The 144179-nt window shown below is 40.8% G+C and overlaps 1 protein-coding gene across 1 annotated transcript; it reads right to left on the bottom strand.

Annotated features, from left to right (window-relative positions):
• Positions 1-24880: 24880 nt before the first annotated feature.
• LOC126477335 (palmitoyltransferase ZDHHC6-like) lies at positions 24881-143832 on the bottom strand. Its single transcript, XM_050103609.1, is given in 10 exon segments — positions 24881-25149; positions 29658-29668; positions 29670-29846; positions 47284-47364; positions 61930-62061; positions 73795-73929; positions 95732-95895; positions 101690-101774; positions 102136-102317; positions 143601-143832. Coding segments are annotated over 10 exon segments (1146 nt in total). The 5' UTR covers positions 143656-143832; the 3' UTR covers positions 24881-25025.
• Between the last annotated feature and the right edge of the window lie 347 nt (positions 143833-144179).

Below are 144179 nucleotides of genomic sequence, written 5' to 3'. Positions count from 1 at the left end.
TTTCAATGTGGCTTTCAAAATTACAATAAATAACATGTTAAATTTAATTGCTCTGCTTTGTTTTAAAATATTCTTTAATTTGGTGATGATTTCTTCTTTAATTTGATTAACAAATACTTGTGTCTCAACAATTCTACCATTATTATTAATTCCATCAGTTATTATTCTTGAATTAATAGCAGATTCATTTCTACAAATTCGTTTAACTGATTTGAAAGAATCTTCATCATCTAGAAAACTGAAACCATGTAAATTTATTTGATAATGTTTTGTTCAGTTTCTCCATATTTAACTACTAGAAGCTTTTGAACATAGTTTTAATTATTGCTATTATTAACTTAAGCATCACTTCTGTTATTGTTTCTTTGTCATTAATTCTAGAATAATTTTTAAATTTTTCATGTAATGAATTTTAAGAAGGTAATTTAAAAATTTTTTACCCAAAATTCTTAGCGTTATTAATTTTACCATCAAATTTTTTGATAAGATCCATTAATTGTCTTTTTCTAAGTCTATATTTGATAAAGTTCGTTTAAAGATTCTTTTATTCAGTGCATTATCGTTATTCTATTTATTAATATCATCAATAGGATCTACAATAATGTCGATTATTGATTAGAATAATTCTTTAAATTTTCTGTTTTACAAACTGTTCTTAGTTCTTTTATATTTTATATTTTGGTTAGCTCTTCTTCATTTCTTTCTTATTAATGTAATCGATCTGTCTAGTTAAATTTGAATGACCATTTCCTATAAAATAATTTTCTAAATCTCTATAACTCAGTGCAATCTTTACTATAATTTTCTAAGTTTTAGACAGCCCAGCTTTGGTGTACATTTTGCTTTGGTTGAATTTATGTAGAATGAAATTTATGTTTTTGTTAATAAAATGTTTATATTTAAAATGTATATTGAGTTTTTTAATTCAAATTTCAATTGATGGTATAGATAGGAAAATTCTGACAGATCTTATTTATACAGACAATCATTTATTAGATTTTTACTTTTAAAATAAATCGGAATTTGGGAATTTTCGGTATAGGGACATGTGGTTTAATGACTCTTAGTTACAAAGAATAAAATTTATGAGATTTGCATATTTTAAATGAGAAAGTGAGATTTTGGTTTTTCACTATAGCCAAAAGATTCTTATTTATAAAGAATAAAATTTATTAAATTTGTAATTTTTATATGAGAAAATGATAATTTGGTTGTTTTCGGTACAGACAAATGAGGTTTGGTTGGGGGATACTGCGAAAATATAATATTTGTTTCTATCCTGGAGTTTTTTTAACCAATAAGCTGTTTGGTCCAGAATCAGCATAAATAAACTATTAATACCATACTGGATTTTCACAAAGTTTTACTATATGCTTTTTAAAAATATCAGGCAGGAATGTTATAATATTGTTAATATATTTTTATCTATATAGCAGAGGCTCTAATAGCTAGAACTTTGGATAGTTTGGATATCTTTATTTCTTATGTTCTGCATGAGTGGCAATGTGTCTTGCATATTCAAACATTTTTAATTCTTATGCTTTTATTTCTACGGCTAGCATAAGATATGCATGAAAATGGCTTAAGCAATGACTGTTTTTATAGACTTTTGTTCATTAGGACAAGTCAGAGTCCAAAAACACCTGGATGCTGAAAAAACAGTGTTTTATTAAGAGAAACATAATTTTCATTTTATATGATGCAGTGTCGTGGTGGTGGCAATACATATTACTGTCAAGTTTGTCAATGCTTTTCTTAATTAAATGTAGTATTTCTAGTATTTATTGGCATGGAAGGATCAGTATATTCAGCTTCTTAAATAGTTATCTACATGTTTCTCTTTGTTGTTTGAATAAAATTGTTCTGACTACTTTCTTTTTAATTTTAAATAACATAGCTCTCTCATAACTTTGAGCGCAGAAAATAATTCCATAATTAAGTATTGTGTGGAGAAAAGCATTATACAATGTTACCAGTACACTCATTCCTTACTGATGACCATAAAACATGCTTTACTGATCTTAGTGCTAGTTGAACCACTGTGGTTTTTCCAAATAAGTTGCCAGTTATGCAAACCTTCAATAATTTAGTTTCATTGACCAATTCAACATTAATATTGTCCAGTGATATAGCTTGTATGAGCTGATTTATAATTTGGGCAACCTGAAGATTTGGTTCGAGTGCTTTTTTAACATTTATGTAAAGTAAAAACAACAAGGGCCCTAGGACTGACCATTATGGAACAACTTATTTCATAATTTGTGCAGATGAATGTGCAGCACTGGCTGTGCCTAAGGGCTTGATTTTATTTAATTCAACATCTTGCTGTTGCTCTTTCTGATAGCTTTTTACCCAGTCATGGGTGGTTCCTCTTATTCCATAGGAATACACCTTTTGCAGCTGAGTCCTCTGATTAATCATGTCGAAGGCCTTTAAGAGTCTACATACGGCAGGAAGTTTTCTGGTCGGCAAAATCCATAGCAAGAACCAATAACTCTTGTATTGCAACAGCTGTAAGTTTCTTTTGTTGGATTACAAATATTCTATTCTACACTGATCAGGTGACAAGATTTTTGCTTTGTTTAGAAATGAATTCAGCCTGATGATCATTAAACACTGAAATATTTTATGAAATATTCAGAGCGCTGCAAAGATTTGTTAGTTGCTAGGATATTTATTACTTCCATATTTATGAACAGGTATTATGTTTGCAATTTTGAGCTTATTACAAAATGTACCATTCAGGAATGAGGAGTTTGTTATGTGAGGCAATGGTTTACTGATAAGGTTACTGCAGTTTGAAGATGAAAGCACAGGATTTGATCTTATCCAGCAAATGATTTTTTTCTTTATTTTGCTACGAGTTATTTGTGCTGTCTCTGTTTCTTGTGTTAGCATTAAGAATAGTGTGTGAGGGCATAAATTTGGTTCTAATTTTAAGAGAGAATTATGTTTGAGTTGGTCGCTTAGGTTTTCAATATTTTTGTAAAGTAGCTGTTGAATCATCTGCTTTTTCTTTCTTACTGAAGAATGATTTTCCATTTACTTTTAGATTAATGTCAGTTTGTTGTTGTTTTTCTCTACCAGTGATTGTATTAATGGTTTTCCACAATTATGTGCTTTTATTTGACAACTGTTTGAGGAGATTATCATTTTGTTGCTATTTGGCTGCCCTAAGTATATTCCTAAATATCTATTTATATTTAAAAAAAGTATTTCTTAAATTCTTCACTACTGCTTAGTTCACCTACGCTAATAAGAGCAGTTCTCCTTTCCTTTGAGAGGTTCTGATGATTCCTGGTGTGATCCAGTTGGAGGGTTTTCTGTCCCTTTTATTACATCCTGTTTGTAAGGGAAATGATAATTATAGTAACAGCAAAAATGTCAGGGATGCTCCATATTTGCTGTCTACATTTTGGGCCTATACATGTTTTGCCCATATTGTTTCTGCGTTTCAAAGAGGAAAGTGTTCATACTGTTTTTGCAGAACTTTCTTCTCAGCACAACTTTTTTTTTTTTTTTTTTTTTTTTTGGGGGGGGGGGGCTTGTTCATTGGGAAATGAACATGCAAAATTAATGCACTGGATTCTGAGAATCCTAAATTTTCATCGAATGCTGTGCAGTTAACATTACTGTCCAGACAACTAATACTATGGTTTGTTATCCTGGTTACCCCCAAGCCAAGGTTGTAGCTGTTCATAAAATTTTTGAAGCTTAAATGGCTGATGTCTTCTGAAAGAATATTCGTGTTAAAATCATCACATATTAAAATACAATGAGATTTTCTTACACTTAATTTTTCTGTACTATGGCTAGACTTTTGTAGAAGGAGCTCATGTTGCCATAGGATGATCTGTAAGTTTTATTATACAAACATTCAGTCTGTAAGTTCTATGTGTGACAGTTACACTTCTTTCCCAAAACTATGGGCATTGCATATGCCTGGTGGTGTGGCAGTAATTTTCTGTTTTTCAAATGTGCAGCTACTTCCACCTCTAAATGTTTGTCTTGAAAAGTGACCCAAAAGTCTAAATTGTGTTAACACAACTCTTTCTACGTTGAAAGACCTTATGATATGTCCATTAATACACAATGCATGTCCACTGCTCGTGGTCTCGCGGTAGCGTCCTCGCTTCCCGAGCACAGGGTCCCGGGTTCGATTCCCGGCGGGGTCAGGGATTTTTCCTGCCTCGAGATGACTGGGTGTTGTGTCGTCTTCATCATCATCATCATTCATCCCCATTACGGTCGGAGGAAGGCAATGGCAAACCACCTCCACTAGGACCTTGCCTAGTATGGCGGTGCGGGTCTCCCGCATCGTTCCCCGACGCTTCGTCATGGTGTATGGGACTGCATCATCATCATCATCATCATCACACAATATCTCTGCATATGACAGATCACTTCCAATTGTAATTAAAATTTCTAATTCATTTAGTTTCTTTTTTAGACTTGGTACATTATGAAAATAAAATTTTTGTTCAAGGAATTTTTTGTTAGGTTGCATTGTACATTGATGAGATTTATTAGGCACTATCTTGCTAATTATGGCCAAGGCCTTGCCGCAGTGGATATACCGGTTCCCGCGAGATCACCAATGTTAAGCACTGCCGGGCATGGCCAGCACCTGGATGGGTGACCATCCAGGCACCATGAGCTGTTGCCATTTTTCGGGGTGCACTCAGCCTCGTGATGCCAATTGAGAAGTTACTCGACTGAATAGTAGCGGCTCCGATCAAAGAAAATTATCATAACGAGCAGGAGAGTGGTGTGCTGACCACACGCCCCTCCTATCCGCATACTCAACTGAGGATGACATTGCGGTTGGATGGTCCCGATGGGCCACTTGCGGCCTGAAGACAGAGTGCTACTGCTGCTTGCTAATTATGATTGGCTGATGAGGTTCATTGGAAGCATTACAGTAGATGTTACCCTCATTTGGAGATGCTAAGTTTTCTATTTTCTTAGATGAGGGTAAAAACATTCCTTGATATTAGGTGTGTTCTGACTTGGTCTTCAATTCACACTTACTGGTGGAGATGGCCTTGATGGTACTTTTGAGGGTCAATCTGCTGTTGCCACTGCTTCTGCTAATGATGTCCTTAGATGATTCCCTGTTGTTACTGCTAGTGGTTTCCAGGTCTTAACTTGGTTGTAATTTATATGTTCTTCTGGGGAGGTATCTTTGAGGGTGAACTGATGAGTCTTTGGTGGGACAGGTTGAGATGTTCTTGATAGTACTTCTCATGTTGGATCTGCTACTGCTGTTGTTACTCTAAAGTTACCATTATGTCCAACATCCGTATCTCTAGAATATCTTCTCTCATTTCTGCCTCCATTTGGACCATTGTCCACAAAATTATTCCTAGGGTCACCATTATTCTTCCCCAAAGCTGCCCTGTTCATCCTATTTGCATGATAATTACTCCTGTTGCTGTCTATGATTGCTGTAACTGCTTTCATGTCTACCACACAAACCAGAAAGTGAGCTATATTATCTCTTGGAGCTGGTAAAACTACTTTTTTACCACACTGAGGCAGTCTATATTTCAAACCTATAATAGAGAATGTATTATTTAGTTTTTCATCCAAATATTCAAGCTTTTCACAGTGCATCCTCTAGTATCATATTTCTCTCCTCCCCTAAATTCACTTGCCAGCTTCTTCTGGTTTTTCTTTGACCTATATTGCTTCAAAAATGATTTCCTAAATTCTTCCTATGACTTAGATGAATTTGCAATTCCAACTGCCAAACTATAAGAATCTCATTTCAAAAACCCTCCATAACAAATGACATTTTTGTGTTCTCAGTTTAATTTTCAGGTAAACCATCATATTCCCAATTTGATCATCATACCACTGAAAAAAAGAATTAAATAAGTATCAGTGTCAGTCTGCGACGAAGCGAGCTGGGATAATTTTAATTCCCCTCTTGTTTTGGCATCTGCCTCCTTCAATTCGTTTTGTTACTTTTAACTATTTATCATTAGCATATGTGAACATAATCTGCATTTCCATAAAAGAGGAAGACTGGCCATCAGTTTTATAGTAAATAACACCAGATCTAATTTTGTGCTTAGTTTTATGTATGTAATTGATTTTCTAATTTATTTTGACTATTCCTAGTTGGTATCATTTGTTATAGGGTGAAATCAGTGATTGTTTAATAACTTAAATTGTATTGTTGACACATAAACAAGTATAAATTCTGTAATAATTGTAAACATTTGGAAGACGAAGTACTAGTTATCTTAAAGTATCTATTTATCTCTCTTCAAAAACATGTTAGCAAACCCAGCCATTAATTAATTTCAAGGTAATTAACAGTTTTACCTAAAGTATTTTTGCATAACTATATATGTTAATTTCATGATTTAAACAAATAATTCAGCCTAACTCTTGCAGTAGAAGAGACTTTTGAAAAGATGAAATTTTTTCAGAGTATTCAGTTAATTAAGCGAGTTAAGTTTTAATTGTAATTTCTGTAAATTTAACTTTAAACAGTGTGTAGTTTCAGCACCTATTATTGTGATGATATATAAGGGCTCGATTTTTGGCCACGAGACAGTCAGTTTACGGCTGAGTTTCAGATGAGTAACCTGTGCTGGTTAGAACAACAACAATGCTTCAAATTAACTGTCAAATAAGCGTTAAACAATTAGGCCATGTGTAAAACCCAGCGACAGTATCTGCTCCATACATACCTGATTATTCTTCAAGAATTGTGAACTTTGTGGTTAGGCTTTTTACTGCTCATAGATGTTCAACAGGGAACTATTGTAGCTGTATGTGGGGTTTCACCTGCAAACTAATAATGAGGCTTACCAAAAGTGAAACAGTAGTGCATTGGCCATATAACTGTGTATTATTGGGGGAGGGGGATTGTGAACAGTGAAATTTAAGTACTATGAAACACAACTGTGCTCCTGTCGGCTGCATAATTTGCCGTAGTCAGTGTCGGAATCCACAACCCATTTTTTTCATCCAGTGTAGCAATTCAGTATGTCAACACCTAGGACAGTAGACAACAAATGAAATAATTAAAAGCAGGTGGGACTGCTACAATTGGTGTTCAGAAACAGCTTTAACATTAAAACTCAACAAAGCTCCGGGCACAGAAGGAATCCTTATCAGATTCTATACTCAATTTATAGCTGAATTAGCTCCTCTTCTAACTTTAAACTATTGCAGATTCCTCAACCAAAAAGCTGTGCTCAGTTCTTGGAAAAAGACACAGGTCACACCCACCTACAAGAAGGGTAGTAGAAGTGATCCACAAACTACCATCCATTATCCTTGACCTCGATTTGTTGTAGAATCTTAGAATATATTCTGAGCACAAGTGTAATAGGGTATCTTGAACAGAATGATCTCCTCAATGCCAACCAGCGCGCATTTCAAAAACATCAAGTATGTGAAACCCACTCGCACTTTCCTCACATGACATGCTGAAAGCTTTGGATCAAAGTAACCAGGTAGATGCAATGTTTCATGATATCTGAAAGTCATTGACTCAGTATTGCACCTACATTTATTGTGAAAAGAACTATAAGTAAATTTTTTGGCTGAAATGAGGACTTTTTGGTAGGGAGGACACGGCATGTTGTCTTGGATGGAGAGTCATCGTCATATGTAGAATTAACTCTGGTTGTGCCGCAGGGAAGTTTGTTGGAACCCTTGCTGTTCATATTACACGTTAATGATCTTGCAGACAACATTAGTATTAAAATCAGGCTTTTTGCAGATGATGCCATTATGTATTATGAAGTACTATCTGAAAGCAGCTGCATAATTATTGAGTCAGATCTTGATAAAATTTTAACATGGTGCAATGATTGGCAACTTGCTTTAAAAGTTCAGAAATGTAAAATTGTGAACTTCACAAAATGAAAAAATGTAGAATCCTATGGCTATAACATCAATGAGTCACTGCTGAAATCAGCCAACTCATACAAATACCTGGGTGTAACACTGTATGGATATAAAATGGAATGATTTCGTAGGTTCACTCATGGGAAAAGCAAAGGGTTGTGCAATAACTTCTTTTATTTTTTCTTGCAATATCTATGAATGTTTTCTTTTCCTCATTAGTAATAAGAAATTTGTACATTGCTGCTGAAGATGGCAAAGACAGGCTTTTAAAATTATCTTTCTAACAAAAAAACAATGTCTGGAGAATATTCAATTTTTTTAAACTACTTTTGTTTAAATCTCGCTTGAGGACACTGATGTTTTAGATATCACACAAGAAGGAGATGTAATTTTTACTGGTGCATCAACAATAAATGCTATGTGTGTTAAAATGCAAAAAAATAAATAAATAAATAAATAAAAAATAAATAAAAAAATAATAAAAAAAATACATGTATTAGAGTTATTGTGGCACAAGAAAATTTTCATTCATTACACCAGTATTCACTCCCAAGCACAACTTTTACATGTGATCATAAGAGGAGGCTGTAATTTTTTACATTCTGCAAGACATATAAAATTATATATGTGCCAATCATCAAGGTTTGGTGGATGGACTATATGACTGGCAGCTACAGAAAATTAGAGGTAAAATAATGTCAGCATAACTTAACAGTGGCTTATATTAAATACATATATGTGTAATAATCAAACAATTGACTTTTTGTTAAGCACCAAGTTTGCTGCAAAATACAGTTTGTGTGGCTTCAGTACTGATACAGCTACATCTACATTGATACTCTGCAAATCACATTTAAGTGCCTGGCAGAGGATTCATTGAACCACCTTCACAATTCTCTATTATTCCAATCTCGTATAGAGCGTGGAAAGAATGAACACCTATATCTTCCCGTATGAGCTCCGATTTCCCTTATTTTATCATGGTGATCGTTCCAGCATATGTAGGTCGGTGTCAACAAAATATTTTTGCATTCAGAGGAGAAAGTTGGTGATTGGAATTTTGTGAGAAGATTCCATCACAACAAAAAACGCCTTTCTTTTAATGATTTCCAACCCAAATCCTGTATCATTTCTGTGACACTCTCTCCCATATTTTGCAATAATATAAAACATGCTGTCTTTCTTTGAACATTTTTAATGTACTCCATCAGTCCTATCTGGTAAGGATCCCACACCATGCTTGGAGCAGTATTCTAAAAGAGGACGGACAAGTGTATTGTTACATTTTCTAAGTGTCCTGCCAATAAAACGCAGCATTTGGTTAGCCTTCCCACAACATTTTCTGTGTGTTCTTTCCAGTTTAAGTTGTTCATAATTGCAATACCTAGGTATTTAGTTGAATTTACGGCTTTTAGATTAAACTGATTTATCATGTAACCGAAGTTTAAAGAGTTCCTTTTAGCACTTATGTGGATGACCTCACACTTTTCATAATTTAGCATCAACTGCCGCTGCGTGGGATTAGCCTAGTGGTCTAAGGTGCTGTGCGGCTAGTCCTGGCGGAGGTTCGACTCCTCCCTCGGGCATGGGTGTGTGTGTTTGTCCTTAGGATAATTTAGGATAAGTAGTGTGTAAGCTTAGGGACTGATGACCTTAGCAGTTAAGTCCCATAAGATTTCACACACACACGTCAACTGTCACTTTTCGCACCATTCAGATATTTTTTCTAAACCATTTTGCAGTTTGTTTTGATCTTCTGATGACTTTATTAGTTGATAAATGACAGCGTCATCTACAAACAACCGAAGACAGGTGCTCAGATTGTCTCCCAAATCGTTTACATACATATATTGCATTGTATTTTTCTTACACTGTGTGGAAGACTGTTCATGGCACCAATTTAGTGACAACAAGAATTCATGCTTTAATTCCAGTACTGCAAGTAGTAATTATCTCTCATTATGTAAATTTCATACTGATTCTTACCCTTTGTGTTAGCTGTTGGGCTGCCTGCCAAAACAGTTATTCCAAAATCGACCAACAGAACGAATACAATTAGCGACTGATTTTTCAGGACAAATCCATAGCTAAACATGAACAGATTTTTTGTAGTGAATGTTAAATAAATATACGCAAAAATTTTGTCATTATTGTGTGAAAGAAAAAATCATTTTTGCCTATTTTCTTATTGCATGAATATGAGTGCAACAAAAGCCATATTATACGAATATGAGGAGCATAATATAAAAAACCAAGAAGCAGAGAATTAACAAGACCAATTTATCCTCCAATGGGAGACATAAGTGAGCTGCTTGACTATGCAGAGGTGGTATGAAATTTGCGCAATAGCTTGCATGATTACACTTGCTAGCACCTCTCTTGTCGTAGTTAGCTTTCTTTCCTTTTTCCTCACCATTTCCGTAGCAGAAAATTTCTTAATCAAAAGGACTCAAAAATCATACCAAACTTTGACTAATCAGTATAGTGTAAATTATTATGAAAATTTCTGACAGAAAACTTACTTACAGAGATGTCTGAAAATTTAAAAGAAATGGAAAAACACTTAAAACAGGAGGTTATTTCTGACATTAAAAAAGTATTGATGTTTTCAGTGAAAAGGTAAGCTCAATTAGTGACAATCAAGAACATGTAGATCATAAATTAAAGAAAATTAAATTAAAGAAAATCAATAAGAGCAAATCAAAATCACATGAGTAATACTATAAAGAAAGCGACCACTACTGCCAATAAACTACACAAGGACTATGGAGGTTTACCATTGGCAGTATAGGAGCTAACATTAAGAGTAGAAAACTTAGAATTAGAGTCTGAATGTGCCAAAAGAGAAAGAACTCAGAGAGGGAAAAATTTAGATGATTTTAACCAAAAGGGCAGAGCAGGCAGCTTAGAGCAAAGTAGTACATTAGCGCAGAAGGTAACATCTAAATGCAAAGTATATGTAGACATGGTAGATGAGGCCATGAAGAAAAGAGAAACTAAATCATCAAATGAAATATATCAGGTTGCTAAAATTCAACTACCTGTGCCCAAGGTGGATGTCACAAGCCTGACAGCAAGTGCAAGTAATGATTGTAAAATTCGTAATTTACCTACAGTAGTACCTACAACATATGTGCATTTGCCACACAGTGCCCCGCACACTTGTAACAACACGCTCATGTCTGTTAATACCACATGTTTAACATTCATCTTTGCTGATGAAGAGTTGCTTAGACATAGGCAGTTTCCCACGTATTCAACAGATCGAAAGTGGATGAACACAGTAGTTCTTATCAGTGCATTCCACAATGGATTTCTGCCTAACTGGACAGAGAGGTTACACCCAAGGTGATGTTCTCTTGTGACCACTGAAATAACACAATGTTGTCATAGTTATGAGCAATTTGAACGTGCTTGCTTAGACAAGTAGTGGTCGGCAGCCATTAAAGAGGGGTTAAGACATGAAGTCTTTAACTTGGTTCCATTTAATAGCAAGTATGGAAGCTTGTGGGGTTATTTCAAAAAGTATTTAAATCAGACCAGATATTGGACCAATACCATATCACAGGTGGATGTATTGAAGATATTAAAGAGCCAACTTCCACCACTCTTAAGGGAGAAATTAAAAATAAAGCCAGGACAGGAGACTGAGTACATTTTGTCAGTGTTGGGTTGCACTGATTTGATTTATGAAGGCGGCAACATAAAGCAGCAGATAAACAAACACCTGAACATGTCTTTGGAAACCAACCTGTAAATAATAATGTTACCACACAAGAAGCATGGGAACCATATCCAACATAATACATACAAAAAGGAAATGGATATGGTAAAGGAAATGGTAAAAAAAAAAAAAAAAAATTGAGTGAGGTTATCAGAACAACAGGAACAATTACAATGGACAAGCAAACTACAGTCCACCAGTACAAGGCTATCCATCCACCCTTAAGTGGCAAGCAGTTGGCAACAATAAAATGCCATGCGCTGTGCTGTGGCCAACCTTCAGACAACATAATAACATTAACTATAATTTTACAACCACCAACATGAATTCGCATGAAGATGGGTCAAGAGTGGCCAATGACATGAATTGGCATAACACAACACACACTACACAGCTCGCTGAAATTCTCCGGTCACTGAGGTCAATGCTCCTGCACCAGTGGAAAACTCCAACCAGTTGCAGTGAGACCCACACTGCTGACCAAGTAGGGAGTGGGAGCAATACACTTATAAAGACATGTTTTGTGAGATAAAATGAAAAAGATGACGAGAGATTATTTATACCGACATGAGGAGAAAGTTCAGGAAAACTTGTAGGAAGAGCAGGTACAGGAGAGAAACAATATTTGACATGGAAGTACACTTAGTTCAAATGGTTCAAATGGCTCTGAGCACTATGGGACTTAACATCTATGGTCATCAGTCCCCTAGAACTTAGAACTACTTAAACCTAACTAACCTAAGGACAGCACACAACACCCAGCCATCACGAGGCAGAGAAAATCCCTGACCCCGCCGGGAATCGAACCCGGGAACCCGGGCGTGGGAAGCGAGAACGCTACCGCACGACCACGAGATGCGGGCGAAGTACACTTAGTTCTAGACACAGGTGCAATGACTAACTTCTTGTCAATGGAGTTTTTCCAAGCACTAAAGAAAAGAGGTAAAATTCCCACATTCCCATTGCAGAATTGTAGAATACAGACAGCCACTAGAAACAAATTAAAAGTAGTGAAGTTAAAAGCACTTATTTCATATAAAATAGGACACTGTACTGTCAAACTAATTTCCTCATTTTTGACAAATTAAAAGTAAATTGTTTGACTGGGATGGACACATTTAGAAATTGTCATAGGAAGTGGGAAATGCTACTTCAGTGTAAATGAATTGGTATTTTCTGCCAATTTAATAAAAATATCAGACAAGAAGGTCAAGCAGAAGGAGGAGTCATATGTGGCACTTCAGTGTGTATTTCCTACTGTATTATTGTAAACACACGCTATAATGAACAAGTGCCAGAATCAGACGTAAACTATGAAGTCGTAGAGCAAAAGGTAAGTCAGTCCAGCACCTTAAATCAACAGGAACTTACAGATCTGTTTTTTAAGTATGCACATGTACTTGGAAAACAGCCCGGAGTTGTCAGGGATTATTAGTATAAAATGGATGTATACCCATGTGAAATTTTTTGTTTATCATGTTATCCCATTCTTTGGATGAAACAAAAAAGGTATTAGTTAATGCAAATATGCTTAGTCACTCCGATGTGGGGAAGGACTTCTGTCTGTGCCCAGATGCCTCCTTGCAGGGTCTGGGGGCATGTCTGTTCCAGATGAGAGAGATAGTGACTGTACACAGTGTACATAATAGTAATTTAATTTCTGTTTTCTTTTAAATACTAGTGTTAAGGAAACATGTTTAGATATAAGAGATTTTACTTGTGTTTTGATATATAAAGCAGCAGGTAAGTTAAATTTAGAGGGATGTAAAACAATACAGCACTTTGCTCGATACGAAGAGCAGCAAAGCAGAGCAGAACTTGCGACACATACTGCAGTGTAATTGCAACAGTAAGCTACATCAACAGATGAGGTGAAAGAAACAACTGCAGGCAAGTGCATGTAAAAACGGCCACAGGAGGTTTAATTATTAGACAGCTGACATGATAAATGACCACCAGCTAATGCTATTGAATGCAACTCCCCCACACATATATTTATAAAAATAATATACATATAGGAAGACAGAAGGAATGTAGAATTAAGGTGGACTACATCTAGACTATGAGTAATATCTACATTCTACATAAAATAATAGTGTTAGCCTACCATATACAGATATGTACACGCATTTACAGAAAGTGAACTGCAGGACATGTAACATACACTTAAGGATATGAACAATGACAGCTGAGATGAAAGCAGGATATGGGATAGGAGCATACGTATCTCAAGCTTTGTAGAATTTTGTAGGTACTTTTCTTTACAGGGTAAAGGTAAGTGAAACTGGTGACGTACTGAGCAGGTCAGGTGAATAAAATGGCTGCATACTGACGTAAAAGAATTACTGAATCAGTGGCCACTGAGCTGCTACACATTTAATTTTAAGTTAGTTTTAGGCTTTTTCTTTTCAGTGACCAGTGCATCGACACAGCATGAAAAAAAGAGATGATAAGCTTTGAGAATGGCATGGTACCTCACAAGTTTAACGGGCTGCACCTCAAGTAAATAAAATTTTGGTGTGAGAAAAATAATATATATAAGTGATATGAATGAACGATTCAAAGTAAATGCAGTAGCAGTCCAGCAAGTAATGTTGTAAAGATATAGGTTTGATGCTACTGAACCGACCTACACCCAGGGTACAGTCACTGCACCAGGAACTCCCAACACGCATTTTTCTCTTTACAATATGTATACGTACGTGATCACTATAAACAGGATTTTTACTTCTACACATCAAATGACAACAACTCTTATGGCAATTAAATACATGTCATGAGCACTCTTATGTTACACGTCACCTGAAGTAAACAATATCTATTTCATGTAGTAGGAACATAACAAGAATCTATCATGAACAATCTTCCTGAGTAATCCGAATAGATTGCTTCCTTCATTCCTAGAGGTGATGCTAAGCATAGGTAAACAAGCAGTGCATAGTGTATTTCAAGTAGATGCCAAGGCTTTCCCGCCTGCTCCATAAATAAATAACAATCTGCCATGAATAATGTGAAAGGAAATATAGATAATGTTTCTTATGTAAAGATTTGTGATACCCAAACATACGGACATGTATATGTATATAAGGATGATCGATGTAACTGAGGTTACCCGTGTTTGTTCTATAATAAGAATGTAAATGAATCTATTATTTACAAACTAAAGCGAAATGGCTGTTTATGAAAATAACCAAAATGGAATTCAATATGAAGTAAGTCTGAGTGGAATGTCAGCAGTAACATGTAATATATGAGTGTATTAAAATTGTTACTATGTCAATAACAGTTTGTTTAAAGAGTAAAAGCATACAAAAGCAGCCACTTTATGCAAAATAAGTGATTAATACATTTGGGCAGCAGTTCGGCAAGGAACCTTGTGAAAAAGTGACATTTTTTTCCAAAAGTGAAGTGTATTGATGGTTATTACATGTGTGCAAGCCTACAAAAATTTTTACTGAGCTACACTCAACTGTGAATAAATGGAGAAGTGTTTCATAAGGAACTTATCTCATCGGCAGGTGCTGATCGACAGATTTCCTCTCCAATGAATATGAGCGTTATGAAGGGTAAACAATAGGCCCTGGGCACAAAATTGGAGGTTTTCTGTCATAGCATCACAATTACCACAAGCACACACACCATTTCAAAGAAATAAACAAATAATTGTCGAGGAGCCACAGTGCAACACACGACCGCTTCACTGTTTTACTCCATGTGAATTGGACATGCACAAGTTAAAAGTATTCGATGAGGATGCAGCCATTAAAGTCTTACTCCCAGGTTGCCAACAACTTGACAGGCGTGTGGGCACAATAATGAAAGAGACTTGATCAAGCATTGTTGAATACGCACAGTATTTAATATCTGTACCACTTTTTTTATAACCTGTTTTCCTTTTCATTATTTTTATTGGTATATGTAGATACAATAAAGTAAAGCTGACATCACCACTTAATGTGACATAAGTCTACCTAAAAGACTGAGAGTTAAAGTCTTTGACCCCCTCACATCAGTAATAGATAGCAACAGATCAAGCACATGATACTGTCTAACACTGTACAACTACATAAAATGTCACTGTGCAGGGGGGTGAGGCAAAATATAAAAAACGTGGTGTGTGATGAGAGATGACGGTGGTGCATACTGCACAAAGCAGAATACATATAAGAGATACAGGCAGAATATGAGTAACAAACAACAATTAAATTATCTTACTAAGTAGAAATATCTACAAGTGAATATACAGCTTATTACAAGTAATTAAAATATTGTGGCAAATAGTTCACATAGCAGAATACATATATGAGATACAGACAGAATATAGATAAGATACAATAATTAAATTATCTTACTAAGTAGAAACATCTAAAACTGAATAAACAGCTTATTGCAAGTAATTAAAATTTTGTTTCAAGAAATTCATGTACGGAATAGAAACAGTGATTTAGTAGCAATTCCTTTAATTTAATTCTCATTATTTTTGGGTTTTTGCTTGTTTTTATGTCTGTTGGGAGGTGGTTGTATATTTGAATGCCCATACATTTAACCCCATTCGCATATAATTTTGTGTTATGGGCTATAATTTGTAACTGTGTTTTGTTTCTGGTGTCATGTGTATGGCGGTCTCCATTTCTGTCGAGGGCGCCCAAGTGCTGTACTGTAAAACAAGCTGGTTCCAATATATAGAGGCATGGCAGTGGCAGGATTTTTAGCTGTAACGGTCCATTTGTGCGTATTTTATGGTCACTGTAGAGTATAAACTGTACCTTTTGGCACTTGAAAGTAGTTGAAGAAGTATCATGGCCAGGGTATCTTGGCTTCAGGCTCCTTTTCTTCTATTGCAATGCCTATGTCTGCCTGTAAAGTTACTTAAGATACCTGCTATTGCTAAACCGTCTTCTTTGCTCTATATGTATTCACTTTCCCAGTTGGTTATACTCCAAGTTATAAAACATTTGCCTTGTACATCTCTTAAATATTCTGGCTACTGACCAATGACTGATTTATGTCCTTAGATACATCAACAATCAAGTTTCCAACTCCCTGGGGATTTCATGGATCAGAGCATATCTCCCAGCTGAGACATAAGTGGCATGGAATAATCGCTGACTCTGGTAAGTGCTGCAACATGCCATAATAGTATCACCCACTGCCCCGTTTCGCAGATACACTGAATTCACCCCAGCATATGGTACATGTACAAGCAAAATGAAAATTCCGTGCACGGAAGGCACATTGTACATGTCTCACAAACTAAGAATGAAAGTTATATCTATATTTTTAGATATATTTTTCCCACGTGGAATGTTTCCCTCTATTATATTCATAAGAATGAAAGTTCCTTTATAAAAGTACAGGACATTACTTGTTGGACTGAAAAGGTAAAGTACAACACATTGCTTTATGCCAAAAAAATCTGCTACAATTCATAGTGCTCACTTAGGCAGATGATGTCATGATCGTCTTATCCTATACCTAAACTAAATCTAAATTAACTACTTTTCAACTCACACCTGCTGTAATCCATAATAATGATAGTTATTGATTTATTGTCTTTTACTTATGTGCTCCATCCCAAACCAAATAACACCTTACTTTACAATGAATTAGTCTGTTAGTCTTAAACTATCTTTAACCATCTTAGCTTTGGTTTCAAACCCTTATGTTTACATGTGCTTCTATCAGGCCATGAATTTAACATGCAAACCCAGTAAGAGAAAATCTGTTGTTTTACATATTGTTTTTCTTATCACGATTCTTTTTTGAGTTCACTGTCAGGAATGTGTGTGCTATACACACATAAGATTGTTCATCAAGTACATTCCAGGTTCAGCTACTAACTGCTCACCCTAGTTACTCATGGAACAGATGATTCTTTGGTATAGAAGACTAATGCTGGCATCCATGTTGCACCCACATAAACATTTAAAAATCAAACCATCTAAATTAGTACTTTTAACAAAATTCCCGATTAGTACCACTTAATCCAAATTATCTTAAGGTACCCAGCCACAACCCATGCACTGTACATGCAGATGTATATTCATAATTTGTGTCTGTCTTTGACACTTTACCTAATCTAACAACTATTTGTGGTCATCTAAGGTTGTTTTTCTCAAGGAGTTACAAGCTAAAGTCAACTAACAATTTTTGTTGCTTCTTACCTGTTACTAATGTTCCCTGTGCCTTATGTACAGGATAAAGCTCAGGCACATGCGTCTTTATTCATTCATGTAGCCAAATATGGAAAGCCAAGAAGCTGCACTATCCAGGAAACTTCCTTTGCTTTACTATCTTCTACATCTACACTTACATCTACATTATGAAAACCACTGTGAGGTGCATGGCAGGGGGTACATCCCATTGTACCAGCTTTTAGGGTTTCTTCCTGTTCCATTCACATATGGAGCACGGGAAGAAAGATTGCTTGCAACATTCTGTGCTTGCAGTAATTATTCTAATCTTATCCTCATGATCCCTATGTGAGTGGCACATTGGGGTTGTAGTATATTCCTAGAGTAATCATTTAATGCCAGTTCTTGAAACTTTGTTAACAGACTTTCTGAGGATATTTTATGTCTATCTTCAAGGGTCTTCAAGTTCAATTCCTTCAGTATCTCTGTGGCACTCTCCCACTGATTAAACCAACCTGTCATATTCATTGTGCCCTTTTCTGTAAATGATCAATAATCCCTGTTATTCCTTTCTGGTACGGGTCCCACACACTTGCACAATATTCTAGAACCAGTCAAATGAGTGTTTTGTAAGCAATCTCCTTTGTAGACTGATTGCACTTCCCCAGTATTTTACCATAAACTGAAGTCTACCACTTGCTTTCAAAATGACTGAACCTGTATGATTTCATATCCCTACAAAGTGTTACACCCAGGTATTTGTATGAGTTGGCCGATACCAACAGTGACTCATTGATATTATAATCATAGGATACTATGATTTTTCGTTTTGTGAAGTGCAAAATTTTACATTTCTGAGTATTTAGAGCAAGTTACCAATGTCTGCACAACGTTGAAATTTTATCAAGACTTGACTGAATATTTATGCAGCTCCTCTCAGCTAGTACTTCATTATAGATAATTGCTGGATCTGAAAAAGCCTGGTTTTACTATTAATATTGTCTGCAAGGTCATTAATATACAACATGAACAACAAGGGTCCCAAAATTCCTCCCTGGGATACACCCGAAGTTACTTCTACATTTGACGATGACACACTGTCCAAGAAAACATGCTGTGTCGTCCCTACCAAAAAGTCCTCAATCCACTCACAAATTTCACCTGATACCCTGTATGATTGCACTTTTGATAATAAGCATAAGTGTGGCACTGAGTCAAATGATTTTCAAAAATCAAGAAACACCACATCTACCTGGTTACCTTGATCCAAAGCCTTCAGTATGTCATATGAAAAAACTGAGTTAGGTTCACATGATCAATGCTTTTGAAAATCATGCTGGTTGGCACTGATGAGGTCATTCTGTTCAAGTTACCTCATTATGTTTAAGTTCAAAATATGTTCTAAGGTTCTACAACAAATTGACATCAAGGATATCTACTTCTACTACCCTTCTTGTAGACATGAGTGACCTGTGCCATTTTCCAAGAACAGGGCACAGTTTTTTGTTTGTGGGACCTATGATAGATTATAGTGAGAAGAGAGGCTATCTCAACTGCAAAGTTAGTATTCTAACAGGTATTCCATTGGACTGCACCTCTGTTCAATTTTAATGATTTCAGTTGTTTTCCAACACCGCTGACATTAATACTTGTTTCATTCATCTTTTCGGTGGTACAAGGACTATATTGGGGCTATTCTCCTGGCTTTTCCTTTGTAAAGGAACATTTGAAAATAGAGTTAAACATTTCAACTTTTGCTTTGCTACCCTCAGTTTCAGTTCCTTTTGGTAGGAACTCAACACTTGGAGTAAACCTTAGAATAACGGCATCCCACCCTTATGAGACTGTCAAACACACTGCTTAATGCAGAAAAACATTTCCAGCACAATCCTAAATTGTTACAGCAATAATGCCCCCTTATCTACTTTTGCTCCCATTGTAGTACAGGTCCTTCCTCGATAATTTCCACATAACCAATTTATATTTAAGTGTATTATGCTGTACATCATCATGAAATGTCTTACCACCCTTGAACCATGTTTCTATTCTCGAGGCAGTTTACCCCCCGTTTTAGCTAGAACATATTTCTGAACTGCCTAGTTTACATGTCTATTGTGGTTTACATCTTTTTCTCTCCCCTGCATTATCATTGCTCCGTTCATACCCAGATGTTAGTTCACCACTAACTTTCTATGGAACACTAACCTCTAGCTTTTGTATCAATAGCTGAAAAGGTATTGTTTAATATAATATTTATTATGTTATTTTATAATAGGCATTGGCTGTTGTATGAGTTTTTTACTTTTCTCACATCTGTTTTTACTGTTGGGTAGTATTCAAGAAGGATTCATGTTATATTTAGAGTCAAATGCAGTCGATTCTTGTAGTCATTATTTTTTAAGCTGTGTATCTCTATCAGTTCTGTGTTATATGGACCTTTTTCTTGGCCTGTGGAAGGATCCACAAGGAATACAGCTTTAGGATGGGGAATATTTACTTTCTTGTAAGGACCATCAATTCAATGGAAGAACTTACTAATTTCTTTTTTAAAATTAGAACTCTGATGATGAGTTCTTACTAATAGAAGTTCATCCAAGTGAAACTTAGGTACAATTGCCTTTAGATTATGGTCTCCTACCCTATACACTGCTTGCTTTCTTCAGTGCCCTTCCACTTGCTTACAAATCTTGGTGTCACTTAATTTTTCTGCTTTCAGCCAAGTAAAATATTTAGACAGCAGTTCATCTATGAATTTCTTGTGCATTATCTCTAGCAGGGGAGGTTCAGTTGACAAAAGTGATAATTCATTGAGCACCGTTTGGAATATGGGAATCATTTTTACCCAAGTCATTTGTCTTTTGGGAACAGTACTTGCAACACAGTAAAATGATCTCTCTCTTTATCTCCTTAGAAAGGTTACCCTGAGGTTGGTGCTGGGAAATGGTGACATGTTTGATACCTTCCCAAACCAGAAAGTCCTTAAAATTGTTGCTTGTGAATTGAGAGCTATTGCTTGTTAACAGTCATTGTGGCTCCCCTATATCTGAACAATATTCTCTTTAACAATTTGTAGTTGTGTTGGCTAATTTTTTTGATATAATTTTACATATTTTGACCAACACTCAACTAATACTAAAATGTGAGGTATTCCTTCTCTGCCTTTTGGCAGAAGGCCATATGAGTCAGCTGCTGTTAGGCATGTACACGTTTTGGAAATACTAGATGTATATTAACAGAATCTTCCGTCGGTTCTTGGTAGAACAACATTATAATAAATGAAAAGCACTAGTTTGCTTTTGTTCTACAGTATTACTTTTATTGTAAAATAGTTTTCGGCTTACAAGGCCATCTTCAGACATTTACTGTAAATGTCTGAAGATGGCCTTGTAAGCCAAAAACTGGTTTACAATAAAAGTAATATTGTAGAACAAAAGCAAACTGGTGCTTTTTATTTATTACTAGATGTATTTTATATACTTTGTGTTTGTTGTTGTCTTTCACTTTCTGGCACAACTCACATGTTCTTATGATAGTTTTCACTTTGCTACTCATACTTTTACGATACAAAATTAGGCTATATATTTAATACACTTCCTTATACCAAAATGGCAACAACTGTTATGCAAAACACAGACCAATTCTTTTGCAGCTACCTGTGAAATATATAACTTCCAGGACCTGGACTCCTTCATTGATCTCCAAAATGAGATTCCTTCTTGTGACATCCATGAAGTTAGAAATGAAAGCTTTCCTGAACAGGTCGTAATATTGAAGAACAAGCCGAAGTTCAATCACAGGGCACTTGGCATGCAACGATGTCTATAATACAGAAGTCCTCAGCCTTGGAGACACAAATCCAAACAATATTAAATTTAAAAGCAAACAAACAGAGGCACTTTCCACAAAAACAAAACAGTGAATAAGGGATATGATTATTTCTAATTACCACAGATTCTTGGCAGCAACATGAAATATTCTCTATGTAGAAATATGCAAGAGTCATTGGCGGTAGTTAAAATACTAAGTTTATATCCTGAAAGGCTCCACTGTAAATGGGTCCATTTCTGCATTGCCATGTGTGGGATTTATACCAATGGAGACCTGGAGTATAAACTAAATAACAGTAGTAATTATCATTCCTGTGGTGAAGTGGTTTCCTTTGTTTCTGATGCCACATCAAAGCCTTGTAATATTCTGTGGAACATTCAATGCTACTGAGTCTGTTATCGGTCTCTGATATGCTTCACTACATCTGATGATTCTGTTGTGTAAAATGAGATCTAAATCGTGTCTTTGTGGCATTATGGTGTAATCTTCAATAAGAAACTAGAACAAACAAACACAACAAAAGTACAAACATTATGATTTTAATGGATGATCATCATTATCTTTCAATAACATCCATATTTGAAGCACAAAATAAGCACTTTCGATATGAATAGCAACAGTATCTTGTGAGAAAATCTTTATGGTTGTTTACTATAGTTGCTTTCCCTTCCACTTTAATTTTTTCGTTACAAATACCCTTAAAATTTTGGCAGTAGTGTCTAAATGAAACAGACATTAAACACAAGACTGACACAGTTCATTTGCACATAACAGATTATAATCTACTATAACCGTTTCAATGCAGTTCAATGATCAGTTATTTAAGCCTGAGTGACAATGTTTTATGACATGCTGCTATACTTATATCACAGGAGAAAATAAAATAGCTTTTTCTTTAAAAAAAAATTCACAAATTTTATTGACAAAATTTTGTTAATTTAAATGATATATTAACCAACAGAAATTATTATCTATAAAAAGAAACAACCTTCAAAACTCTAGAGTCATTCAATTTTCTTTTAAAATAACAAAATATTTATGTTTAACAGGTTGGATTTTATTTTATATCACAATCTTAAACATTATAAAAATGTTCATTGGATCTCTAACAATAAAAGAATTTTTTTGATGTCTACAATTCTGCTATAACATGTAAGTACAGGTACAGTAAGCACTAAACTGTATTTTCACTTTGAAGAAAAAATGTATTAAAATAGTACATCAACTAACATCTTATATACTAAATGAATGGATGATTTTTCAGGACAAGAAATCAATTTTGCACATTATAATAAATAGCTGTCATGTCTAATGTGATGGGAGATTTTTTTCATATCTAAAAATTGTACAAGGCACAGAGCTACAGGCACGTGTGATATTACGTTGCTTCTCCCCTGCATTAGTTTAAAGTATGGCACATATAAGAAACTAAAGTTCTTTGGTTACCATGAGAGCAATAAATCAAAAGTAAAGCAAAAGCATTAACATTCATTCATTTAGTCATTTATGGAATACATTAAGTGTGTGTGTGCATGCACGCAGCAGTGTGCACTTCTGTACCCGATGATGTAGCCATAAGAAAAACTGATTTCTTTTAAACTGTAGGAATGAATAATAAAACAGCAATAAAGTGCCATTCCGGTAGTCGATGAAAATTCACACTTCTTCATTTTCTAGTGAAGCAACTATCCCTTACATTAAAACCGCTAGTAGAAATATAAATATAAATCCTGTTATTCACATAGAAATTGTTTTAAAAATTAGAAAGTATTCAAATTTGGCTGCAATGCTCACCTCCTTTTATAAAAACAAGATGTGTCTGGTAGTTCTGTTTGCAAATTTAGTGATATGTTCAGTCTCCAATAATTTTATTGAGGTTAAGGGATAATTATGCTAAAGCCTTTTTGTGAAAAAAAGCAATTTACAAACTTTCTAAAGGCATATCAAAATGAATCTGTGATAATTCATAGGACAATGTACAATGGAATCAGTTCTTTTGGAACAATTTCAATTAACTGCACTGAATGCATCAAATAAGCAGTATCAAATAATTAAAACTGCAAGGATAAATTCATATACGTCTAAAACAAATGCACAGAGATATCTAAAGGCTGCAGCATACACCATATGTTTCTTAACTGATTACCAGCACTGTAAACTAAAGGGTACCCCACAGCTTACACAATGAATAAAAATATCATTATTAACATGTGCACACAATTCACAACAAAAGTCACCACATGCAAAAGCATGTCATATGTGAAAGACATGAAAAATGTTGAACAACTGAAACACTGTGCTTTTAAACAACAATTACTAATTTGTTAATACATATTCATAGCTATGTAATAAAAACATTATAATATAACAAATCTGGTCCATGAAATGTTTAAAAACATATACAATAACAAAAACATTTAAGTTTGAGATCAATTCACAAACAATAAGATGTCTAGGAAATCACTTTTCTATCAGTCAAATGGAAAGATCTCTCTTAACATTTTTATTATTTGTGGAAATGGAAGCAATGCACAATACCCACTGGTACTTTTATCAGTCAAAATGTTATATGACTTGTGGCAACCGATAAATAAATGGCGGTACTTACTGTAATTGCAAGTTTTTGTACCTTTTAAGGCATGTGTAAAGGCAATGTAAAGAAGGAACCAGAGGGATGAAAAAAGTTGATAGGACTTTGGTTTAAAAAAAGACAAAGAGCTGAACTGAGAGCAAGAAGGAATACACAATTTGAACCTCAAGCAGCTAACACTAGATATTCAGCAAAATAATAAGATATAATGAAATTGTGTACATGGAGGGACAAGGAGAACTTGTGTTCAGAAGTTCAGGGCAACAGACAGATCAATAACTCCAGGGGAAAGGAGATGCAGATAGTGCAAAAATAAGATTATACGGCTAAAGAGAAAAGCAAAAAAAGATGAGAGCGAACAAAGAGGACAGGTAAGCAATATGAACTGGAAGACAGGACCACAATTATAAGGAACAAGAAAGATGTAGGGAAAAAATCAATAGTTTCAAATCAGCACTGTCTATTTATTATTATTATTTGTTACAACATATGGTTTTGATTTTGAGTTTCAAGGTGTTTGTTTCAACCACCAAAGACAGTTGAAACAAAATTACTATGAAATCTTCATTTATTGTTAATTCAGGAGGTCTCCACTGATACAAGGATGCCACATAACAAAGTGAGAATGAGAGTGGTGAGGGGCAGAAGAGGAAGGAAGAGGGAAAAATAAATATGGGGGGGGGGGGGGGGGGGGAGAGGGAGAGGGGGGGGGGGGAGAGAGAGAGAGAGAGAGAGAGAGAGAGAGAGAGAGAGAGAGAGAGAGAGAGAGAGAAGGCAAAGGAATAAGGTGGGGGGAGAGGAGGGAGAAAAGACACAGTACCTCACAATGATATTATCAATGCTTTAAAAGTATGATACATTTTCTGGAATGGGTTACTTATTTATTCTTATCAAAATCATTTGGTATTGCTTCAGCCAATTCAACAACACAACAGCGGGGGAACCATCCTCGATGTCCAACTACCTTGGCCCCTTTCTGTTTTTCACCAAACAGCCAGTATCTGTAAATTATATCGATTCACATTAAACTCAATGTACAAATAATAAAGCAACCACAAAAACTGATGCTTCTTTGCTGTTAAAATGGGAAAAACAACAAATATAAAATAAAAATTACAAAACATTTGGTAGTGATGGTGACAAAAGCAGAAGATTATAAAATTACTAATCTTCCTCTCCACTGCAAAGAGTATCTTGATATCTTTACTTTTCATAGTATAGAAAAAATAATGAAAAGAAAGAGATGTTCATGAGGTGCATGCAAAGCCAATAAAAATACTTGGAAATTAATGTGTCACCATTCTGGAAATACAAGTACATACATGCTCTATGTCATTACAGAAATCAAGCAGTTACTTTTCTTTTGACACATCACACAGGAAAGCCAAGGTGAAATGATTACATGAAAAAAAATGTTATCAGAAGGATTCATTCAGCATACAGAAAAACCAAAGAGTGCACTGAAGGCTTTAGGAGGGAGGGAGGGAGGCAGGCAGGCAGGTGGGGGGCAGGGGGGCTAGAGATATAATTGAGGAAGAAATGGGAGTCAATATGGAAGACACAGATGAACCAATATTAAAATCAGAGTGTAACAGAGGTTTGAACAACCTGCAGTCAAATAAGGCAAATTGTCCGGCTTCAGCTGCCGGAGACTGTGGTCTCGTGTGTGTGTGTGTGTGTGTGTGTGTGTGTGTGTGTGTGTGTGTGTGTGTGTTTTTTTCTGACAAAGGCCTTGCTGGCCGAAACCTTATTTTGTGACAGGCTTTTTGTTGTCCTAACTGCGACTTAGTATCTCCACTGTATGGGTAACTATTCTTTTCATAAAATTGTTACATTCCAACCTGGATTTTCCATTGTTTAATAAGGCAAAAGAGATAGATAATAACATTAGAATTTCTGAAATCATTGGGGGAAGTGGTAACCAAGTGACTATTCAAGTTGGAGTGTAGAATCTATGATCTGGAGACATACCATCACACTTTCAGAAAAATAACCTACTCAAATTCCTGAAGATAGCAAGGGCAGGAAAGTGCGAGAAGTATCACACAATCACCTTAAAAGCTCAGGCATCCAAGTTGTCAACAACAATAATAATATACTGAAGAATGGAAAAGAAAATTGAGGATATGCCAAATGAGTATCAGTTTGGGTCTAGGAAAGATAAAAAAACCAAAAAGGCAGCTCTGATGTTGCAATTAATAATGGAATCTAGATTTAAGAAAAATTAAGACATATTCTGAGGATCTGTCAACCTAGAAAAAGCTAGCAACACTGTAAAATAGTGAAAGATATTTGAAATATTGAGAAAAGCAGGAGTAGGCTATAGGGATAGATGGCTAATCTACAATATCTATAAGAAAGAAGAAAGAATAATAAGACCGGAAAACCCAGAATGAAGTACTTGCATTAAAAATGGTGTAAGATTTGGATGTAGTCTTTCACCCCTGCAGTTCTGTCTACACATCGAAGAAGCTATGCTGAAAATAAAAGAAAGGTACAGCAGGAGTGGAATTAAAATCCAAGGTGAAAGGATATCAATGATAAAATTCACTAAAGACATTGCTATCCTAAGTAAAAGTTAAGAAGAATTATAGGATGTGTTGGATGGAACAAACTATTTACTGAGTGAAGAATGTGGATTAAAAGTAAACTGAAGAAAGACAAAAGTAATGAGTAGTAGTTGACATGAGGTTAGCGATAAACTTTACATCAAAGCTGGATACCATGAAGTAGACAAAGATTCTGCTACTTTGGAAGCAAAATAACATGATGGACGAAGGAAGGAAGACATAAAAAGCAGATCATTATATGTGAAGATGGCATTGCTAGTATCAAACAATGGCCTTAATCTAAGAAAGAAATTTCTGGGAATGTATGTATGGAGCCCAGCATTGTATGGTGGTGAATCATGGACAGTGAGACAACCAGAAAAGAAGAAATTTGAAGCATTTGAGATGTGGCACTATAAAATGATGATGAAAAGTAGGTGGACTGATAAGGGATGAACAGGTTCTCCATAGAACCAGCAAAGAAAGTAACATATGGGAAACTGCCCCCCCCCCCCCTCTCTCTCTCTCTCTCTCTCTCTCTCTCTCTCTCTCTCTCTCTCTCTCTCTCTCTGTGTGTGTGTGTGTGTGTGTGTGTGTGTGTGTGTGTGTGTGTGTGTGTGTGTGTGTGTGTGATGAAGATTAAAAGTACAGCAGAATGGAAGTTCATTGGAGACATTATGTAAGCATTAAATAGAATGGCATCACAGTCACATCAATTAGTGACATTCTCTTAAGTTTGGACAGAAATTTATAGTGTGAGATAAATCAAAATAAAACCCAACATTTTGCAGAAAAGATTATGAGAACTAAAAGAGAAAAAATGACAGTAAAACACATGAAATGAAAGATGCAGAAGACTGGCACTGTATACCACAGGGTAAGATAAAACATGGGAGTGTGATATCCTCCACTTTTGCATGCCCACAGCCTGAAACTCTGATAATCCCATTTCTACATCCTTATACTCACTCAATTCCAAAAGTAGGGACTGCAATGGATGTCTAATTATGTTGTTAAATGAAAAGTTAACTTGATAAGTACGCCACTGAGTTGTTTTAAAAAATGTCTAGAGTATGAGGTTTTTCCAGAACACCAGATCTCTAAAGTTATTATCATATTCAAAAAGGTTGATAAACAACTCTCATAACTACTGACAAATTTCTATTGTCCCAATATTCTCAAAAATATTTGAAACACTCATGTACATTCAATTAAGCAATTATTTTGAAAAGTATGACCTCCTTTGCCAGAATCAGTACGGATTTTGGACAGGTAAAAATACCACTGCAGCTGTTGTGGAAACTGATCTCACTTTAATGGCTTTTGAAAATCAGAAAAGTGTGTCACAGGTATTGTGCAAACTAAGTAAAGCATTCGACTGCATTCCTTTTAAAATGTTGCTAACAAATTTAGAGTATTATGATGCACCTTATCTACATTAGCAGTGTTTTCTTCCTAATTGAACAACAGAACACAGTTTTTCTCAATTAGAAATAGTCCCTCCTAGAAGAAATTTGCACATTTTCCACAGGACTCTGTCCTTGGTCCCTTCTTTTTCATTGTTGCTGTTAATTCACCTGCCCCACTATGTATCACAGTCGGTTACTTCACATCACAGCATCCCAACTCTTGAGAAAATTGAGCAAGAAACTCTTGACTTTGTATTAAATTGGCACAGCCAATAAACTTGTTTCTAATCCAGACAAAACCCAAAAACTTATGTTAGGACTGTCCAAGAATATAGATAATATGTCAAAAGCCTTAGGAATACATATTGATGCTAAACTCAACTGGGAAGAGCAAATCAACCAAGTCTGTAAAAAGATCTCATGAGTGTCCCACCTCATATTGAAACTGAGATATGTTGTCTGCCATAAGTATCTCTGTATGACTCTTTCAGTCATATATATCATATGTCCTACTCATATGGGGACATTCTCCTTATATCATTAACATTTAAAAAATAAGTTTGTACTATGCAAGGATGATCCTACAGAGCACTATCATCCTCTTTTTAACAGGCTTTGGACGCTAACAATGATGAATCTGTGTATCTATGAGTCTGCACTCTTTGTCAAGAACAGCATTAAAGAATGTGTGATCTGGGAAGTAATTCACGAACATGACACTGGAAATAATACAAACACTCATCTCCCAAGGTGCAGTGTAGCAACAACAGGAAATTCTCATGAAGAGAATGCCCTAAAATTTTTAATGAGTTTCCTCTCACTGCTCGATCCTTACCAACATTACCTTTGACTCACGCCCCCTCCCCCCCCCCCCCCCCCCCCCCCCCCCTCCTCTCTCTCTCTCTCTCTCTCTCTCTCTCTCTCTCTCTCTCTCTCTCTCTCTCTCTCTCTCTCTCTACTTATACTGAAAACCACTTGTGTCTACCTTACTATCATGTCTCCCATTACCTTCTCATGCCTTATTTGAACAGCAGCTCTTCATACTCCACCCTAGTTGCTATACATCTTACTCTGTGATATCAAAAGCTCAGAATAGATGTGTTTATGGCCGGCTCTGAGCACTATGGGACTTAACATCTATGGTCATCAGTCCCCTAGAACTTAGAACTACTTAAACCTAACTAACCTAAGGACATCACACAACACCCCAGCCATCACGAGGCAGAGAAAATCCCTGACCACGCCGGGAAGATGTGTTTATGTATCTGTATGGTTGCTTGTATGAGACTGAGTGTATACACTATAAAAAGAGCTGTAGCTTGAAAGTCTCTTAATGAGTCTGTGCTCTTACATGTTTCTATGCACCAAGCATCAATTAGTTAGGCGAGTGGTTACCTTACCTCAGTTAAATTATTGTTTCCAGCTTACAATACCTATTATTGTACTGTTACTCACTATAAAATGTAAATTACGTGCAAGCAACCTGTAAATAACAAATATAAAAAAACTAAAGAAAATACTATGAACTCAAACTCCCATGTTAATACAAACCTTCTCCATCTTTGTAACTAATACAACATCGCCTTGATCAAGAGGAAGACGATGTTCATCTGTACAAGGTGCATAAAATAATATGCGCCACCCTTTGGATACAGGAACCCACGAACCACAGTAACTGTCTCTAACTATGTAAGTTCGAGACTGACTGCGTTTTTCAGCCTTTTGTTCTTTTTGCTCCATCTGCAAACGACAACATAAAGGATCAAAAACATTCTCCTGTAAGTTAATAGAAGAATTTACTATGTAAAAGAGATACATCATCATCTTCATCATATTGGTTTTTTTGCCAAGTCTAATAACTTCATGGTTGTCAGAAATTAAGAAACAGATTTTTATAGATATAACAGTAAAATGAACATCTGCTATTCTTTCTACCACCAGTTCTAGCACAAAATGTGAGTCAATTATAATAATATTATATACAGCCTGACATTAAAAGTTAAGCCCCCAGAACGCATCCTCAGATTTTAATGTAACTTTCTACACATACGCAATGTTGGCAGTATGTAAATGATTAGCATTTCAATTCACTGTGACAGGTAGAACAGCCACAAGAGTGCATTAGTGTTGTTACCAGGCCAGGTATATAAGGGGTGTGAACAGCATCCAATGTTGAGTGATCACTGTGAAGGACATAGCAGGTACTTGTATGAGACAGCATTATCAGCACCTGACGTAGTCTGAAAGGGCCCACATTGAGAAAACATTACTGGAATTTTCGTTTTGTGTCTCATGTTGAGATTACACACAAAAATAACTGTGAATGAATGCTCTGTGTGTGTGTGTGTGTGTGTGTGTGTGTGTGTGTGTGTGTGTGTGTGTAAGGGGGGGGGGGGGGGGGGCGCGAGCGTGCGTGCGGCGTTCAATGGTAATGGTAAAATATTCTTTTTCTGCTTCTATATTACATTAATTTTACACCACAGGGAGAAATGAGTGAGGTGGCACAATTGTTGACACACTGGACTCGCATTCAGGAGGACGACAGTTCAAACCCATGTCCGACCATCCTTATTTAGGTTTTCCACATTTTCCCTAAATCGCTTCAAGCAAATGCTGGGATTGTTCCTCTGAAGGGCACGGCAAACTTCCTTCCCCATCCTTTCCTAATCCAATAGGACCGATGACCTCACTGTTTGGCCCCCTCCTCCCACATCAACCAACCAACCACAGAAAGTATCTTGGAAGTGGAAAAAATCATAGATACAAATTTGGTTAATTTTCAGTATAACAGAAGGACTTCACTGCAAAAAATGAATTACTAAGAAATGGAGAAGAAACTTCTTACTTATATTATAAATGGGATTAAAGAAAGCAACAAAGGTAGACTGTGATATACAATCGAGACATTGACACTGTGCCACCATAAGCATCGACAAGATGACAGTCTTGATGGGTCACTTTATGGGGAACAGTATTTGACCGACTGCTCACCTACCTGCACTGCAGACAATGCAGTGGGTCAGCAGCAATCCCCGACTAGATCTGAATGCATAATGACTTGTACAAGGCACTACATTCAGTTTTCTAAAATTTAATTCTAGTACATATTTTATGCACTATCATATTATTCATGTGATCCAAATCAATTGAATGCTGTTAGATGATCCTTTGTGGAATCATTTCTCTGCTGCACACACATTTGACAGCAAAATAAAAAAAAAAGTATCTGAGATGTTCAAGTGCAATTAAAATGAACCTCATTAAATATCTCTCTACATAATTTAAGTTGGGATTATTTTAAATATAGATGCACACACAATGCTAATAAGAAGAGCAAAAGATGTATAGAAAAATATTTCAGGCCATTAATACAACATCCAGAAAGTTACGTGCTCCCTTATTATTCCAATTGCAGCATTTATTTAGCTCCAATAGGAAAGAGAAGTAGCTTTATTCATTTTAATAGTTTGCTGCCCCCCCCCCCCTTTCCCTACCATTTCCACTGTTTTGATATTTTGCTCTATCTGATGATATAATTTAATGTTTCCCCATTTAAGCTCACATACTGCAGATGCTATTGTTTCCAGCTTCTCACTTTGAATCATGCTGGGACGTTACTGGACTCCTTTTTCTCTTCAGCTGCTGAATCAGAACATAAGAGGCGTGACTATAAAATAAACTATGGCTGAAAAGAATTTTATTTAAAAAACACACTTATCACGCTCAGTATACTCCCCTCCTCTACCCCTACAATGTTCCATGTGAATTTTCCATTGATGGAAACAGTGCCGGAAGTATTCCTCTATGAGCTCCTTCACGACGCGTGCCATTTTTTGTTTCACTGCTTCAAGAGACTGAAATCTTGTTCCTTGTAATGCAGATTTGACTTAAGGAATAGATAAAAGCCACATGGTGCTAGTACAGGTGAATAAGGTGTGTGCTCTAACAATGGGATGATGTACTTCACTAGAGGCCTCTTAACAGACAATGCAGTATGATCCAGTGTGTTGTCTTGATGCAGAACCCATGACTTGTTCTTCCACAACTTGGGTTTTTTTCCCTTCTTATTTTCTCACAGAGTTGAGAAAGAACCTCAAAGCAGTAATGTTGATCAATAGTTTGATCTTCAGTAACCCAGTTTAACATATTAATTATGGGGAAAGATCCCTTATCATTTAGCTACAATATAGCAGGTCAGCAACTGGAAGCAGTTAATTCCATAAATTATCTGAGAGTACGCATTAGGAGTGGAATGATAATAGAAAGTTGATCATCAGTAAAGCAGATGCCAGACTGAGATTCATTGGAAGAATCTTAAGGAAATGCAATCCGAAAACAAAGGAAGTAGGTTACAGTACACTTGTTCGCCCACTACTTGAATACTGTTCACCAGTGTGGGATCAGTACCAGATAGGGTTCATAAGGGGGGGGGGGGGGGGGGGAGAGGGAGGGAGGGGGGGGGGGGGGGAGAGAGAGAGAGAGAGAGAGAGAGAGAGAGAGAGAGAGAGAGAGAGAGAGAGAGAGAGAAGATCCAATGGAGAGCAGCGCACTTCGTTACAGGATCATTTAGTAATTGCGAAAGCATTACGGAGATGACAGATAAACTCCAGTGGAAGACTCTGAAGGAGAGACGCTCAGTAGCTCAGTACGGGCTTTTGTTGAAGTTTCGAGAACATACCTTCACCAAGGAGTCAAGCAGTATATTGCTCCTACGTATATCTCGTGAAGAGACCATGAGGATATAATCTGAGAAATTAGAGCCCACACAGAGGCATACCGACAATCCTTCTTTCCACGAACAATATGAGACTGGAATAGGGAGAATCGATAGAGGTACTCAAGGTACCCTCCACCACACACTGTCAGGTGGCTTGCAGAGTGTGGATGTAGATGTAGATTATTGGTCAGTTAATTAAAATATTGTTTATTTATTTATTATCATAAATAAGTATTCTTTATGTGCGTTTTTATTTTAATTATTGGTTTTAGTTGGTTTGGCTTAGTTCCTTATTTCCTTTTATCTTTAATCTCCTGAAAACATGGAAAATATAAATATTTCATTTTAAATACCACAGGAGAGCAAGAGATGTCTTCTGCAGTTGTGATCTCGCAGAAATTCCTCATCACTATCTGCTCCACCTGAAATCTCCAAAACCTTTACTCGCTATGCAGATCGTTTGGCACAACTGTGTGGTATGTTATTTGATGAGTCTGGATGATAGGTCCAACAATTCAGCAAATCAAAGTTTATTAATTCGGAGATAATCTCTCAACAAATTCTGACTGTGGAAAATGCAGGTTCACACTATCATGCCAAACTTCACCTCCGAGCGATCTATGTCTCGTAATGTCTGTACCGTGATAATTAACTACATTCAGTATGGAGATACACACACCTTGAATACTTTATGTTAGTTATTGTATTTTATTTTGTGCAAGAAATTATTAGAACATTGATTACATACCATAATTGTGTCTCACAACAAAACGATTTCTCTCCTCCTCCTCCTCTAAAACTAAATCCTTGGTTCAGTAAGACACAGAGATGTGCCCGTAGCATGGAACGTCCGATTCTCACAGTCAGCATATGCCGTTCGAGACAATATCAATATATTTTCCCGAGCTTCTTTCTGTTCGACTGAGTATTTTTGGCACCAGTTTCGCATACACTTTTCTCATGTTAAATGTGTTATATAAAATTTACCTTATGCATCCTTTGTCAATTCCTACAGTTTCAGAAATCGATTGAGTACTCAACCAGGGGTCAGATTGAATCATATCACCTACTTTTTTAAATATTTTCATTGTTATTGATGTTGAAGGGTAACCCAAACGTGAGATATCTTCAGTGTCTTATCGGGCATCTTGGAAATGCTTGAACTGCTCAAAAACTTGTGTATGTGATAAACAATCTTTGCCACATACACCTTTTAATAAAATATAGGTTTCAGAAGCAGTTTTTCCAAGTTTCTTGTGAAACTTCATGACAATTTATTACTCAATTGTTACAGTGATCATTTTTCCAGTGCAACAAAATAAGAGAACTTACATAAAAAGGCCTTGACTACAATTATCTGTCCATAGACAACAGAGATGTTGCATTCAACTGAGAAAGCTTCATGCTTCACAGCTACTGATTGTTTATCTTTGGTGCATGCGTACTTACTCTGTGACAGCATCAGTCCCGTTACTTTATAGTCATATCTCATATGTCTTTGTAACCCTTACATTAAAAGCTTATGTCATTATTTCTATTGGGTACACCCTGATTTTTATCATTTTACAAAGCACCATTTTTGGAACATAACTGAATTCTTCCTTGAAATCAAATCAGGAAGGACCTAATTTAAGTGTGGGTCTTTAAACATGGCCAGAATTCATTACATAATTTTTTACTAATAAGTCAAGTGTCAAGCATATGACATTGTACAATCTGTGCTACTACAAGAAATATAATTGATAGTAAAGATCTTACTCCACTCCCTCTTCTCATCACTGACACTTATAATTATCTTCACTTTGATTCAACGTAAGGTTAATAAACCCCCAATTTACCCAGTAGGAAAGCAAAAGGAAAAAATTAATAAGATCAGCATCTAACATTCCATTATTAGTAGATTATGTTTCTCTTTAGTAGTAGATATTAAGATATTTATGTCTCTCTTCTCATGCATAAATTATAGTTTACGTATTTCAAAGTAAACGCATACTACGTTATTTTGGAGAAAATGATGAAAGGTGCATAAAAAGGGAATGTGTGCATAACATGAGTGAAGGGTTGTGAAATGGACATTATTTATGCCGTTAAAAAGCACAAATTCAAAAGAGAACTACATCACATAGCAAAGAGTTGAAATCAAAGAGGTAAGTATTTTCTTTTAAACATGGCTCTTCTCCTTTCTGATTTTTTTAAACCAACAATTGGATAATATTTATCTTATTCATACTCCTGCCATTATCTCATTTCTCTGATTACTGCAACTTTACTTTTCAACAAATTCAATAGCAAACACTTTAAGCATAATAAATTAGTGTTTTATCATCTTCTCTCATTGTTATGTCCAGATCACTTCCACCATTTTTAAAAGGTGAATACAGGTAACTGGTATGAGCAGTAGCTAATACCATACTAAACTACAAGTTTTACAAGACTTTTGTTCATTCATTAATTAACGGTTTTGTTGGGTTGAATCTTCATCGAAGTCCTCCTTGGCACTCCATTGGTGTGGGTAGCACAATGGAGCACCTAATGTGAAAGGAATTTCTGGTGTCAAATTCTGTCTTCCACATGCCACCCAAGCAGTATTTGAAACAAATAATAGAAACACAAAACAAACACATGAACATACACAGGATACCACCAATATTTAAAAAACAGTTTTTGTGTTTTTAAATATTATTAAAATGATAATAAAATTAGTTTACATACACTTGCTCATTTATAGTTCCTTCGCGTACTCTGTGTAAAATTGAACTGGTATCCCATCAGGTCCAGCGGCCTTTCCTCTTGAGTGATTTTAATTGTTTCTCTATTTTGATATCTACCATTTTGTCATCTGTGCGACAGTCTAGAGAAGGAACTACAGTGCAGTGTTCCTCTGTGAAACAGCTTTAGAAAAAGACATTTAGTATTTCGGCATTTAGTCTGTCATCCTCTGTTTCAGTACCATTTTGGTCATAGAGTGTCTGGACATTTTGCTTTGATCCACCTATCGCTTTGACATAAGACCAAAATTTCTTAGGATTTTCTGCTGAGTCAGTACATAGAACTTTACTTTTGAATTCATTGAACGCCTCTCGCATAGCCCTCCTCACACTGCATTTCGCTTCGCGTAATTTTTGTCTGTCTCCAAGGCTTTGGCTACGTTTATGTTTGCTGTGAAGTTCCCTTTGCTTCCGCAGCAGTTTTCTAACTCTGTTGTTGTACCACGGTGGCTCTTTTCCATCTCTTACGATCTTGCTTGGCACATACTCATCTAAAACATATTGTACGATGGTTTTGAACTTTGTCCACTGATCCTCAACACTATCTGTACTTGAGAAAAACTTTTGTGTTGAGCCATCAGGTACTCTGAAATCTGCTTTTTGTCACTTTGCTCCTTACACCAAGCAAGGCATTTACCAGCATGAAGTGTGGCTTATGAGCAGCCATTCAACCATGAAATCCAAGTTTTCTCACCTCCCGCCTAACTGTCATAGTACTTGCAGTGGATCCCGATGCAGTTTGCAATTTCTGTGTGATGGTCTGGATAGATGTCTGCCTATTACACATTATGATGCTCTTCAGCTATCAGCTGTCTCTGGCAGTCTGTACGCTTTTGTGCTGTACGTGTCCCTTCACATTTCCACTTCACTACCACATCGGAAACAGTGGACCCAGGGATGTTTAGGAGTGTTGAAATCTCGCGTATAGACGTATGACAGAAGTGACACCCAATCACATGACCACGTTCGAACTCTGTGAGTTATGCTCTCTCATGATGTCTAATGACTACTGAGGTCGCTGATATGGAGTACCTGGCAGTAGGTGGTAGCACAATGCACCTAATATGTGAAACATATGTTTTGGGGGGTGTCCAGATACTTTTGATCACATAGTATCTGCTGCCCCACATAAGCCTGTTTCTGTTTCCTGGGCCATCTAATTAAAATACAAAATATTGTAAGAAGAATCACTCTTTTCATTTGTACAACAAATACTGATGTTTACTTTTTCATTAAGTAATTACTAATTCATTCAAAACAACATTTTTGCTTTGTTTTTGAAAGTGCCTAGCTTACGAATTTTACCAGGTAAGTTTACATATGTTTTAGATTGTGTGTTCATCATCATCAGTTAAAAAGCTATATGAACTTCAATGGTACTGGTTATGCTTATGTCAAAATATCTCAATATAGGGTGTTCCTGGAGGAGTAATCATTAGAGATAAAAAGTCTAGTAAACATGGGCTCTGAAGTGCATACCTTAAGAGCAAGAACACATGGGCATCTTTGCTACTCGAAAACACATCTATTCTACTGAACAAGTGCTCCTAACTCTTAAGGTATGCATTTTAGAGCCCATGTTTAGTAGACTTTTTGGCTTTGAATGAATGTTCCTGTCATGTCCCTGAATACTGACTGTTCCTCCTGGGACACCCTATATAGGACAGACCTTTTAGACAACTAGCAACACATGCAGCCCATTCTTAAATTTACTGGCTTTGGCAAAAATTAGAATAAGCTTGACTTCTTATGCTATAGTTAAGCTAACCATCCTTAAAAATTATACCATCCCAACCATGTTATCACTCAGAAAATTCCAAACAGTACAGTCTCTTTGTACAATATCTATACCATATTAAAGTTAACACCCTGTAGAGAATAGTATGAACCCTTACCGGTTGTCACCATGTAACAAATAAAAATCTATGAAAAAATCAAATCTATAAAAATAAATAAAAATATACACTACTAAGCTCAACCCAGATAGTTTTCAGGGGTCTGATGTAATCATCAATTTAGAACAAGTCTCCCACAGAGGAAAACTCCCACAGGATGTTCTACTTCCTCCAGCATTGCCAACACTAGCATTACCATTCCTGGTAGACTCTCCTACATCGGCTTAATTCCAACCATAAATTGGTACTTAGTCGTAATAAGGAAAAAAAGTACTTCCCTCCACAGAGGACACAGGGTACTATGGCCATGGTAATTATTTGTAGAAGCTCCACGAGTCTTCATTCCTTTACTCTTCATCAATATACACCACTATCAGTGCCTACCCCTTAAAAGGTAAATGTTGTTCCCAGACCACAATATTAAATAATGCTACAACTCTTCAGGAGTTTTCAGATAACATGATCTATCGCAGCACACTGTAATTGTTGATGCCGGCCCCTATCATGTGCACAAAGGGTCTCCGCTATATGATGAACAGCAACTATCATTTTCATAATACTATTATGAAAGGAAAGTTGTGCCTATCTGCGACTCAGCTGTATGATGAGTAACTACTTCCCTTTTCATTATATCGTCACATTCCATCCTGGATTTTCTATTGAACTTTTCATAATACTGTCACATAAAACAAATTTACATGTTGTAGGCTAAATCTTCCCTTGATCCTTCCAATTAATTTCTCACTTTTTATGCTATATTTGTGACTTAACAAGGATTAAATCTCCCACTTTCAATTGCACGTGGGTGCCATTGCCCATATTTTCTTCTGTTTCTCTCCTTCCCTGAATAAACACACTTCAATATTCGTTGTCTGCATTTCTGGCACTATTACAAAAATGTATGCCATTGCTCCCCAACCAAGAGGCAGTGGACCAAACAGGTCCACAACCACAAGATCCCAAATGCTTCCTGTTATTATTGGTTATAAAATAATGTGTGTAAGGAGAAGTAAATACTTTCAATTTCTGACATGTACTGTATGTTCCCAGTATTTTCTGTGCTAGTCTAAAAATATACACTTATGTGATCAAAACACAAATCCTAATTCTTTGCTTGCCTCATGTCACACACATTCAGAGTTTCCTTAATAACTGATATGTGAACCCACTTTTTTTTTTTGGTGGGGTTTAAGGGCGCTCAACTACTGAGGTCATTAGCGCCCAGTCACTGTTGTTAGAGCACATGGAATCTAGTAAAACTCAAGAGGAGGGGGGACACCAGAAAGACCTAACAAAGATGTAGATAAAATAAGTAAAAAGGTTAGATGTCTTTGGACAAGCCAGTCAAAGTTATAAAACGCAGAACATGAGCTGCTGCTCGAGCGTCATCAGCTAAAATATCCGGTAAAATAGATGGCAGGGACAGGACAACACAAGATCGACTAAAGCGGGGACACGACAATAAAACATGGCGCACTGTTAATGCCTGACCACAAGGGCACTGCGGGGCTGGGTCACCGGAGAGCAGGTAGCGGTGGCTAAACCGGCAATGCCTCAATCTGCAACCTGGTCAGAAGGACCTCCTCTCGCCGAGATGGTCGGGAGGAGGTTGTCCAAGCAGTTGGGAGCGGTTTTACTGCCCAGAGCTTGTTTCCTTGGAGGGATGACCAAGCATCCCACCACAACGACACAAGCCTCTTACAAACATCCCCACAAACGTCAAATGACGGGACACAATGGGAGGCTGGCCGAGGCAGGAGGACTGCAGCCTTGGCTGCAGCATCCGCAGCCTCATTCCCAGGCACTCCTACATGTCCGGGAACCCACAGAAAGGTGACAGGAAAACCATTATCAGCGAAAGAATGGAGGGACTGCTGTATCCATTGAACTAAGGGATGGACCGGATAGGGAGCTCCAAGGCTCTGAAGAGCACTGAGTGAGTCAGAGCAGAGTACATACGATGAATGGCGGTGGCGGCGAGCATACTGAACGGCCTGATGGAGAGCAAAAAGCTCGGCCGTAAAGCTGGAACATTGGTCGCGGAGCCTGTATTTAAAGGTGGCGGCCCCGACGACAAAGGCACAGCCGACACCATCGTCAGTTTTGGAGCCATCGGTGTAAATAAAGGTGTGACCGGCAAGTCGAGCACGAAGTTTGACAAACCGTGAGCAATACACTGCAGCCGGAGTACCCTCCTTCAGGAGTGAGCTGAGGTCGAGATAAATATGAACCGGAGCCTGGAGCCAAGGTGGTGTCGGGCTCTCACCCTCTCTGAAGGTGGTAGGGAGGGTAAAATCCAATTGTCGAAGCAGGCGACGGAAGCGGACTCCGGGGGGCAGCAGGGCAGACACATACAACCCGTACTGACGGTCGAGAGAATCGGTGAAGAAGGACTGGTAAGAGGGGTGGTCGGGCATAGACAACAGCCGGCAGGCATACCGACACAGCAGTACGTCGCACCGGTAGGTCAATGGTAATTCGGCAGCTTCAGCATAAAGACTCTCAACGGGACTAGTGTAGAAGGCTCCGGTCGCAAGACGTAACCCCCGATGGTGGATGGAGTTGAGACGGTGTAAGAGGGATGGCCGAGCAGACGAAGCTCCCATAATCCAGCTTCGATCGGACTATGGACCGATACAAGCGAAGAAGGACAGTGCGATCCGCTCCCCAAGATGAACCACTAAGAACTCTGAGGACATTAAGGGAACGTGTACAACGGGCCGCCAAATAAGAGACATGTGGAGACCAACACAGTTTCCTGTCCAACGTGAGCCCTAGAAACTTAGTTGTTTCCATGAATAGGAGAACAACGGGACTGAGATGTAAGGATGGCGGAAGGAACGCTTTATATCGCCAAAAGTTGATACAAACCGTCTTCTCTTCAGAGAACCGGAAGCCATTTGCCACGCTCCATGAGTATACGCTGTCTAGACAACGCTAAAGGCAGCGCTCCAGGAGGCATGTTCTCTGGGCACTGCAGTAGATCGCGAAGTCATCGACAAAGAGAGAGCCTGAGACATTAGGTGGAATGCAATCCATAATTGGATTGATCGCGATGGCAAAAAGGGCTACGCTCAAGACGGAGCCCTGAGGCACTCCGTTCTCCTGGAGGAAGACGTTGGACAATACGGAACCCACATGTACCCTAAACTTTCGAATCCGTTAAAAAGGAATCAATAAAAAGGGGCAGGCGACCGCGTAGGCCCCACCTGTGCATAGTGCGGAGGATACCTCCTCTCCAACAGGTATCATAAGCCTTCTCCAAATCGAAGAACACGGCTACCGTTTGGCGCCTTCGCAAAAAGTTGTTCATGATGAATGTTGACAAGGTCACAAGGTGGTCAACAGCGGAGCGGCGGCGACGAAAGCCGCATTGGACATTGGTAAGTAGCCGTCGAGAATCAAGAATCCAAACTAACTGAGCATGAACCATGCGCTCCATCACCTTACAGACACAGCTTGTAAGAGAAATGGGGCGGTAAGTAGAAGGAAGGTGTCTATCCTTCCCGGGTTTGGGTATAGGAACAACGACGGCGTCACGCCAACGCATGGGGACCTGACCTTCGGTCCAGACGCGATTGTAGGTACGAAGAAGGAAGCTTTTGCCCACCGGAGAAAGGTGTGCCAGCATCTGAACGTGAATGGCATCTGGCCCCGGAGCAGAGGACCGGGACACTGCAAGCGCACATTCGAGTTCCCGCATAGTACAGGGGGCATTATAAGTTTCCAGATTCAGCGAGTGGAAGGAAGGTCGCCGAGCCTCTTCTGCCTCTTTCCTGGGAAGGAAGGCAGGGTGGTAATGAGCCTCTTCTGCCTCTTTCCTGGGAAGGAAGGCAGGGTGGTAATGGGCGGAGCTTGAAACCTCCGCGAAAAACCGGCCGAAGGCGTTGGAGACAGCCACAGGATCAACGAGGACCTCATTACCTGAGGTCAGGTCAGGTACCGAGGAGTGGGCCTTAATGCCCGACAGCTGGCGCAGGCCACCCCATACGACAGAAGAGGGAGTAAAACTGTTAAAGGAGCTGGTGAAAGAGGCGCAACAAGCTTTTTTGCTGTCTTTGATGACTCTACGGCATTGCGCTCGGAGCCGTTTGTATCCAATACAATTCGCCAACGTAGGATGGCGGCGAAAGGTGCGTAAAGCACGTCGCCGAGCACGGATAGCGTCTCTACAAGCCTCGTTCCACCAGGGGACGGGAACGCGACGTGAAGAAGAGGTAGTACGAGGAATGGAACGTTCAGCAGCATTGATGATAACAGCCATGAGGTATTCGACCTGACTGTCACAACTGAGAAAATCGTGGTCCAGAAAGGTCGCCAGGGAGGAGTAAAGTCCCCAGTCAGCTTTCGGTATGTTCCAGCTCGAAGGACGTGGGGATGGGGTGTGGTGCAGGAGACGAACGACACAGGTGAAGTGGTCGCTCGAATAGATGTCAGAAAGGACATACCACTCCAACCGACGGGCAAGAGTGGTAGAACAGAGCGAGAGGTCCAAGTGGGAGTAGGTATGAGTAGAGTCCGAGAGGAAAGTCGGGGCGCCAGTATTGAGGCAGACAAGATTGAGATGGTTGAAGACATCCGCCAAGAGTGAGCCTCTTTGACAGGATGCAGGAGAGCCCCAAAGGGGATGATGGGCATTGAAGTCGCCAAACAATAAAAACGGCAGGGGAAGCTGAACAATCAGGTGCATCATGTCTGCCCAACTAACAGCGGATGACGATGGAGTGTAGATGGTACAAACTGAAAAAGTAAAAGCAGAAAGAGTAATACGGACAGCTATTGCTTGGAGTGGGGTGGTCAATGGGATGGGATGGTAATAGACATCGTCCCGAACGAGCAACATGACCCCACCATGAGCTGGGATACCGTCCACAGGGGTGAGGTCATACCGCTCCGAGGTATAGTGGGTAAAGGCAATACGGGCAGTCGGGTGCAACTTGGTTTCCTGGAGACCAAGGACGAGCGGACAGTGCAGGCGGAGGAGCAGTTGTAATTCCTCCCGATTAGATCGAATACCTCTTATGTTCCAATGTAACAAGGCCATCGCTAGTCAAAAAAGAGGGGGAATGAGACGGGGGAAGAGCTGGTCACCTCAACAGCCGCGGAGGGCCAGATTTCGAGGGAACAACGCTACAACCAGCGGGAGGCGGATCCTGTTCCATCGAGTCGTCGCCAGCTGCGGCCACTGTCCCTGGTGGTGTAGGAGGGGCATCATCATTTGCCGACGAGAGGCCAGCTGAGCGCCTGGCAGCAGAGCGTCCCGGCGAAACTGAGGATGGCCGGGAGCAGCGACTCACGGATGGAGCGTCAAGACAAAACGTGCCGGGGTGGAGAGGGGGATAGAGACTTCTTCTTGGGGGCCTTCTTGGAAGTCTGAGGAGGCACAGGGGTGGTGGGCTGGACCCGAAGAAGGTCCTCACGCGCGGGGTCCGTTTTGGAACGCCGGACCTCGGAAGCTGGGGTCCGGAACGTTGCCCCGATGGACTCCGAGAAGAGGATCGCTTCTCAGGTGGTGGGGGGGGGGGGGGGGGGGGGGGGAGAGAGGAGGAGGAAGGGTGGCCCCTGGGGCAGAGGGGGCAGGGGCCACGGGGGAGGAGGATTTGGAAGGGAGGGATTTGGGAGGCGGAGGCAGAGACCCCGTATGGGGGGAGGAGGTGGAGGGGGGACAGGATAGGGGTGAGGATACCGCGGAAGGAGGGGACACAACTGAGGCAAACGAAGTGGTCAACGGCACGGGATGGAGGCGGTCATACTTCTTCCTGGCCTCAGAATAAGAGAGACGATCCGAAGTTTTGAGTTCTTGTATCTTCTTCTCCTTCTGATATGCGGGGCAGTCTGAGGATCTAGGCGAGTGGATGCCAGGACAATTAACGCACCGAGGTGGTGGGGTGCATGTATGTTCCTCACGAAGAGGACGTCTACAATCGCCACAAAGGGGCTCAGCCTCACACCGTGACAACATGTGCCCAAAGCGCAAACACCAAAAACAGCGCATAGGAGGCGGGACGTAAGGTCGCACGTCGCACCGGTAGCACATCACCTTTACCTTCTCCAGGAGAACGTCCCCCTCGAAGGCGAGGATAAAGGCCCCGGTGTCGATGCGATGGTCTTTGGGGCCGCGCTGGACTCGCCGGACGAAATGCACGCCTCGGCGCTCCAGGTTGGCCCTGAGCTCCTCATCAGATTGCAGCAGGAGGTCCCGATGAAAAATAACCCCCTGCGTCCTATTTATTGCCAGATGCGGGACAATGGACACTGGGATATCCCCTAGGCGGTCACACGCCTGGAGCGCCGCCGACTGTGTGGCGGAGGTGGTCTTTATAAGAACGGACCCCGAATGCATCTTACTGAGAGCCTCGATTTCCCCGAAGATGTCCTCAATGTGCTGAACAAAGAACATGGGCTTGGAGGTGGCGAACGTCCCCCCATCGGTTCGAGAACAGACCAAATAGCGGGGGAAGTACTTCGCACAAAGCCGGCGGGCCTGTCCCTCCTCCCAGGGAGTGGCCAAGGGGGAAAGGGCAGGAGAACCAGTACTAGAGACAGTACCTTTCCGTTTGAAAGACTCGGCCGCAGAGCGACCTGATACGTGTTGACGTTTCATCTGCTAAACGTCCGCCCCGATACCACCCACTCCGACCAGGGGCTCTCCACACGGACGCCACCCAGCCTCAGCAAGGGCCACCTGCCAGGATGACCGTTGCCGGCAGTCCTGATGCCCCAAGGAGATGGGCATCTACTCCTTGGCCGACGTGGGGAGGGTGCAGCTCAGGTATCGGCAGTACGATCCCTGTGTTGTCAGGGGGCTACAACCTAGAGGGTACATGACGACCCCACCACAACGGGCTGGCTACTGTGCTGGATTTCTGGTGCCATGGGAAGTCCATCATGATCGTAGGTGCAGATGGGGACGCACTATGGGCGTAACTTGTACAACCCATCAGGCGTTTAGGCCCAATCTGAGGAATAGTGGGTATGGTTACAATGCCGGTACAATGCTGAGTGCCAAGGACTTAGTGCACTGAGGACCAGTGGTACACCACGTAAGGCGTCCTTCCCCAAAAGGCTCGTACTTCTGTAGAATTTTGAAAAATGGAGGTCAAACCCCAAGGGGGACCATCACATGAAAGGCCAAAACGGTTGAAACTCCTTTTAGTCGCCTCTTACGACAGGCAGGAATATCTTGGGCCTATTCTTACCCCGGACCGGCAGGGGGATGTGAACCCACTGTTATATAATGAGGTTCTTACCTCAGATTGTACAGTAGTAACATAAACGAGTAATTTATTGTCTATCAAATTCAGTTCTTTCCTTACCTGAGGATCCCATACATCCAATTTCCACAATCACAGTTCCAATTAATTTCAAAATACCAAAAGCATTTCAACATTCTTAGTTTTGACTTGCTCTAAATTACCATTTGTGTCTATTACTTATTTCTATAATATTTGTACTATATTCACTAGAATATTCTACACCAAACTGGATATAAATTCTCAACTTTGCTTTCTACCTTTTCTTCCATCAAGTCTACACAACATCTCAATCTTGTGCATGTTTTAATCCTCATTCCATTTCCTTTTCTAGTTTTTCCATTCTCCCATTTAATTAAGAACCCAAATCAAGCCGTTTATCATCTGAATTAAAAAGTCTTTCATCTAGTTGAGAAAATCATCAGTTTTTGCTGTTGTGTGTGACAATAGCTACACAACTGTCTCAAATGCTTCATTTTCTTCTATGAGAGTCACGGCCATCAATGTCCTCACAAATAACAATTTAAAAATTACAGAAATGTTAATAACAATAATGAAGAAGGTATATAGTAAATGATCTATGTTTCTTTTATCCAAGTTGTTCATAAACCAATAAACTTCACTGAAAAATTTCGCTATCTAAATTAAAACCTGACTAATACGTTCAACGTTTAAACTGACATTCCCCTGGTGAGGTCATTGTATAAATAAAAATTAAAAATCAACTGCACAATACACAGTGTCTTATTTAATCACAACCCACCGGGTTTTGAAGAAATGAACTCCAATTAGAGTTTGTATAGGTCAGTCTGACGCTCATCTGTAGAGGCTGCATGAAGTCGACTGTCACTGGATGCAAACTGCGCCAGCTGCCACGATGTGTGGAATGACTGCGTATGAACTGCCTATTAAACAGATCTAAAATGCTCACTGCACGTACTGTTTCCACTGTCCTAAATTATTTTTCCTGGAAAACATCTCTCTGACTTCCTGCTTTTGATTGTTCATTTCTCAAGACCATTCAAAATTATATTAAATTTGTAGTAAACCTTTTTTTTATTTACTAGCAACCATCAAGTATTGCAAAACAATCGTTATTACCATTTTGCTCTCACTGTTGAATATGTTGATGACTCACTATTGATAACTGTTGCTATGAAAAATTTACAATTACATATTCTATGAACACATATGAAATGTTTCAGAATAATTTCAAGTTCAAATTCTGAAGCATTTAAAAATTTTTGTCATGTAATTAATTAAGCATTAGTTTCATTTCCGATCAGTGATGGCTTGTCACTATTGTAACGTCATATAAGTATGAAACACACACACACACCACTGATGCACAGTGCTTCAATATCACTTTTTAAATAATCTGTCTACTCACATTAGTTTTATAATAAAAATAAACACAAAAGTCTTCACTTCTTTTTATGTTGTACAGTTGCTCAGTTTTTAAAAATACACCAGAATGCTTCAATGCATAATCGCTTAGTTTTAAATTTGCTGCAATGTATAATGGCTTAAGTTTGAAATTTTTTTCAACTTCTCGTGTTTGTTTTAGTCATGCCTCTTCTCCTGTTTGTATTTTTTGAAATGAACAACCAGGTAATATTTATCAAATTAAGACTTTTTCCACCAACTTCTTTCACCAGTTAGTGTTGCTTCCTTAAATTATAATGAATTAGTGTTTTCTTATCTTTTGCAATTATTTTCTTCGAAGAACTTCTGGCTCTTTTAAACAACAATGAACCTGTATTATAAATGTATGTGGATACAGATATCTATGTATGAGCAGCAGATAAGATCATTATACACTGAAAGTTTTACAAGAGTTTCATTCATCCACTGAAGTACATTGTGATTATGTAGTTCTCTGAAGTCCTCCTACAGTGTTGGTAGCTCCATGCACCACCTGCTGTGACATAGGGATTTCTGCTGTCAAACTCCATCTGCCACACACCACCCAAGGAGTACATCAAACGAATAATAAAAACACAAGACGAATATTTGAACATATATAAGGTTCATCTACATATAACTAACAAGTTTTCCTACTCAAATATTGTTAAAATTATGATAAAATTAGTTGCTCAATTATAGATGATGAGGGTAAAGAAAATTTTGTATCCCTAATGTTTATGAGAAAGTTTCCTATTTCAAATCGGTCAAATTCTGTACCATCACAACTTCCTCAACCATAACTGGCTGGCTCTGTGTGTCTTCCTTGTAAAACATAGCTACGGAAGCTGTTTCTTATCAAGTTAATAAGCTGAGAAGAGAAACAATCTGCCTGATACTCGCCTGGAATGTTAGATGGCAATCTTCTTAATCTTTTTTTTGTCTTTCTTATTGGGTAAATTGGAGTAAGCAATGGAAAAGCATGCACACACGCACATGTATCACAACTGAACACTTTACTTTCTCTCTTCAATTGAATGGACAATCACCCATGTATCTTTCAGGTGCTTGCTTTTTGTTGTTGGATACAGCATATGCAATTTAAAACAAAGCAAATAGACCAAAATCCGAAGTACCTACAGTCAGAGTGAACTGATTGCATCCATCTGCTACAGGCCAGAAGACACCATCACCGGCAGGAACCAGCGACCAATTTATCACCTGTGACAAACAAACACTAATAATTACCGAAATAAAAGCAACTGAGTGAACAATGAATTATGACCATTTGTTAACTTGTAAACTTTACCAAGTATTCACCTCTCCGATATAAGACATGCGAGAATATGTTTTCATGTTGTTTAGGCATATTTTGTCATTTCCTATCTGTCTCCACAGCAGTACTTATTTCTTTTTTAGGTTCATGATCTTAACACTTATTCCATTTTTGGAATTGTTGGAGAATACATTGAAATGGACACATAACCTGTATTACAATATTTTTTTGCAAGAGTATGAATTTATTTACAATGCATACAACAACTGATAAGACAGTAATGGAACATTTGTTTCCTCCTCACTGGTGTGGCACTTATGTCACATTCTGGATCATAATTCAATTTCAATACAGAATTAAATTCACTGCTGTGGCACTGCATGTCTGAAGAGGTGTAGTTTGGTTACCTAGTCCATTATGACATGGTCAAGACATGCAGAACTGAAGTGTGCAAAAGTTTCAGTCAGAAGGAGACTTTGTCCTCAAGCTATAGCAGACCACAGAAACTCCTGTACAAAATTGGCGGCAATGTGCATACTTATAGTGATAAGTACTTTATTAATACACCCAGCTGACCTTACTGGAATCCGGATTTTTTATTCAAACTGATGTTTCATATCTGCATTGTGATGTATTTAAGACTTTCAGAAAATAAACAAATGAATCAAATTAACATGATGAATGTTGGCAGAGATGACTGATCTTTCATGGAAATGCCTCTGCATGGGCAAGTGAGAAACTGCTAGGGATATTCATTAAGCAGCCTATCTCACTGTTTGGTGACATTCACATGTGACTCGTTATTGAACAAACAAGTTATCGTTCTGAGGTTAAAAGTGAAATAAATGTTAAAAGTACCTCAGGTATTGTTTGAAGCAATCTTAAATGACTCTCAAAATTCGCAAAGCCAGTAATGCATCACGCCATTAATATTCCATTCTTTTTGAAAGTCTTGGAATTGCTATATTGATACTGTGATTTTTTGGAGAATAGAGCATTCTTTGCTGCCGACTAAAAAAGGAAAGAGGGTGACACCAATGGAACCCAGGCTAAACCATCACACTGAGATTTTCCACTATGTGGAAGCCATTTTAAGTATGTTAGTAAGCAAAGACTAAAAGGACTAGCTTGAAACATTGAAAGAATTTGTTTGGTTTACACAGAGTGAATATAAAGTATTAAAATGTGTGTCACCAGTATCATTTCAAACGTGATAGTCACTATTATGTGTAATAAGTGTCAACGATTGTGTATAATAAAGGAGTTTTAATAAATCATTCGTCTTTCAACAGACACCAGGCTTAGATAATGTACAATGAGTCTCGCTCTTCAGTGTATGCCATTACATGCAGCTATGGTAAGAGCAAATATAGAAAAACAAAAGTAATTATATTTTAAAGTCATTGCAAGTCACTGAAATGTTCTTGTTATGAAAGAAGATCAATTTTTCCAGTGATTCCAGGGCATTTGCACTTTTTCATAAACATTCATATGCTCAGTAGGAGTGCGTGTGTGCTACTTGAAAGTCAGACAGTCACTGAGTCCAGCAGTGAATAAATGTAACAGCATAATTTGCAGCACCTGAAGCTGACTGGGTTGGTCAGTGAAATGCTGTGCACAAAATGGAAACAGCAACTTGAATGAATAACAAGCACAACAGTTAATCAATCATGAGAAAACCTGAACAATTTTAGTTTTGCTCTTATTTTCCTAGACAGGAACAACAACTTTCAAGAGGATAATCCTTATATAAACAGTGCATACCCTGCAGAACTGAGCTCTAAACATCATAATGATCTAGAGTGGTCCCAAAACTCTCATCATGCAAGAACACAATAAAATGAAGCATCACATTCCTTAGCCAATTCCTCTCTTACACATCAACAATGAAAGATGCTCTGCATGCAACTTGTTTTAACTCATCCATATGCAAGACTACTTCTAACATCCTACTACAAAGTTTCAAAGTCAAATCACTTCTCTACAGAAAGTGAAAGGATAACTGACTGATTATTAGGTTGGTGGTTTGTTTGTTTTGTTTTGTTTTGTTTTGTTTTAGGGTGCAGAAACAACTATGGTCTACAGTCCCCCATGTCAAAACTGTAGAACACAAAGACAAAGAGAGGAGTTAAAAACGACTACATGTCAATCCCAAACAACGGAAGACAAGACAGCTAAAAACTGGGAGGTGGAGAAAAGTCTATAAAATATGCCATAGAGAAATGGAGGTCCAGAACTAAAAATTAAATGGCCTTTGCCTTACTGCTACAACGGATAAAAAATAAAATGCGGTGGACAGCCTGCGAATCATTCGCTAAAACATCCGATAACTCAGCTGGCAATCAAATGGGAACATAAGTCGTTAAGAAAATGGCATTCCATAAAGAAATGTCAGACAGCCAAAAGCTGGGCACAATGGGTACAAAGTGGTGGGGGAGCACCTTTTAACAAATGGCGATAGCTAAGAGACAATGCCTAATTCTAGTTAAAATTATCTCCTCGGGGCGAGAGAGCCGAAAAGATGTCCTCCAAGCTGCTGGGAGAGGCTTAATAGCCCAGAGGTTGTTCCCTTGAAGGAAGGACCAATGGTGATGCCAAAGTGACACCACCTGCTGACAACCAGCAACAGAGATCGTGTGAGGGAATGTAAGAACTAGCGGGCTAAGCTATGAGGACTGCAGCCTTAGCAACAGTGTCAGCAGCCTTATTTCCTGTTAGATCGATGTGACCAGGAACTCACATAAACATCACAGTGGATCCATCAACAGTGAGCAAGTGACAGCTTTCCTGGGTCCATTGCACTAAGGGATGGACAGTATGCAGCACAAACAGACTTTGAAGGGCGCTGAGACAGTCAGAGCAGATGACACAATTGAAATGCCTGTGTCGCCAGATGTACTGCTTGGCCTGATAGATGGCGAAGAGCTCTTCTGTAAATACTGAGCAGTGTTCAGAAGCCAAAACCAAAAAACATCGGCATCAACAACGAAGACGCACCTGACATCTTGATCAGTCTGAGAGCGATCAGTGTACACATAGGTAGTATCGCAAAATCCCATGCAAAAGTCGTGAAACTGAAGATGATAGAGCAAGGCTGGAATAATGTCCTTACAAAGCAAGTGAAGGCCAAGGGGAACATGGGTCACCGCACGAAGCCAAGGTACTGAAGGATTCACACCCATCGGAAAAGTTCCAGGTAACATGAAGTTAAGCTGCCGCAGGAAGAGCCGAAGGCGAACTCCAGGAGGTAACAAAGAAGAGGAACGTGCCCCATACTGGCAATCAAAGGAGTCAAGGAGGCATAGGATGGGTGGCCACGCATGGTCGACAAATGGCATGCGTATCTGCTGAGGAGGAAGTCACGGGGAGAGAAAAGCAGTAGTTCGGCAGCTTCTGCATACAGACTCTCAACCGCACTAGTGTAAAAGGTGCCAGTGGCCAAATGGATGCCATGATGGTAGATAGTATTGAGACGGTGTAAGAGGGATGGATGTGCAGATGCATAAATGAAGTACCCATAGTCTAGATTCAAACAGACAAGGGACCAGTACAAAAGGAGGAGGGTGGTTCAAGCTGCACCCCAGGAAGTACCACTGAGGACACGTAGTTTGCACCCGTGGTCTAGGGGTAGCGTCTTTTACTCACAATCTAAACGTCTTCGGTCCCAGGTTTGAATCCCGCCACTGCTTAAATTTTGATTAATAATCAGCATTGACGGCAGAAGACTTCCGGCATAAGAAATCACCCTCATTCTACCAACGTCCTTATCAAAGAGGGTGGAGGAGTGGACAGAGGTCCGGGGCACTCTTGTCCTAGGGGTAGGAAACTGCCCCTAAAGGCAGAAGAATCAGCAATGATCAACGGCATAAGGATGCAGAAGGCAATGGAAACCACTGCATTAAAGACACATAACGTGTATCCACAGGACACATGGCCTGTAATTGAAGAAGTGTCATGACGATCTCTCCAATTGCAAAAGATTCAGGAATAGTCCCCCATCATTCGGATCTCCCAGAGGGGACTGCCAACAACAGAAGGCTAACGTTCTACAAGTCGGGGCATGGAATGTCAGAAGGTTGAACATGGTAGGGAAACTAGAAAATCTGAAAAGGGAAATGCAAAGGCTCAATCTAGATATAACAGGGGTCTGTGAAGTAAAGTGGAAAGAAGACAAGGATTTCTGGTCATATGAGTATAGGATAATATCAACACCAGCAGAAAATGGTATAACGGGAGTAGGATTCATTATGAATAGGAAGGTGGGGCAGAGAGTGTGTTACTGTGAACAGTTCAGTGACAGGGTTGTTCCTATCAGAATTGACAGCAAACCAACACCAACAATGATAGTTCAGGTATACATGCCAATTTTGCAGGCTGAAGATGAAGGGATAGAGATAGAGAAAGCGTATGAGGATATTTGAAGGATAATACAGTATGTAAAGGGGGAAGAAAATCTAATTGTCATGGGGGATTGGAATGCAGTTGATACTGGATTGTAAGGTGCACCCAGGAGCAGATACAGACTCAGATCACAATATAGTAATGATTAAGAGTAGGCTGAAGTTTAAGACGTTAGTGAGGAAGTACTAAGGAATGATGAGATACGGTTGAAGTTCTCTAAGGCTGTAAATACTGCAATAAGGAGTAGCTCAGTATGCAGTACAGTTGAAGAGGAATGGACATCACTAAAAAGGGCCATCACAGAAGCTGGGAAGGAAAACATAGGTACAAAGAAGGTAAATGCGTAGAAACCATGGGTAACAGAAGAAACACTTCAATTAATCAATGAAAGGGGGAAATGTTCTGGGAAACTCATGAATACAGAAATACAAGTCCCTGCAGAATGAAATAAATAGGAAGTGCAGGGAGGCTAAGAGGAAATGGCTGCAGAAATAATGTCAAGCCATCAAAAAAGAAATGATTGTCAGAACGACAGACTCAGCATACAGGAAAGTGAAAAAAACCTTTGGTGACATTCAAAGCAAGGGTGAACATTCCATCAGAATTTCTAGAATCATTGGTGCAAGTGGCAACAAAATGACTGTTCACGTTTTTGTGTAGAATGTATGAGTCTGCCAACATACCATCTGACTTTAGGAAAAACCTCATCCACACAATTCTGAAGACGGCAAGAGCTGACAAGTGCGAGAATTATCGCACAATCAGCTTAAAAGCTCATGCATCCAAGTTGCTGACAAGAATAATATACAGAAGAATGGAAAAGAAAATTGAGGATGCGCTAGATAATAATCAGTTTGGCTTTAGGAAAGGTAAAGGCACGAGAGAGGCATTTCTGACATTGCAGTTAATAGTGGGAGAAAGACTAAAGAAAAATCAAGAAACTTTCATAGGATTTGTCCACTCGAAAAAGCGTTCGACAATGTAAAATGGTGCAAGAGGTTCGAAATTCTGAAAAAAGTAGGGGTAAGCTATAGGGAGAGATGGGTAATATACAATATGCAAAAGAGCCAAGAGGGAATAATAAGAGTGGACAACCAAGAACGAAGTGCTCGTATTAAAAAGAGTTTACACCCTTACGACAAGGATGTAGTCTTTCGCCCCTACTGTTCAATCTGTACATCAAGAAAGCAATGATGGAAATAAAAGAAAGGTTCAGGAGTGGAATTAAAATTCAAGGTGAAAAGATATATATTATATGAATCGCTGATGACATTGCTATCTTGAGCGAAAGTGAAGAAGAATTACTTGATCTGCTGAACGGAATGAACAGTCTAATGAGTAGAGATTATGGATTGAGAGTAAATTGAAGAAAAATGAAGGTAATGAGAAGAAGTAGAAATGAGAACAGCGAGAAACTTAACATCAGGATTGATGGTGACAATCTAGATGCAGTTATAGAATTCTGCTACTTAGGCAGCAAAATAAGCAATGACGAACGGAGCAAGGAGGGCGTCAAAAGAAGACTAGCAATGGCAGAAAGGGCATTTTTGGCCAAGAGAAGTGTACTAATATCAAATATCGGCGTAAATTTGAGAAAGAAATTTCTGAGAATGTATGTCCGGAGTACAGCTCTGTATGGTAGAAAAACATGGACTGTGGGAAAACTGGAACAGAAGAGAACCGAAGCATTTGACATGTGGTGCTACAGACGAATGTTGAAAATTATGGGGACTGATAAGGTAAGGAAAGAGGAGGTTCTGTGCAGAATCGGAGAGGAAAGGAACATGTGGAAACACTGATAAGAAGAAGGGATAGGATGATAGTACATCTGTTAGGACATGAGGGAATGATTTCCATGGTACTGAGGGAGCTGTAGGGGGCAAAAACTGTAGAGGAAGACAGGAATTGGAATACATCCAGTAAATAATTGAGGACATAGGTTGCAAGTGCTACTCTGAGATGAAGAGGTTAGCACAGGAGAGGAATTTGTGGTGGGCCGCATCAAACCAGTCAGAAGACTGATGACAAAAAGACACTAAGGGACCGCATACAGTGGGCTGGGGTTGTCAGGTAAGAAATGTAGGAGGGCCAAGAAAATTTCATATCGAATGAGCCGCAGAAATTTCAAAGTTTCAACAAATGGAAGAGCAATACACCCAAGATGTAAAGATAGTAGGAGAAACCAATTGCGTCACCAGAAATTCGTACAATTGGTTTTCTCACTGCAAAAGCGAAAGCCAGTGTTGATGCTCCACAAGTCGAGGCAATCAAGACATTGCTGAAGACGTCGCTCAATGAGATAGGTCCATGCAGAACAGCAATAGATAGCAAAACCGTCAACAAAAAGGGAGTCGGAGATGCCAGGTGGGAGACAGGCCATTAAGGGCGATAGCAAAGAGGACGACGCTCAGGGCGGAACCCTGAGGCACACTGTTTTCCTGGATCAATGTGTCCGACAAGGCAGAACCCATATCTTTTAAAAATTCCTCAAGGAAACTGGGCAGGCAACCATGGAAGCCCCACGTGGAGAGAGTACTGAGGATGTCAGTCCTCCAGCAGGTGTCATACACTTTCTCCAAATCGGAAAACATGGCCATAGCCTGAAATTTTCACAGAAAACTGTTCATGACATGGGTGAAGAAAGTGAGGAGATAGTCAACTGCAGAAAGCCATGCTCCAAATCCACACTGTGCAGCTCTTAGTAAGTTGCGAGACTCAAGCCGCCACACCAGCCGGCCACAAATCATATGTTTCATCACCTTGTAAACACAACTAGTGAGAGAAATGGGGCAGCAGCTATACGGATGGTGTTTGTCCTTACCGGGCTTAGGTATGACCATGATAGTGGCTTCACTCCAGCAACTGGGAAATGTGCCCTCTGCCCAGATGCAGTTGTACATATTAAGCAGAAAGTGCTTGCCAGCAAGAGAAAGATGCTGTAACATCTGAATGACGAATGTGAACGGCACCTAGCCCTGTGGCAGAGGATCTGGATGAAGTGAGAGCATAATCTAGCTCCCTCATAGTAAAGGTGGCCTCGTAACACTAACAATTCTGAGACGAGAAGGTTATGGAAGAATGCAATGACACTGTGTATGCATCCCTTTATAATGAATGCAGTTTGCCATCATAGAATGACAGTTAAAAATGCGCAGAGCATATCTCCGCGTGCGAATAGCGCCACAGCATCAGTCGGTCAAGAGACATAGTGTGGTAAGGAGGAAGCGTGAGGAATGGAACATTCTGCAGCTGTTACGGATAACGTTTGTAAGATATTCCACCTGGTCATCACAACTGGGGAAATGTTGTTCATCAAAGGTTGTCAGGGAGGAATAAAGCCTCTAGTTAGCCTGAGTCAACTGAGTGTGTATGTAAGTGGGGTGGGAGTCAGCAAACGGATAGCGCAAGGGAAACGATTGCTCGAGTATGTGTCAGAGAGAATGGACCACCTGAGACGATGGGCCAGCTGGCCAGTGCAGAAGGATAGGTGCAAATGGGAACAGGTGTGCATGGAGTCTGAAAGCTCCTGTGTTAAGGCAGAGGTGGTTAAGTTGATTGAAAAGGTTCTTGGAGAACCCCATAGGAGATGGTGCGCATTAAAGTCACCGAGCAGCAGAAAGGGGTGAGTTAGCTGCCCAAGAAGCTGGAGGAAGTCTGCCTTGGTGGCATCGAACAACAGAGGGATGTAAACGGTACAAGAGAAACAGTTCAAGTGAGGAAGGAAAAGACGAACTGCAACAGTTTGAAGGCGGGTAGTCAGGGTGATGGGTTGACTATGAACATCGTCCCGTACGAGCAGCATCTTCCCCATGAGATGGAATGTCTACCAGGAGGGACGGGGGAGGGGTGGGGGGGTCAAAATGACAAAATGGACCAAGAAGAATTGTGAGAGCTCAAAGCGGTCGTAAGGACCTAATTTCGTTTTTGAAGCCAGAGGACCCATGGATGCTGTGATTCTACAAGCAGCCATAAATCCTCTGTGTTGGACCAAAGGCCACAAACGCCCCAATGGAGGAGACTCATGACAAGGACAATATGAAGAGGTGTCACCTCAGCAACTGCCGAGTGCCAGCCTTCGAAGACTTGCTGCTACAGGGAACAGAGGCAGAGGGATCCTGCTCCATGAGGTCTACAGGAGCATTGGCATTCTTCTGCTGTTGGCCTCCAAAGTCGGGTGCAGTAAAACGGTGGTGTGCACAGGCGACGTGGAGGTCGGCTGGGCGAGGGTATCACGTGGTGTCACCAGCGAAGAGGATCTTAGAGTCAGCGAAGGAGAGGACCTTTTGCCTTTGTTCAACTTCTTCGAGCCTTTCCAGTTAGCAGAGGAAGATTCAGATGCTGGATGGATGTAGGGACATAGGAGATCTTCACGAGAGTAGTCCTTCTGTCCTTTCTGGCCTGCCAGTTGTGTAGCTGGTGATTTCACCCCATGAGGCAAAAGTTTGGTGGCATGTTGCACAGCTGGAGGAGGAGATGGGGACACTTCCATGACACTGGGCTACTTCACAACCGTGGTGCTAAATTTGATGTTGCACAGCTGTGTGGCCATGTCCTTCTTGGAGCAAGAGGTAGCAAGAACAGTACTGTACATGCAGATGGTAGAATATAGGGTTTCCGACTAGCCAACAACTTGCAAGATACCGGATAATGCAATTTTTCCTTCACCCAGACCTCCTGGACAGTCCGCTCATTGAGATACAAGGGACAATCATGGGAGAAGGCGGCAGCATGGTCGCCATTGCAGTTGATGCAGTGGGGAGGAGGCAGCAGCACAAACCTTCACATGAGCATCCCTGCCACAGGTTACACATTTGGCCAGGTGTCGACAGGACTCTCAAGTGTGGTTGTAAAGATGACACTGACAGCAGTGCTCTGGGTTCGGAATATATGGATTGACTATGATCACATGAATAAGATCACACATAATTCTGTGTTGAAGACAGTTAAGTCTTGAGGACACAATCCGAGAAAACACTAGAGCAACCAACTGAGGCCCCCTGTTTACACCCATCTGTAAAGACAGCTACGTAGTTGTGATGCTCATATAAGAAGTCACAAAATATCAAATGTAAAACTGAGGCAGGGCTGCAATCTCTCCCGTACAGCACCAAATCTAAAATTACTCTGGGCCTCTGCAGTAATCAGCGTGGCAGGTGGTTAAACCCCTGGATTTTGGGTCGTACTTGCTCCACACAGAGTGACTCCAGCACATGTGGATCCCAAACAGTATTGTGGCTGATGGACAGTTGGAGAAAAGGCATTCCAGAGGCAGATGAGCAACACTGTGGTATGTGGGTGAAGTCAAAGCTTTGCAAGGAACTTACTTGCCTGACACACCATGAAGAGCTGCCGCCAGATGGTAAGTGTCAGTTCCCCAGCTTCAGCACAGAGAACAAGTAGGGGCACCCGTGGCCATCTGAATCCCCTTCTGACGGACAGAGTCAATGATTTTCAAATAAAAAGGCCTCACTGACCCATACACCATGCACCCTTAGACCAGCCACAACTGCACAAAATGCCTATAAAAAATGGAGCAGATGCATCCTGTCCACTCCCCAAGACCTGTGGCTAAGGCACTTTATGATCAGTGCCTTCGAGGTTCTAGGTTCCGGGTCTCTCAGGTGTGGCAACCACAATAATTTGGAGTCAAAAATGAGGCCCAGAGATTCACTGAGTCTAAAATGTAGGCTGGTGTCCCTCATATGCAAGTCAAGTAAACTAAACACACACTCACCCTCACACTCTCTCACTCTCTCTCTCTCTCTCTCTCTCTCTCTCTCTCTCTCTCTCATCTGCAAGAAACAGAAAACCTGTCTTTTCAGCCCACTCCTCTAACTTCACCTCCATAGCTTGCAACTGATGTGTCACTGTTGCAACACTTGAGAAGGAACAGAAAACAGCAAAATTGTCCATAAATAAGGAGCACTGTACAGGACTCCTTACCACAGACATGGTACTGTTGGTGGCTATGGCAAAGAGGGTAACACTTAAAACATTCCCCTGAGGGACACCATTCTTTTGCTCAAAACAATATGACAGTCTGTCACCACCTTGGGACCAAAAAGATCACTGAGACAGGAAAGACTGTATAAAGATGGAGAAGGGGCCACAAAAGCCCCATTGATGCAGCTGTGCGAGAATACATTATCTCCAAGCAGTATCATACGTCTTAATGACATCGAAGAATATGCCAATACATTGATATTTACATAGGAAAGCCTGCTGAATAGCCACTTCTAGTAGGGTTAGGTTGTCGACAGTGGACCAAAATCTCCAGAACACACATCGAGAGCAGCTAAGGAGTTGCCTGGTCTCTAACAACCAGGCCAGATGACAGTTAACCATTCACTCCACGATCTTTCCTACACAGCTCATTAAGGCGTTACTCTGATAAGTACTGGGACATATGTGGCCCCTTCCTGGTTTGAGGAGAGGTATCTGAAGTACCTCTCTCCACAAGTTGGGGAAGTTACCTGTCTGCCATTAAGATTAAAATGTTCAAGGAGAATTTCCTTTGATGCTGCTGCAAATGTTGAAGTGTGCAATAACAGATTTGGTCATCACCAGATACAGTATCACAAGTATCAGACAGGGCTGTTTCCAACTCCCATGTGGAGAAAGGGTAGTTGAAATACTCACAATTGTAAGCTCCGAAGTCCAACTTGCCCCTCTCTACAGCCACATGTTAACAACAAAATGCTGGATCCTTGCTTGCATTGGAAGTAGCTGTTACAAAATGTTCTGCCAATGTCTGAGCAATATCTCCAGGTGTTCTTTGCAGATATCCATGTCAGCACTCGGGCTATTGTTAAACTATTGTGTTTACCACAAACCCTCCTAATAGCTTCCCATACTTTTGAAGATCAGTGGAATGGTTGGTGGGGTCCAGGAACGCTTTCCGTGACCTTTTCTTGCTCTCCTTCATTACATTTTGTGCTTTGGGCTCTCGTGCATCAAAATGCTCTGTGGTTGTCTGCTGTTGGGTGGCATGTAAAACATCGGAGAACTGCACGCCTGCCCTGGATCGCTGAGCAGCACTCATCTGTGCACGAAGGTACAAGTTGCCTCTTAAGACGACCTGAAGACTTCATGGTGGATAAGTCAGAGCCATTTTGGATCACTCGCATGATGTGGTCCACCCATTCCTGGATGCTGTTGTGATGTTCAAACACAGCCACTTGGCTGAGCAACATCCAGTTAGCCCTGCTGACCATCCATGTTGGTGACTGCTCTTCTCGTAGTGTTCCAACTAGTAGGTGAATGCAAGTGGGAAGTAGTCACTGGAATGAAGATCATTTTTGACGTCCCACTGAACAGTGTCTGCGAGGGCTGGAGAGCAAAAAAAGATATTGTTGTCTGAGAATGACACAGTAGCAATGCAGATATGAATGTGAGTGTGTTTGTTGAGGATGCACAGCTCATGAGACGGCATGGGGCTCTCCAAAACCCGACCCCAAAGGCAAGTAGAAGTCAAGTCCCAAAAAGTCCGAAAAGAAGTGATGGGCATTGAAGTCTCCCAGGAGGAGAAATGGTTGGGAGAGTGGTTCTATAAGACCTGTGAGAGCCTCAGAGTCTATTGCATCTTCTGGAGGTAAATACAACGAGCAAACAGTGATCCTCCAATACACATGAATTTCGACAGCAGCTCTGTAGCACAGGGGTCTCAGTGCTAGATGTTTCAGTTCCTCCACACGAGTCCTGAACTCAATGAAGTTCCACTGTAGTATAGGAGCGTTTTCACAGGTGTGGTTATAATTTATCCCTATCATATCCCTATCCAGGGATATGAAGCAATTGTGGAGTAAGGGTGAGTGGAGATGCTGCCTATATCCAAGGCGTCAAACTCCAAAATATCCTCCTGATCAGTCCGAAGTCCCAGCATGGTGTTTGACCCAAACATCATGACCCTTTCCTTGCACCCTGTCCCTTTGAGGATGAGGTGGGAAGGGACACTGAAAGCCACACTGCTTCTCGTGTGATTTCTGGATGCTCACTGTGGAATTGTTGCTGGGCTTTGCTGTTTCAGCTGCTTGGATTGCTCTGCCCTTACTCGCTTTACCTTGGCACACACACATACAAGTACAGTCACTTGTGGTGGATAGTGGCACACAGGATGATGTCTGCAATGAAGTGTCCACCTTGGGAACAGATTTCTGCACCATGGAAAAATACAAAGTGGCAAAAAGGGAGGGAGGGGGGGGGGGGGGTGTTTCACTGCCTTGTATTCTTTTTTGGCTACGGCATTGGGGATCTGCTTGGTCATTTTTGCTTTTTGTATTTTGAATTCCTCAATAAAAACAGAGCAGTCTCACTCAGGTCCAGAGTGGGTGGCTCCCAAAACAGTTGATGCAGCTTGCTGGAGACAGTCAGTCAGTCCCAGTCTCATGCATGGGCTTCTTTTCCGCACTTCCTGCAGGTCGCTTCAACTCCATAACTCACAGTTGTATGGCCAAAACTCGGGCATTTGTAACAGTGAACAGGGGTTGGTATGTAAAAATATGTTCAGGCTCCGATAGAGAATTGAACGTGACCGTGAAAGTGGCAATCTTTTCAGTTTCTACATCATTCCTTCACATTCGTTGCTCCACATCAACTACCCCCTGGGATGCCAAATCTCATTTCATCTCCACTATGTTCATATCCACAATATCACGGCATGTGACCACGCCCTTGCTCGAGTTGAGATAGGTTTGCTTCTCAACAATGATATCAGAGTCACTCATTTCAGTGATTTCTTGAGAAGTTCCGCCTGCTTTGACAGATTAGCTTTGGCCAAGAAGAAACCATTATGCAGTTGTTTAATAGATTTTAAAGTGTCAGCAAGTCCTTCCAAGCCTTAATGAATACAGAAAAGGGACACTTTTTCAAACATTTCCTCCTTCCTCTTTATCACCAAAAACACATTATTATTTGTGACTCCATGAGCCCTGTTACTTAAGGCCCAATGATCCTTATCAGGAGGACTAGCCTCCCTCATTCTTTTGGATAAATGAGTGCCAGTACAACCATGTGGTACAAATGTCACACTGGGGGGAGGGGGGGGGGGGGGGGGAGGAGGAGGTGGAGGTGGAGGAGGTGGAGGAGGAGGAGGAGGAGGAGGAGGAGATTCGGAGGGATAAATTTTGGTTCCACGAGCAACGAGGGGAAATAAGGGTCCAGTCAGACAGAGCCCCACACGCCTAACTGAGTTGGGAAAGGTTCCCCAAAGGTTGCCACTAACAACTGTTCCACCTCAACAGCTATGCATCTCATCAGTGTGCAGCACACCTTGAAATTGAGGGGCTATTTTATAGAGGGTTTTACCATCCTCAGCTGGTCAAGCCAAGATCCCCATTCCCTGTATACACAACAATCCCCTGCTGCACCACCTGCTGGTCACTGAAGCATATCCAGAGCTTATGATGACAGAGGACTGGCAGCACTTACTAGTCCCCAGCTCAGGAACCCTGAGATCGCCAAGCCCATAGCCAGCAAATGAATGCTGAGCCCCTGAGAGGCTTTTTTTGTGGAGCTGCCACAGGATGTGTATACACTGACTGTCATTATTTTGATATCTTGTGAGTTATTCCTAGATAAGTCAAACTACATAAAGAACAAGAAAATAAATTATTTCCAACACTGACAATAAAGTGAAATAATTGCAGTATCTGAAATTAAGTAATGGGCAAATACATTATCATATGTTTCAGATAACACTTAGTCAATTATATATTGAAACGATGAAAACAGTTCTCATTTTTACTTTTAAGTTTTTTCCCATGGTTATGCAACTATATTTATGTCCCTAAGAAGTACAAGCAGTTTAAGTACTATTTCCGCAATTTCAACTGAAGACCATATTTGTAACGCCAGCACACTGCCTTATTTGTAGAACAAAGACAGCAGTTCTTCTTTAGTCTATTGCTGATTCTGACAGTTTTACATGTAGATCTGTTCTTATAACGAAGCCCAAACCAGCAATGGCCCGGAGTATGGCTACTACAAAAATGTTCTCAGGCAAAGATTTTTCTCTTGAAACCAGAAGCAACTTGTCTAATTCTTTCAGTTCTGCCTCTTAAAATGAAAAATGAAAATCTTACATAAAACTCCAGCAAAACAGAAAAAAATACCTGTCTAAAATTATGTTTCCATCCCAAGTTATACGGGAAAATGAAAATTTCATCTGTGCCCTTACGACGATGTTTTGCTTTCTCCATTATCCAATCTTCAATGGCAGTCCGATTTCTGAATACTGCACGGAGCTGTGAAACAGGAATAATAATATAAAAATTTAAGATATATATATATATATTAATATTAATCTTAAATCAAACCACATACAGTTATAATTTCACAGGATTATGTTCATCAAAAATGTTCCTTAAAACTGGCTTAGAATGTTCACATACAACAGTTACACAAAACAGTTAATTCTACTACAAGTATTACAAAACACTTTTTTGAAATATGATACTCAATAAAGAAAATCAGATATACTATTTATGCCATACTGTTTCTTAGGGACAGCTATTGCTCACATGGCCTTTGTGCAGAAAATGTACCAAACATGGTGGAGTGTCAGACAAGGTGAAAGATGGCTAAGTTGTAACTCTTAGAAAATCTATAATTATTCACAGTCAAGTATTAAAGAAAATATGAATACAATGGTGCTCTCAGATAAATTAGGCACAGCCAGTGACACACTACAGAAGTTAATATTTTATGGTGACTGAACATTTACACAATGAATCAATAACTTTTAAACACTTCACATGGTTTCAGCAAATGATATCTCCGATGACAGTATTAAACAATGGCTTTCATCCAAGAAATCAATTTACCTGTATCCATTCCACTTCTTAATTGATTATGTTTTTTACATCTTCCCATTATGCAAATACCTAACAGAACATTGTATTCTCCACAATAACATAGCGAATAAATGCAGCATGAATACCTCATATCTTGTCATACTACTGTAGTTATTTAATGAATATGTTACTATTTACTTAATTACTGATTACAATTGCTAAAAAAAATAGTAATAATTTAAGAAGTTGTCAAAATTGCATGTGTAAGCTGACATAACAATTGGAAAGAGGACCAAAACATGCTTCTGTCAAGCGAGCTTAAATAATTGTTTAAACAATATTTAATGGCAAACTCTCGTCATTTGTCGAGAGCACACTTGCTTAAGAATGCTGGTTTATTTACGAATAAACAAACTTTTATTTGCAATTATTGTGAAAGATCTGAATGTAACCAAATGTTTACAACATTTCTTTATTTAAATATTGTTGTGATATATTAAGTTTAGTCTGGGAAGTGATCAAGCTGAGTTAAATCATGTTTGTAGAACTTATGAACAACATAATTTTGGTGGGGATGGCCTTTAACCAATGAGAGTTCGATAGTGACGGAACACTGCTGAAATCAAGTGGATATGGATGCTTTTTGAATGAAGTGCTCAAAGGAGCGATTCTGGACACTTTTACATTAGTTCTTGAAGAAGGCCCATGGTATCATGAAGTATTTGATCTAGTGGGTGATTCTGGGCACTGAACAGTTGCTATGAGATCCGCTTTTCATTTAGATATTGAAGAGGACACCATTTCAAGCACTGGAAGATGGTAGACCTGCCTGTAGTACCAAGTGTGATTCAGTCATGCAGGTAACTGATTCTGGCTGGTGAATGGCCACTATCATACTTTAACTTCTGAAGGGACTTAATATTTTGAGAGGTCCGAATGAGATCCAGTGTAGGATACTAACTTTTTCTGATTGTATTATGGAACTGAAGACAGACAGGGCATGAGCTACTTTTTTGTACCATGTGTATTAATTTGTGAAATGTCGTGTTGAACTCTGAACTGTTCTGAGCTGGTGAATATTTTGGGTACTGCGATCTTAGTTTTCTCAAGTCTTTGATGCCTATTTAGTTTGGGGATTTTGCTACCATTCACATAACATTCTGGATGTAACCTTTGATAAAGGTATTTTCTGTCTCTCTTTTAACTGGATATTGTAGGACCACTTTCCCTTTATTTTAAGATGTTTTTTCTTGAATTAACATTATTCAACAATAACTCTCTGTCACCTATATCAATTATAGACTTTACAATACAATGTTTTTTATTAATTATTCACTTATATATTACTGTGTATTTATTAACTCATAATTCTAACCAATGCATGGACTATTTGATTGCAGGACTACAGCATCAGGTTATTATGTGCAGCGAGTTAACAGCTAGGCGTGAAAACAGACATGTGCTGCTCGACTCTACAAGTAAATTGAGGTATTCCTTTTAAATAGAGACATGCACAGCCCAACTACCTCAGGTGCGAGCAACATCAGGTAAAGTCGCACACTTTCCATGCTATATTCAAGCTAACACTACAGTCACAGCAAGTCCAGAGAATGACTCAACAGCCATTCAACTATTACTGGAATCTTGTCCATAAAAGCACTGACAACCAACAAAAATACTTTGCAATTTCATAAAATTCTAATGACACTACTGTAAAATCTGGATACAAGCAAAGAAGTTAAACATGTAATCTATTCTGAGAAATTACAAGAGCTCATATTCACCAAGGGCAGAAAGAGGTATAGAACCAGCAAAGATGTAAAGGAAATTAAGATATATATTTGATAACTGTTGCAAGATAGCAGAAGGGAGCAACTGCTTATGACAGACTGGTTTCACTCAAGTGTGTATGTCCAGCCGGGGCATCCAAGGGTAGAGGGTGCAAGTAGCACGTGCAGGCAGTATGTCTGTCAAGTGACCATGGGCAGGTGTGAGAGAACAAAGTTTGAAAGTAGGGCAATAGCGCCACCTGATGAATAGCTATACTACCTATACCTGCCCATGGACAAGCTCACACGATCTCATTGGGCAGCATTTAAAATGCTTCGCCTGTGAGAATCTTGAGCCAAGGAAGAAAACAAAGGGAACAGAAAACAATGATGGGAGAGGAGACTGGCAGAAATAAAAATATTAATACTAACTGTCAATCAAAACAAAATTTCACTTGTAGAGATACATACATAAGTACATAGATAATAACAATATTACGAAACGGATAGTTGCTGCTCATCATATAGCAGGGATACTGAGTCACAGACAGGCACAACAAAAATAGTGTCACACAATAAGCTTTTGGCTACCAAGGTCTTTGTTAAAAATAGACAATTCGGCCTTGTTGATCAAAAGCTTATTGTGTGACAGTCTTTTTGTTGTGCCTATCTACGACTCAGCATTTCCACTACAAGGTGAGTAGCAACTATCCTTTTCATAATAATGTTAATTCCATCCTGGATTTTACATAGATAACAATACAGATAAAAATTCAAAAGAATATTTTTAAGTACATTTGATGAGGTAAGGGGCCCAAAAATAGACATAAAGTGTGAGAGATTGGGAATGATAATGATCACAGCCTTATTATTGGTCATGTTTTGCATCTATTGCCCTAGTTCTAAGATGATACAATGATTAATATTACAGGCATGAGTGTCTCAGTTTATTAGGATACAAAAAGCCACCAGATCATCAGGTGAGATATACGGTTATTACCAAGGAATGCATTTTTCTGAATCCTCAATACCATATGAATATAGAATTAGCACAAGAATAATTCTATCCCAACAAAGATTTTAGCCCTGTTAAACAATGATTGCCAAGAATAATTCTATCCCAACAAAGATTTTTAACTCCAGTAAACAATGATCAGCAATCACAACTTAAAAATTAGTTATGAAAAACTGCCCATTGTCTTAGTTTTAACCAATATTGTAATCTCTTTCATTTTCTATCTGAATTTTTTTACCACCAAAATTACATTAATTCTTCTCTAAATATTAATCTTCCGACGACAATAACTCTTCAAAATGAAATACTTCATGAGTGAATAGCCAGTTGTCACTGTCCAACAAACACAATGTTTGGAAAGTGACCATGCTTCTATCATTAAGTGCACTGATGAACTGCTTAGGAGATAGTATGGTGCCTTTACATCTCTACCATCCCTTCCCACCCATTCACTCCCTCCTAGCTGCCACTCAGTCTGTAGTCCACCTGCAGGAAGTGGGTGGAAGTCCAGGTCTCCTTCTCCTCCCTCCTGCTGACACATTGCTCCGTCCTTGGTCCACACCCAAGGACACATGCTGTTTCATGTGCTCCTGACGATAGTTCATTGGGGGATATCTCCTTCCTCTACTTTATCAGACTAACTGAGGGTTCCCATGCTTTACTAAGGATGTTACCGCTATCATGATTGATCAGCAGATCCCTTAATCACATCTTCATACAATCCTTGATGACACCATCCCAGAAGTTAGAAATCTGTGTCAGGATCTTAGTATGGTCATACTTCATTCCATGGGTATAATGGATACTAACATATGGCCATTCACCTGTGAAGTTATTTCATACTGAAATATGCTGAGAGAAGCAAAAGAACCACAGCAACACATTACATATCAGGCTCTCCCTTGCCATCTATCTGATTTTCTTCTTGTTTGTTTCCTTTATTGTCCACGTTTACTTCTACTTTCATCCTTCCACTTCGATGTTTCACAACTGTTCCTCAAAAATCATCCTTGATCCCTTACATTCTCTCTCATCTCTTCACCCCAGCTCCTCTCCTCTCTCATAATTCCTTTTATCTGTTTTCTGTCTATAACAATTCTCTTTCCATTCTACTTATCTTTCTTCTCTTCCACAGTATTTCCCCCTATAAGAATAATTTTTTAACCCTTTTTTTAACTTATGGATCATTTATTCATTGCAATTACGTCTCTATCAATTTCTTTGGTTAGTGGATTTCTTCAAAAATGTAATAAATACTACTGCATACCAGTTTTAATGTGGTTCATTTTGTTATAACGTCAAGTTGAACACATATATTTCAAAAAGGACACAACACATGTAAGTCACAGAGCAAGTAGACGAAGTAAGACGTGTACACGGTAACATTCAAATCAGAACTGAGTCCAAGTCCAGCGGCCGCTGGCTGGCTGGCCGCTTAGGTGGCGCGGCTGCTGCATCGCTGTCAGACAGCGCCGCATGTAGAGGATGCGCGTAACTGCGCGGTGGCACTGTGAAAAATCGGCGAGTCACAACACTTTTCCCCCCTTTGAATTTTTTGCACTGGTCCTGATGGAGGTGGCCTGTAGATTGCTAACGTCCATAGGTGTTGTTTGACTGGCCGTGAAGTCTCGAGGAGGAGGCTTTCCGTACGGATGGAAGTGTCCCCGATGATAACAGGTCAAGATGACAGGAGACGTAGGGGTCGAATCTGCTGGGGGCCCATGCACCAATCTGCCTGTTGCGGCAAGTCCGGTTGTTATAACAGGAGACATGGGCGATGTGTCTGCGTCCGTAGGAGAAGGAAGCGAGTAGAGTTGCTGCGAAAGATGATGGTCATCCAGTTCCTGCAAGGGCACATCTCCTGGTGGCGTCCGTTCTTGTGCTGGCACCGAGATGATGGTGAGAGGGCTGTGTTGTGAGTAATGGGAGATGCCAAGATCCCGAGCGTCAGGTAGAGCCGAAGGTGGTGTAGTGGCATTCGGAACAGGCGTTGCCGGCACACAAGGCCGAAGCTGGTCCGAATGATGCATGCAACACCCGTGTCCGTCTGGGTTTCATACAAGCGTTGGCCACGTTGACGTAAGATGCGGCCAGGACTCCACTTTGGTCGCCTGCTATATCCCCGTACCCATACATGGTCGCCAGCGGTGAACCGGCCAAGCGAAGGCACCCGCGGCCGTGAGCTGGAAGGCCGCAGAAGATGAAGTAGCGTTCGGGGCTGTCGGCCATGTAAGAGCTCAGCCGGGCTGCGGTCACCCATGGGGGTGAAACAGTAAGAAGCCAGAAATTGGAGTAGCGCATCATCAGCAGCAGAAGAAGTCAGGAGTTTCCTCATCTGAGCCTTAGATGTGCGGACCAGTCGTTCAGCCGACTGTCGATGGAACAGAGGGGCTGTGACATGCATGACGCCATGACGGGCACAAAAATCCGCATATTCGGAAGAGGCAAATTGCAGACCATTTTCAGTAACAAGAGTAGAGAGAAGGCCTTCCAAAGAGAAAATGCGAGCTAGGGCACTTGTGGTTGCCGCGGTGTTATGCGACGGACAATGAAAGAAAAGTTAGAGTAGGCGTCAATTACGAGTCGGTGGAGGCGATATGCAGCATTGATGGGAAGCGACGTTGATGGATGAAACAAGGAAACAAGTGGTTTGTGGCCTGTAACAAGATGAAATTTGGATGCATAAAGAAAAACACCAAACTTATGAAGAGCATAAATAACAGCCAAAGCTTCTTTTTCAATTTGAGAATATTTTCGTTGGGCATCCATGAGAGTTTTGGAGGCATAAGCAATGGGTTGTTCAGAACCGTCAGAAAAACGGTGCGCAAGGACTGCACCAACCCCGTATTGAGAGGCGTCCGTGGCAAGAACGAGATGTTGGCCAGGTCGATAAGTGGCCAGGCACGGGGCCTGTTTCAGCATAGTCATCAATTTCTGGTAAGCCCCATCGCATGACGCGGACCAGTGAAAGGACATGTTTTTATGCAACAGGCGATGCAATGGCTGAGCCACCAAAGCCGCAGACGGTAAAAACCTGTGATAGTATGCTATTTTCCCCAGGAAGGCCTGCAGTTCCGTAGCAAATGTAGGGCGAGGAAGGGCATCAATCGCAGCGACAGTTTGCTGAAGCGGAAGAATACCATGTTGAGAGAGTTGGAAACCCCAAGTACGTGATAGATGCCTGAAAAAATTGTGATTTCTGTAGATTACACTTAAGGCCTGTAGTCTGTAAGACATGAAAAAGTGTGCGGAGATTCTGAAGATGTTCTTCAGTGGTGGAGCCCGTGACAACAATGTCGTCCATGTAATTGATATACCCAGGGACAAGGAGCAATAATTGTTCCAAGAATCGCTGAAAAAGAGCAGGGGCGCTGGCAACCCCGAATGGCAATTGTTGGTATTGATAGAGGCCAAAAGGCGTGTTAAGGACCAGAAACTGCTGGAAAGCAGTGTCGAGAGGAAGTTGTTGATAAGCTTCTGACAGGTCAAGTTTAGAAAAATACTGGCCTCCAGCAAGTTTAGTGAACAATTCTTCAGGTTGGGGCATAGGGTAAGTGTTGATGAGGCATTGAGCATTTACAGTGGCTTTGAAATTGCCACAGAGATGAATATCACCATTGGGCTTAGCAACGACAATGACAGGAAAGGACCAGTCACTTGAAGTGACAGGAAGCAAGACCCCTGAAGCAGTGAGACGATCCAGCTCCCATTTGACCCGATCATGAAGGGCCACAGGAATGGGCCGAGCCCGAAAAAACTCAGGCCGATCAGTGGGTTTGAGCATGATATGAGCTTCAAAGTCATTTGCACGGCCTAACACAGGAAAAAAAAAAAAAAGGGACAAAAATGTCGTCACCAAGGAATCCAATTGAGCATAAGGAATGGCATCAGAGACAATATTGACAGAATCATCTATAGAGAACCCAAAAACGCGAAAGGCATCGAAACCAAAAAGATTTTCCACGTTACTATGGTCGACCACAAATATGGTAACAGTGCGAATGACGGATTTGTAAGATACCTCAGCATTAAACTGTCCCAAGAGAGAAATCTTCTGTTTATTGTACATCAGTAATTGCCGACTGATAGGTGATAGGATTGGAGAACCCAACTGAAGATACGTCTGAGAATTGATGATAGTGGCAGCAGAACCAGTATCCACCTGCATGCGAACATCCCGACAAAGGATTTGGACAGTGAGAAATAACTTCCCTGAAAGGGAAGAAGTACCATTGACAGACAACACAGAAGCAGAATCAGCGTCACGGTCATGAACATCAGGTATGTGGTCGGATTTGTAAACGGATGACCCATGACCCTTATTTTTGCAATTGTGACACACGGCCCAACGTTGGGGACAATCCTCCCGTGAATGTTTCGTAAAACATCGCGGACATGAAGGAAGTTGCCGGGGGTTTTGCTGCAGTTTCTTAGAGGTTTGTTTACGGTTAGGCCGAGGCTGCACTTAGGAGCCTACTGCGGTCACATCGGCCGGCAGGGACACGCTGCACACATCGTCGACAGTGCACAGAGGTTGCATTTTTCCGACGTCACTCCACGCCTCTAATTGCGCTCCAGCGGCGCGAGACATTTCAAACGACTGCGCAATGGATAGGACTTCATCTAGAGACAGATTTGCCAACTGAAAGGCATGTTGTCTAACTTCTTTGCCGGGCGCCGACCAGATAAAAGCATCCCGTACCATGGAATCGGCGTAGGATTCTTTGTGAACTTCAGTAACAAATTGACACTTTCTACTGAGGCCGTGAAGTTCAGCAGCCCAACCGTGATAAGATTGATTCGGTTGGTTTTGACAGCGATAAAAGGCAACACGAGAGGCTACCACATGCGTATGCTTGTGAAAATACACAGACAGAAGTGAGCACATGCCAGCAAAGGACAAAGACGCAGGATCTTTCAAAGGAGCCAATTGCGACAACAACCGATACATTTGAGGTGAAATCCATGAAAGGAACAGAGACTTACATGTTTGTTCGTCCTTGACATGAAATGCCAAGAAGTGCTGTCGAAGACATTTTTCGTAATCAGACCAGTCTTCCGCCGTCTCGTCGTATGGAGGAAAAGGAGGTATAGACAACAATGAGAAATGCCCCGCATTTGATGCCGCGATGAAATCGCGAATCGCTGATGTGAGAAGCGTTTGCGGTTCAATGAGACCTTGCAATAGTTGCTCTAAAGTAGCCATGGAAACCTGCGGGTCAACGATGAAAAGGAAAAATCTACTACCTCGTCGCCAATTGTTATAACGTCAAGTTGAACACACATATTTCAAAAATGGCACAACACATGTAAGTCACAGAGCAAGTAGACAAAGTAAGACATGTGTACACGGTAACTCAAATCATAACTGAGTCCAAGTCCAGCGGCCACTGGCTGGCTGGCCACTTAGGTGGCATGGCTATTGCATCACTGACAGACAGCGCCGCATGTAGAGGACGCATGTAACTGCGCAGCAGCACTTTGAAAGATCGCCGAGTCACAACACATTTTCAGTTTAAAAGCCTGTCTATCAGCCAAGCTGAAGTTTATAATTTAGATGACCTTTGTCCCCTTTAACTAATTTTTCTTTGTACAATTCTCTTCATCCTACATTGTGTTCAGCTTTCATTAATGGTTCTCACCATTCATTATGTCTGCATCATGGGGTTCTCATTACTCTCGCCACAAATGGCTGTTACTAACAACACACATATTAACTTCTCTTTTATAAATATATTTTATAGAAGATGTGTTCTGGGAGTTTATGTGGGTTTGTGATCTAATTTTTCTCACAAAATTTTTCCTTTTTATTTACAGAGTATATTCAGAAAATACTACCAGAGGAAGAGCCACTATTACTTAGGGCAAATAAGGCTCATCAAAAATTGCAATTCCAAATGAAAATATCCTCGGAAGTAGACAGAAAAAGAGAGAAATAAACTGAAAAATATCTGGGACAGATCTTACGTCGTTTGTAAACCCAAGCAATAACAAACAATAGTGTATGTGATCTTAAGCATTGCTTTACTAAGAGTAAAGGATCCTGTAAGGATCCTGTCATCAGCTATACACATTTCAAGAACCTCTTTGGAAAACAATCCCAAAATGACCAGGGCTGTCTTAGCAGTTCCATTTGCTCATATTTCGTCGAGTTCCCTGTAGCTATTCAGTGTTCCATAACCACAAATTTTGTTGGTTCCTTGCCTTTGGTGTTTCTGCTGTGCAGCATGCACCTTTTTTCGACTGTCCGCACAGTCAGCCCAATGTAAGCATTACAACATTTTCACGGACTGTAGCAGACACTCAGTTTATGAAGCCTCAAATCATTTTTCACCAAAGGGACCGATGACCGTAGCAGTCTGGTCCCTTTAATCCCACAAACCAACCAACCATTTTTCACCATACCTAGCAGTGTACACATTTTTGGAAGTGGACAGAAAACACGTTTAATGTTAGGTTGCCAATTTTGTTTGACACTTTGCCAGTGTGCTGCAGATAGGCCTCTTATTCTTCTCTTAAATAAAATGTTGCTTTCTGATTCTCTCAAGCTGATCAGGGCGAAATTCAACTTCACTTTGAATTCGTTCTCCTATCTATATTTTTTCTCTTCAATAGAATTATTATGAAGAAAATAATGGCGTTACCATGGGGTGCCCTATGGCACTGGCAGTAGCACACTGATTTTGAAGAGAGAGCTCAGGAAAAAGTTGCACTGAAGCCTACATGCTTTTTCACACATGCTGATGATACATTTAGTGGAAAGCTTCAGGCATTTCTTCAACATGTGAACACTCTACACCCCAGGATCAAACTCACTATGGAGGTGGACGAGAGTGGCGAACTCTCCTTTTTCAATGTTTTAGTCAAGCACAAAGTAGATGGAACTATGGGACACAGTGTGTACAGGAAAACCATCCACACCTATATGTATCTCCATGCCTCCACATGCCTTCATCCTTCACAGTGTGAGGGTGCACTACATGCACAGGACCACAGGGTCTGTGCATTAATAGACACAGAAGGCCTACAAAGACAGCACGATCACCTTGAGGGAATATTCAAGAAGAATATATATGCCACGAGACACATCTGATCTGCTTTCAGGCAAATGGTACACACATGAACCGGATGAGGAGAACAAGGCAATGGTGAATCTTCGACATGCTGGAAAGCTATTGAAAAAAGTTGGTAGAATATTGGCTCAATCTAACATTAAATGCATTTTCTATAAATTTCAGAAAATGTGTGCTCTATTGGGTACAGTGAGAGATGACTTGGGACACAGTAAATCAAGTGTCTACTGTATTCCACACAAATGCATAAGGTATACGTCATGCAGACTGCAGACAGTGGAAGGAAGGTGCCAAGAGCACAGGAAACACACTGAACTCAAGCAACGAACAAGATTTTCAATTACAAAACACTGCATAGCTACAGGTGACTCAATGAAGTATGAACCAAAAAAGTGTTAAGACAGCCCAGGTCATTTTGGGATTGTGTTCTAAACAGGGTATTGTAATGAGTGACCGATAACTTGATCTTAAGAGAAAGTAATTCCACTTTAAGTCAAGCATGGAACCCAGCACTCAGCCAATGGTACTCTCAACGACAGCTGAGAGTGACTTCCACATTCAACGGCAGCAACAGAAGCAATGATGGACCAGATTTTGCACCCAGCATTTATCAACCGTGTCCCTCCCACCATCACTCCACTCGATATGGCATACAGCTAGCAAGTGAGGGAAAAGATGGGAATGCTATGAGCATAAAGGAGATACGACATATGAAAGATGCTCATTCTACAGGTATCACATTAAGACAATGGCAAAATATGCTATTTAAATGTCATGTCTTGTGAACAACTGTACCCGGCTGAATACCCAAGACTAATACGAACAAATTATACACTGAACACACAGCTGAGATCATGTAGTGCCAGGTATGCTCATCAGCACTTTTAGATTTGTAACACAATATTTCACTTAATGGTGTTGGAGATGTGCTACATTAAGTAAAAATGCAGATGATATATTATCAACTCTGTTTTAAGTGGAAGTAACCATTTCACTGCAAACTTAAAATGTTGATCATGTTAATAGCCATTACTGCAATCTACATGTGATGATGCATATTTAAATTAGACCTATTCTCATCACATAGCAATTTAAATGAGTTACATTATTAATAAAGGCCTGTATGAATATCATAAAGCAGAATTCTACTTCAAAAAGGGAGTCTCATGAATCATTCAAGTTCCTTTCATGCTCGAAAAGTGTTAAAGTTAATTTCTGTGCAGGATACTTGTAAAAGGTTTATACAATATGAAACATCAACGTACTACCAGAGCAATATTTAAAATTTTTGTTTTGGAAAAAAATAAGAGTGTATTGATTAGTTTACCTGGAAGTAAAGCAGCATTCCGACAGCCAAAACAACCCCAATTGCAAGTCCAAGGGCCAATACACACAGTACCAACATTGATGTTCCAAGGTAAACAATTGGTTCTGTGCCATTACCATAGTATAGATACCAAACCTAAAAACAAACAATGGTATGTCGAGGACGGAATAACTACAATACTATGAAAATGATAGGTTGCTGCTCACCACACGGAGGAGGTGACAAGTCACAGACAGGCACAATGACAATAGTCCTAAACATTTAAGCTCTGGACAGACAGTCGTTCTTTGCAAACATAAAAAAAAAAACGCACACGCATAGGCATTGTCTCCAACCGCTGTGACTCAAACGGCCATAAGGTGTGCTTGTGTGTGTATGTGTGCATGTGCATGTGCACACTATTTCTGAGGGAGGACTTTCATATCCGGAACCTTAATTGTTTAGCACTTTTTTTCACTGCACCTATCTGTGATTCAATGCCTTCCCTATGTGGCAAGTGTGATCTATATTTTCATAATAAACCTAAAAACAAAACATTTATTACAGCCAATGTAATTACAGTCAGTGCCTATCTAAAAACAGGACAAAAAGAACAAAAATATTAAATCCTACTACTTCTATACAAACACCATATACTGTGTGAATTGATAAAAGTTGCAAGAGAAAGTTCAATAATGGCACGAAGAAGAAAAGTACATCTAGAGATGTTTGTATCTGCTCATGCAAAAGAATGAAGTTAAATTTAGCTGTTTCCACAAATAACGAACTAAATGGAAGATGTAATCTATTCTATAACACACACTTTTCCCTCCCCACCATCACCTCACCTTTTACTCTGTCACTCAATCACTTCTCAATGTGAGTTTATAATGCTGCTCTCTTGATTTAAATAACTCTTACAGGTATATAGCAGTAGTAGCCTTATACAGGGAACTTTCAGGTAACTTTAGCATTTTTTTTTGAAACAGTTAGATGCACTCTTAACACACATATTTAAACTCAGTAGAGATGTCATAGTAGTTGGAGACTTCAATGCAAATTTCCTAACGAACTCCAGAGACAGAGTAGATCTTGAGAACTTGATGTCCTCATATAATCTTGTTTCTGTTGCAAATTTTCCCACCAGAATAACTTCACGAACAAAATCATTAATTGATAATGTATTTATTGACATAACCAAGATTGATGATATAGCTGTCAGGCAAGTTCTGAATGGTCTCTCTGACCATGATGGACAAAGACTCACCATTAACAATTCAAGTATTTGTGAGATTAATAGTGGTCCCAGCTGGAAAATTACTAGGAAATCTACTGATGAAACTATTCAGATCTTTAAATCACGTCTCCAAAACGTAGACTGGAGTCCAGTATATAATGTAGAAAATGCCAATTCCAAATACAACCTTTTCAGCAATGAAGTGGCTCTAATATTTGAAAGTACCTTCCCAAAAAGAATATCTAGTGCCTTCCGCCGTGGAAGTTGAACACGCAGCGAGGGCACCACCGCTAAGCCACGTGCAGACAGTGGCCAAGAGCCGCTCCCTCCGGTTTCATATATAGGGACCCGCTCTGCCCTAGTCCAGTCAGTCTGGTACTCGCTCTGGATTTCGTTTCTATCTTGGCGGTACTGCGTTCTGGTCGTTGCTCGTTGTTGACATTTGCCTGGCTCTGGTTCCGAGTGGATTTACGTTTGGTGTTTGGTGTTGTGGCTTCCACAAGCCTCCATTGTTTATCTTTTCCTTGTTGTGTTGCTCATAGTCGGTCGTGGTCGGTTGCTGTCAGTTGTCGGTTTGTCGTCCGACTCGTCCTGTGTTTACCCGTTGGTGCATGCTCCACCGCTGGCGGCTTCCCCGCCTGGCGGCTCCAATCCGCAGCCCAAGGCGTTCCCGCTGTTGGTTGTGGTTACAACAGAATATATAAAACCTATACTAAAAAATCCACCAACAAGCCTTGGATTACCACTGGAATTAGGATTTCTTGCAAAAGCAGGAGAGAGTTGTACATTGCCTCAAAAAAATCAGATGACCCTAACCTTTTAAATACTAACTATAAAAAATACTGTAAAATATTGAACAAAGTCATTTTGAAATCAAAAAGTGTGTATCTGTGCTCAAAAATTAATAACTCCACTAATAAAACCAAAACTATATGGGAAGTGATATGAAATGAGACTGGAGCAAATTACCCCAACAAGACCCAAAATATTGCCCTTAACAATGAAGGTAAGCTAGTTCAAAATCAAGATATTGTAGCTAAAATCTTTAATGAGCACTTTCTAACTGTTGCTGAGAAAACAGCATGCAAAGGCTCTTCAGAAAAGGCAATAAAACCTTTGAAAGAACTTTTCCCTAACTCTATAGACATGATAGGTAAGGCCCCCATAACCGTGCAAGAAGTAAAAAAAAACCATAGTGTCTCTAAAAAGTAAAAATTCGTCAGGTGTAGACAATATTTCCAGCGAACTGCTAAAAGCCAGCTGTAATCAACTCTCTAAAGTTCTAGCTCATACATTCAATTCCTCTCTAAATCAAGGTATCTTCCCTGACAGAATGAAGTATGTTACTGTGAAGCCCCTCTACAAAAAAGGTGATCCCACAGATGTTTCCAAGTATCGTCCTATCTCTCTTGTAACAGCATTTTCGAAAGTCTTTGAAAAATTAATATACTTCAGGATTGTCAATCACCTTGAAAAATTTGCACTAATTAGTAAACAACAATTTGGTTTCAGATCAGGCATATCTACATCCGAAGCAATTTATGCACTTACAAATAATGTTTTAGAATGCCTTGACAAGAAAAAATTACCGTTGGCATATTTTGTGACGTGACTAAGGGTTTCGACTGCGTCGATCACACAATACTTATAGGAAAAGCAGCCCAATGTGGAATCCGTGGACAAATGGGTAACTGGCTCAGATCATATCTAGAAGACAGACAACAAAAATTGTATTAGGTGTTAACAATCTACAAGTAGGAGAGGTAGAGTCTGACTGGGTAACAGTACATCATGGAGTTCCACAAGGGTTCCTATTTATTATATATATTAATGACCTACCCCTGTTCTCAAATAGTGCTAGCAATATCACAATGTTTGCTGATGACAAGTATAGTGACAGCAAAACCTCCACTGACATACAGTTAAATGCCAACCAAGCACTTGCAATGCTCTGAACTGGTTCACGGCAAATCCTCTATCAACAAACCTCAGTAAAACAAATTACATGCACTCCCAATCCAGTTACATAAGCCCAGAAGAGATTAACATTGCACATGAGAGCCAACAGTTGCAGAGCGTTCAGTGCACAAAGTTCCTAGGCGTTCATATAGATAACCAGCTCAACTGGGAATTCCACATACAGCAAACACTAAAAAAGCTTAGCTCAGCAACATTTGCCATACGAATATTCTCCAAAATTGTAGACACCAACATATCAAAGTATTTTGGCTACTTTCATTCGTTGATGTGCTATGGAATAATCTTTTGAGGCAACTCACCACTTTCAAAAAAAATTTTTGTAAGCCAGAAAAATGTAGTCCGATTTATATGTAGTGTCCCTCCAAGAACCTCATGTCAATATCTCTTTAAACAGTTAGGTATATTAACCACTACCTCACAATATCTCACAATATCTCACTCATGGCTTTCACTCTTCTCTTCTGAATATGAAACAAATGAGGCATACCATCATTATAACACAAGGCGGAAAGGTGATATGCACTGTGAACGGAAAAATCTCTTTCTGGTGCAAAAAGGGGTAAAGTACACAAGTAAAAAAAATCTTTAACGCAATCCCAAGTAATATAAAGTGTCAAAGAAAATAAAATGCTATTAAAAAAAAAAAGCCAAAGGAATTTCTATTGGAAAAATGTTTCTACTCTTTAGATGAATTCTTCAACAGAGATAAGTAATTTGAGTAGTAATTCAGATTATTTCCTTTGTCATTGTTATCTGTATTGTTTTTTTATCACTATTGTATTTTTGTATTGTATTGTTTATTATCTTGATTATATTACTGTATTTTACCAATTTTGAATCATTCATCTATCATGTGTAATATACCAGTATGTATTGTATTGTATGATATCTATATTGTATCTGCTTTGACTTGTTCCACATCCATGCGTAATCACGCCATACTGGATCTATGGAATATGAATCTCAAATAAAATAAATAAATAAATTGCTCGATGTAAATATTACGACCATAAAAATGGGCAACTAGCAACAACACAAATATTGCATAAGCACGTATATAACAAGCATCAATAAGTAAATGGACTATATGTAACTGTAATGGGATGTATCCAAGGCAACTGGACAACAAGCAGGAAATAAACAGTTTAAACTTGACACTCTATATGATGCATTTATTTATGTCATAGGTTTTGATACTTGGTGGGATCAGTTAACTCATTGATCTGGCTATGTGCTTGTACTTTCCTTCATTTCTTTGTGATTTTTCATAGACCCATGAAGAAAGAACTTTTATGGAAGCATAACAAGTGAAGAAATAACACAACACAATAGAAACAACTCACAGAAACTTAATCTGTACACTGTATTAACAATAACTAATCACCATTTCTCATTCAATAATGTTCCAAATTGTTTTTGCTTTATTCTCGAATGGTTTCATTGATTATTTGTAAATAATGCACGTTCTTCACTCTACAGCAGACTGAAAATTTTACAATGCTAATGCTAATGAAGTTTCAACTCTTGCTACTATCATCTCTCTGAATTACGAAGACCTGTCTGTTCCTAGCACAAGATACTTTAACCCCAGCAGTTACACACTCCCAGACCCTACTTCTGTTTAGTTTAACTTTACTCTCGTTTGTGTTGAGCGAACAAAAGATTACACATTGTTATCAGAATATGTTTACAACAAACTTTAACTTCCCTTTTACTTTGTCTTATTTATGAATATTCCCAGTATTCCCCTTATAATTTCTCACTACACATTGTGACAATCACTATTTATGATTCTGTAATGCATTTTTCTTCTATGATCTGTACCTAACTGGCTAGCACATTTTACTTTTAAAATTTGACTGTTTTGGACCAATAACTATTGCTGGTACATGTAAATGGCTGAAAATACTTATCTTTAAAAACAATGCACTATGTCTTTCAAATCTTGGTGCAAACTTTACTGCCAAAAAAAATTTGAAGCTAGAAATCACTAACTCCACACATCCGTGACCTGAATAATCTGTCAGAAAATTTCCACACACAATGACTTCCCAGTCAAGTCAGCATAATCATATTAACACTATCTATTTTATTAAGCACAACATATCTTTTGATCCCACCAGATGCATCAATCTGTTGATACAGTATGGGGTCAGTATAAGTGGGGAACAAACCAGCTTCTCCAGCCAGCAGGTCACATGAACCTGCCAATTTAAGGCCAAGCAACTGCACTGTTTGCATTTCTATCCACAAGTTAATGTGTTCACCTCTACGGCAGATTGAAGTACTGATGGTGACTCTGCACTACACCAGTTACTATTTCGACTGTTCACGTTATAACTGGGCCTGCTTGGGATCGAAGTACAATGAGCTCCACCTATTGCTGCTGACTTCTACTCTAGCAGACTGTGCTACCACTAGGCTAAGTGATTAATCTCAGGCTCGCTTACGAGTGATTTCCAGCAGTGTAATTCAAGTTGTGGTCCTACCGATTGTTTTCATTTGCAGTCCTGGAAAATTCACAAGATCAGTAACTCTTATGAACTGAGTGTCATTCATTTTGTGACTGACTAATTAAGAGGCTTTATGGGACCAAACAGCAAGGTCATCAGTCCCGCAATTCTGAAGTTACTCACAGAAGAAAGAGGGTCCACTAAAAGTGGACGGATCCAGTCAGGGGAGTCAAATGATAAAATAAAGAAGTTAAAACACACACAGTAAAGGGCATAAAAGGTGAGACCAAATCTAAAAACTGGAAAAAAAAGAATGGTCTTTCTATGGGGGAATGGTCATGGGGTCCCACACCGAGAAGAAATGAAGAGAGGTCTCAACCACAACCACCCTGTCTGTGCTCCAGGAGTAAAGCAAAATCTTAAATCTGGAAATAAAAACCACTTTCATGGAGGAAACTGAGGTCCAGTTCAACCAACCATGAATCGTTTGCTAATTTTAAATTTAAGGAATCTGGGAGACTATACTTGGCACGAAGGGCCAAAAGAAGGGGACATTCCACTAATATGTGGGATTCTGTCAGTCTGACTCCACAGCCACATTGTGTGGACAGTTTGTTACGGAGGAGGAAACATTGGTTGAGCGTGGTATGACCAATGCATAGACAGCATAAAACAGCACACTCCTTCCAAGAGGAGCAGAAGGAAGAGTGACAAACTGCAGCAGATGCCTTGATTGTGCGGAGTTTATTACTATGAACAGTAGCACACCAGATGGCATTCCATTTTTGGGCAAAGAGAGATTTGACATAGACCCGCATACCTGCAGCTGGAATCGTGAAAGCAAATTTGGGAGGGGGGGGGGGGGGGGGTTTAGTATCTGCTTCTCTACCCAAATGGTCAGCCAGTTCATTCCCTGGGATGCCCACATGACTTAGGAGCAGGCAGCACAGCCAAGGGCAGAGAGAAGGTCATGGATAGAAGATACCAAAGGGTAATGAGAGTAGCACCGTTCAATAGCCTGCAGGCTGCTCTTTGAGCCGGAACAAATTAAAACACTGTGGAGGGAAGCCTGAAAAACAAAATGGAGGGCTCTGTGAATGGGTAGAAGCTCTGTCGTGGACACACTGTATGTTCCCAGCAATATATGGTGTTCCATGACAGTAGAAGACTTGAAATTATCTCTCACCTTCTCGGCAGTGTAGAAGATCGTGGAATCCTGGAACTCTGCAAGGATGGCATGTAAAAAACACCAGAAAACCAATGGGGCGATAGAGACCTTAGGACCCTGGAATAGGTAGGTCCTAATCCATGGTCTAGGCACCATCCAAGAGGGGGTGTGAAAGAAAATACATGGGTTGCATTCCAGTGAGTGGATACAGAGATCCCGACAGAGGGAAGTGAGATGCATGCACCAGTAACACCACCTGTGGGTGGTTGTCAGGAGGGAGACATCCTTCATTTGAAAAGAGGACAGGGTGCACAGGATGGTCAGGGAACTGGCAAATGGCGACTACATAAGAAACCAGGAGTTGGCTCTGTTGTATCTGTAGAGGAGGAATACCCTCTTCTGTGAGGAGACTGTCAATGGGACTAGTGCGAAAGACACCAATAGCCCTAGGCACCTCACAATGGAGAACAGGCTCAAGTAGTTGCAGAGTGGAAGGAGCCGCTAAGCCATAAGCCTGACTACTGTAAGCTAGTCTGGACAAGACTAGTGCATGGTAAAGTTGGATAAGAGTGGTATGGCCTGCATCCCAAGACGTGTGGGCCAAGAGTTGGAGAGCTTTAAACTTTCGCATGCATGTAATCTTTAGGTGGCAAATATGGGGCAGCCATGTAAGCTTCTTATCAAAAATAGCACCCAACAAATGGGACTGTGCTACAACTTTGAGGAGCTGGTTGCCTAAATAAAGTTCTGGATCAGGGTGTACTGTGGGTCAACGACAGAAATCCGTAACCTGTGTTTTGGATGGAGAAAACTGGAAGCCATGGCAGATGGCCCACGCAGCAACCCATCAGATGGCACCTTGGAGCCAGCGCTCAGCAGATGTTACTAAGTGGGAGCTGCACCAGGTGCAAAAATCGTCGACGTACAACGCCGGGGTAACCGCAGGCCCAACAGAAGTTGAGGAAGAGTGTGACACTTAGCACAGAACCTTGTGGGATACCATTCTCCTGAATCCGTATGAAGTGCCAACTCGAACCCAGAAGAGCTGATGAGATACAATCTCATGGATACAAATCATGGAAGGTAACTAAAATGTGATGGCACCAGCCATGTCGTATCCCTTATGTAGGTCAAAGAACATCGTTACATGTCTGCCCCAGCTTCAGCTGGTTCTCCCATCCCCCTCCACCTCCCTCTCCTCTTCCCCTGCAGTTCCCGCAACCTCTTGTCCAGGAGCTACTCCCCTCCCCGGCCAAAGAAGTGCCCCCTTCTTTGGCACCAGCTGGTGATGGGGCTCTCCCTCCCACCACAATTCGGCCACAAGTCCTGCCATTTGTGCACCCCAAGGTCGCCCACTCTTTTGGTTTCGGATCTTATTTATGGATGTCACCCCATCCTTGTCAGTGACGACCACTGACCAAGTGACATGGCCTGCTCTCAGCTTCTTGATGTCTAACATGGACTCTCGCCACATGATCATTCAGTGGAATTGCAGTGTATACTATCATCACCTACCAGAAATACAAAGTCTTCTCTCCTACTATTCTTCGTTCTGTCTTGTTCTTAAAGAAACACACTTCTGTAATGGCTGCTCTCCAACATTTCATGGTTATCATGGTTATCAGGTGTTCTGTTGAAACCATGCTGGCCCCGGGGTACCATCTGATGGGGTCTGCACTTTGGTTTGCTCTGATATCATTAGTGACTGGATCCTACTAAAAAACAACCTGGAAGCAATAGCGGTTAGACTGCATATGACTCCGGCAATGTCTACCTCCCTGCAGGTAGGCCATTTCCTTATGTTGAACTGTCTACCTTAATACAGCAACTCCTGCCCCCGTTTCTCCTCGTTGGGGCTTCAATGTCCACAACCCACTGTGGGGGAGTGCCGCTTCAAGGGTTGGGGGGGGGGGGGGGGGTCTCCTAATTGACCAACTTATTACAGACTTCAATTTGTCTCTCCCCAGTGACAGTTTCCCTACCCACTTCAGTGGCGCTCAAGGCACCTTCACTGCTATCGATCTCACAATCTCCTCCCCTTCTCTCATGGATTCCCTACATTGGTCATCCCACGATGACCTTCATGACAGTGACCACTTTCCGGTGATTCTATCGTTCCCCGGCAGTTGCCAGGCAGGCAGGCTTCCACTTTGGGCATTCCGCAGGGCCAGTTGGCCTTTGTATATGTCTGTTCAGCACTTCAACATCTGCCCCTCTAACTGCATTGATGCAGTCATGCCAAGCGTCTTTGCCACTATTCTTCTTGCTGCTGGCACTGCTGTCCCTTTGTCCATAGGTCACCTCATCACCAACCAGTACCATGCTGGACCAAGGATGTAGCAGTTGCTGTTCACGACTGCCAATGGGTGCTACAGTGATTTAAACAACACCCTTCACAAACTAACCTTCTTGCTTTAAAGTGTCTCTGTACTAAGTCTTGTTACCTTATTAAGCAGAGTAAAAAGGAACGCTGGGAGCACTATGTTTCCTTCCTGGGGACATGTGTCTTTTCATTGCAGGTTTGGTCCAAGCTCTTAGCCTTCTGGGCAGCCGGCAATAGTCAGCTATCCAGAGCCTTAACCTCCAAGGTGCTCTGTGCACTGATCCGTTGGTTCTTGCAGAACACCTTTTGACCCTGTAGCAGTGTGACTTCTGGGTAGGATGATCTCCAGCTGACCATTTACTCAGATCGGAAACAGAAATATGACATGCTTTTACTAACTGCAAGAACCAAAAGCACCTCATGGTTGGTGGGTTATATGGCTTCAAGTCACATCCATAGCAAATAACCTTGATCTTCTCTGGGATGGTATCTCCCTCAAAAGCCAGACTGAAGGCACCAGTATTTTTGTGGTTGTGTTTGTGACCCTTCTGCACACTTTGAACAAAATGAATGCCGTGTCACTCCACATTAGCCCAGAGTTCCCCATCAGTTTGCAGGATGAGGTCTCTGTGAAAAATCACTTCGTGGAACGTATCCAGAGATTGGTGTGGAGTAATAGACACTGGGACTTTGCCAGCATGAAGAGCTGCAGATTGGGTGGCAGGAAAAGCTTTGACCAACAGGAGTCCAGCCGCATCCTAGTAAAAGGCTCCACTTCAACAAACTTGTCCTCGACATTCTCCACAAAATACAATGGCTTTCTGGAGGTGAATGTGGCCCCATCCATCCTAGTATAGACGAGTTAACAGGGAAAGTGTTTCATCCCAAGATAGTGAATCTGGCCTTACTCCCCCAGTGTAGCCAGGGAAGGGAAGGCTGCCACGTCATATGAAACAGAATTCAATGATCCTTCCCATTCGAAGAGATGGCTGTTTGAGAATGGCCTGATTTTTGCAGCTTGATACACTTCATGTGCCAAGCATCCGCCCTGATAGCACTCGCACCAATCAGGGGCTCTCCCCATGGGCGCCACGCAGCCAAGAAGACAAGCAACCACTCCTTGACATACATGGGGAGGGAACAGCTCAGGTATCAAAATGGTGATCCTCATGTTGTCAAGGGGCTCATTCAGGTGGGTACATAACAGCCCCACCACACGGACTGGCTACATGTGCTGGTGACCTACCAGGCTGGAATGAGGCTAAAGCGGGGAAGGGAGAGGAGGAGGAAGGGGAGAGAGGAATCCACACCATGGATGCTAGGGAGGGAGTTCTTCCCTAGACAGCCTGCACTAAAAACAGAAAATTGTGAAGGTCATGCCTCAAGCGGGGATCTGAATGCCGAAAAGGATGAAAGAACAGGCAGAAGGGACAAATCGCAAGCAATACAGAGAACCAGGTGGATAGCTGGGTCGATGTAAATCAGAACACAGAGAGAGGGAAAGGAGGGGGCAAGAGGGAAGGAGTGAGGATAGGGAGGGAAGGCAGGGTGAAGGAAATGCAGCCAGGGGGATAAGAATGGGCTGCAATAGCTCGGGGCCCCACGTGTGCCATGCACAACCTCACAAAAGAACCATGAGCCCCCAGGGAGGATTTATTGTGGGTTTCAGGGTATTCAAAAAAGTGTTAATAAACGAGTTTTAATTGGAGATTGAAAAACCGGTGATGAGGAGGTTCCAGTTCAGTGGGATAGTATGGCTACCACGGATGCTCAATTTCTGTAATTTTTCAACAATGTATATCGGACTCTGACACTTCATGGATTACAGATCTACAAGAATTGAAAAGGAAGTATAAATTTATTGAAAGTTTAATTTGTTTTGTGCTTGATAAAGAGGTACACACAAAATCTTTATGTCCATTAGATCCATCATTAGCAGAGGTGTTACATGTAACTCAGGCTTTTCAAATTTCGTAAGTGGCTCAGCAAATGTTTCCACTGACTTTAAAGCACCTATGAAGGACCTGGTGGGACCGAGAAACTACACAGAAATTTTCCTTTCAATCCCGATACATTAAATATGTCTCATCTGATGGTGGCCTGCCAAGACCATTCTGGCTCCAGTCATATGGTTGAGATGCAATATATTCATTTATTGCCTAATTGTCCTGATTTTTTCACTTTACATCTCTGAAACTGAGTGCCAACAGTGCTTCCACAAGGGACACATAGCAAAAGTGTCAATGTCCAACAGGAGCCCTGTCATATGTTTCTATAAGAGACACCCACAAGATTACTGGAAGCGAACATGCAGTGCATTGGTTCTACCAAAAATAATGATACATGTGGAAATTAAGAATGTACCTGTTACATTCTTATTTGATACTGGTGCATCTGTCACTATGAACAATGAATCAATGTGCTGTAGTATAGGTGCTCTGCCTTTGGACTCTGTGCATTTCAAATTGTAAGCTTAAGAACATCATAAAATTCTGCTGTTGCACTAAATGAAGCTCTCTGTGAAGTAGAAACAGATGGCCAGGACATTGCCTTTTCTCATGTTCACCACTAATTCCGTAGAAAATATTTTTGGAGTTGATGTCTACTTGGTTCTTGGTTTTTCTATTCAAGCATGCCATTAATACTACTCAGCCTACAGTGCTGTGTGAAAAAACTGACAATTTAAATTCCCAATTTGCACTGTTATTTGAGTCTGGTCTACATACAGCCTCGAATTTTCAGGCACGCATTCTTTTAAAGCCTTCCGCAATGCAGAGTTTTTTTTAAAGACTTTCAGATTCTATTCGCCCATTAGGATGCGGTATAATTGGAATTACATATGATGGAACAACAGCAAGTGTTTTCATCTATAGCCTTCAGTCAACAGGTCATGCCTGAACCAGATGGCACCTTATGCCCACACAGCAGTTATAACCTGTCAATGGTCAAGCAGAAGTGGATTCCAACCCAAATCCTGGGCCAACAAAGAGTGTGTGTGTGTTTGTGTGTGTGTGTGTGTGTGTGTGTGTGTGTGGTGTTTGGAGCTTAAGGGGAGCCAGTGGGGAATGTTATCAGCATGCTTACAAATATTACAAGAAAAGATCGTGGATAAAAGTGCAAAATGTTAACATACACACTGAGAAAACAAAGAAATACTAAAATGTGTTCTACAGGAGATTAGAACACAAGTAAAATTACAAAGGAGCTAAAAGAAAGGCACAGGCAAATGTGGCTGGCTGCCCACTTACAAAAAAAAAAAAAAAAAAAAAAAAAAACCCATGGGTGAACACAATAAAACCATTCCCCTAAAATCTTTTGAAAATGTTGGATAATTCACAAAACTTTGAAACTCAAATCACATTCGTTTGAACATCACTTGAAATACAGGGCAGATCCATCAGCAAATCTGCTGTGACCCACTGGTCGGAAAATAAAACACAGTCCAATAAAATGTGGCACACAGTTGTCTGCATGCAACAAGCACCACACATTGGAGGGTCCTCTTGCCATAGCAAGAAGCCATGCATCGTAGAGCTGGGGCCTATATGAAGACGAGTAAGAAAGACCTTGTTCTGTCAACATGACTGGAAAGAGGTACAACACAACCGAGTTGTGGGCTTTACTACATGGAGCTTATTGTCGGTCACTTCCAGCCTCTCAACCTCCCATCGGTGTATGACTTTGTACTTAAACAGCGAGGTGATAGCACACACGGAGATGACACAATAAGGACCTGAGGATCATAAGTCCTTGGCTGCTAGATCCACCATTTCATTCCCTACAACACCCATGTGCCCTGGTACCCAGCAGAAAGGTACCTCCATCCCAAGGAGGGCATCCTGGATTACTTTATTTGCTGGTTACAAATGCTGAATAGAGCGAAGGGCACTCAGAGAATGAGACCAGACAAGAAATTTAGCACTGAAAGAATGTCTCATCTGCTACAGTGCCTGCAAGACTGCATATAATTCTGCTACAAACACAGTAAATACTTGAAGTAACCCTGAGGACACAATCCAGGAAAATGACAGAGCAACCAACTGAGGCCCCTGTTTACACCCATCCATAAAGACAGCTACGTAGTTGTGGTGCTCATATAAAATGTTAGAAAATATTAAATTAAAAACAGAAGCAGGAGTGCAATCTCTCCTATACTGCACTTAATCTAAAATTACACTGGGCCTCTGCAGTAACCGGGGCAGGAGACAGTTACAACTGGATTTGGGGTTGTACTTGCTCCACATGGAGTGACTCCAGCACACACTGCATGTGGATCCCAAATGGCATTGTGGCTCATGGATGGTTCGAAAAAAGGTGTTCCAGAGGCAGACAAGCAACAGTAAGATACACGGGTGAAGTCAGAGTTGTGAAGAACTTACATACCTGACGCACCATGACAAGCTGCTGCCGGATGGTAAGTCATGGTTGCCCAGCCTCAGTACAGAGACTATACATGGGACTGGCACTATAAGCACCTGCAGCCAGCTGAATCCCCCTCATGATGAACAGCATCAATGATCTTCAAACAAGAAGGCCTCACCAATTCATACACCATGCACCCATATGCCAGCCACGAACACACGAAGGCCCTATAAAACTAGAGCAGACACACACTGTCTATTCCCCAAGACCTGTAGATAAGACACTTGTATGATGTTCATTGCCTTCAGGGTTCTGGCTTTCAGGTCTCTCAGGTGTGGCAACCAAGACAATTTGGAGTAAAAAATGATGCCCAGGAACCTTACCGAGTCTCTAAAATTTAGGATGGCGTCTATCATATGCAAGACACGTAAATTAAAAATATGACAAGAATTTTTAACATGAGCGCGCATTCGCACGCACGCACGCACGCGCGCGCGCACACACACACACACACACACACACACACACACACACACACACACACACACACTCACTTATCTGCAGACAACTGAAAACCTGTCTTTCCAGCCCACACTTCTAACCACTGCGCTGTGTAAGTTGCAGCTCACAGCTACATGTTGTAATACTGGAGGAGGAACAGAAAACAGCAAAATCATCCACAAATAAGAAGCACTGTACAGGACTACTTACCTAGATGTGATACTGTTGATGGCTATGGCAAAGAGGGTAACACTTAAAACATTCCCCTGAGTGGCACCATTCTTTTGCTCAAAACAACATGACAGTGTGTCACCACCTCGGGTCCTAAAATACCACTGAGACAGGAAAGACTGTATGAAGATGGAGAAGGTGCCACAAAAGCCCCATTGATGCAGCTGTGCGAGAATACAGTGTCTCCAAGCAGTATCGTACGTCTTAATGACGTACATTGATATTTACATAGGAAAGCCTGCTCAATATCCACCTCTAGTAGGGTTAGGTTGTTTACAGAGGACCAGAATCTCCAGAACACACACTGAGAGCAGCTAAGGAGTTGCATGGTCTCTAACAACCAGGCCAGACGACAGTTAACCATTCACTCCACGATCTTTCCTACACAGCTCATTAAGGCGATACTCCGATAACTACTGGGATATGTGTGGTCCCTTCCTGGTTTGAGGAGAGGTTTGAAAGTCCCTCTCTCCACGAGTTAGGGAAGTTACCTGTCTGCCATATAAGATTAAAATGTACAAGGAGAATTTCCTTTGACGTTGCTGCAAATGTTGAAGTGTGCATTACCGGATTTGGTCGTGACCAGGTACAGTATTATGAACCTCAGACAGAGCCAATTCCAGCTCCCATAAGGAGAAAAGGGTAGTTGTAAAATCTCAGAATTGTTGGATCTGGAGCTCAACTTTCCCCTCTCTACAGTTGCATGGTAGCGACAAAATACCATTCTAGCTGGTACTGGCAGTAGTTTGTGTAAAATTCTCTGCCAGCATCTGTACAATGTCTCCAGGCACTGTTTGGAGACAACCCTCTTTTAGCATTGCTGCTATTGGTAAATGACTGCATTTACCAGAAATCCACCTGATGGCTTCCCAACCTTCCATAGAACAGCACAGAGTCCAGGAACACTTGCCATGACTTATTCTTTCTCTTCTTAATTATGCTCGAGCCACGGCTCTTGTGACTCTACAGGCAATGAGGCTGTCTGCAGTACGGCAGCATTTAAATGGTCCCAAACACACGCCTGTCATGGAAGGCTGAACAGCACTCATCTGTCCACCAAGGTACGGATCACATCCTAACATGACCTGTGGACTTTGGGATGCATAAGTTGGCAGCATGACGGATCACTCACATGATGTGGTCCACCCATTTCTGAATGCTGTTGTGATGTTCAAACACAGCCAGCTGGCTGAGCAGCATACAGTTAGCCCTGCTGACCATCCATGTTGGTGACTGCTCTTCACATGGTGTTCCAACCAGCACGTGAATGCAGAGTCTGAAATGGTCACTGGGATGAAGGTCATTAGTGATCTCCCACTGAACACAGTCTACGAGGGCAAGAGAGCAGAAAGAGATGTCTATGGCTGAGAATGACACAGTAGCAGTGCAGAAATGAGTGTGGGTATCTATGTTAAGGGTGCACAGTTCATGAGATGCCATGAGGCTTTCCAAAACCTGACCCCGAGGGAAAGTAGATGTCAAGTCCCAAAAGACATTATGGGCACTGAAGTCTCCCCATAGGAGAAATGGTTGTAGGAGTTGCTTAACAAGTTCTATGAGAGCCTCAGTCTATTACATCTGGTGGAGGTAGATGCAGTGAGCAAACAGTGATCCTCCAATACACATGAATTTTGACAATCCGAAAACAAAGGAAGTAGGTTACAGTACACTCGTTCGCCCACTGCTTGAATACTGCTCAGCGGTGTGGGATCCGTACCAGATAGGGTTGATAGAAGAGATAGAGAAGATCCAACGGAGAGCAGCGCGCTTCGTTACAGAATCATTTAGTAATCCCGAAAGCGTTACGGAGATGATAGATAAACTCCTGTGGAAGACTCTACAGGAGAGATGCTCAGTAGCTCGGTACGGGCTTTTGTTAAAGTTTCAAGAACATACCTTCACCTAAGAGTCCAGCAGTATATTGCTCCCTCATACGTATATCTCGTGAAGAGACCATGAGGATAAAATCAGAGAGATTAGAGCCCACACAGAAGCATACAGACAATCCTCCCTTCCACGAACAATACGAGACTGTAATAGAAGGGAGAACCGATAGAGGTACTCAGGGTACCCTCCGCCACACACCATCAGGTGGCTTGCGGAGTATGGATGTAGATGTAGATGTAGATGTAGATGTAGATGCTTGCAGGTCAGCAGCCAGGGGGAGAGCAGAGGAGGGATGCGCATTGTTGACAAATACACCAACCCCTCCCTTCAGCTCTGTACCAGCGAGGTCATCCTTTCAGTGAATGGTACAGCCCCATAGCACAGGATTGTAAGTGGCTTTAAAATGTGTTTCTTGTAAACACACGGGCCGTTGCTGCACATGTATATTTAAGCCATTAATGTTCCACTGTAATATGGGAGCCATCTATCACCAGGGTTGCACTTTCACCCTCTCTTTCCACCAGGGGGTTCAGTCTGATATCAAGTTCCATTAGCTATACTGAAGAGTCAAGTGAAATCTCAGATAGTACACGTAGACATCATCAGACTGTTTACTTCCCAACTCTGTTGGTGGTGGATGCTTGGCCTTTGAGTTTTTGCCCCGGGTAGGCTTTGGATTTGATTTGATTTCTTTATTAACCCATGAAACAATTTACATTGCATGGATTTAGTCATTGAATAATAAACAACTTAACAGTTTAAATTTGTTTCTTACACAATAGTTGACAGTGAAATTTTCTTATAACCTAATTTACATTTTTCAGTCTTATATAATTATTATTTCTCCATACAGTTTAATACAGAACTTTCAGATTTTAAGTAACCTTTTTCAATTCAAGTACTCCATTACTGTATAGTAACTTTTATTTTGTAAAAATTTTTTTAGTTTTTCTTTGAAGGAGGTGATTGTCTCTATGTCTTTTATGTTTTGCGATAATTTATTATATAATTTGATGGCATTGTACAGTAGACTCTGTTGCGTTTTAACTTTATTTTTTCTATCCAGATGCAAATTATTGCAGTTCCTAGTTTCGTAACCATGTACAGAACCATTGTTAACATAGTGTCCAATATATATTTTTTTTTTAATGTACATAACATTCTGAAAAATATATTCACATGGGACAGTTAAGATTTCCAGTATTTTAAAAAGTTGAAGGCAGTGAGCCATGCTGCCACTCTTGGTCATTATACATACTGCTCTTTTCTGCAATTTGAATATAGCTTCAATATTTTTCCTGTTCACTCCCCAGAATATTATCCCATAACTAATAACAGAATGGATGTACGCAAAGTATACTGATCTAACACATGAAATATCGCATGCTGAAGTAAGAACTCTGAGGGCATAGCTTGCTGTAGAGATTCTGTTACGAAGTATTTTTACATGGTCTTCACACTTCAACTGACTATTAACTTGCATGCCAAGAAATTTTGTGCTTTCCACCCATTGTATGGTTTCATTACCTAACTTCAAGTTATTATAATATGGTTTTTTGTTTATGTAAAAGTTCATAGCACTTGTTTTCTTAATATTAAGCGTGACTTGGTCGATAGCTGCCCACTCATATACACTTTTTAGTGTTTCTTCAGCTTTCTCTCTTAGATCTACATGTGATGTGTCACTAATTAGCACATTAGAGTCATCTGCAAACAATATTGTATGCTCATGCTTTATACTTTGTGGGAAATCGTTAATATAAATTAGAAATAGTACTGGACCTAGGACACTACCCTGTGGTATACCTATATTTATATGTTTGAGGTCAGAAATATGTTTTTCAATACAGTTGGAGTTACATGATAAATGTGTTATTTCAGTCATCTGTATTCTATTTTCTAGATATGACTGGAACCATTTTTTTACAATCCCCCTTATTCCTGGTTCATCTAGCTTAACCAATAGTGTTTTGTGATCCACTGTGTCAAAAGCTTTGGTTAGATCGAGAAATATACCTGTTGTATAGTTTCCTTTATCGAGTGCTTCTGGGATATATTTAGTGAGATATGCTGTTGCTGCTTCTGTGCCTTTCCCTGTTCAGAATCCAAACTGGTCCTTGGCTAGGAGGTTGTGCTTATTTAATTAGCTAATAAGTCTATCTTTCACAATAATTTCTATTATTTTTGCAAAGCACGAGAGCAGTGAGAGTGGCCTATAATTTACTATATTTCCTGTGTGTCCTTTTTTGAAGAGAGGCAGTACTTTAGCATATTTTAAGTAGTCAGGAAAGTAACCCTGCTTGAATGATAATCAAGATTTACATATGCAGTTTTCACATACAACACTAAAACAAAAAGGACCCTTGCAAACAGGAAAAGAACTGTATAACAAACTACCTAAAGAAATTAAGGCAATAACTGGCATGCATAAATTCAAAACTGCAGTGAGTGACTACTTGCTACAGAATTGTTACTATAGTGTTGATGAATTTTTATCTACAATGTAAATATGTGAAAAATGTTAAATAGTTTATACAATCAAGGCCAAAAGTATGAAATGTGTGCATGTAAAATTTATTTGTGAAATGTTATGCCCATATGTTAGAGTTATATTGCTATATACTGAAAACCATACAACAGCTTTTTCTGTTAAACTTTATTGCAAATTATTTGACTTGTCCTATATCATTATGTACCCCTATACAGTGTATGATTCACAGGACCAATAAACATACAATACAATATAATATAAACTAATGGTGGTAACAGGCTCTCTATACAGTCTTTAATTAGAAAAATTGGAACTTCATCTAAACCAGCTGAATTTTTATTTTTCAGTTTGCAAACTACTTTGTACACTTCTTCCTTTGTTGTGGGCAGTAATACCATTGAATGTGGTACACTTTTGTTTAGCTTTGTGATCTGAGGGACTTTTTGCAATTTTTGCATAATTTTGTACCTATACTGCTGAAATAATTATTTACTTGCCAAATATTTTGGATCTTTCATTAGGATCCTGTCTTTTTTTTATTTTTATGTTTGACACATTCATTTTTCTGTTGCCGGTTTCCTGTTTTACAATCTTCCAGACTGCTTTGCTTTTGTTTTCAGCACTCAGCACCAGTTTGGAGTTGTGAGCCCTCTTAGCAGCACACAACACTTTCCTGTATGTTTTCCTACACCTTTTATAAAAGAATAGAAAGATGGATTTCTTTGACTGTGTTTGATATAGCTGAGGTACTTCAGTGTTTGAGATGATTTTTTGATACCTTTCGTCACCCATTTGATTTGTTCAGCTGTTGAGAACGGACGTAACACTTTAAGAAAGATCTCTTAAAATTTTTGTTTGAACAGTGTCATGAAGTTCTTGAATTTATCATTTGCATCTACCTCTGAGTATACTGTTTCCTATGTTTCACCTGCTATTTGTTTAGCAAACTCCTGCATTTTTGGTTTGGAAAAATTTCGCCTCAACCGCACCAGTGGTAATGGCAGCATTGGACGATGAACCCCACTGAACTGTAGGTGGAGCAGGGAGCCTTGCAATGTTAGTGACCACAGACTTTTCCAATGTTTTTGGAGGAAGGTAGACTATGAAGTAACTGTAGCAGCACAAGTACACTGACAAATGCAGATACTAGTGATAACACTAGCTATCTCTGATTGTGTAGCAGCATCAGTTTTCTGTACTGGCTGTTTAATAGCTGATGCAAAGAAGGTAGCAAATGTTGCGGGCTTTATGGTCTTGTACATGTTCTTGGCCTCACCACAGGGAATCCATCATATGGTTTTAATCTCCCATATCTTCTGTTTTTCAAGGAAGACACAGAAGTCCCTACTCAAAACAGGGTTAGCCCCACTGCAGTTCACACACTATGGAGGAGATGAACATCTGACTACTTCACGGGCAGCCTCACCATATTTGCCACAAGTGGCTTCTCCCTTACATTCAAGTGTGGTGGACTGGGGACGAAGAGCCTCATATAGTTACGTGAAGAAATCCTGCCTTAATATGTTCAGGGAGTTCTGTGCTATTAAAAGTGATGATTAACGAGTTGGATGTAATCACAACACCCTGTGCTCTTAATAATATTCTGCACATTTAAAATGCCTCCTAGGGTCCATTCAACTTTCAGGTCTTCCAAAGAAGATGGATGTCCACCAGGTCTCTGCAGGTCACAACACCTTTACTGTAGTTAAATGTGGAGTGGAGCTCAGTCTCAATGGCATATTACCCAAGGTTTTCAGCCTTCTGGAGGTTTGTTATTTGTTGAGAATTAGATGATTCCACCAACAGTGTGTCATTTCATAACGACTTAACTGATTTTAAATTACCAGCAATCGCCTCTAACTCTTTTGAATGTAAAAAGGTGATACTTTTTCAAAACCCCCCTCTTTCCACGCAGCCAATAAAAACCTCTCTGGCCAGCAGCATGCATTCTGTTACTGAACCCGCTTGAATTCTTTAATATCCCTGAGTCCAGAGGACTGGCTGCACAAGCCCTCTTATTTGATTGGGTCTTAGTACCTACCAGCAGCCCACGCATTCTGCTGAGAGGTGGAACAGAAAACTTAGAGGGATCCATAAACAACCAGGGAAATAGAAAGCCCACCTAGACAGAGCACACATGCCTAGGTAAGCCTTATACAACTGAGGTGCAGCAGGTTCCCCAGAGGTTGCCCACTAACGACTGCTCCACCTCATCAGCCACGCACCTCATCAACGTGCAGAATACCTTGAAATTAAGAGGATTTTCATAGAGGTTTTTACCTTCCTCACAATCCAGGTGGTCAAGTCAAGATTCCTGTTCTCTCTGACACACAACGTTCCAAAGTGGTTGCTGAAGCATCCCCAGAGCTTAGGGCAACAGGGGACTGGCGGTGCTTGGCAGTCCCCAGCTCAGGAACTCTGGGCTTGCCAAACCTGTGCCCAGCAAACAAATGCTGAGCCCCTGAGGACAGTCCAACTAACTCTCTTCTGAATTTTATCGGAAAGCCTTCCAAGTACTGCTCTTTGTGGCAGTCAATCTGAAAACAACTGTCAAATTTGAAATCTGGACACATGGGGAGTATGCCTTAGAATGTTGATAGGGTGGGCAGTAATGTATCAAGTGCTGGTAATTTGAAAAGTGTAAGATACAATAATGAAGATCGTGAGCTGTTTGTTCTGAAAGTTTAGCCTTGGGCCCAACCAAGACCACAAAGGCTTGTAGTATTCCCAAAAAGAAAATATAGTACTTACGCACTTCATATGTGATAGCCACCATTTCCTTTTCTATTTGCAAATAATGTTCCTGAGCCTTATAATTAAGGTTTTGGAAATGAACATTATAAGCTTTTCAGAACCGTCCAGGACCTTTGGGACAGGACGGCCTCAATGCCATGAGGAGAGCACTATTTGTTCTTAATAAACTGCATTAATATTGGTAGCTAGTTGCTGTTTTCACTTTTTGTAAAAATTAACTTGTATCTTTACACAATCATGGTCACACCATTACAATTTTCAACCTATAGCAGTTCATCAAACCTCAGTCTGTGCCTGTTTACAAGCAATGAGGAGCTAATATAAGCATATATATGTTGTTCAAAGCTCTTTGTTTTTCTGATAGAAGACAAGACTTTACACAGGCAGAAAGCAACAAGAGGAAAAATTTCTCTTAATAATAGTGCTCAGTTATTCCACTAATTTAATAAATTGCTTCTGACCACTTACACTGTTAAATAATTTCCCACATCTCAAAACTGATACATTTTGAATATTAAACAAGCATAGAAAAGATCTCATCTGCTTGATAATAGGGGTCCAGTATACTTACCCGATTAAGTGCTCTGTACAAACAGCACGTCAGCTCAATGCTTGCTTGCAAGCAGCCACATACAGCAAAAAATAAAAAGGCAGTAAAATACCCATGGTTACGATGTCCCACACAATTGTTGATCCATGGACAGTGATGATCCATCTTCATCACACAGTGACCACCTGCCAATAACAGAAATTCCAATTGTTTTTCTCTTTAAGGATAGAGAAATAGTCATTTTAAGTTTAAATATCTAAAATATGAAATATTCTTCTTACATTTTTCTTTTATAGTCACAAAGTTGGGAATGACAAAGTAACAATACATAATGAGAAAGATGCTTGGTATAATTGAAAATTAACAGTCATATTACACTACGACTTTGTGGAGTAACTTTGGCAATTAACAATCATACTGACTTCAAAGATTTGTAAGTATTGAATTGCTAGGAAAATTACTTTGGGTTAGGAAGAAATTAATTTAATGCTGAAGAAATAAATTAGAAACATACTTGCTCCAACTTTTTAAAATCAAATAGCTGAGGTGTAATGCACATTTAAAATTTTAAACAATGGAAAATCCAGGATTGAATGTAACAATATTATGAAAAGGATAATTGCTAGTCACCATATAGCAGAGATGCTAAGTGACAGGCAGGCACAACAAAAAAGACTGTCACACAATAAGCTTTCGGCGAACAAGGCCTTTGTCAAAAATAGACAAGAAACACACACAGTGTGACAGTCTTTTTGTTGTGCCTATCTACAACTCCGCACCTCTGCTATACAGTAAGTAGCAACTATCCTTTTCATTGTTAACATTTAAAATTTAAAAATACAAGTAAGCATCAGCCAGTTTTGACTATCTATATACAACAAAACCGTTTATATATCTAAAAACAAAGATGATGTGACTTACCAAATGAAAGTGCTGGCAGGTCGACAGACACACAAACAAACACAAACATACACACAAAATTCAAGCTTTCGCAACAAACTGTTGCCTCATCAGGAAAGAGGGAAGGAGAGGGAAAGACGAAAGGATGTGGGTTTTAAGGGAGAGGGTAAGGAGTCATTCCAATCCCGGGAGCGGAAAGACTTACCTTAGGGGGAAAAAAGGACGGGTATACACTCGCACACACACACATATCCATCCACACATATACAGACACAAGCAGACATATTTAAAGACAAAGAGTTTGGGCAGAGATGTCAGTCGAGGCAGAAGTGCAGAGGCAAAGATGTTGTTGAATGACAGGTGAGGTATGAGTGGCGGCAACTTGAAATTAGCGGAGATTGAGGCCTGGTGGATAACGGGAAGAGAGGATATATTGAAGAGCAAGTTCCCATCTCCGGAGTTCGGATAGGTTGGTGTTAGTGGGAAGTATCCAGATAACCCGGACGGTGTAACACTGTGCCAAGATGTGCTGGCCGTGCACCAAGGCATGTTTAGCCACAGGGTGATCCTCATTACCAACAAACACTGTCTGCCTGTGTCTTTCCGCCGTCCACCTAACCTTCGTAACCTCTTAGTTCATCCCTATGAAATCCCCAAACCACCTTCCCTACCCTCTGGCTCCTACCCTTGTAACCGCCCCCGGTGTAAAACCTGTCCCATGCACCCTCCCACCACCACCACCACCTACTCCAGTCCTGTAACCCGGAAGGTGTACACGATCAAAGGCAGAGCCACGTGTGAAAGCACCCACGTGATCTACCAACTGACCTGCCTACACTGTGACGCATTCTATGTGACCAGCAACATTCGCATGAATGGACACAGGCAGACAGTGTTTGTTGGTAATGAGGATCACCCTGTGGCTAAACATGCCTTGGTGCACGGCCAGCACATCTTGGCACAGTGTTACACCGTCCGGGTTATCTGGATACTTCCCACTAACACCAACCTATCCGAACTCCGGAGATGGGAACTTGCTCTTCAATATATCCTCTCTTCCCGTTATCCACCAGGCCTCAATCTCCGCTAATTTCAAGTTGCCGCCACTCATACCTCACCTGTCATTCAACAACATCTTTGCCTCTGCACTTCTGCCTCGACTGACATCTCTGCCCAAACTCTTTGTCTTTAAATATGTCTGCTTGTGTCTGTATATGTGTGGATGGATATGTGTGTGTGTGCGAGTGTATACCCGTCCTTTTTTCCCCCTAAGGTAAGTCTTTCCGCTCCCGGGATTGGAATGACTCCTTACCCTCTCCCTTAAAACCCACATCCTTTCGTCTTTCCCTCTCCTTCCCTCTTTCCTGATGAGGCAACAGTTTGTTGCGAAAGCTTGAATTTTGTGTGTATGTTTGTGTTTGTTTGTGTGTCTGTCGACCTGCCAGCACTTTCATTTGGTAAGTCACATCATCTTTGTTTTTAGATATATATTTCCTACGTGGAATGTTTCCCTCTATTACAACAAAACCGTTTCCATCACAATTACAAATAAACCAAAATTTCTACCACTCAGTCAATAATCTGGTAATGATAAAACTAAAAGATTGTTGTGGTTGGCCATCCTTCTCATCTTGTATGGGAAGTCTCCCCTGACCCGCAGTTCCGCGTGACTTTCCCAAAATTTACCCCTTTTCCTAGACCTCTCCAGTCCTTTTCCTTCACCCTTCTTCCTTCCCCTTCAACCCTTCTGCCTGAAGAAGGAGACACTGGCTCCAAAAGCTTGTCAATCACAACAATCTTGGCGAGTAGATTTTTATCCATCTAGTTAAATAATTTTATCAGTCAATAATATAGCATCTAGCATAAAACAGAAGATACACTACGGTAGTACAGTCAAAAGATAAAATTTGAGGATTAAAATACAATCACACAATCTGGTGCATTAGGATTAATAAAATAGTAATTCAGAAGCAATACGTGTTCACTAACCTGAATATCTACCGATAGGCACACCTTTATAGATGGGACAAAATCCAAGGAGTATGATGATGCTCAACAACATGTTTATGAGTGCCCTTGCCGATTATAAATGTATGAATTTTGTGAAATGCACAAAGTAACCATTCAGAAGTAATCCTACTGTGATAGTGGTGGTGATGAGAGGTTGGCATCGCTCCACATCATCCCTTCGAATGGTTGGAAGTTAAAATTGACAAAGCATGCTGTTACGAATGATGGAGAGTAATTACATAGAATACAATACTATGAAAATGGATAGTAAGAAAAATGTGTATCTGAGAGGGAAAACACAATGAGTCCTCACCATTACACCTTTGAAAAGTAGCAAGGCCATTAAAAAAATAGTTAAAACTGACTGCTCACAAATTACATTAACAACTTTTTAACATCTTGGTTTTATGTTCGTTTGACTACATGTTCATAGTAAAAAAGATCATACCTGAGAAAATACGAGAGGTAAAAATCACACTACTGACTAATTGTGACTGGTTGTTCACTTGATAAAAAACATTCCATAAGAGCAGGCCCCACAAAAGATAAAATTTTGAAAGTTTTACAATAATAGTGTTGTCAGCTACAATTGATGACAAATCTTTGGAAAATCTAAAGGCCAGTCTTTGTTACAAAATAAAATGCATTTAGCTAAAAGACAAGGTTATATTGCACACACTGTATACTGGAGGATCATTTTGTCTAAAAGGGTAGCTGCAGATTGTGGGAAAAGGTCATTTATCAGTTTGGACATCACCACTTCCATCCATCTCTGTGGGTGGAAGAACAAGTATTGTGGTCAAATGCTGTGATTTATTGATTACAGCTTGTTGATCATTATTAGAAAATGCTCTTCTTCGCATACTCACATCTTTTCTTCTCATTAGTAAGATAAGAGCATGAAGGGGACTGGATGATCTTATTCTGTGCTATCCCAACATGCATCTTTGGCTCCTGCATCCCTATGTCACTGCCCCTGATTCCCATTTCACGAGATCCAACAAGTATACTGCTTTCCCTTGGTTCTGAATGTTTACGACAGTGTCTTGAATGTTATGAATCATTCTCTCTTTTGGGTATATTTCCACTACTGACTAAAGGGCACAGAGGGGTTTGTGACGTTTTCTCAAAATGAAATACAGTTGTCAACTTCACAATTTTATATTGAAATTTAGGAAAAAATTCATCAGTAGAAAATGGTCAAACAGGTATGTAAAGTACTAGAAGCATACTACAAAAAATAATAAATATTGGCTTATAGCACATATAAGCAGATATAAATATCTTCATTAATGAAGCATAATGCCATGACATATCACCAAACATACACACTGTATGCAATAATTACAACCACAGATTTTCTTATAGTGAATTAATCACACATATATAAATGTCAAGTTGATGCACTAGAAGCACTGAACAAATACTTTTTATGTGCTTTTATATAATTAAGGTATACTAAAATAGTTATGCATGTGATAAAAAGCCTCTGCTGCCATTTTCTAATAAATTATATTTTCCTAAGGTTTGTAGAGTTCCACTCATGACAGATTAATCTGTCACAGTGATGACAATTTCATATTGCAAAAATATATACCACCTTACTGCAAAAATACTGCCTATGAATGAAATCATAACTTTGTGATGTGTTAATGACTCTGGTAATAAGAGGACAGGCAGAGCATCCTCACAATGAGAAGACTTGCCTTCCCATATTTTACCGAGAGTAAAGCCACTGCCTTTATTCCTCAGGCTATCAGTCACTTGTATTTCAACAGCCTCCTTTAGAATACAGACCCACAATGAACACAGTCTATCTTCGCAGCTCCATTTGTTCATATTTCATTCAATCCCTTGTAGCAACATAATGTTCCGCAACCATAGATTTTCTCGGTTGCTTGAGTTTGGTGTGTCTCCTGTGCTTCCGGCACATTTCTTTGATTGTCTGCACAGTCTGCTCATGTCTGCCCCACCAACTTGGATGAACTACAGTAGAAACCCAGTTTATGAAACCCCATCACTGTACCTAATAGGGCACAAACTTTCAGAGGTGGACAGAAAAGGCATTTAATGTTACACTGAGCCAAGATACTGCGGACTAAGGATGTATTCAAGGAGAATGGGTACGGAGGGAGACATACGACTTTCAGGCAGAAGGTGCAGTCCGAGAAAATAGAACACAACAATATGGTTAAGACAATGGTGTATCCATCATAAGTTGGCAAAGTGTTGAACAAAACTGACAATTTTGACACAACATGACATTAAATGCTTTCTCTGACAACTTCCAAACACACATGCATTATTCTGTTTGGTAAGGATGACTTGGGGTAACTGTGTGTCTATCACATTCCATTCAAATATGATAAGGTATAAATTTGGCAGACTGTGCAGACAGAAGATGACAGGTGCCAGGAGCACGGGAGACATACTGAACTCAAGCAACCAACAAAATCTGTGTTTGCAGATCGTACAGCTACAAGGAACTCCATGAGATACGAATAAAATTGAAGTATGAACAAACAGAAGAGCTACAACAGCCTTCATCATTTTGCGACTGTGTTCTAACAGAACCTGTTTACATGCAAGCTGTCTATAGCCTGATCCTTAGAGATAGCCGTTTCACTCTCAGTGAAGCACGGAACCCACTACTCAATCAACTGCAGTCACACTCTTGACTGCGAATGATTTCCGAACCCACCGGGATGACAGAAGCACTAAGGGAGCAGAGTTCACACCCAGCATTCAGTGAGTGCATCCCCTCCACCACACCACCTGACACGATGCTCGGCCCTGCAGTGAGGAAGGGGGTAGGGAGTATTAAGACTATAAAGGATGCACAATGTAGCAAAGCTGCTCATTCTACAGTATCACCTGAAGATGATGACATGGTGCTCTTGTCAAAATAGTGTGTTACGTTAATGTCTGCATTCATTTGGCAGCCGACAGCAATACAAACATTTTACAGTTGTTTACTTTTGTTTCCAACCATGCATTTTAAGAAATGCTCAAGATAAAAACCAGTGCCAAAGAAACTTTCCTGGCTCCCAGCAAAACCCATATACTTACATTTCCCACAATGGTGAGATCTTGGAGCTTTATAACCATGACACACATTACAGAACTGCAGGTATTCCGAATCATCTGGATTCTCCTATCCACCATCAAAAGAGAAAAGAACAAAGTCTTCAGTTACTGCTAGAAATGTACAAAACTAATTAACAACACTGATTCTGAATTTTGAAAGAGTTTTAAGTGACACTAGCTCATGACAAAACAAGGTTGACCCAAAACTGACCTTACTAACACTACTTAATCTGATAAAGATTCAATAATAATAAGTGGTTCAATACATATACCTGGTTACATTTAATGATAATAACTGGTTACATTTGGTCATAAACCTGCATAGTGTGTTTCAGTGCATTTCACCATAACAATATGTGAAGATAATTACATTGAAGTCCCAATTAATTTACATCTACAGTAAAGAAACTGTTGAGTAGATTACTCACTGGTTGCCAGTTTGGTGGTAGGTATCCTGGGCCATCAAAAATGGCATTTAGGAAATTACATATTGTCAATCCACTAAATAGCATGAAAACGGCCAAGTTAATAAAGCCACTAATGGATTCTGCTGGTGGCCACCACATACTGCAGCAGTGTACCATCATGAAAGTAATGATTTTGACAATTCCTGTTTTAATCAGAAAAGTGAATATATATTACATCTGAAGAATCATATGTCTTAAATAGTTATAGCTCAGCAATTGTAAAGCAATAAATCAAACAACAAGATTCTTTTCTTAGCACATAAAAGGGTGTATACAACATTCGGGAACACTTTCAATTATTTATTGCACAAGAACTAAACATTGTACATATGTCATACATATTGCATTTTGAAGAGAAACTCTGTTTTATTTTATTTTATTTATTCATTTTTTTTAAATTACAAACATTTGATATGCGAACCAGGAGTGACCCGGCAGACATTAATACGGTAATCTCGTACGCGCTCCACATTCACTTCACTCACACTGGGACATCCGCTTCTCTTTGCTGGGCACAAGCAACCCGTCGTAACGAATTTCTGTGCCAGAGGTAAATGGTCTCCCTTGTTGGTGGCTTCTTACTGTACACGGTTCTAAACATACGTTCAACAGCTGTAGCACACTTGTTTTTGTCAAACTCCAACATACAGAAAGCTCACTCCGCACCTGAACTCGCCATGTTTGCAACTAGCGCTGACTATCGGCAAACTACCAAACTACGCTTTGGCAGTATACATTTAAAAAACACTTTCAGGGTTTCTCTTCAAAATGACATATGTATGATATCTGTACAGTATTTGGTTCTCATGCAATAAATAATTGGAAGTGTTCCCGGACTTTATGTACACCCTTTATTACAGGATTAAACCTATTGTAAAAACATATCCAGCTTTACATTTGACAAGTTTCGATAATTTATTTTTCCTTTTCACTACTTGTTACTGACTTCTTATATTCAGACTATCTGCTTCAATTTATCACTTCAAACTTTTTGTCGGGTATCAGAATATTACTCAGACTATCAGAAGAGTTTACTTAGCATCAAGGGACACAGTGGATAATGGGCTTATTTCACGTTACAAATTGTTTGTAAAATTACAAGCCAAGTCATCAGATCATCAAAAAGTATCCTATTCAAGAAAAAAATAAGCTCCCCTGGCAACAAGTAAGACCTATTTGCAACAGTGCACAACAATGGGACAGGAAAAATTAGTGAGGAAATGAGGTAAACAATGAAGTGATCAATGATAGTTCCCAAAATTGCAGATACTTTTAATGACTTTTTTCTGTGTGTAGGAGACAAATTAAGCCTGACAACATACTTTTTAGGTAGCCTACAGTTTCAGCGTTCCAAAAGTTTGATAAAATTCAACTATTTGCTACATCTCCAAAATAAGTTTTCAACTCTCTTAAAACTAAACGCTTAGCCTAGTGATTACATTGTAATTAGTGGTAAAATAAAATCAGTTCAGCTGAATGCTGTAATGTTTTAATTTACTTAAATAATGAATCTTTTCAAAGCAACATCTTCCCAAACACATTTAAATATGCCATTATCAAGTCACTTCACAAACAAGGTGATAAAACATTGATAAAGACTTACTGACTCATCTCATGAGAGACAGTATTTGAAAATACAGTGCACAACAGAACTTATAAAACTCCCACTTTAAAAAAAATAAAGTAGCAAATAAATTGGATTTCAAACATGATTGTGAACTGAATTGGCTGTGTAGATGATATACTAGAATCAATTAACCAAAATTTATAAGATTGAGAGTATTCGTTTATTTGTGTATTGTTTCGGATCGTGTGAATCATGATGTCTCATCATAGCCAAGATACAATCATACAGAGTACCTCTGAACATATATGTGATTAACTCGATGAACATTTGACTGACAGGACTTGGTAAGTTATAGCAGATGGGCACTGTTCTACTGCAGATAGACTTGCGCAAAAATTCCACATGGTGAAATGAATTGCAGCTCGCTTTAAATGGGAATACATGTAACATAATGCCTACAACAAAGAGAAAGAACCAAATAACATCAGACTAGAAGCTTAGTGGAGAATATCTTCAACACAACACACTGCACAAGTATTTAGGAGAAATACTAGGATGCGATATGAAATGGGACAGTTACAGAAAATCGGTATTCAGTCAGGAAGGCAAATGAAAAACTTCAATTTGTTGGAAAGATTCTGGAAAAATGCAACATGTCTGTAAAACAAATCACCTACAAGATGCTACTGTGACCAAATCTAGAGTACTGTTGCTGTGCTGAGGGTCCTTTTCAAGTAGGCATGACGACGGGCATCAAACAAATTCTGAGACATTCGGCTAGGATACACCACAGGTTGGCAGAGTCAATATGAAAGTGCAACAGTAATGCTAAGGGAACTTAAATGGAAATCTTTGATGAAAAATTGTGAAGCCACAATGCATTAATTTCGACAATTCATATTCAAAGAAGACTGCATGACTATGCTGACACCACCTTATATCATATGTAGCTGTCATGAGAATAAGAGAGATTTTAGGGTCTATACAGAGGCCTATATAGCCACTTTTCCCTCGCTCCATATGCAAATGGACAAAACAGAAAATAAAAAATACAATGTACCATCCACCGTGCAAAAGACAGTACCTTGCAGAGTGTACAAGTAGATACAGATGTAACGTTTTAGATATTATGGAATAATAGGCATATCAGTTTCATTTTGTCTTATATGCATGGGAGAAAACAAAATGCTTCAGTTCCATGTTGTTCATGTTGAAATATGCACTCAGAATGTGAACCAATCAGACATAGGTTGGACTGGGTTGAAATGGGGGAGGAGATTAAAAGGTGAGGTTATCGGTCTCATCAGATTAGGGAAGGATGGGGAAGAAATGCAGCCATGCCCTTTCAAAGGAACCATCCTGACACTTGGCTGGAGTGACCTAAATCAGGATGGCCACATGCAGGTTTGAATGTTGTAATCTGGAAAGCGAATCAAACGCGGCACACCACAGAGTTCTATTTTGGATCCTCTGTTGTTTCTCATATATGTAAAAAATTTCATTTGCATTGTCAGAAGGTGCAAATTTTGTCCTTTTTACAGTTAATACAAGCATAGGAATAAAAACTAGTAGCAGTTTTCTTACTGAAAAGTAGTTAATAAGATATCTGATGAGACTCAGTATACATAATTCAGAGCTTCTTAAACCTCAAGAGGTATAAAAATAGTCTACTATTATCGATGAATAATTTGAAGTAGAAAGAGTTACATTATGTGGAAAATCCATATCCTACTATTAATATAATGTCTTAGGTCAGTCACATTTTCAGTATGCACGATTCCTGAGATAGGTGATATAAAACATTTATTGGGGAAGTTGGACTTACGGTGGTAGAGTTTTTAGCATACTGAAGCATTAAAAAAAATTATACTGGTTGCTTGTTCTAGAATATCCAGCAGAGCCATCTTAATAACAGAATTTCGTACCTTGAAAAATGCTTTACAACATATACATCATCATTTCTCTTTCCCAAAAAAAAAAAAAAAAAAAAAAAAACAAAAAAACAAAAAAAAAACCACCTGTGTTATATAAGTATGTTACAATGTCACACTAGGATCAAATACAATCTCCCTAAATAAATCAATAAATTAACATTAACACAGAAAGGACTAATACACAAGGCTACGTAAGACCTCAACAATCTGTCAGAGCATATTAAATGTCACATTGGCGATATGGTTGTCTGCAACTGAATTTAAAAATTTTTTGCATTACTACTCTTTCTCCACTGAAAAGATGCTTCACAAAAATTCTTAAAACTGTAGTGAAAGAATTTGGATTAATCAGATTTAACAATGGGGTTATTAGTCACTCATTTCCTAGTAACACTAATAGCTGTATAAGAGATTGCATGTCAGTATAAGAATGGCCTGTGAACCACCCCTTCCCCTTTCTCCCAGAACAGAATCTTGTTGCAGAGGGCACGATAAGAGAGACATTACATGTGGTTTTTCTGATTTCTGGAGGAAAAAGGCAATTTATGGCATTAAATGGTGGTGCTCTACCTATGTAACAAATTATTGAAATACGAATATGGTAAATGAAGAGACATGATTAAATAAAAAGTACAGTAAAGAAAAAATGAAGAAGATGGTAATGAACATATGAAATACACTAGGATTGAAAGCCTCCAGGGATACAGGGTTCTCAAGTTGTATCTATTGAGAAATTCAATTTTCCTAACAAGGAAATTAGACTTGTGATAATAACTGCTTTCTTGTAGTTATTTTAACAGTACTGTAACTACCAATTTTGTGTGTGCGCACACCACTTCACAGTTCGTGTGTAAAGTTTGTGCTCGATTTGGTCACTAGAGGCCATATGGCCTGCTAATACGACAGCAGTGCTTACGCAGCTTGCCAGTCGTGCCCCCTGTTGGATCTAATGTCCATATAGGCTGGAGCGCAAGGCTCCTCTGGCCATTTGTGTATTGATAATTGTATTGTACCTTGTCTTCCATGTGCTTGTACTGTTTGAGCAATAGTTTAGAGTGTTCTTGGGTCAGAACACTTTTTTGGCGATGAGAATGAGATTCAGCTCCACGTTTCACTTCCGTCATTGGTTCTTTGAGTTTAATTCCTGGAGAGGCAGTGCTTAAATCACTTTTTGAGCAACAGCAGGTGCTGACATTTGCTATTTCCAGTTTAACAACTACATTGGCAAAACCTGCGGCCCCATCAACAACATATTCACTGCTGTTTCCTCCAAACAATGATGCACCAGAAGACTGGGATGCTTACAAAAAACACATGCGGCAACATTTCCAGGTATCTTGGGTAACAGACATAAACCTGTGCAAGGTCCTTCTCTTGTAGTAAATTTCATCTTGCATTATCAGTTGTTGTCAGCTCACTCCCTTACAAAAACCTTCAATTCTTTCTTTCAGTCAGCTGTGTGAGCTACTACTTTCCACCTATCACTGTAAACATACTCTCATTATTGCTACTCATGTGGAGTTTTACCTCTCCCAAAAACAGCCAAAACAGTCATACAGGCCATGGGCAGCAGAACTACGTGGTCTTAGACATCGTCATAACTTTGTGACAAATGCAAATCATAGGTTTTGCTCCTGATAGGGAAGTTCGAAAGCAAGCTCTACAGTGTGAAAATTCTACACTTGCAGGTGTATTGAACATAGATCAGTCATTTGAAGTTTCACAGGCTGCAAGTAGTCAGACAGAAGTCTGGTCCAAAGTTTCACAAATCAGTTCCTCTCACCCCCTCCCAGACTTCAGTCAGTTTGAAATGGAACAGACACTATTGCAACAGTCCAGCAGACATCTCAGCATCGTACATGTAATCATCGTCTACAATAACAACAGTCCACATTACAACAACAACAGTCACATGTACAACAGCAACAGTCACATGTACAACAGCAACAGTCACATGTACAACAGCAACAGTCACATGCTCTGCTGGTCTCATGCCCGCACTGCTTCATTCAACATGAATGGACCACATGTCTCAAGCACTGGGCAATGTGTAACAGGTGCCATAAGAAAGGTCACTTTGCTTCTGTATGTAACTCCTTTCCAAACCTCAGTGAGGATGAAATGAACATGAATGTGCTCGGTGAGTCAGCAGTGACAGTGTCATAACACAAGTTATACACTGAAATGCATGTGTTTAACAAACCGTTCAAATGCAGGTGGACACGAGTGGAACAGCAATGAAATCTCAGATTTACGTAGATTTGGGTTCTGTCCCTCTGACTCCAGTGTCACACAAGCTGGTGAGTTAACACAAGCAACAGATTCCCATTCTTGGACAGTTTTCTGAAGCTGTGACTTACAAGGCTGTGGTTCATTCACTAACATTCCTATTTGCTGACAATGCTTACACTGAAAATCTGTTTGGTTTGGATGCTTTTAAGCTGTTTGGATTCTCCATCAATGATGAAATGCATGTGGTTTTTGATAAAGTTCCATATCAACAGTAAGGTGCTCTCTGTGCCAAATTTGCCTCTCTGTTTTCTCTGGGACTGGGTTGTGCAACAGAATTTCAGACCTGTATTACTATGAAACAGTTTGTCTGCCCCTGTTTTTCCTGGGCCCGCATGGTGCCAGTAACTTTACGGGATCAACCAGATGCAGAATTAGATCAATCTTAAATCCCTTGATGTTATTCAACCTATTTCCTCCAGTGAATGGTCAACACAAAGGTGACAGTAAAAAACCTACCAGTAAATTATGCCTCTGAGGTGGATTTTAAAATCTATTAATGTACAGTCAATGATTGAGACCAGTCCTTTGTATTGCCCTGATGAGCTGTTAGCAAAATTATTGGGATGGGGTGGGGGGTGGGGGGCATTATTGTTCAAAGACTGACTTGGCACATGCATATCTACGGCTGCTGGTAGATGAGAAATCTAAATGCCATCTAGTTATCAATGCCCCATTTAGGTTTTATCCACGCCGGCATTTGTCTTTCGGTGAGGCATGAGCACCAGCAGTTTTTTAGTTTTTCTTTTTCTCTCTCTCTCTCTCTCTCTCTCTCTCTCTCTCTCCTGCATCAACTATTAAGATGACACAGTATTGTCTGGTGACTTTAAAGAGGATCATCTGCAAAACCTTTGTGCTCTATTTCCTGTTTTACAGTGTGCGGGGTTAAAGTACAATTTTAACAAGAGAGCTTTCTCAATCATCAATTATTTATTTGCATTTTGAAGTGTCACATACTGGCATTAAACCACTGTGCCACCATACTGAATCTATTGATGCGTTGCCACACCCCATGTTCACCATGAAATTACAGGCAAAATGGATGCCAGTAGTGATCTAGATTACGCATGGCCAAAGCCTTTGCGACATCCACATGGCTGCGAGGAGGGTGTCACGATGCATCGACCAGATACGACCTCGTGTGGGCGGCTGCACACTGCGTGCACCTCCACCATCTCGTGCCTTCATCTGCCGAATCATCTCGTACATCATGGCTAGCGCCCTCGCCTTCACTGCCACTGCCAATGTTTTCAAAACTGCCTCTTCTGCTGTGGGTGCCTTCTTCAGCTGTCAGGGGCCATGTTGGGAACCCGGCTACACTGTTGCAGCCAATGCTTCCATCTCTACCACCTCCAGCACAGTTGGTGCCACCAGTTCTGCTACCATCTCCTTCCCTGTGTCTGGACTCTGATGTGGATATGGAAGCTGCACCAGCATTGCCTGTCCTCCTATATGGCCTCTCACAGGTAGGTACGCACTGCACACCAGTCCGCACTTGTGCCACATATGACCCTATGCACCGGTGGTGTCTAATCACATGACTCAACAACCTACGTCGACCACAGAAGAATGGATGTGAGCGCAGTGCTCACTTCTTCATAAAGGAAGAAGAGTGCTGGAACTACCAGTTTTGTGTGCGCACCGCTTCATAATTCAGGCATGAAGTTTGTGCTCAATTCATCTGCCAGAGGCCACCCGGCTTGCTAACACAACAGCAGTTGCGTGAGCAGCCTGGTGGCTGCAACACCTATTGGAAGTAATGTCAATATATGCTGGAACACAAGGTTCCACCGGCCAATTGGGTATCGCTAATTGTGTTGGTCCTAGTCTTCCATGTGTGGGCACTGTTCAACCATTAAATCATAGTGTTCTTGGGTTAGAATAAACACTGTTTGCATTAGTCATCCATCAGAATCTGTGGTAAGGATTGTTTTAACTGTGTGCCACGGCTTTCATACATCTAGGCATTCAACAATATTTGAATTGTTGAAATTTTTATGCAGCGACACCTGATCTGGTATCTAGTAGGAAGATATATCCACATGCGAGCTTAAAATGTACAGCATGAATATGATACAGGAAAATCAACTTTCCTTGGGAAGTGCTATAGAATAAATTCTTTTATTTAGTGTTATCATCCTGAGTATGTTGAGATAGGTGCTTATTTGCCACACCTCTTCCAATTTATGCAGAAGCTGGCAACATAGGTACTACATCCTTACACCAGCTCCGGGGGATCGAAGCATCAACAGTTCCATCTGACAAACTGCCTCAGTTACCTCATCAATGTGACCATTACTTAGGATGCCAATGTTGCTCAATTCCAAATGTGTTCCCTATTCTGTAAAGGTTATATAGGAGACTGCTGAGAATCACAGTATTGAAGAGATTCTTGGATGGAGCAAGTTTTGATATGGATGAACAATCAAAGTAGAACTATCAATTCCACTACACAAATGCCTACATTCACTTGGTAGAGAGTAGTGTTTGAAGAAATTCTTATTGAAATATGGATACCAACTGTTTATCCACCTTTGGAACCATATGCCTATATCTTGCAGAAGCATCAAATTTTTGCAGTACAGAGAAGAATCAATAGTGGTAAATTCCTGTAACTGTCATTCTTAATGGCATGCTTGAGATCCAGTCACGTGGCAGGAGAGAGGATGTGCTATGGTGAGACTAATGTTGTCATGAGCAGAGCTTGAGTGCCCAGGGCCTAAGAGGGCTCTTTGTAAACACCAGTAAAACATAACATAGCTGACCACCATTCTATAAATGATCTCTAAATAACCAAATGTTAGTATGTGGAAGAAGACTGAATAACAAAAGTATTTTGGCATTTTATTTATTTCAGGCCCACTATTAATTAGAAGTTGCTGAAACACTATTTTCAATGGAGTATAACCTACCTCCACCAGAAGGCTGTCTATTGGGTTCATATACAAAAGCTGTTGTTGTGATCCAGATCCCACTGTGATATACAGCACTTAATAATACTAGTGCATATGGCTTAGTGGACCTATAATGACGCTCCCATAACAGTAGTCAAGTTAAGGTACATGATACACAGAATTTTTGGAGACTTCATTTCCTCCCAGAAGATATTTCCAAAGTAATATAAATTTCTGTATACAAGTAGCCTTTGTCTACTTGATGTGTGACACACACACCAGTTTACTAATGAGTAGTAAGAACAGGAACTGGGCACAGTTAACAACTGTTAATGTTTGGTGACATAAGTACAATTTGCAATGTGGATGAAAAGGGCTAAGTTTGCAAAAGGGTACAACATGTGATTTCATCAATGAAATACAACAACCATGCTTTAACCTATGTCTGTGTTCCACGTAAAGGCATTTGGAGATATCTGTTGGACCGGCCAGGAGCGGAACTGTACTAGAAGCAAAGATCTCGTCAACATATACTGCCAATAAACATTAGTTTCTGTGGCAGTTACAATTCCATTTATTGCAATGGCTAAAATGGTGGTATTTAAAACAGCCAACTGCAGTATTCCATTTTCTTGTTCACATGTTACTAGAAGTCGATCCAACACTAAGACAAAAGACTTAATTTGCATAGAAGGGCAATTAAGCTAATCAGTTAATAATTTCCTAACTGTGAAGTTTCTGTCAGTTTCATAATTTGTATTGTTACACTTTATTTCTTCTGGGTTAGCAAAATTCCTTTTTGGCATATCTTGTTGAATGTTGTTAGTATGCCTGATTTCCCACTATTAGTGATGTGATGGCAACATATTCTGTCAGGTATTGAGGAGGCATCTCTCACTGTGCTACTGCACCATTAAATTCCTCATCAGTAATATGGGTGTTGTATGTTTAATGCTTCATGGAGTGGAAGGAGAGAGTATTATATTCCCCAAAAGTATGATGTACGAGTGCTGGAGACACTGGAAGATATCAGAGGCAAATTCAGACTCTGGCCACACTTTGTTGCTAATGAACTGCAGATTAAAACTGAACAAATTGCAGAAAAGTACGAAATTAAAAGGATAGGACATTGTAAATTAAAAGAATCAGCAGTTGCCAAGAGATTTAAAAGTCAGCATCATGCAATGATTGACTGAATGAGGGGAAATGAATGCAATAAAAGACTAAGAGGTAGCTTTGATAGATGAAATACATAGTCAGCCAAAGGTCAAACAGACACAAAGACAAGGCTTAGCAGAAATACTTGGATAACACATGTAAGGCTGAATTCAATTCACAGAATGAGAAAATACAAAAATACCACAAACGAAATAAACAAAAGGGAAATAAGATGTCTAAAAAATTAGACTGACAGAAAGTACAAAAGGTACAAAGCAGGAATGGGTCGACGAGATACAGATAGCTGCAGAAACATTAATAACTATGGGAAGGTAGGATGTCGCCCATATATAAATTTAAAGAACTTTGGAGGAAAGAGAAGAAGCTGTATGAATATTAGGAGCTAATACGGCAAACCAGTACTAAGAAAAGATGGAATGACTAAAGTGGAAAGAATATATAGGCGTAGAAGGGCCATACAAATCAAACTAACTCTAAGACCCTCTTATGGAAAAGGAAGTAAATAAAAGTGGGATGGGAAATATGATACCACAAGAATTATTTGACAAAGACTTAAGTGGAAATAAGGCATGAAGTAGATGACATTCTCTCAGAATTATTAAGATCCTTGACAGAACATACCCTGATAAAATTATTACACTTTGTATGCAAGATATATGTTGTTGTTGTGGTCTTCAGTCCTGAGACTGGTTTGATGCAGCTCTCCATGCTACTCTATCCTGTGCAAGCTTCTTCATCTCCCAGTACTTACTGCAACCTACATCCTTCTGAATCTGCTTAGTGTATTCATCTCTTGGTCTCCCTCTACAATTTTTACCCTCCACGCTGCCCTCCAATGCTAAATTTGTGATCCCTCGATGCCTCAAAACATGTCCTACCAACCGATCCCTTCTTCTAGTCAAGTTGTGCCACAAACTTCTCTTCTCCCCAATCCTATTCAATACCTCCTCATTAGTTACATGATCTACCCACTTTATCTTCAGCATTCTTCTGTAGCACCACATTTCGAAAGCTTCTATTCTCTTCTTGTCCAAACTAGTTATCGTCCATGTTTCACTTCCATACATGGCTACACTCCATACAAATACTTTCAGAAACGACTTCCTGACACTTAAATCTATACTCGATGTTAACAAATTTCTCTTCTTCAGAAACGCTTTCCTTGCCATTGCCAGTCTACATTTTATATCCTCTCTACTTCGACCATCATCGGTTATTTTACTCCCTAAATAGCAAAACTCCTTTACTACTTTAAGTGCCTCATTTCCTAATCTAATTCCCTCAGCATCACCCGACTTAATTAGACTACATTCCATTATCCTCGTTTTGCTTTTGTTGATGTTCATCTTATATCCTCCTTTCAAGACACTGTCCATTCCGTTCAACTGCTCTTCCAAGTCCTTTGCTGTCTCTGACAGAATTACAATGTCATCGGCGAACCTCAAAGTTTTTATTTCTTCTCCATGAATTTTAATATCTACTCCGAATTTTTCTTTTGTTTCCTTTACTGCTTGCTCAATATACAGATTGAATAACATCAGGGAAAGGCTACAACCCTGTCTCACTCCTTTCTCAACCACTGCTTCCCTTTCATGCCCCTCGACTCTTATAACTGCCATCTGGTTTCTGTACAAATTGTAAATAGCCTTTCGCTCCTTGTATTTTACCCCTGCCACCTTCAGAATTTGAAAGAGAGTATTCCAGTTAACATTGTCAAAAGCTTTCTCTAAGTCTACAAATGCTAGAAACGTAGGTTTGCCTTTTCTTAATCTTTCTTCTAAGATAAGTTGTAAGGTCAGTATTGCCTCACGTGTTCCAACATTTCTACGGAATCCAAACTGATCTTCCCCGAGGTCGGCTTCTACCAGTTTTTCCATTCATCTGTAAAGAATCCGCGTTAGTATTTTGCAGCTGTGACTTATTAAACTAATAGTTCGGTAATTTTCACATCTCTCAACACCTGCTTTCTTTGGGATTGGAATTATTATATTCTTCTTGAAGTCTGAGGGTATTTCGCCTGTCTCATATATCGTGCTCACCATATGGTAGAGTTTTGTCAGGACTGGCTCTCCCAAGACTCTCAGTAATTCTAATGGAATGTTGTCTACTCCGGGGGCCTTGTTTTGACTTAGGTCTTTCAGTGCTCTGTCAAACTCTTCAGGCAAAATCGTATCTCCCATTTCATCTTCATCTACATCCTCTTCCATTTCCATAATATTGTCCTCAAGTACATCACCCTTGTATAGACCCTCTATACACTCCTTCAACCTTTCCGCTTTCCCTTCTTTGCTTAGAACTGGGTTGCCATCTGAGCTCTTGATATTCATACAAGTGGTTCTCTTCTCTCCAAAGGTCTCTTTAATTTTCCTGTAGGCAGTATCTATCTTACCCCTAGTGAGACAAGCCTCTACATCCTTACATTTGTCCTCTAGCCATCCCTGCTTAGCCATTTTGCACTTCCTGTCGATATCATTTTTGAGACGTTTGTATTCCTTTTTGCCTGCTTCATTTACTGCATTTTTATATTTTCTCCTTTCATCAATTAAATTCAATATTTCTTCTGTTACCCAAGGATTTCTATTAGCCCTCATCTTTTTACCTACTTGATCGTCTGCTGCCTTCACTACTTCATCCCTCAGAGCTACCCATTCTTCTTCTACTGTATTTCTTTCCCCCATTACTGTCAATTGTTCCCTTATGCTCTCTCTGAAACTCTCTACAACCTCTGGTTCTTTCAGTTTATCCAGGTCCCATCTCCTTAAATTCCCATCTTTTTGCAGTTTCTTCAGTTTCAATCTGCATTCATAACCAATAGATTGTGGTCAGAATCCACATCTGCCCCAGGAAATGTCTTACAATTTAAAACCTGGTTCCTAAATCTCTGTCTTACCATTATATAATCTATCTGATACCTTTTAGTATCTCCAGGATTCTTCCAGGTGTACAATCTTCTTTTATGATTCTTGAACCAAGTGTTAGCTATGATTAAGTTATGCTCTGTGCAAAATTCTACAAGGCGGCTTCCTCTCTCATTCCTTCCCCCCAATCCATATTCACCTACTATGTTCCCTTCTCTCCCTTTTCCTACTGACTAATTCCAGTCACCCATGACTATTAAATTTTCGTCTCCCTTCACTACCTGAATAATTTCTTTTATCTCATCATACATTTCATCTATTTCTTCATCATCTGCAGAGCTAGTTGGCATAAAAACTTGTACTACTGTAGTAGGCATGGGCTTTGTGTCTATCTTGGCCACAATAATGCGTTCACTATGCTGTTTGTAGTAGCTAACCCGCACTCCTATTTTTTTTATTCGTTATTAAACCTACTCCTGCATTACCCCTATTTGATTTTGTATTTATAACCCTGTAATCACCTGACCAAAAGTCTTGTTCCTCCTGCCACCGAACTTCACTAATTCCCACTATATCTAACTTTAACCTATCCATTTCCCTTTTTAAATTTTCTAACCTACCTGCCCGATTAAGGGATCTGACATTCCACGCTCCGATCCGTAGAATGCCAGTTTTCTTTCTCCTGATAATGACGTTCTCTTGAGTAGTCCCCGCCCGGAGATCCGAATGGGGGACTATTTTACCTCCGGAATATTTTACCCAAGAGGACGCCATCATGATTTAATCATACAGTAAAGCTGCATGTCCTCGGGAAAAATTACGGCTGTAGTTTCCCCTTGCTTTCAGCCGTTCGCAGTACCAGCACAGCAAGGCCATTTTGGTTACTGTTACAAGGCCAGATCAGTCAATCATCCAGACTGTTGCCCCTGCATCTACTGAAAAGGCTGCTGCCCCTCTTCAGGAACCACATGTTTGTCTGGCCTCTCAACAGATACCCCTCCGTTGTGGTTGCACCTACGGTACGGCCATCTGTATCGCTGAGGCACGCAAGCCTCCCCACCAATGGCAAGGTCCATGGTTCATGGGGGGGGGGGGGGGGGGGGGGGGGGGGCGGGGGGGCAAGATATATGAGGCAGTCAAAACAATCACAGACTTAGATTACAATTTTTTTATAGCAAAATGGAAAGACAAAGAGGCCAACTTCGATGAATATCAGTTTGGGTTCTTAAAAAATGTATGAACAGACAAGGCAGGACTGATCCTACAATTTATCTTAGACAGCTGAAGAAAGATAAACCTACTTTTATAGCATTTGTATATTTAGAGAGAGTTGTTGACAATGTTGATTGTAATACACTATTTGAAATTCTTAAGGTAGCAAGGATAAATTTCAGAGAGTGAAAGGTTATCTACAACTTACATAGAAACCACACTGCATTTATAAGCATCAAAGGATCTAAAACGGAATTCAAAATTGAGGCAGGAGTGAGACAGGATTGTAGCCTATACCCAGTGTTATTCCATATGTACACTGCACAAGCAGTAACTGAAACCAAGGAGAAATTTAAAAAATAATAATAAGTTTATGAGAATATTTAAAAATTTTGAGGTTTGTCGGTGATACTGCAATTGTATCAGATACGTCAAAAGACTTGGAAGAACCATTGAGCTAACAGGACTGCAAGATGCACATCAACTAAAGGAAAGTAAGGGTAATGGTTGTAGTCATATTAAGTCACGTAATACTCAGGGAATTAAATTAGGGAATGAGACACTAAAAGTATATGAAATTTGCAATTTGGGCAGATTAGAAAGAACATGGAATGCAGACTGACAATAGCAATAAAAGCATTTGTGAAAAAGAAATTTGCTAACTCCAAATAAAAATTGGAAGATAGGAATTACTTCCCGAAGGCACGTGTCTCATGTAGCCTTTTACTGAAATGAAATTTGGATAATAAACAGTTCCGACAAGAAGAAAATGGACCTTGCAATGTGGGTTACAGATGAATGCTGAAGATTAGAAGGGGAAACTGAATAACTACTGGAGGTATCAATTTGGTACTAGAGGGATGTGCGTTAGCTAAAACAGGAGAGGTGACCATGACTTGACTACAGCAAGTAGGTTCGAATGGTGCAGATTGCAGCAGTTATGCAGAGAAGAAACAGTTTCCATGGGAAAGATTAACATTGGAGAGCTGCACCAAACTAGGTAATAGACTAAAGACTATTAACAACTATACATTTTATGCTGAGTATGAAAGACTTCATTGCTGGTAATTATAGCCATTTTGGCTGGAAAGGCATGTCAACTTATGCACTTCAACTTTTCACACACTTAAGCAGGCAGTGTATGTGCAGTCACTGAAGCAACATGTATTCCAAACAGTACTTTTTCTGTTGTTTTGTAAGATACTGTGCTCTTGCCATTATCCATTTGAATTTGCTGACCTTTATGACATGTTTTTAAGGTTGTTTTCAGTAAGCTGCAGAAGTTTTACCAGGAAGCCCTTACACATCCTCCTTACAGTCTTGATATCTCCCCACACAATTTCCATATTCTTGGTTAGATTAGATTAGATTAGATTTACTTTCATTCCAATTGATCCGTAGTGAGGAGGTCCTCCAGGATGTGGATCATGTCAGAAAAACAACAATACATGACAAATATTTACAACTAAAACAAATAAGCTAATCTACTATTCCACAGGTCCCAAGTGGAATAATCGTCATTTTTTAATTAACACTAAGAGTCATTTTACAAATACTAATGCACTGAATTTAAAAAAAAAAGTTTATTTATTTATAAGGTAATAAACATGTAATACAACTACTGTAATACTTATTTACAATGAACACATTACTGCACTGAAATGGTGCAGAAGTTAGATTATACTTACACACACACACACACACACACACACACACACACACACACACACACACACACACAAATTTTCACTGAACACATCACTGCACTGAAATTGTGCAGAAGTTATGTTGTACTTATATACAAATCAGTTGGTTTTACTAAGAAATTCATCAATGGAGTAGAAGGAGTTGGCCACCAATAAATCCTTTAGGCTTCTCTTAAACTGAATTTCATTGGTTGTTAAGCTTTTTATGGCTGCTGGCAAGTTATAGAAAATGTGTGTTCCTGAATAATGCACACCTTTTTGTACAAGACTAAGTGACTTTAAATCCTTGTGAAGATTATTCTTATTTCTAGTATCGATTCCATGAATTGAGCTGTTGGTTTGAAAAAGTGATATATTTTTAATGACAAATTTCATTAAGGAATAAATATATTGGGAAGCAGTAGTTATTATCCCTAGTTCCCTAAACAGGCTTCTGCAGGATGTTCTTGAGTTCACACCACATATAACTCTTACTGCGCGTTTTTGTGCCGGAAAACTTTAGCTTGGCTTGATGAATTACCCCAAAAAATAATCCCATATGACATTATGGAATGAAAGTAAGCATAGTATGCCAGCTTTTTCATTTTTATATCCCCTATGTCTGACAAAATTCGCATTGCAAACAGAGATTTGTTAAGACGCTTCAGCAGTTCTGTGGTGTGCTCCTCCCAGTTGAATTAATTATCAAGCTGTAATCCCAAGAATTTAATACTGTCCACTTCTTCTATCTTCTTGTCATCGTATGTTAGACATATACTCGTGGGACACCCCTTACAAGTTCTGAACCGCATATAGTGTGTTTTTTCAAAGTTTTGTGACAAAGAATTGGCTAGGAACCAGTGAGTAATGTCCACAAATATTTTATTGGCTGATCTTTCTAAGACTACACTTGTATCATCGGCAAACAAAACGAACTTGGCATCTGGTAATGTTACTGATGAAAGGTCATTGATATACACAAGAAAAGTAAGGGCCCCAAAATGGAACCTTGTGGGACCCCACATGTAATTAGTTCCCAGTTGGATGATGCCTGATAGCTTGATACATGTCTCTTTCCTAATAACACCCTTTGTTTCCTGCCAGAGATATAAGATTTGAACCATTTTGCAGCATTTCCTGTTACACTATAATATTCTAGTTTACTTAAAAGGATATTGTGATTTACACAGTCAAATGCCTTTGACAGATCACAAAATATACCAGTTGCCTGCAATTTTTTGTATAATGAATTAAGCACATTTTCACTGTAAGTGTAGATAGCCTTCTCAATATCAGAACCTTGATATGAAGGAAGACATTTGTGGCCATCGATTTGTTTCAGACGAAGAGGTGCATGTGCAATTCCACAGGCAACCACAAAATTTTTCCATTTTGCACTGACCATCTTCTCTCACAACAGGATAAATGTATCAGCAGTTATGGCGATTACTTTCGAAATAATAAACAGTTTACTTACTTACTGCCTCATTTTCATTTGACTGCCCCTTATAAAATAGTATTTGTAGCATCCTGGATGATTCAGTCAACGTCTTTCACTTGGTTTTAGTCGGCAACATGAAACCACCAAGAAGGTGGGGTAATGGTCACTGTTAAGCTACTCATCACGAGCAGCCTTTGTATCATTGGTACTAAGCTTGAGCTACATAGTTTAACATCACTGGTGGCAAAAGCACTGTGTGCAACATTAAAGTATTTCTATTAATCAATAGACAAATGTCTAATTTCTTAAAGAGATTTTCTGACAACTTCCATCTATTGCCCATATTTGTGCTGCTGCAAAAACTTGCCAAGGTGCTGGAGGGTGGATGGATCATAACTGCATAAATTCTTCAAGATCCTGATTTTCTACGAGGGTCATTCAGAAAGTAAGGTTCAATTTCTTATAGAACATAAACTAACACAGATTTATTTTCAAAAGACTGTTTTTATTTAATTCCTTAAATGTTTCTCTATTTTTTTATATAGTTTCCATATTTGTTTAAACGTTTGACATAATGTTCCACAAGCTTTTGTATCCCTAAGTCATAAGTCCGCTGTCTGTGAAGCTAACCAGTCTTTAACTGCTTCTTTCAACTTGTCATCTGCTGTGAAGCACTTGCCACTGAGAAGAAACTACTTTCGGTTGTCAAACAAGTGAAAACCACTGGCTGCCAAGTCTGGACTGTACTCAGGGCAGACAATCTGTTTCCATCCAAAAGATCGGATCAGATTTTGGATGTGAATGGCACAATGGGGTCTGGCATTGTCATGCAGCAACAAAACGCCAGACGTCAGAAGGCCATGTAGCTTATTTTGTATTGCATGTCGAAGTTTACTGAGGATAGTGCAGTAACTAACTGGCTAACACAACTCCAGGTCAATCCCAAAACACAACTGCCATAACATTCCAAAATACAGTTGCTATAACACTGCACACTGAGATTATCTGCTTGGCCTGGACTTTGATCAATGATGCCATTCCATCGACTGACATGTAGACTTTGGGATGATGCGAGGCATCTTGTCCCATAAGAATATTCTGGGAAAAAAAAAAAAAAACACAATCACCTTCCTTATGATACTGGTCAAAAGAACAAAGAGCACAACCCATTCTTTCCTTTTCTTGTTTCTCAGTAAGCAGCCTGGGAACCCAACAAGCGCACAATTTCGGAAATTGCAGCTTCTCAGACACAATTTTGTGCACAGCTGTTCTACCCAAATTCAAAAATTACAGAGCTAAAGTTGAAACTGTGAATCACTGGTGTTCACAAATCTTTTTGTAGACAACATTGACCAAATAATCTGAGATCACTGATGGTCAGCCTGCTCATGGTTCATCACGGGCATTTTCCCCACCCATCCTTGAAAGCTCTCACTTCAACATTTTGCCATCACTCATCACATTTGGGCCACACGCCTCACTTATCTGTCAATAAATTTCCACCACTGCAACATTCCTTTGCTGTAAAAAACCAGTAGAGTGACCTTATCTGACAGGTGGCACGCTGATCATTTGTTTTAAACGATTTTGGACTGGCACTGTAAACAGCACACTACGACAATACCAATGCAAATGGTGGTGTTTGATGAGCAAGGCATGCCATGAATCAGTGTGTATTCGTATTTCAATGTTCACGCAAGGTTCAGCAGAAGGGTTGAAGGGGAAGGGAGAGGGGTGAAGGAAGAGGACTGGCAAGGTTTAGGAAATGGGGGGAGTTACAAAACAGGCACCCAGAGCCCTAGATCAAGGGAGACTTACCGGACAGGATGAGAAGTAAAGACAATAATTATTACATTTCTATCTGCACAGATAGTTGAATCAGTTCCATTATTATGTGGGATATGCTTGATTTCATGTGCAAAGTATGTTTAATGATATCCCCCTGTGTGACACAGAAATTGCTTCGCAATTGCATACTACAGGCTCCCTGCCGACGTATCTCCAAGAGACTAATCTCGCCCTCAGGTCTCTAGTAGCTTGTAACCGCTGCCATTTTACTGTAGTCCCCACACCCACACACTGACGATGCGACACAGAAATTACTCCGCGATTGCATACTACATGCTTCCTGTTGACGTACGTCCCAGAGTCTAATACCAGCCTCTGGTGTCTAGTAGCTTGTAACTGATGCACCACTGCCACTTTACTGTAGTCCCCGCACCCTGAAACTGATGATGCGACACAGAAATTGTTTCGCACTCTCTCAACTAGTGCCACCCAAACACATCAATAACCACCTGGCTTAGATGGTTTTTAGTGGGAGTTTGGTGTCCAAAAAGAAAAGGCATCTACTCCTTGGTTGGCATAGGGATGGTTGGTTGGTTGATTGAGGTTTAAGGGACCAAACAGCAAGGTCATCAGTCCCTTGTGTCAAAGGTGATCAATTCGGACGGATTTACATCTCAGAGAATCATAATAATAAAAGGTAACAGGCTAAAAAACGTAAAAGTGCAGTCATGTTGTCAATGGTGAAAAAAGAGGAGGGAAGTCAGCAAGTGGGCAACCCCAAGGCTATGCTAGAGGCAGGAAATATCCCACCTCTGATGCAGTACAGGCAAGACCACCTGCTATTCAAGAGCGTTCAACAGCTAGAATGTAAAAGTGTGTATTGTAACTAACCAAATCTAAAAAGCGATAAAAACAGAGTAAAAGGGAGAGAAAAAGAGGATCTTGGCCAGGGAGGGGAGTCAGGAATCTCCAAACACAGCTTACAGTGGGAGACACCCCAACCCTCACCGCCCTGCCCCTACTCCAGAGGGAGATTAAAAACCTTATAACTGAAAATAAAAACCACTTTCATGGAGGAAACTGAGAACCAGTTCAACCATCCTGGCATCATCAGTCAATAGCAAAGGTAAAGTGCAGGGAAGTCTGTACTTAGTACGCAGAGCCAAAAGAAGGAGGCATTCCACCAAAATGTGGGCTACTGACTGGAAGGCTCCACAACCACAAAGTGGGGGTGGCTCATTACGCAAAAGAAAACCATGGGTCAGTCTGGTATGGCCGATGCTGAGATGACACGGATGGTAGAGTCCTTTCGGGAGAAGCAGAAGAAAGAATGCCGCGGGACAAGTGTCACCTTAATCGCATGAAGTTTATTAGACAGGGAGGTAGCCTCCCAAGAGTTGGCCCATGACTGTGCAAAGTGGGATTTGATATGAAGTCATAAATCCACTGCAGGAGGGGTTACAGAGAAGGTGGGGTAAGTGACTGCTCCCCCAGCCAAACGATCAGCAAGCTCATTACTTGGGATACCCACATGGCCAGGGACCCAAAGGAAGTCAACGGAACAAGAATCATGGTGAAGATCAGCAAGACGGTCATGGATGGCCAAGACCAAGGGATGGTGGGAAAAACACCAGTCAATAGCCTGAAGGCCACTCATTGAGTCTGTACATAACGAAACGAGGTTGAGTCGGGACCATTTAATAAAAGTAAGGGCCTGGGAAATTGCCATGAATTCCGCAGTTAACACCTCACAAGCAGTTGGCAGGAGATGATTTTCCATGCCAACACAGGACAATCAGCAGATTTAGAGCCATCAGTGTAAGAAACAACAGCATCCCAAAACTCCCATAAAATAAGGTGGAAAAAACATTGGAACACCATACGCCATCGGGGGACGGAAACTTTCGGACCTCGGGGGAGATCCATCTGAATCAATGGCTGAGGAACTAACTGGGGAGGGGGGGGGGGGGGGGGGTGTTTGGAGAGGGAACGTGGGAGACAGGACGAAGCTGAAAACCACGGCGAAGAAACGCAAGGCGCAGCCCAACCAGTAAACTCGCCTGAGGGCAGAAATCAGGTGAGCGACGTCCTTGGTCTGGGAACAGGATAGAATAGAGAGGATGAGCGGGAGAGAAACAGACAGCGATTGCATAAGAAACCAGAAGGTGGGACCGCCGAACAGAAAAGGGGGGGGGGGGGGGAGGGGGATCCCAGCTTCACCCAGGAGACTATCAACAGGGCTAGTAGGGGAAAGCACCGGTGGCCAAACCGATACCACAATGGTGGACCGGATCCAGGAGGCGCAGTGTGGAAGGAGCAGCTGAACCATAAACTTGACAACCGTAGTCCAAGCAAGACAGGACTAAAGGCGGAGAAGAGTGGAACGATCCACACCCCAAGAGGTGTGGGCAAGGAAGTGAAGGACACTGAGTTTACAGAAACATCCTATCTTCAGAAGTCTGATATTAGACAGCCAAGTGAGCTTGTTGTCGAAAAGAAGACCCAAAAAACGAAATTGTGGGACCACAGGTAATCATTGTGCATTGAGGTAGAGCTCTGGAGTGGGGTGGACTGTAGTACGGCGACAGAAGTGGACCAACTGCATTTTTAAAGAGAGAATTGAAACTCGTGCGAGAGGAATCATGCAGAGGCACACTGTATAGCACCCTTGAGCTGCCGCTCTGCAGAGACAATCAAAGAGGAACTAACGCAAATGCAGAAATCATTCACATACAGAGCAGGGGTGACCAAAGGACCGACGGAGGCCACAAGTCCGTCTAAAGCAATGAGGAAAAGAAGTACACTCAATACGAAACCCTGTGGGATGCCATTCTCCTGGGTCCGTGGAGAACTAAATACAGTACCAACCCAAACCCTGAATGACCGATGGAACAGGAACTGGCAGATAGAAATTGGGAGTGGGCCCTGAAGACCCCACTCATGAAGTGTAAGTAAGATATAATGGCGCCAAGCCGTATCATAGGCCTTGCAATGGTTTAAAAATACTGCAACCAAATGGTGGCACTAGGAAAAAGCCTGCTGAACTGCAGATTCCAATTGAAGTACATGATCAATCGGAGACCGTCCCTCTCAGAAGCCACACTGCTAAGGGAACAATAGATCCATTCGAGGACCCAACTGAGCCGATGGGCTACCATCCATTCACGTAACTTGCAAACAACGTTTGTCAGTCTAATTGGCCAATAGCTTTCAACAAACAGGGGGTTCTTACCAGGCTTAAGGATGGGAACAATGATGCTATCCCTCCATTGAGAAGGGAAGTCACCAAGGAGCCAAATACGGTTAAGCACGTGGACAAGATGTCGTCATCGTGGTGCACTGAGATGTTGAAGCAATTGGTTATTAATGGAGTCTGGTCCAGGGGCCATATCATGAGAAGAAGAAAGTGCGGAAAGAAGTTCCCATTCAGTAAAAGGTTCGTTGTAAGATTCTGACTGACAAGGGGCAAAATATAAGGCGGAAGCTTCGTCCTGCTGTTTCTGGTGAAGGAAAGCAGCCGGGTAGGAGGTTGATGCTGATGCTGTTGCAAAATGGGTCGCAAGATGTTCCGCAAGAATCAACGGATCCGTGCGAAGGCCGCCCGGGAGGGTAGACTGCCGATGGCAACCTCTGAGAGAGTGAAGTATAGCCCATACCTGTGACTTACAGACATTATAACCGAGGGAAGAACAAAGCATTCCCAACACACCCATTTGCTACATTTGATTAAGTAAAGGGATTTGGCATGAAGGCGTTTGAAGGTAATAAGATTGGCAGTGGATGGGTGCCTCTTAAGGTGTTGCAAAGCTCGATGGTGATCACAGATGGCAATGGCAATGGCCGTATTCCACCACAGGACTTGCCGGTGGCGAAATGGTCCAGACAAGTGTGGGATAACAAGGCTAGCACCACAAACAATCACATCGGACACGTCACATAGGACATCATCAATACAACCCAACAAAGAGGTAGAATAAACGACCTGTGTAATACAGAGAGGCCAACGAGGTAATCTGTCCATCAGGGAGCGGGAATGGAGCGAGAGAATCAATGGGAGGTGGTCACTATCGCATAGGTCATCACGTGGCGACCAGTGTAATGAAGGGAGGAGGGGCAGAGAAGAAAGAGAAAGATGAATGGCAGAAAAGGTACCACGACCAGCACTGAAATGGGTAGGGGAGCCATCATTAAGAAGGCACAAGTCGTGGCCTGCAAGAAACTGGTCTATGAGAAGACCCCGACTAGATGGAAATGCACTGCCCTACAAGGGACGATGAGCATTAAAATCCCCGAGAAGGAAGGAGGGAGGAGTAAGTTGCCGAAGAAGGGCAGTTAAGGCAGCAGGTGTAAGAGTCCTGTCAGGAGGGAGATAAAGATTGCAAACTGTGACCCCAGAGTCCAGATGTACAAACGCCACCAGAGGCCCGCAGGGGGCCGAACCAATTTCGACAAAGCACGGAAACCACAGAGAGTCGGTGACAGATCATCTGTAAAATGAGATTCCTGTAGAACCACACAAGTTGCATAGTAAAAAGAAATAAGGAGTTTCAACTCTGGAAGGCGACGGTAATATCCATTACAATTCCACTGGATAACAACAGAATGATGATTCAAATGGGTGGGAAACAGGCAAAAGCCAGTCATGCCGCCGTGTCACCATCCGTCACAGACAAGGAGGGTTGATTCGTTTTGGGGTTTGATGGGGCTAAACATAGAGGTCATCAGTCCCCTGTTCCAAACAGACATACTTGTAAAAGGCCTATACAGTAAAAGTGTAACCTCTGCACCCAGAGGGAGAGAACACCTAGGGGTACAGAGCTAAAATGAGCAGGAATGGAGCGAGACAATCAATGGGAAGTGGTCACTATCACAAAGGTCGGCGTGTGGCGACCAGTGTAATGAAGGGAGGAGGGACAGAGAAGAAAGAGAAAGATGAATGGCAGAAAAGGTACCATGACCAGCACAAGGATAACACAAAATAGAGGACACTTAAAAGGAGCAGAGCAAATAGTTGACTAGAGTAAAACAGACTACAGTGTTTGAAGGATCAGGTAAAAGGTCAACCACTCAACTACAAACAAAGAACCTTCAGCTGGAAAGCGTTGATAGAGGTACCAACACAACTTGTTACCATAAAAGACACTATTTTGGTATCCATGTCACAATTAAAAGTCGCTGGAGTGGGTGTAGCCTGAGAAATCATGCGAGAGCACCCACACTAGAGCGAGTGATAAAACCCAGCTGCATGGATAAAACATATAACTGAGTCAGCTATAGAGCCGTCGTCACCTAGAATTAAAGGAAGTGCAGGTGGTAAATTAAAGGACTGCCGCAAGGGGGCTAAAATGGGGCAGTCCATCAGAAGATGGACCACTGTCAGCCCTGCATCACAGCGACACTTGGGTGGGATCTCACGATAAAGGCTGTGGGCCAACCGCGTATGTCCAATTCGGAGACGGCAGAGAACAACTGAGTCCCTAAGCGTGCCCCTCAAGGATGAGTTCCATACGGCCGTGCACGACTTGACCATGCGGAGCTTATTTGGCATGTTCAAGACAGACCATTCAGAGCTCCAAACGTCGCGGACCTTGCGATGTAGTGCTGACCAGAGGTCTCTTTCCACGAGACCAAGCTCCAGGGGTGGCGAAGTGGTGGCCTGCTTGGCCAACCAATCGACACGTTCGTTTCATGGAATGCCGATGTGGCCCGGGGTCCACACAAACATCGCTGAATGACCAGACTTGGCGAGAGCAAAAACAGCACCTTGAACACTGTGCACCAAAGGGTCCCGAGAAAAACACTGGTCGAGTGCTTGCAATCCACTCAGGGAGTCACTGCATATGACAAATTACTCCCCAGGGCAGGAGGAAAGGTGAGTGAGTGCATGATAAAGAGCAACCAGCTCCGCAGTGAAAACACTGCTCCCACAAGGCAGGGAATGCTGCTCAACATAGTCGCCGTGGATGAAAGCAAACCCAGTGCGTCCATCGACCACAGAACCATCGGTGTAGACTACTTCTGCATCGCGAAATGAGGCAAGAAGAGCCAAGAATTGTTGATGAAGACTGGCAGGTGGAACAGAAGACTTGGAGTCACAGGACAAACACAAGCAAAGCCACAAGCGAAGGAGGGACCAAGGAGGGATAGAAGAAGAGGGCCGGAAGGATGGAGGAAGGGGTATGGACTCAAGTGATGAGAGAAGGGAACGAAAGCGGACTGCAATCGTGAGACCCGACTTAGGCCGCCGTCATGGGGAGGGGAGTGCAGAAGATGGAAAAAGGAGCCTGCGGTTTGGGTGGTCGGGCGAGGCATGGACACGGGCGATGTATGACGCAAGCAACTGTTGTCGGCAGAATCGTAGCAGAGGTATTCCAGCTTCTACAAGAAGGCTAGTCACCAGACTAGTGCGGAAGGCACCTGTCGCCAGTCTGACGCCACAATGGAGAATCGGGTCGAGAATCTGCAACGTTGAAGGTGCTGCTGAGTCTTACACCACACTCCCGTAGGCAAGACAGGACTGGACTAAGGCCTTATAGAGCTGTAGGAGGGTTGTTCGTGCAGCCCTCCAAACGGTGTGGCTGAGGCAGCGAAGAATGTTGAGGTGGCGCCAGCACTGTTGTTTAAGCTCGCGAAGATGAGGTGTCCAAGTGAGCTGAGCATCAAACAGCATGCCAAGGAAGTGATGCGTCTTCTCAATACGAAGGAGTTCATTGGCAAGGTAGAGCTCTGGATGGAGGTGGACCGTTTCGACGACAACAGAAATGAATCACTCGGGTCTTAAGAGGCTGAGAACTGAAAACCATGGTTGGATGCCCAAAAATGTGCCTTACGGATAGCTCCCTGCAGCTGCCGTTCAGCGACACTAATGCTTGGGGAACTGTAATAAAGACAAAAGTCATTGGCATATAGGGAAGAACAGATCGATGAGCTCACCGCAGCCACAAGACCATTAATCGCCACCAAAAAGAGGGGAACACTGAGAACCAAGCCCTGTGGGACACCGTTTTCCTGAATATGAGCAGAGCTAAAATAAGTGCCAACTCTAACCCGAAAGGAGCGATTGGAGAGAAAATTCCATAGAAAAATCGGAAGTGGACCCCGTAAGCCCGGTGCCAGGTGGTATCGTACACCTTCCGAAGATGAAAGAAAACAGCAACTAAATGTTCTCGTCGAGTAAAAGCTGTACGAATAGCCGACTCTAGCGAGACTAAATTGTCGATCGCTGAGCGGCCCTGACGGAAACCCCCCGAGCTTCGAGGATCCACATGAGCCGCCGACTCACCATACATTCCAGGAGTTTGCACATAACGTTGGTAAGGCTGATAGGGCAATAGCTATCAACCACCAGCAGATCTGCACCAGGTTTCAGCACCGAGATGGTAACGCTATCCTGCCAACGAGGTGGGAAAACACCCTCCGTCCAGATGTGGTTAAACAGGGTGAGTAATTCACCCTGACAGTGCGCCGAGAGATGGTGAAGAAACTGGTTGTGAATTCAGTCTGGATCTGGAGAGGTATCGGGGCAAGCTGTAAGGGCACTTTGGAACTCCCATTCACTAAATGGGCCCTGTATCGTTCCCAACAGTGCGTGCGAAACGACAACTGCGAACGCTCAGCCTGCTCTTTAATGGCGTGGAATTCTGCGCTGTAGCCTGCTGTTGCAGAAATACGAGTGAAGTACTCTGCCAGATGTTTGGCAGTGGCGACTGGGTCAGTACAAAGTGTACCCTGAAGAGAAAGGCAAGGGACAGAAGCGTGCGGGCGAAAGCCAAAAATGCGCCGAACCCACGACCACACCTGAGATGGGGAGGTGCGAGAACCTATGGTGGCAACATATCGTTCCCAGCAGTCTTGTTTGCTTCGCCGGATTAACCGCCGAGCCCAGGCCCGCAGCCGTTCAAAGGCAACCAGATTCTCTAGGGAGGGATGACGCCAGTGACGTTGCTGGGCTCACCGGTGGTCACGGATAGCTTCAAGAGACTAACTTATGCCTTAGGGTACTTGAAGAACAGGGGACAGTTGCCTCGGCAGCAGAAACAATGGCCATAGTGACCTCGTCCACTGCCATATCAATGTCACCAGGAAGCGGAGTAATGGCCATAGTAGCTGAGGTGTAGGCTGCTCAATCAGCTCCACTAAGAGCCCATCGTGGCAGCTGGTCAGGGGATCGAGATTGAAGAAGAGAAACCAGGATAGGAAAGTGGTCGCTACCACAGAGGGCGTCGTGGACCCTCCAACTGAGGTATGGAAGAAGACCCGGGCTACTAAGAGAGAGGTCAATGGCCGAGTATGTGCCATGAGTCAAGCTAAAATATGTGGGAGCACCAGTGTTAAGGAGGCAAATGTCCTGCTGTGCCAAGAGAGCCTCAACATTCCTACCCTGGCCCGAGATCTGGGCCCCACCCCATAAAGGGTGGTGGGCATTAAAGTCCCCCAAAAGGAGGAATGGTGGGGGGGAGCTGGGCGAACAAGGCAGTTAGGTCAGCAAGAGGAACAACCTCATCTGGGGGAAGGTAGAGGGAACAGATGGTAAGCTCCATTCCTGCCCAGATTCTAACAGCCACAGCCTCGAGAGCCGTGTTAAGTGGCACTGGGGCACTAGCAACAGTGGCAAGAACATAAACATAGACACCGCCAGACACCCTGTCGTATTCTACCCCCAGTAGCCACAGAGGGAGGGGGGCCGCCAAACAGGAAACCAAGTTTCCTGTAGGACCAGACAAGTGGCACAAAAGCTGTTTCAACTCAGCAAGGTGGTGGAAAAAATCACGGCAGTTCCATTAAAGGATAATGGTATCCGACTGTGAAGACATGAAAGGACCTAGGGAGGGATAGGTTACACCTTAGAAGCGCTCGCCGCCACCGATTGTGAAGTAGCCTGATCAACTTCCATAGCAGCTGCGGGTCGAGCAACATCTAGCTCCTGAGTGGACGCTAGATGCTCCACATCATCTTCAGGTGCGGTGGTGAAGTCCTTTTCTGTCTCTATGTCCTTCTCCTTTTGCTTTTTCTTCTTTTTGGTAGGGTCCCTTTTGTCCTTCGGTTTAACAGGCTGAGTGGGCTTTTCTGACCCAGTCTCACGGACCGAGGAAGACCTGGAAGCCCTACAGCCCTCAGGTGGTGGCTTTTTCAGCCACTGGCTGACATCTGGAGGGGCAGTACCTGTGGAAGGAAGGGCACCAAGCAATCCCTTCCACGCAAGGGGAGCCGGTGGAGGCAGGCACTTCTCCGGCTCAGAGGTGGGGACTGAAGTCCCCAAAGAAAGAGGGGTTGTTACTCCCGATGTTGATAACAGAGGAGCAACAGAAGAGGGTGTTCCCACAACTACCTGGGGGGGCGGGGGGGGGGGGAGGGGGGGCAGGAAGAGACGGCCGGGCTGGAGGGCCCACAAAAAGTGGCTGAGTTTGGGGACTCGTCACCAGGGATGGCAACATCGAAGCTGCTGCAGCAAACGTCGATGAAATGCGCACAGGGTGAAGTCGGTCGTATTTGCGTTTAGCCTCTGTGTAGATGAGCCTGTCCAAGGTCTTATACTCCATAATCTTCCGTTCTTTTTGATAAACCGCACAGTCTGACGAGCAAGGTGAATGTTTCTGTCTGCAGTTGACACAAACAGGGGACGGCGAACACGGGACATTGGGGTGGGAGGCACGTCCACAATCCCGACAGGTTGGGGGTGGCGTCACATCTCGATGACACATACCCAAACCTCCAGCACTTAAAGCAGCACATGGGAGGAGGGACGTAAAGCTTAACATCACATCGATGTATCATCACCTTGACCTTCTCGAGTAGGGTGTCTCCCTCGAAAGCCAAGATGAAGGCGCCGGTGGCGACCCTACTATCTTTAGGTCCCCTGAACACACGTCGTACAAATTGGACACTGCGGCATTCCAGATTTGCATGGAGCTCGTTGTCAGACTGCAACAACAGGTCATGATGAAAAATAAGTCCCTGAACCATATTGAGGCTCTTATGAGGTGTAATGGAGACTGTAACATCACCAAGCTTGTCACAAGAAAGCAGTGCCAGTAACTGTGCTGGGGATGCTGTCTGTATGAGGACCGCTCCAGACCTCATTTTAGACATGCCCTCAACTTCTCCAAACTTGTCCTCTAAATTTTCCACAAAAAACTGAGACTTTGTGTTCAGAAATGAGTCCCCATCTGTTCGGCTGCAAACCAGAAATCGAGGAGAATACGTCTCACCAGGTAATTTAGACTGCCGTTCCCCCCCCCCCCCCCCCCCTGGTGTGGGCAGGGAAGGGGTCATACAGTAAAGCAATGAAGTTCCCTTTCTTAGAGACTCATGTTTCTGCACTATTTGTATTTCTTTTCATGGTGGTCCCACAAGCAACTAGGGAAAGGAATGTCACCCAGACAGAGCCCCGCTTGCCTGGGTAAGCCTAATACAACCAGGGGGACAGAGCCCCGCTTGCCTGGGTAAGCCTAATACAACCAGGGGGACGGCTGGTTCCCCAGTGGTCGCCCGCTAGCAACTGTTCTACCTCAACAGCCATGCGTCTCCTCGGCGCTCAGCACACCTTGAGACTTAGGGGTTTTTATAGAGGTTTATACCATCCTTGCAACCCGGGCTCTGTACCGTACAACATCCCACCGTCGCACCTTACGGTGGTCGTTGAAGCACGCTCAGAGCTTACGGTATCGAGGACTGGTGGCGCTTCCCAGTTCCCAGCTCAGGGACCCCGTGGTCGCCAAGCCCGGACCCAGCAACTAAATGCTGAGCCCCCTGAGGGTACAGACAAGGAGGGGGTGACATTCATGAACAGCAGGTCAGAGTCAGGTTGCAAAGGTGGGGACGGGACCTCTGGCGACACCAGAGGCTCCTTGTCTCAGGACTTATGTTTCTTCTTCTTTTCTGTTTGAGATCAAGGAGGGCTGTGCTGGAAAAAAAGGGGCCAGCTGCAGCAAGATCTGGAACAGAAAAAAAGCGCGCGACCTGGGGGCCCACAGACCATGGTTCTCATGGTCGTCGTGTGGCAGCAGACCTTTGGCCTGGAAGGTGCCGGGAAGGGGGGTTCCGGGAGTGGCGCCCTTGACTGGCAGACGCAGAAAAAGTGGGACACTTCTCCAGCTGGGGAGGGGGAGCGGTGCCTGGAGGGGAGGGCGTGGGAACTGCAGGGGAGGGGGGTGGTGGAGAGGGGTTCAGGACTGGGGTAAGGAAGGGGGAGGAAGGGATGAAGATGTAACTAAAACATAGCTAGACGTAATTGACACAGGATGAAGACACGCATACTTCTGATGAGTCTCAGTATAGGTTAGACGATGAAGGGACTTACACTTCTGTACCTTCTTTCCATCTTATAAGCCGGGCTATCTGGTGAATGTGGAGAATGATTGCCATGACAATCAACACACACAGGAGGGGGAACAAAGGAACTCCCCTCACGGAGTGGAAAACAACAGTCACCACAGAGAGGGGTTTGCAAACAGTGGGAAGACGTGTCCAAAATGCAAGCTCTTAAAACATCTCATAGGTGGTGGTCACATCGATAAACCATAATCTTGACCTTCTCAGGGAGGGTATCCTCTTCAAATGTCAGGATAAAGGCACCAGTATCTATGCAATTGTCCTTCGAGCGCTTCTGAACACACCAAGCAAAGTGAACACCCCGCCGTCCTAGATTGTCTCTAAGTTCCTCATCAGTTTGAAGGACGAGGTCCGTGTGAAAAATTACACCTTGAACCAATTCAAAGACTGATGGGGAATAATGGACACAGGAATTTTGCCAAGATGGTCACAGGCATGAAGGGCCGCAGACTGGGCAGCTGAAGCAGTTTTGATCATCAACGAACCCTACTGCATCTTGCTCAGAGAGTCCACTTCGCCAAACTTGTCTTCAATGTGTTCCACAAAAAATAAAGGTTTGGTATTGGTGAAAGTATCCCCATCAGTCCTGGTGCAAACCATACAGCGGGGGAAATGTTTTGCCCCTAGCCAACAAGCCTGACCCTCCTCCCAGGGGGTAGCCATGGAAGGAAAGGCCAAAAGGGCAGAAGAAGCAGCACAAAAAGAATCATTTCCATTCAAAGAGACGGCCGTAGAACAACGGCCAGAGTTCTGGATCCATATGCATTTCATTTGCATAGCATCCACCCTGATACCACCCACTCCAATCAGGGGCTCTCCCCACAACCACCACCGAGCTACAGCAAGGGCCATCTGGCACGGCGGCCATTGCCGGGAGTTCCAATGCTTCAAGATGGCAAGAAACCACTCCTAGGCTTACATGAGGAGGTCACAGCACAGGTATCAGAAGTGTGATCCCTGTGGTTTCAGGGAGCTCAACCACAAGGGTACATAACGACCCCACCACACGGGCTGGCTACCGTGCTGGCTATGTACCCTAGCATCAGACAACTACGTGAAGGATAAGATGAAAGGAACTAGGAGGGCACACGCTGGAGATACTAGGTAAGGTGCTCTTCCCCCAATGGCTCACACTACAGAATAGAAATTTAGTAATGGAGGTTAAACCCCAGAGGGGGACCAGAGAATGACAAAAGGATGAAGTAATTACTCAAAAAAACCAAATCGCAAAGCCAACATAACCAGGATGACAGCAGGGCCAACATAAACAAGGACACCAAGAGAGGGAGGGGAGAGGGCGGAGTGGAAGGAGCTAGGACAGGAAAGGAGGGGAAGGGAAAGGAAATGCAGCCCAGGAAAGAAGGAAGGCTGCATTAGCTCTGGGCCCCGTGCTCACCACGCACATACTCACGAAAGGGGACCGTGAGCCTCCGGGGGGTGGGTGGATTGGCGTAGAGAGGTAACACCTCAGGCACAATCTGCAAGTGTTGCATTGTCAGAGGATAATGATAAAGAGGGTAAATTTTAACCTCACTGAAATGAATTGGCTACAGTATTGGCTCTACAACCAGAGTAATTCCCAACATGGTTTGAAAACATAGATCACTGTACATGAAAAGAGCACTATCCACAGTATCCCTCACAATGACATATTTTGGAAAAATGGAGAACTACATTTTATTTTACTGAGAAAGTGATACAGAGAAGAAAGAAAGGATAACAATGCAAGAGTCAGAAACCCAGACATAACACGGATCAGTAGTGTCTGAGGAGGTGTAGATACAGAAGAGAGGGATTGCAGCATGGGAAAGGCAGACAAAGTATTATGCAGTACCTCGGGGCCCATATTCACATTGCAAAGTACACGTGAAATAAGTCATGTGCCCCTTGTGGGACTCTTAAAATTAATATTCCTCTCATTTTCCCATTCCCTCAACTAGTTTTCATCAACAAGTCATGCTGCAATATTTGCCTAAGCATTCATATGTACATGGGCTGAAGCTATCAAACCTTTTATTTCTTTATATATGAATGTAGACTTTCCCAATGTATACAGCTGATGAAATTTTTTCAGGCTCCCATCTAGGTAAATGCGTCCAAATTCCACAATTTTTCCACGAGTGTCATTTTCATCATCTTCTGGCAAAGAGTAAAGCTGGCATGAGTGTCCCATTTATATACATAAGCATCAGCTCTTCTCTCCCCACCCTTTCCTCCAAGTGCATGTTCTGGAGGGGTCAACACTTACTGAAACATCAGAGAATTTTGACGCAGCCACCCAAGTGGAAGCCCAAGAGGATTTCTTCAGCTTTTATTTCTTGTTATTTCAGTCATGAACCTTAAGTTGGTTTCATTCATGTCTCCATTCCTGTTACATTCCAGTTATCCTCTTCATTTCAGCATTACTGCTGCATCAGAAATGATCTACTTCATATATTTATATTTGGGCCTGCACCAGTGATGTATTTTCTTTCACAAAATCTTCAATTATAGTTCTGAGCAAAGAATCATGTTGCAATACATGTGAAACTATTACTCTCTCAGATTACTACAGCCTTTATAAAGATTTTTCTCTGACTGACTTATTACAGGATGTCTTCTCTTCTTAATTAATCCACTTCATCTTCAACGTCATGTAACATCACATTTCAAAGGCTTCCCAGAGATCCATTTCCATCTTTACCATCTTCAGCAGCAAAATTCAGTCATCTCTTCAAGAGCCTCTTGAACAACTTTCACATTTAGCCATTCAGCAGGTCTACCTGCTGGGTCATTCCATGTCAAGTGCCCTAGAATAAAAAATGGTCCCCACTCTACCATCTCACATTCGGTTCAAAACTTGTGTTTGTATACATATGTATGTGTAAGGTCAATGTGCAAAATTTTGGCTCAATGGTTATATTGGTTCCAGAGCTAGGGCCACCTCAGTGGCCCCATACCTAGTCACAAAGTGCACGGTATGAAGATGTCAGTTAACTTTGTTATAACTGTGTGCACCTTCTGTGATATCTAGTACTCTAAATTTTTGTATGCTAGAACAACTTTTGTTGCTGAAGGAGATAATGCATTCAAATTCCTTAGAAATTACCATCCATTATGCTACTTGGTCTGAAAGTGCCTTGTAAAATTTATTGCGAAAGATTGAAGCCCTACTTTAACCACCCTTTACTAAAGGGAAAGGCAGCTAGAATCTTAATTTTTGGGCTGCTAGCCAACAATCAGGTACTCACTACACTACACCATGAGTAAATACACACATCAAAAAAGTTTTGCATCACCCCGGTTCCGAGAGTTCTGGAACCCGTACAGAAAATTTAAAAAGAGATCAACATAAACATCATTTCCACCCTTTTTATTGCTCATGAAAACCACACATTGCATGCTGTACTACCAAACAGCGAGACCTTCAGAGGTGGTGGTCCACATTGCTGTACACACCAGTACCTCTAATACCCAGTAGCACATTCTCTTGCATTGATGCATGCCTGTATTCGGCATGGCATACTGTCTAAAAGTTCATCAACGTACTGTTGGTCCAGATTGTACCACTCCTCAATGGCAATTCAGCATAGATCCTTCAGAGTGGTTGGTGGGTCATGTCGTCCATAAACAAATCTTTTCAATCTATCCCAGACATGTTCAATAGGGTTCATGTCTGGAGAACATGTTAGTCACTCTAGTCAAGTGATGTCATTATCCTGAAGGAAGTCATTCACAAGATGTGCACGATAGGGGCGCGAATTGTCATCCATGAAGACAAATGCCTCGCCAATATGCTGCAAATATGGTTGCACTATTGCTCGGAGGATGGCATTCACATTTCGTACAGCCGTTATGTCACCTTCCATCACCACCAGCGGCGTAGGTCGGCCCCACATAATGCCATCCCAAAGCAGTATGGAATCTCCACCTTGCTGCACTCACTGGACAGTGTGTCTAAGCCATCCAGCCTGACTGTGTTGCCTCAAAAAATGTCTCCAAGATTGCCTGGTTGAAGGCACATGTGACACTCATTGGTGAAGAGAACATGATACCAATCCTGAGCGGTTCATTTGGCATGTTGTTGGCCCCATCAGTACCGCACTGCAAGGTGTCGTGGTTGAAAAAACGGACCTCGCCATGGACATCGGAAGTGAAGCTGCGCATGATGCAGCCTACTGTGCACAGTTTGAGTCATAATAAGACGTCCTGTGGCTGCATGAAAAGCATTATTCAACATGGTGGCATTGCTGTCAAGGTTTATCGACATCTCTGAACAGTCAAAGGGACTGTGTCTTTGATACAATATCCACAGTCTATGTTTACTTTCAGACGTTCTGGGAACCAGGGTGATACAAAACTTTTTTGATGTGTGTAGTTCTGATTTTATTGACACTTGTCTCAAGTGTCAAATTGCTATCAACTCTGATCATCTTTTTATTGACACTACTGAAAAGAGCACTTTTTTTGCTACAAGGGACTTGAAAAAGAAGAAAGGTCATTTTCCATATAAGGCATTTAAAATAGATCAAAAGAAACCTAAGATGTTACTCTTACTGCATGTATTACCTTGTTGGCAGCTGTTGTGCAGGAGATGTGGAGGCACTTGTGATTTGATTTCTTAGTACAAATTATTTTTAGCATGGTGCCTTTGTTCCTTTGATGTGCAGGTACAACTATTTCATATATGGGTTCCAGAAACTTCTGGAAATTAGATATACAGATATGACTGTTTTATAATGCAGGGCAGGGGTTCCAGAAATTTCTGTAAATTGAGATGCAAATATTGCTGTTTTACAACACAGGGCATTGATTCCAGAAACTTCTGGAAATTCGATATGCTGGTATGACTGTTTCGTAACAGATTCCAGAAACTTCTGGAAGTTTGATATTGAGGTACCACTGTTTTATAAAACAAGGCATGGATTCCAAAAACTTTATGCTGGTACAACAGTTTTATAACAAGGCACTAGAAACTTCCGGAATTTTATGTAATGTTATGGAATGATCTCCAGTACTCTCATTTCATACATTCTGATTTGGGTAGCACTCATCTTTGTAAGCAAATTGTCAATCAGTCCTTTTTTCCAGGGCAGATTCAGCTGGCTTCATCAGTGTCATAGAATTTTGCTATATTTTCCTTAATATCTTCTTGTGAAGTCTTTCCTCGCTTTGGATCTGGTTTCGCTAATATGCCTTTCTCTTCCCTCAGCTTTCTGGCAGTAATTACCATTCGCTCATACACGTTGAATTCTTCCATTGTTTTTTAATGCCCGTTAACTCGTGGGGACCAAAGTTAAAATCTGAATTTTCTCAGAAGCTGAGAACACCTCCAGCTTTGCTTTCAGTTCATTGATGAGAACTTTGTATGAAGAGCAATCGTGGAATTTTTGACCTGGTTGCGGTGCTATAACATCATCTGCTTTAAGCTTGCCAATTTCAGCAATTGTGGTAGCTACAACCATTTGAAGTTGCCTTATCTTTTGTTTTGCATATCCGCTAGAATCCTGGTTTGAAACGTGCTGAAATTTTAGTGGTGACACACCAATTGCTGTCAAGCTAGAGTCAAAGCCGTCTGAAGCAACTGTAGGATCATCTTCATAAGACTCTGATGGTGGCAATGGCTTGACCTTTTTTGCATTGACATCAACTCTAGAACCAGGGCAAAGCTTCTGTCCAGACTTAACATCAACCGTCGTAAGTTGTTTCAAAAAGTCAGCTATTGCTACATCAATAAGATGCAGACCTTTGTTGAACTCATGATTCTTCTTTTGAAATGGATTGCAGCATGATTTCTGCAAGTATTGAAACCTGATTAACAGTTCTGCTTCATGATGTAAACACATGTTGGCATCACAATCAAGCTAAAATGCAACTCATCGAATCAGCAAGTTCTGATCCTCCTCAGAGAGGTCACTAATTGACTTCAGAAGGTGTTTGTCCTTGGTGAATTTGATTAAATGACACATAGACTTGTTGATTTGTCCAATGGTGCACTGCTCTAGATCCATATTTCCATTGTTTGAAGCCACAACATGTTGTAACTTCAACAATGATTCAACAATGAATTGAAGGAATCAGCCAAGTTTCAAGGTAAACATTCACAGGTAATAACCACAAATAATGCAAGGACACCAGCTGGCCCAAAAGTTCATATGCAGAAACGTCTGCTGCTTTGTAACTTCAAAGAAGCCTATCAAGAATACTGCAGAAAAAAATTTACCAAAAGTTGGCTTTTCCAAATTTTGTGGGCTCTGACCAAAGTGGGGCATCACAGTTGGTTCAGCAGGAACACACTCAGTTTGTGTTTGTACAGCTCATCAAAATGTCAAGTTGATGCTAGCAGTGACTGCAATTAAGGATGACTACAAGAGTTTGTTAGCCAAAACAGTTTGCAATATGGATTCAAAAGATTGCACCGCTCCGACAATCTGACCAATGCCCTGGATAAGAAGTCTTGGAAAGATTTGTAGAAGCTGCATTTGAAGGGAACGACATTGATGAAGCAACTGAATACAAGGAATGGATACACACCGACCAAGATACCCTGGAGACAAAGCAGTCAATGATTGAAGAATTTATCCAAAACATCATGACCAAAATTGTGAATATCTCACCCCATCATTACATAGCAAAGCATCAAAGCAACGACCTAAAAGAAGCTAAGGAAAATGTAAAAGGTGGAAATCCGGTTGTTCTGATGGATTTTGCAGAAAATTATTCATTTATCGTGCACTACGCTGTACAAGGTTTCCACTGGGAAAATAGTCAGGCCACATTATATCCCTTTGTTATTTATTACAAGGCTTTGACTGGAAAGATTGAGTCTCTTAGCTTCTGCATCATCAGTGATTGCTTGCGACATGATACAGTTGCAGTTTATGTTTTCTGCTCCAAGCTGATTGATCACCTGCGAACCCACTTTCCAGTACTGAAGCACATCAGCTATTTCAGAAATGGATACAAAAATTTCAAGAACTTCATGAATCTATGTCAGCACAATGACTTTAGTATCAGTGCAGAATGGAACTACTTCACCACAAGCCATGGAAAGTCTCCATGTGATGGTAATGGGGGCACAACAAAGTGATTAGCAGCAAGAGCAAGTCGCCAAGATTTGAAAATGGTTGCACAGTTGCAGGGACCAGAGAAAACCACTGCTTCAGACCAATCAATGAAAAATGGTTACAAATTAGCAGAGTATCCAATGACACAGTGTCATTTATTGCAAGTATTGATCAATCAGTAAACGCTGAGTGTTCCAATTGAGAGATGCCTTAGTCAGTTTCATGCATCCACATGGTCCAGCTAATTCATTACATTGGCCTCTAAGAAAGGACACCTACTGGATCCCAGAGCAGCAGATAATCGACATTCTGCCAGCTCTAAGTGCCAATTCCATGGGTCAGAAACACACTTACCTGTCAGAGGTGCTGAAGAGCATTGAAGAGAATTTTAGAGCCATGAAAATGGTTTCACTAACTTCGGGAACAAATTTAGGATGCTTGGTTCATTTTGTGAACTTATTGCTTTGTTATGTTCACAACAATGTTGTTTATTTGCTGATTTTTATATGCATTTATTAAAGATATTATGTCAAGCATGTGGTATGTGCAAAAGCTAAGGTATCTTTGAAGCTAGTTTAAAAATCTTATATGGAATATTACCATTCTACTTTTTAATGTTCCTTGTAGCAAAAAACTGAGCTCTTTCCAATGGTGTCAGTTAAAAGAAGATCAGCTGATGGTAGCTATATTAAAAACCGGTCTTGAAAAATTTGTAAATTTGCAATTTTCAATCTGACACTTGAGATAAGGCTAAATAAAATCAGAAGGGGTCAACAGAAGCGTCCGATTCTGCCGCCTGCCCTGACCCGTGACATAATGGTGATGTGTTGTGTGACGTCATTACGGCGCGGAGTTTATGATGTTTGACTTTTGAATTTTTGAGGTGTTGTGGTTTTGGTTTTTTTTGTAGTTGTAGGCATTGGTTTTTTTCTTATCAATAGTTGTGGTTGATCTATATAGGTTAAGGGAAATAACCGATTCAAATTTTTGTAGTTTTACTTGTAGATATTGGTGTTTTGGTATTGTCAGCTGTGGTCAAGGGAAATGTCTTGATTCCAATTTCCATAGTTTTTGCTGCTGGCGTTGTTTTGGTATCTTCAGCTGCAGTTGGCCTCTTATTTTTATATGTGTTTTCGTGTTTGTTGTCGTGTGTATGTAATCACATCATCGGCGCCATTATGGACACACTTAGAATAGCAATTTCCGCCATATTGATGACGTCATGGGTCAAAGCAGACAGGTGGAATCGGACACTTCCGTAAACCCATCAGAAGCATACACTCACAAATGCTAATATTGGTGTGGTATAATTAGCACCTGGTTGTTGGCTAGCAGCTCAAAAATCAAGGTCATAGCTGCTTTTCCCTTATAATAAAAGATGCTTAAAGTATGATGTAAATCTTTCATGATAAATTGTACAAGGCACTTTCAGACCAAGTAGCAATAGGGGGTAGTAATTTCTGAGCAATTTGAGTGCTACAGCTACATTCAGCACTAAAAGGTTTACTAGTGCACAAAAATTCAAGGTGATATGTGCCACAACAGATGCACTAAAGTATACCAAAGTTGGCCAAATTATTCACCCCGTGCACTTTATGATTTGGTATGGGTCCACTAAGGTGGCCCTAGCTCTGGAACCACTGAAAGAACTGAGCCAAAATTTTGAATAGTGACCTAACACATACATATGTATACACATATCAATTTTTAACAGAATCTGAGATGGTTGAGTGGGGACCCCTTGGACACTTGTGGAAAGATCCTGATGTTTTAATTTTTATGCATATTATAGCCATTGTTAATAGATGCTCCATTGCATTAGGCACCTAACTTTATTCCAGGTCACTTTCAGCTGTTAAGTATTAGGGGTAACAATGAGCACCCTTGCCTTATACATTTCCTGATTTTGGTATACAGTTCCTTATTTTTCAGAAATCTGATCACTCTTGTACATATTTGCTTCCATGGGTTCTAGTTTCCAACATATCGGCTACTTTATCTTTAAATTATTGAATTTCAATTGGTTTTCCGTTAATAATAGGTTACAGTGACTACCAATGTCGGAATCTAGATAAATCTTGCAATCTTCATTTGATTTCTGAATCATTGTTTCACCAAAATATCCAATCCAATACACATATTGAGCCTCCTCAAGACATTCCGAAAAAGTGTGTTTGCAACGAGTAATTCATGGTACAGAACTCTGTTTATACTTCTCTCAACTCATTTCACTTGCCAATAGGCCTACTGAACTGGCCTGTTGTATTCTGTTCCCTATCTTCACCAATAACTGTATACCATTCTCTCATTATAATTAAACTACAAAATCCTTTGACATATTTCAGGAATTCATTAATAATATCATACAATTCTTAAATTTCTCTATTATCCGCATCTCTGCTTGGGATGTATACTTGTGTGATTGCAGTATTCGTCAGTTATTTACTCCATTTCAAAATCAATGTTCCTTGTGGTTTAATGCATATAACTCTTTACTCAATTTGCCAATCACCCTATTCATTGTTATTCCCACTCTATCATTATCTGATCCAGCATCAACATTCTTATGATACCCCATCCAAATATCTCTCTTCTGATCATGTGTCACAGATAATTAAAATATTTACTGGCTGCCTTTTGATTTCTACATTTACATTTTCCACTTTCTCCACTCAATGTTTGTATTCCCACATCCATTTAACTCTTCCCCTTGCTTTCCACCCAAATCAGCATTCTATTTTTGACTGATGGATTCTCTTGATATATCCAATGATCTACTCATTGTAGATTAATATTTTGACCAGAAGGAAGCAAGGCATTTTTAGCAATAATCATTCCAACCGTAACTGCATGTAGGATCACAGCTGCCATCCAATTTCTCTTGATTTCTGCCTTTGTGGTTACTGGAGGAACTGCTGCCTTCTTTCAGAATGTAGCTTCTTTGTGTACCAATCCCATCAGTGATGACACTGCTTCTGCCTGTGAGTCATATTTGTCACCTTCTGGTCTCGTTCACCTCCCAGACCATTGGAATTTTCAACATAATTCTCACAATAAGTCCATACGAGGTGCTACCAGCTGGGCCAGTTGGACTAACTTTTTTTTAAAGTACATACCATTAGTCCCACAATCCCATTTATCACAACTAGTGACAACAAGAACCTGGCCTCCCAAAAGTGTACCGATATTCTGTGTATGAAGTAGTATTGAGAGAGGTGGTGTTTGTACATTTGTTGAATATGACATACCTATAATAGGAATGTTCTGCAGAAAGTAAATAATTTAGAACAACAGGAAACCATTCACCAAAAGTGGAAATGTCAAGTCATCAACAGAGACACACAAAAGAGAATGAAAACTTTGTTAGCTTTTGGGAAGAAATCCTTTGAATGGTCTTCTTTAATAATAAATTATTTATATTTCTGAATTTGAAATAATTATTGAATTTGCCACATAATTATGTATGTATGTAACTTTTTAAATGTTACATTATTTACCGTCTTCACCAATGTTGATGATGTGCAGACTTATGTAATGAAATTAGTGAAAGGGGCACCGAACCCTCAATCGTTTTCGTCACTTCACAGCAGCTCTCTTACACACCTAGTGGGACCTGCACTCCTGAAAGTAAGGACTTCGCGAAGAACGTGTTTAATCACCGTCAATGTGGTTTTTTTCACTCTGTAGCAGAGTGTACACTGGTTTTGAAACTACCTGGCAGATTAAAACTGTTTGCCAGGCGAGAACTCGAATACAGGAGACCTGCAGAAGGAAATCTGCTCACACCTGTAATGTTTCTAAAGTTAATTGAAATTATAGCTAAACTGAAAGTTAGCGTCAATAATATAAAGTGAAATACATGGTGTCGGTAGATTCAGTTAACCTATATATTGCTCCTAGCACAAATGTGGGTGTTACACGCCTTGATGTTTGGTTTTAGGATTACAATTATTGGTAAAGTAGCAGATTACACGCTTAAGTACGACGCCTGCTGACGTTACCGACGTAGGTTTTCTATTCTTAATACATAGGAAGGGGAATCCCATCTATAACATAAGCTGTTCATTCTATCCATACAAAACTGGTGGCAGAAACCTGTCTGCACTCAGGCGAGAACAACAGCAAATATAAAAAGTGGTCACACAGTTTCTAAGATCTGTCACAATGCGTATTGGTACGATGATTGAAAAATGTAAACCAACCTAAAGCCGTCAGTGGACCCCAGTGAATTATTCTCCTCCACTCCAGTTTTGCCATAGTGCTCAGCTGTGGTTGCCGCAGTTCATGACAAACGTAACAGCATATCACAACACCTGAAGCTTCGTAAGAACTTTACTCTGACGCCGCAAACAGTCTCCGAAGACGCACATAAACATCCACACATTCATACACACCCACATTTTCCCACAAGTTTATCATATCTATGGAGTATGGAATTTATTGTCTCTGGTATTCTGTGATACAAACGAATCTTGGGCCCCTAGTCCAACACTGTGCCCAAATATTGATGATCGTTGAGAAATGAGAACAGAGATCGTATAACAAACACTAATTTAATTCGAATTTGAAAACTAGTCTTTATACCCCAGGACAAATATTTCATGCCAATGTATGCAGATGGATGTCACTCACATAGTTAGCTGAAGCCAGCTACTTTGTTGTTTATAAAGATAAATGTACTTTGTACAAATCTTTATATTTTGTTAAGAGCAAAAGTGATAACGCTTCTGTTTTCTTAGAGTTTCAACTGTTGTTGGATACGCAGACAGTTAATAAGCTAA

This window comes from Schistocerca serialis, chromosome 1, assembly GCF_023864345.2.
Source record: "Schistocerca serialis cubense isolate TAMUIC-IGC-003099 chromosome 1, iqSchSeri2.2, whole genome shotgun sequence".
In the NCBI taxonomy this organism is placed as follows: Eukaryota; Metazoa; Arthropoda; class Insecta; order Orthoptera; family Acrididae; genus Schistocerca; species Schistocerca serialis.
The sequence above is the reverse complement of the archived record's forward strand: the minus strand, read 5'-3'. Positions and strand labels throughout refer to the sequence as shown.